General features: G+C 47.4%; 1 protein-coding gene across 3 annotated transcripts; it reads left to right on the forward strand.

The window, feature by feature from the left end:
- Positions 1 to 49,049: 49,049 nt before the first annotated feature.
- On the forward strand, positions 49,050 to 108,094 carry LOC119465210 (uncharacterized). Of its 3 annotated transcripts, XM_037726005.2 has the most exons (4): positions 49,050 to 49,193; positions 69,477 to 69,571; positions 79,017 to 79,148; positions 106,647 to 108,094. In XM_037726005.2, the coding sequence occupies exon 4, from the start codon at positions 106,720 to 106,722 to the stop codon at positions 107,665 to 107,667; it is 948 nt and encodes a 315-aa protein (XP_037581933.1). In that variant the 5' UTR covers positions 49,050 to 49,193; positions 69,477 to 69,571; positions 79,017 to 79,148; positions 106,647 to 106,719; the 3' UTR covers positions 107,668 to 108,094. The 3 variants fall into 3 exon arrangements, with proteins under 3 accessions (XP_037581933.1, XP_049512632.1, XP_037581932.1); XM_049656675.1 differs by lacking the exon at positions 79,017 to 79,148; XM_037726004.2 differs by lacking the exon at positions 79,017 to 79,148 and having other exon boundaries at positions 69,477 to 69,567.
- Positions 108,095 to 116,707: the final 8,613 nt, after the last annotated feature.

The raw sequence follows: 116,707 nt of genomic DNA on the forward strand, positions 1-116,707 counted from the left end.
TAAATGAACCAGATATATTCGCGCATAGTTACAGATAATACCGTTCATCAGGTAATATCGCTTACGACACAGTTTCTGAAGTTAAACTCTGCAACTGATGCATCTGAGGAGTTTAGCTGCGTGATGCTATGCAGATTCCAAGTTCATTTGACACGCATCGATGCAGGTCTATGCATATAGCACAGGTTTATTATTTCCAACAAAGAAAAACAAGAGGCGAAATGAAGGGCTTCAGGAACTTTGACATGTGTGGAGCGTACTATCGGCGTCGAGTGAAGCGCGTGGCCTAAGCATATATATATATGAAGGCAGTGCGCGCTGTCCAGTCATCGTTGACAAGGCGCGCACCTCCGCTTTGACATCAGTGAGCAATAATGCTCCCCGCATACTGCGATATTTTTGTTTCTGTTCAGGTTCTGTTATTTGAAAGCGCCAAAAAAATCGGGAAGCAAAAGCTAAATATGGCAATATAGGGTGAGTATTATCGTACATTGTGACGAAACCGCAATGTCCATCCAAATGGGTCACGAAGCTTCGGGCAAAAAGCGGTGCAAAACCAATTGTCACCATCATCAGCACGGGCGTTGGCGGGAAGCAATACTAGTAGAGGAGGGAACGAACATTCAGAAAGAAAAATGTTTTTTTTAAACGAGACTGTTATATTTCTTTCGACTAAAATAAAATGTCTAATAAATGTTATACACGCATGGCAAGGCAAGACAACTTTTTTTTTTAGTTGATCATTTAGAATAAATACCTTTTTTTTAGCGCTGCCTATAAAAGGGCGTGTTCAAGATGCAGCCAATACCTTGATGCAGTTCTTGATGCGTGCACGAAAGGGCGCTCATAAATAGGTTACTCTACTCGCAGAGTTCACCTGTTACATATGACCCCCTATATGCCCACCTTATTCTATGCCCTCCCCTTTTCCATCACACATTGTGTTCCTTGGGTCAATTGTGAGCCTTTGTTTGAATTCTGGTGGCGCGGTGCTTCCAAGGTGTGTTTCATAGTTGTTGAACGTGCTCATTAAAAAGCAGTGAATTTAGACCACCACATAATTGTTTACTTCAGTAACGCGCTAACTTGGACCGGTTGGTACATGTCTGAAGAAAACGAGTAACAGCGCTGAACAACGGGACGTGACTGAGACGTAGCGTTTCGTCTGTCCAAGTCACGTCCCGTGACTAGGACAGTAAACAAAACTGGTTTTGTGTACTTTAGCTGCCTTCGTGCGTTTGCGCTGGCCGACGAGCTTGGCGTCCGATGACGCCACCGCCACTCAACAGCCAAAGCGTTCTTCGGCCTGCAGTAGGTGCGATGTCAACACCCACACCGCGGACGTTATGCTGCATTGCTTTTCGCGCTAAAAGCTCGAAACGCTCATCGAGTCGAATTGCGACGCGTTTGAAAATACATTTCTAATGGCAGGTCACAAACATAAATTTCGCGGCTTTGACAACAAAAATTACGCCAGGGGTGGTATGCAGGATGCGGAGGTTGTAACCCCCCCCCCCCCCTGAGGCCGACTTAACCCCGCCTTTTGTTTAACCCCTTTTCTTTCCTTACGCATTTGAGTTCTGCAACTACGATGTAAGAGGCGCAATCGTCTGCACACTCGCAAAAAGCGCATTTTTTTGCCAATTTCCTGTGAATAAATCGAAATTAGTGCTGTTTAGATGGTATTGGCAAACTGTCAACTCCCCCCCCCCTCCCCCTGGCAGAGATCCTGCGTGCGCTACTGGTCCGTAGTGACGCAGCACAGTGAAAGTGCACCAGTTTATCTGCGTGCGCGAAGCCTCCGCGATGCATTGCAAAGAAGAGCACGCTGCTTAGCGACACAATTCATCGCTTGTCATCGCTTGCCCAGTGAAGGTGCCTCCGCGCGCATGTACGCAGAACTTGAGTGTGTTGTTCTCTCCAATGTGCTTACCGATTGCCTCTGCTGCTGAGCTAACAGCGATCGCAGATGGATATAGTAACGACAGCGCAGCAATCGCATTTTGGCGGGTGATGGCTCCTGTGTGCTGTTAGGAAATTAAACTGCGAACGCAGGAAGGGGTTGCAACTATTTAGTGTGCCGTGCTTCTGATGAAGAAATGCCATCGCACTGGGTTTAAAAAAGCGAGCGTTTCTCGGCGCTGACCGTGTTTGCGACACTGCGGATCCGATACATCACCGATGGCAGAGCAGCCATCTCAAACAGCTGCGATACCTTGACGTTGGAAAACACTACGCCCTGCTCAACATCGTCATCCACCACGGCGCATCGACGCCTTGCAAGCAGCTACAGTGTCGTGCCGATAGTTATTTGCTGTGTGCTACGTCGCTACAGTGCAGAAAATGAACCATCTTGTGGGACCATCACAGCCTAAGATAGATGCATAAGCCTGCGAAAGTCGCCGCTTTGTTTTTGATAGTGGTTCTCAGTACATCACCGATGACAGTGTGCTATGCGTATTTTGTGTCGGTTTTCAATATTGTTGATGCCTATCAGTTCCGCACCACGTCGCTGTTGCCGGAAAATAAGTTGGGCGTGGCCCAACCGTGGTGGGCGCGCGCACAAGAGTTACATGCCTCGCACGGGGCGTGACGTATGGTTTTGATTTACACGCGAACTCGTGTCAAACTCGTACATCGCGAAACCCGCCTCCAGTTGAACTCGGGAACATGGTGGCGGCAGCAGCAGCCTGTGTCCTCGCATCCAGCGGCAGCAAGCGTCAATATGACCGTCTGGACCCGTTCACCTACATGACCGACGTAGAGTTTCAGCGTCATTTTTGCCTTTCCAAAACGTGAGTGCGCTGGCTGTGTGACGAGTTAGGCGAAGGCCCTCGTCTGCGGAGATAGCGTGGCGGGAGGATTATGCTTTCACAGCACAGACTGGTGTTACTAGGCTGCGGAGGAATAGTTCGTGCGATTGCTTCGGCTCCCTCCGGCTTCAAGCGCTGTTCTTCCATCGCGCCCCAGCACAAGGCCAGTTCCGGTGTCGTCATTGGAGTACTGGGGCACCTGCGAGCACTTGGGGTTCAGCCCGCACTAACCAACCTCTGAAGGACAAGTAGTAACATTATATAGGAAGACTCAGAATGGACGTCGGGTTGCCTTCTGCTGTAACAGGTGCCGAAAGCAGTTTTCGCAGTTACACGGTAGCGCTGCACTGCACGGGCAGAGAGGCGAAGGAAGTTACTTCACCAACACGGACCGCCTCGGCCATCCGAACGACCACCTCTCCAGGCAGCAAACGATTTGGCTCACGTACTGCGTGTGCAAAGACGTAGACAAATGGCTGTTCAAGATGACCGGCGACTTGTTTCCTCTGTAGGAGCACGCCATCGCCGACTGGAGGAACTAGCCCCACGAGGTCGCGAGGAACGAACTGCTGGCGCGATTTCCACGCGGTGGCCCCGTGAAGATAGCGCAAATTGACGAGTGCCTTCTTCGCGGTGAGCAAAAGTACAGTCGAGGCCGCCTAATGAGGGGTGACAACGTTTCACCGAGCCGCCAAAATTACGGCGGTGGCAAAGATGGTGGCACATGGATCTTCCGCATGGTCTGCGCGACCAGAGGGGTGCTGCGACTTTTCAAGGTCGACCGACGAAAGGCGGCAATGCTAGGCGCCATTATTGCAGCCAATGTTCAACCGGGGACCATTATTCATAGTACCAAACTGTCCGCATACAACTGCATCCGAAATTTAGTAGTTGCTAACGGGGCTGTGCCTCAATATGCATTGGCATACAGCAAACCACAGCGTGAACTTTGTGGACCCCATCACGGGCGTTCACACGCAAAAAATAGTTATTGTCAAAACGTGAAGCGTCACCTCGTCAGCGGTGGGTACAGGGTAACTGCACCGATGCTGCAATCCCACCTGGGATGGATGTGATGGCAGTCAACGGCCACGTGCGCTGCAAATACACTTTCTTGCGTTTGTTAGAAGCCACGGATCGCTCGGGCTACCCACTATGAAGACTCCTTCTTGCGGTTGTTAGAAGCCATCGCACGGCGCTAGCCAGTATGAAGGTTCATCACAAAATAAAAGAAAATAGAGCGTAGTTTTCTGACCCATTGATTTCCGTCATTACTGCGTGCTTACACGCTAAGCGCTCGGCAAACCACTTCTGTGCTAGCCGACGCTTACTTCGTCTCGCAGCCTTAAGGCCCAACCACAAGGAACGGATTTCCGACGGATTTTCGGCGTCGGCGCCGGCCGGCGGCACGCGGCGTGGACGCTCAACGAGGTTTATTGACGGCTCTCAACCACAAAAGACTCTCGGTAGAGTGTACTAGAATCTAGTACACTCTACTCTCGGCTTCGACGTATTTCAAGCGTGGCGCAATGTGGCCAGATCCGTGGCCCCGAATTTAGCCGGTCAGTTTTGCAAGATGTTGAGCTAACAGAACAATTGTTTTTACTAAGCAAGGGCTTCTTGTAGTTTTAAAACTTCATAAAATTGTCCGTAGCTCTAGTGCTGGTTGTCTGTGCTGAAAAACGTAGCACCAGTCACATACCATGGATAGCATCACCAGTAGCTTCTGTTCCTAGCAGAATACTTTCCGCTAGATAACGTGGCGCGTAAATTCTACATTGTATGAAAAACGATACCCACTATCGAACGTTAAACACGAACGAGAGCTCCGATACTTGTCGAGCAGTGCACGGCTACCGGCGGCAGACGACCGGCTCGGTTGTGCCCGCATCGCAGCCGACGGCACCGCTAATATCAGCGCATTGTCTTGTTTGTGTATAATTATAGCGAAGAGCGACAACAATGGTGAGAAAATATCGCGGCTTGTGAGTGGTGATTCATTCCGAAGAGCCGTCAGCTTTAGCTTTCGAGTGAGCAGGAGAAGGCCTAGCGACGATATCGGCGCCGCCGAACGATCAGCGGCGATGAGGCTGCCGTCGGTGCCAGGTTGACCACTCCTCGGTCACTGATTGGCCACTTCGCTGTACGGCTGCAGCACAAATGGGTCCCGGTTCCATCCTGTCTACGGCAAGGAAATCTCGCCGCTCGCGGGCGAAACTATAGTGCCTAGAATATATTCTAGGCACTATAGCGAAACTGCCGTCAAATGGCGACCCGCGTACGGCGAGTTGGCGTGCCGGTAACGTGGACGGGCCTTAGGTGTGCACTTCGGCGTTCCTTGCATGTCCCTGTCTGGAAAGAGTACACCAGTATCTATGATACCATACAAATGCTGCAGCATTTGCAATGGCCGGAGCACGCGCGAGCGATCGGCTGTTTGGGACGCGGACGAGGCACTCGCGGAAGACAACGCCGGAAGCTCGCTTTGTAAATGGCCTCCGAGCTCGCTCACATTACGCGTCGTGACGTCTCGGAGGCCATTGTTTGTTTGCCTCTTGCGTCTACCGCCACTTCCGCCGTCGGCGCTAAAGTCTGGACTGCTTTTAATGATAATCAGGGCAGCGAGCATAGGATACAGGATGTTACGCTGGAGGTGGTGGATAAGTACAAATATCTTGGAGTGTGGATAAACAATGGGGCTGAGTACCTAACGGAACATGAAAAATATGTGACGGCTAAAGGTAGCAGAAATGCAGCTGTGATGAAAAATAGGGCACTGTGGAATTACAATAGGTACGAAGTGGTGAGAGGGATTTGGAAAGGGGTGATGGTCCCTAGTTTGACTTTCGGCAATGCGGTCCTGTGCATGAGATCAGAGGTTAGAGCAAGGCTGGAAGTTAAGCAGCGAGGGGTAGGTAGACTGGCTCTGGGAGCACACGGAAATACACCAAATCAGGGGGTACAGGGTGACATGGGATGGACGTCATTCGAGGGCAGGGAAGCCAGCAGCAAGATAGAATTTGAGGAGCGATTAAGAGAAATGGCAGAAAAGCGGTGGGCAAGGAGAGTTTTCAGTTATTTGTATACATGAGGAATGTTGATACAAAATGGAGGAAGCTGACCAGAAAACTGACAATCAAATATTTGGACTGCAGTAGGGGTGCAAACCAGGAAACAGCGGTTAAGAAAAAGGTTAAGGAAACAGAGAGGGGTCTGTGGAAAACAGGGATGCAGACGAAATCAGCACTGGGAACATACCGAACTTTCAAGCAAGAAATTGCCAAAGAAAATATCTACGATAATTCTAGGGGAAGCTCTTTGTTGTTTGAAGCCAGGACGGGAGTATTGCGGACTAAGATGTACCGAGTCAAGTACCAAGGTATAGACACGTTGTGCTGTGCGTGTGGAGAAGAAGAGGAGACGGCTGAACACCTCATACTTTTCTGTAAAGGGCTTAACCCTACAGTGCAAGGCAACGGGGCTGATTTTTTCAAAGCATTGGGGTTTAGGGACAGTGAAGGCAAAATAGACTTTAAGCGGGTAGAAATAACCAAACAGAGGTTATCTGATTGGTGGATAAAATCAAGGCAGGGGTGAAATTTCACCCACCACAAAGTACAAAATATGTTAATAGTCATGGCTAGGTGGCGTATGCCACCGCCCGGTTTAAAGGGTTCAGCATCCATCCATCCATCCATCCATCCATCCATCCATCCATCCATCCATCCATCCATCCATCCATCCATCCATCCGTCCGTCCGTCCGTCCGTCCGTCCGTCCGTCCGTCCGTCCGTCCGTCCGTCCGTCCGTCCGTCCGTCCGTCCGTCCGTCCGTCCGTCCATCCATCCATCCATCCATCCATCCATCCATCCATCCATCCTCGGTCTTGCGGCGCCGAGCGAGCGTGAACCGGTGGCACATTGTTCTCTGTGCCGCCGATTGGCGCCGACGCCGAAAATACGTCGAAGATTTCTCCCTTGTGGTTGCGCCTTTATACTTTAGCGCGAGCAACGAGCGATCTGCTGAAAACTTAGTGGGGAAAACCAAGCGCACACCAATCTGTGCCCGGAAATGCTAGCGCAAGCACGTATTGAGCCGCGCCAATCCAATCAAGAGGAAATGGATGGATCACGGTGTAAGAAATACTTTAGGTACAGTGTACTAGAATAGCTTGGGTAGTGGAAAAAGCGCGCGGCGCGGCCTATGGGAGAGCTGTTGCCACTTCTGTAACCACCGCGCGTGGCGCTGGCGTCAAAAAACCGAGGAGATCGCGGCCGCAGTAGCGGCTGTCAGTGAGGTTGCGGACGCAGTTTCTGCGTCTTTTACCGCGTTTCCGACACGTTATATTTTCTTGCGCTATCGCAAAATCTATGTTAACGCCTTCTTCTGATTTCCACTATCTTTGTTTACCGTAGAACAATAATCGGTGTCAGATTCCTTTACAAAATTGAGATGCCATATACCGCCTCTAAATTTTTACTTACACAGGTCTGGTCTCGCTGTGTCACCTCTATGTTCTTTTTGCAATGCACCTGAATTCATTGTTCACTTATTTTTTTCCTCTTGTGCCACCGAACATGATACTTATTAGCGCAAAACTCGAAATAAAAGACAACAGCGAAATACGAGAGGAAAGGAAAGAGGAGCGCTACTGTAAACACCAACTCGCCCAACAAGAAGTGATTCTGTTGTGCCACCGAATTTTAAGACTGATAAAACACTTAGAAATTTCATTTCGAAAGACTAACCTTGCCAACGATTCTCTCTTTTTGGGGTGACTTCACTGGGACACAGCCACAAGGATGCTTTTCTTGGAGTTTACAATTTCATAAGAGGCACAAAAAGAGTACCTTGGTGGATTTCTAGAACTATAAATTATTCCAAATTTTTACGTTTTTTATGTCAAAATTGTTTTATCTTAAAATTCTTTATGGTATTTTTCTAATTTCTGCTATACAAATTTAGTTTTTGTTTAAATTCTAATAAACATATATAGTTGAAATCACCGGATTCTTGGCATCCCCCGTAGTGGGTATGAGCCAACAATTGGGAGATGAGATGAGGTTGCAAGAGCCGGTACACAGAATTCGTGAGCTAAATGAACGGACGTCGTCGTTGTTTAAAGCCCCGAAAGACGAATCCCAACGAAATCAGTGGAATAGGAATTTGCACCGCAAAAACAAATAGGCCACACTCGGAAACGTCGGCGGTTTGCGACTAGCCGACTACCCGTCTGCACTTCATTGTAAGGTCTTTTTTTTCTTTTTTTCTGGCGCTGGGTGCCAGAAACCGGAAACTGCTAACTACCTAAAGCTAAGCCGCTGCACATGAGCGTGCTTGCTTGGTTTTCAGGGAACCTTACTCCGCTCCTTTAAACTTTCGTGTGAACAGTTTACGCACACCAGCTTTGAACAAATTGTGTTGTGATTATACCTGGTGCACATGTCTTGAACCAACGGATTTAAATAAACAGTTGGTCTGTAAAAAAATGTTTTTTTCCTTCATTTTTGCATTTTATATGCTTCAGTATTAAATGAAACGATAGCTTCGTCTTGTGTTTGAGGAACAATAGAAAACCGTAACAAAAGAGGAGAGGTTTGCCACTCCAGGGACAAAACACTACGCCGCCGTGGTGGCGTAGGGGCTTTGGTGCTGCGCTGCTAAGCCCGCGGTTGCGGGATCGAATACCGGCCGTGGCGGCCGCATTTCGATGGGGGCGAAATGCAAAAGCACCCTTGTACCGTTCATTGAGTACACGTTAAGGAACCCCAGGTGGTCTAAATTAACCCGAAATCCCCACTACGGCGTGCCTCATAATGATATCGCGATTTGATTTAATATTTACTCCAAAATATGAAAAAAGAAACGTGCAGAACACCTGGAATTGCTGTCTGTTAGTGCCGCAAAGGCGCGTGCCTGTGATCAGAGAACTGGCGGGAGTACGAAGTGCCCGGAGCGTGCACTCGTGACGTGATGTATGCATCTCACAGGGGCTGTTCGTGTTAACACGCCAGTAAATTGACGCAGACGTCGCCGTTCCACGCAAGATCTCCTAAGTCGACTTCTTACTGTAAGCGCGAAGCTTCACGCACTTCGTGCCTTGGCGCCGTCTCCTCACGGAGGTAATGTGACGAAAGCTTAGCCCTGCTGAAGTCATATTGTTTTGATTAATTCGCTCATAAGCTATCAATGACGTTTGCAGCGTGAGTACTATGCATAACTGCACTAATAATAAAAGAAAACTTCCGTGCTTGCGGCTGCCTGACCGCTTTCGAGCGCTTGCTGGTGCTCGGTTAGGAGCCGCTGGCGCCACCTGGTAACGTTAACATCAAGTGCCTCACGCGCTGCCCGCCGCTCTTTCCACTACCCAAGTATTCTAGTACACTCTACCAGGCGCGTAGGCAGGGGGGGGGGGGGGGGCTGATGGGGCTTCAGCCCCCCCCCCCCCCGAAATTTTTTCGTGCCGGCATGCACCGCCGACCAAAACTACCACCGACGCCGGGAATAATAATAATAATACAATAATAATAATAATAATAATAATAATAGTAATAATAATAATAATAATAATAATAATAATTTATTTTCCATGAAAAGAATTACATGGTGGGGTTCTGGATAAAAAGTTGCACGCAGGCAACTTGACCAGCCCAAAAACCCATCGAAGGCAACAGAGGGTGTCGGGCGCTCACATGTGAGTAAACAGATGGGAAGGTGTCAATTTACAAAAAAAATGTGTATACGAGACAGGTAGTAATACACTTTAACCATTAGAAAAACAAGTAGTCTGCATTAACAAGGAAATATTGAATTTATACATGAGCAATATAGATTGCATAAAGAAAGTCTTATTATACGAAAACAGGAAGAAAAATAGGGGGGAAAACATAACATAGCACTATATTCAGTGCAGCATAAACTAAAGCAAATAAAGGGGGGGGGGGGGAGTCATACAGTATTGCATATGAACAAACTCATTAAACAACAAGGATTCGTTGGACTGAAAGCAGTTGTGCAGGCTGCATAAGGACAGAAGGTCTATTTCTCGTAAGGCGAGGTTATTGAGTAAAGTCGGAAGTGTATGTCGAAGCATTTGTTGACCATAATTCGTTCTTGAGTGCGGAATGTTCCATTGTTCAGGTGTCCTTGTGTCATAGGCTGCGAAACGTTCGTGTAGGCGAGCTATGTTCAATCATTCTGCATTCTATCTACAATGTCTTTTTCACGCTCGAAAGACATTTCGGCACGAACATTGCGTACTCGGGCTGGATTTCGTGGCACCTGGGGTGGATTTCGTGGCACCTGGGGTCACGTAACGCAAGGAGCCCCATCCGAGCACAAATTTTCAAGGGATTTTCGATAGCGAGCGGGCGCGTTGCGGCATCTCGCAGCGGCCGCGGAATCTACGGAGCGCATGGATTTCAATTCCGAAACTGTATGGGTGTAACGTTCTCATAAACTTTTGACGCGAAAGGTGCACTGACATTTCCAAAGGCGTGCTTTAAAAGATTTTCAATTCTGGAACTTTATGGGGTTAATGCTGTTATAAACTTGGACCAACATACGTGCACTGGAGCCCTCGTGTCCAAGCCGTTCCAGAAATGAAAGCACGCGCTCGCAATCTTCCACACACACGAAAATACTAAATATTACCGTGACTGTGAGCTAGCAGCTGATAATTTTCTCCAAACATATTCAGGACGCGTGACCAATGTGATCGATCAGCTGGACCAGGGCAGGCAAAGTAAAATTTGAGAAAACAGGAGAAAGGAAATGGCCTATTATTGAGGAAATTCTTTTTGCGGGCTACAAGGTCTGGCTCTCGTTGGCCACAGAGACAGTGGCCCTATGGATTTAAGCATAGGCCGCGCTGAAAATACAGGTATTTTCAGAGCACTTCTTCGCTTGCGAGCTGATTGTGGAGAAACATATCTGAAGAACCATTTGGAAAGTTGCCCCAGTAAGGCCTCGTATTTAAGCCCAGATGCACAAAACCAAATTATAGAAATCTGTGCCGAAATTATCAAAGAAATCCTAGTTGCAAAAGCAGGCTGCTTCTCCATACTTCCTGACGAAACGATGGACATCGCTGGAATCGAACAGCCTACTGTTTGTGCAAGGTACCTAAACAAGACTGCCAACGACATCGAGGGATTGTTTTAGGTTTTACCACCGGAATAGATGCCCTCTCCCTTTGCGACTGCAGGTTCTATGTAAATGTGTACAAACTGTTCCAGATTCTAGTCACCCTTCCAGTGACCACTGCCAGCGCAGAGAGAATATTTTTTAACAAGAGTTTACTAAAAAACTACTTGCGCTCTACAATGTCTGTGGAATGCATGGTTAGACTGGTACTTCTATACACCAATAGAGACGTCGGCATCAACGTGTCCGAAGTCATTGACCACTTCGCTCAACTTCCCTGCCGAGAGAAGTTTGTCCTTTAGATAGCAAAGCAGCAAAAATCAATGCAAGTAAAAAGCTCTGTTCCTTCACGTCCATAAGCTCGTAATTATGAAAAGGTATGACTGTTGGTTAGCTTTTAAAGCCGCAGAAATTTTAGCCGTTTATTCTAGCAGTTAGCATCATGATCAAAATTATCATGCGAATACGGAAATTAGGAGGACATCAATAACCAATTTTGACCGACCTTGCTCATTGAAAGCCCGGCCCACGCGGCGTTTGCCAAAAACACACTCGGATATTGGGTAGTAACTTGCCGCATCATCTGTGGCTTTCGTTTGGCCTTTTCTTTCCTTTTTAGCTACCTGATTTTATTTCTTTTTTGAAACGAAGCAAAACCCTCCTTTAATTTTGGGTGCAGAATAATTGTTGCCGCTGTGCAGGCAGTTAAATTACATATTTTCGTACTCATTTCTGCATTATTCCTCTATTATTCTACCTGTATGGTGCTGTCGCGACCGCTGCATGGCCCGAGTACATATCACGATTTCTGCGATCATAGTTTTGTTCTTGCCTAGATCTTCTGTCTTTCTGTGCGCAAAGTTTACTATCCCTGACTCCGCAACCTGTTTATTTGTCTTGTTTGACGCATAATATGCAGTGACGTTTGCTTAAATACGTAGGTTTATTGAAGACTTAGACGTATATTTAAATATCTTGTTGCGAGGTGTTGTGTATACAAGCAGTGAACTTTGTTTCCAGCGACTCTTTTTTGCCCTTTAGCGAGTTGTATCTTCGCATTTGTATATTCCATTCTATCTTCGCATATCTAATGTATATTTTGCAGAACTCCTACTTTTATGTGACTGCCACAGATACGAAGATGAGAGGATTGCCCTTCGGACGGCTTTGGGGCACTTAGACGACAGACCTTTTACGGAGGAAAAGATCTTCAGCGTGTGGCCTCGTGCGTCTGCTATGTGCAGGGCTACAAAGGCGCTGCTGTGCTTTTTGAAGTGCGCAAGCCTGTATGACCGCCTGTGAGGAAACTCAGCGATGAACGCTTAACTGTAAATGTGCAACGTGTGAACTGTGAACTTCTCTCTTCCTTCTCTTTCAATCCCTTCTCCCCCTTCCCCCGTGCAGGGTAGCCTACCGGGCTCAGCATGGTTAACCTCCCTGCCTTTCCCTTATAACTTCTCCCTCTCTCTCTCTCCTACTTTTTATTGGTACTCACGGTTGCGAGTATAATCTCGGTGTAATTACAATACACGACCGGTAACAGCTGCTCCTGCGCAATCTATTGCAGCGAGGGACAGCGTCATTGAGGTTTTTTCCTGGCCGTTGCATATGTTCAAAAATGTAAACAAGGTTCTTGAATGACGAAGATTCATCAAAATATTTGTCCTCAACTTATTCATTTCATGGCCTTTATGTTCTTCATATCAGCTGTATACACTGCTTCGCTGGTTTCGAACTGATATAGTTCTAATGTCCGTGTGATATTTTCTTTCCTTTAAATAGACAAAAAAAAAACGCGGACGCATTGATATCAGTTATTTCTGCCAAAATTTTTGGACATATGAATATATTCTTTTATGAAAAAATACTTATTTTACTTGAGAGTGCGTAGCGTTCAATAATTCGTTTAGAGCATCTAATATACAATGGCATTGCCAATGCAGTTATTATTCATTTATGTGATCCCTCGACAACTTCTATAAGGAGGAGGCCGCGCTGCAACCTGAGCCCCCCCCCCCCCCCCCCCGAACAAAATTTCTGGCTACGCCACTGCACTCTACTTTAGGCGAGAGAACGACGCGGAGGGAGCGCTTTGTGGGGAGAGGCGGAATGAGTTCTCGTTGCGCCGCGCGCCGAGGGGTGGCGCGCCGAACTCAGGACCACGGGTAGCGCCCGCATGCTCGTGCTGCGGAGGCCGCGCATTGCACGCTGGTTTCTTTTGTCGGTTTGTCGCTGCCGTTGTTTTTTGTGTGGTTTTTCGAAACTGTGCTCGTGGCCAGGTGTCTGTGCGCGGAGGAAGAATGGGCAAGTGCTTTGTGCCGTTTTGCAATAGTGGCTACAAATCTTGCAAGGAGAAGTACGCGCTTTTCACGCCGCCAGCCAACGAAGAAAGGCTTCAGGCATGGAGGCGAGCGATACCACGAAAAGACCGCGTGCTGCAAAGAACGGATCGTGTGTGTGAGAGACACTTTGCTCCCCATTTTATCCTAAAGACTTGGTCCGCAGAGATTAACGGTCATGTTCTAATGTCGGGGAAGAGGAGAGCCGGGCTTGCCAAAGACGCTCTGCCGTCTATTTTTGATGGTGCGCCGGGCTACTTGCCAAAAAAGATTAAGAGCCCTCGAAAGAAGATAATACGGCAGACGTGTGGCGAACTGTCCCGCACATCTGCATGTGGAAAACGTTGTGAAGAGTCCCAACCTCATTTGCTTGCAGAAAGTGCAGTACCGGAGCAAAGGGCTGCTGAAGCAAACAACGACGTCGGCGACGCTACTGAAGCCCAAGCTGGGTATTCTAATAAGTCAGCATTTGATGAACTCTTCACCTCGGCTTCAAGCATATGCCTTCCATCTCCATCGTGGGCAGTCCATCGAATTCATACGGACGGGCTTAGGGATGTTTTGTTTGCCGATGCTTCTGTGCTTCACGCTAGCTGTGATGGACCCGATTTGCCGTTTAACCGAAAGTCTGTGCACGTCAAAAGCGACATGACTGTGCAAGTGTTTATTTTTGGTAAGCCTGTTGCATCTGGTGATGTAGGCATCAGTTCGCTTGCTACATCCGTGTCCGAAGTTGAAGATACAGTACGAGCAGTGGCCAATTTAGACGTTTGCTGTGGAGGGCCAAGCTTGAAAGATTTTCCTAATGTCACACCTCAATGCGCTTACATCGACTGTCAAAGGAAATGGAGACACAACAAATGCACACTGGTATCACCCGGTAGTGCCATTTGTCGGTCATGCAGAGCATTGGCTGACACTTTGAGGATACATAATGACCGACGGATTGCAAGAGCTCGACAGAAGCAACCACTTAAGTGCATCAGGCTTTCTGTGATGCCTGCTGAAAAAGAGAAGCTTGACGCCTTGCGGAAAGCGAAAGCCGCATTGCAACGGTCACGCGCACGACTGATGAAGCGCAACCAACTGCTCGCAAAAGAACTTCAGAACAGCAGAAAAGAAATAATGAAGCTACAGCATGAAGAAGTCAGAGATAGCTTCAAAGGCTTGATATTCCTCCAATGCAGCTTGTTCTCCTGGAAGAATGTATCTCTGCTGCTAGAGCAACAAGTGCAAAGAACAGAAGGTACTCCGACGACTGGCTGCTGCTGTGCCTCCTGATGGATATTAGAAGCCCCGCTTCTTACTCCTTTCTGCGAAACAACGAGGTGTTAACTTTGCCATGTGTTTCCACGATAAGGAAATACATTAGCATGGTGGGCCTGAAATGTGGCTTTGACAATTAGTTTTTCGCAGCTCTAAAGGTTAAAATCTCCAGCAAGGCGGCCTTTCAGCGCAGAGGAATGCTCATCCATGATGAAATTCAAGTCAGGAAACAAATGTCTGTAAACTCAAAAACGATGACTTACGCTGGTCTCGTTGATCATGGTGAGGATATTGGTCAGAAAAACGAGTTGGCTGATCACGGACTGGTTTTTGCATTTTCACCATTTGGTGAGAATTACTTGCAGCCAATAGCAGTGTTCGCTTCAAAAGGTCCGACGAAAGGGACACTTTTAGCCCAGTTACTGCTTCAATGCATTGTGCGCTTAGAGCAGGCTGGCGTTATCATTGATGGTGTTGTTTGCGACGGCGCATCCACTAATAGGGCGATGTGGAAGACGTTAGGAATCAGCGGTGCTAAAGGGCGTGTGGTTAATTCCTTTGAACATCCATCAGATCCATCAAGAAGAGTGTATGTGATAGCAGACGTGCCTCACCTTTTCAGGTGTATCCGGAACCGTTTGCATGACAAGAAAATCCTCCAGAGGAAGGGCAAGCTTATAAAATGGTCATGCTATGATGCCCTGTTTGTAGCAGACACTAAAAATGCTGGAGAGCTTCGAGTGTGTCCAAAGCTCTCTTACAATCATGTCAGTAAGCATCGGAACGTGGGAGTGTGACGAGGTATTCGAACATGATTATTCAAATGCCACTGTTGTTGAGTGCATCATCTATTATGTGACAGGATTTGTAGCGAAGAAGTTTAGCAAAGAAGCATCCTGTGCTTCTTGCAAGCAAGCTCTTGTAGGGAAAACGGGCATTGATAAAGCTCCCGAAGCAGACCTGGTGAACTGCAAGACGAGAGGTTATTTGACACAGACAAACATGCATCTCTATCTCCTCTTCAAAGTAGTTGAGGAACATTTCTCAAAGTTTGCAAGCGAGAGGGACGTTTATGACAAAACAACAGATGCTGTTCTGGAAGAATTTGATTTTACATTTCCTTGTGCTCTCCATAGAGAAGATATGCTAGCCAGGCTGCTGCATTACTACATATGCCTCCGCATGCGCCAGTATTGTCCACAGCTCCAGAACAAAGAACCGAAGAAAAGCCAGGATTTGCGAAAAATGTCTAAGCTTGTGTAAAACTTTTTAACCCAACGAGCGCATGTCTTGTATTATTTATAATGTGTAACTATGCTTCTGTGAATCACTCTTTGTGTTCGAAAATGTCAGTGCCGTTTTGAATATTCAGTCATGTGAATAAATTTTCATGCGGTCACGCAGTAGCCGCGCCGCCACTCGTGCTTTATTACCTTGTGACAAGTTATCATGCAACGGCGATTCACGCACCGTCCGCATGAGCCTGGATGCTAGTTTGCATACCCTTCTGCACAGTAATAGAAAAAAATTATCTGAGATTTATTTTCGTTTTTCGGAAACGAGGACCCGTAAGAGCGAGATACTCCTGAAACTAGCACCTGCGCGCGGTTGGTAAATTCAAGTTTCAGCGTTCAATGCGATAAAGTTTCAAATGTGGACATCAGATGCCGCACTGTAGGTTTCTGAATTAATTTCGAGCGCTAGGGGTTTCTTAGATGTGTAAGAAATCGAAAGAAACGCGCTTTTCTTGCATTCCGCTCCTTTCGGAATGTAGTCGCCGCGGCCGCGAACGCGTGACAGTACTCTCGAGCGGTTGGCTTCAGCGGATGAATGAATCGACTGAACGTGATAAGAGAGTGATAAGTCTTGCACTAAATATTTGAGACACCGTTGCATTCGAGATATTAGCTATGTGCACGCTCATGAACGAGAAGAGCTGCAAGAGTAGCAAGCGGGTTCCCGGCCGCGAGGCTGCTGGCGACGTTGATCCCGCCCACGGAGTAAGATAAGACAGGAGCGCCGACTTCGCTCGTCTGGAAGGGACACATTCTGCAACGCCGGCTGCTGCTTCACAGCGTGTTCGCCAGACGGCGCTACGACTTAGGAAAAACTCTGCAGCGGAGAGGAGCAAAGGCGCGGGGACTCTCTCGCGGCGCCTGCTTGCCTATCCGTTTTGTCGTCTGCTCCGCGCACGCCCTGACGACTGTAGTACTTGCGCTTTATTATTTGTGCGCATATATTTTTGTGTTTGACCCGCCGGGGTAGCTCAGTCAGCTAAGGCGTTGCGCTGCTGAGCTCGAGATCGCGGGATCGAATCCCGGCCGCGGCGGCCGCATTTCGATGGAGGCGAAATGCAAAAACGCCCGTGTGCTTGCGTTGTAGTGCACGTTAAAGAACCCCAGGTGGTCGAAATTATTCCGGAGCCCTCCACTACGGCGTGCCTCATAATCAGAACTGGTTTTGGCACGTAAAACCCCAGAAAGAAGATTTTTGTGTTTGATTGCTGTCAAATTGAGACGGCCGACGGTCCACGTTTGTAGCAGACGACACACGCTCAGCGGGTGCCGCGCTGCCCGTTCTGCGCCGCTGTCGCCGCCGGTCTCCGCCGGTCTCCGCCACTCAGCGCATGCGCACATGGAAGCAAGCTGTTGAGTGTTTTCCACGCGCCTCGACAGATGGCGCTACGAGATGTATAATTTGCGTTGCACGTTTTGTCCCGAGCGAATGCGTTGCGCGGCGGCGGAGTCGGCGCTCCCTTCTTATCTTACTCCGTGATCCCGCCTCAGCGGGTCGAAGTTGGTAGCGCCATCTCCCGGGCTTTTTGCGAAGCAGAGCATAGTCGCGGAGCGGGTAGCCGCGGCGTCCGCTCACCTAAAGTATTTCCTACACCGTGGGATGGATGGATGTAGAGTGTTCTAGACGCGTGCGTCTAAATGTCGTACAAAAATCCCTCACGTGACCAGATACTAGGCACCTAGGGACACAATCATTTAGGGACTTTTGAGAAGGCGCGATGGTGGCGCTAAGTGACGACGGCATGGGATGGCGTGTTCGTTCTCGGGGTGATCGTTCTCTGGCCCGCGCCGACCGCGCGTTGTTCAACATTGCGTGTGTGATTGTGCTTGCGTTGCTTGTGTATTGGTTGTAGGTTCTGTGTTACTTGGCGGAAAGCCGTGAGTAGTGCTTGTGTGGCAGTGCGGCTTTGGCCTCGGTGAGCTCTGGCAATACAGAACCTGCGTTGTGTGATCCGTGTTCCTTGACAATGCGAAGGTGGTGACGATTGAAATGTCGAAGTGGCGTAGCGCCTCGGCAGCGCAGTTCAGCGAACCGCGATGTGGCGTCGCCGTGTCCGCCTTTGCATAACGGACGTCGAGGGATGTGCTGCTCTCTACAAGTCACAAAAATGTGACTGCGTCGACCGCCCACGGTTCAGCGCTGAATGTGTGGTTTGAGTATTGTGCTTGAAACGAGTGGTGCAGCTGTGGTGCCCTAATTTCGCACAATATAGACGCGTGCTTTTGTGCAAAAAGGGCAACAAATCGTATCTTAACCCGCTGAGGCGATGCTACAATGTCAACAATGCCGTGCATGTTTATTATGATGGTAGTCTCTACAGCAAGCAAGCGTGCACTGCAGCTATGCTGTGAATATAGCCTCAACTCGAATGTGGCGTTTGCAGAACTCTTATGTTTGGTTCTGCTTTCAAACAAGCTGTATGTTAGGATTATCACTCACTGCTCACATGAGACATGGAAGTCCATCGTGTGGGTTGGGGCTCAGCACGAATGTGTAGTGAGGGGGTGTGGAGTTGGTGGCTGTGTCAGGTGCCTCACGGAATTTTGTCATTGGAATAAGCTCAATGTAGAAGGACACACCCTATACCTGATGGCTCACTTTCACGGATATTGCCTTTTTTTCCTTGAAATGTCCAGCCTCAGGACGCGCCTCGCATTATATTCGGGTTCGTGACACATATAATCACATTAAATTTTTCTTTAGGAGAGACCAAAAGCCGATCGTTGCATCATATTTGTGGTCGTGTTACTTACATGCAAATCCAGTACTTTCAGTGGCCATTGACTGACTGAGGGGTGCTGGGACTTTGGCAGTGGTAGCAGCACCAAAGCAGCTGCCCAAATGGTATACCCTATAGTGTTAGATTTCTTGTGCACATGGGTGTACTGTGAAAACACGTTAAAGGAATTCCACAGTTGCTGCAGCATCACGTCTGGATCTGTGGATCACTGAGCGGTTGTTTGATCACATGTCTGAATTTCTGTTGTCACTGAGCAGTTCTTTGATCATTAGCTTAGGCTGTCTGTTTTCTACATATTATATTACAGCAATGGCGTCAGAGTAGCTGCAAAAGTGGGATTTTGCTGTACAATCACAGGTTGGTTGCTTTTTCGACAGTTACATTGCTCTATTTGCTGCAACTCACGCCAAATGTTGCTTTACCATGTCTGGTGAATGCCTTGAACGTGAACCACATTTGGATGATGCTTGTGAAAGTATAACATACTCCTTGCATGCAAAGAAAACTATCACACCGGTAGGTGTGGTGGAGTCACTGATGAAATAGAAGTTGAAAAATGAAAGTTCTCGCAAAATCTGGAAGTGTTCATGGCGCTTGCCATCAATAATGTGTAACAATCCAAGCAAACATAAAGATAACCTACCTATCCTGAAGAATATGAAAGTGATGCTTCAAGTTATATACTTAAAGCTTGATATACTGGTGCAGATCAAGGAAAGAGTTGAGATTATATAGAAGGATTCAGTGCAATTCATGTTTAATCAGCTTGGCAATCTTGTCAAAACGACCAAATAAAATTGTGACTTTTAAGAGATTGCCATGATAACGTGATGAGGTTGCTGGCATTATTTGGTGCTTGGGAAACAAAGCATCACAGGTATGTGGTGATTGAGCTTCTCAAAAAAAAGGAATTTAGGTGTGCCACTAAAGATATCTAATAAATTGAACCCATAAACCACTGAAAGATGTTGAGTGTGCAAAGGCAAATTACAGCTATATTTGCACAGTAATAGAAAAGCTGTAATCGGGCTGATGGTGCACAGGTGATGGATGTATATTGCATGTTCGAGGGCTTAATTTTTCATGAGCTACTCATTTTTGTTTTCCTGTTTTGTTTCCATGTGTCTTAGTGAGCGGAATGCCTGACTGCAGACTTCCGTCATTATGTACAATTAATGAAAAATAAAGTAAAATTTTCTATGGAACTCTTTTTTTGTAACTTCTGTTCAGTTGCAAATGACGCAGTTTTCCCTACTCTGCACTGAATGGTGAAAGGGGGGGGAGGGGGGGGAGCGCATGCAGGCATCATATTTACTGGAGCTTTGGGGCTCCCTCACCATGGCTGCTCACATACCCATTTTTCTGGCTGTAACAACCTAGAGTCAGTGCCCACAGGTGTTTTTAACATTCCAGGATTAAGTAAACTTGACGTCACTATGCACAAAATTTAGATTACGACAGCCCAAGATGGCAACTGCCATGAACTGAATATAAAATTGCCTATAAGCATGCATTGTGCAATTGAATGCCTGTGAATTCTGTAATGCCACTTTCATGAAAATGACTGGCATGGTTTGCTTGAAACTGAAAACATGTTCGATCCTCAGTTGTGGCAGACTCATTTCACTATAACGTATGTGATAATGCAGGTGCAGATTGTGAAGGAATTGAAGCGGCTGTAACTCTTGGTGAGAATCAGTCACGCTCATTAGAAATTATAGCTAAGGCTATATATACATTACTTCAGTTAAAATCAACTAATGTTGAGATAGAAGCTCCGCTGTGGCACATAGGTACAGGCGAATAAATTTAGAAAGAAAAATTCTGGCACAACCCATTTCACGATGATGCCGATGCTAATACGATAGCATTGAAACAATGTAGAGACATTGTATTGCCACCACAGAGATCAGTCATGTATGAGCCGGGCTCCTCACGAGTCCCTCTGGACATGCTACGCCTGTTAGCAGGGTTGCCGCTAAGTCGGTGCTTGACATTCGATTCGAATCTGCCCAGCACCTAAGAAAAACTTTTTGTCATTAGTGAGCGGCCCGGCCCATACCTCGTGACCTATTTTTATTTCAAACTCGGTGTCCTCAGCACAGCAGCCCCAGTGCTCTACCCATTTAACCATGGATTACCCAGTGACCCAAGTTTACGGAAAAATGGATAAAGACCTGGACAGACAGGAAGATAGGATATTCCACACTTTTCAGGGTCTAAAGCCCGACCCTCATAGAACGAATTTCCGGCGTCCAAGCGGCGAACTTCGTCCGACGGCGGCCGCTCTTCGGTCGGCGTCAAAAATCGCGACGCGCGCCACCGATTTGGAGGGGATAGATACTTTCGCCCGCCGCCGGAAGCGTCCAGCGCGCGGCGACAAGCCCGATCCAATCAGGAGGCAGCACTTCCGGCCGTTGCATCATGGGATTGAGCTTATGTAAAACATGGCGGCGGTCCCGGTCGCCCGCTTCGAACTGAATTTGGCGTTGTTTTTGTAGAATTCACTTCGTTCGTAGCAACTGACTGCGCAAACGGCTTTTGCTTAGTCTCATGCCGCTTCGACGAGAGAGTGTTATGGCTAATCTTGAGGAATTTTCGAGATCGCTTCTCGTTTCGAACGCGCCTAAGCCTAGCGAGAGAAATTTTCATTGAGATGCGAGCGTCACCTGTCGGTAACGTTGGGAGATAGGCGCGACGACGGCATATGGCCTCTGAGATGGGAAGCTTTCGGGGGCTATGGTAGATAGCTTGTACTGCTTGTCTGTTTCGCTGCAGATCGGCGGACATGGGAAGTAAAAATACAACGCGCTCCTGGCTTCCATTGCGCTGCCTCTGGCACTTTCCTCACGCACACACACATAGAATTACTTGGTTGCCCTATGTATGCGAAATTCAAAGCGTAATGGAACCGCGTATGTTGTAGAAGAAATAACTCAAGAAAAATTATAAAACACTAAGTTATGACGTTATTAAGTGTCGCAACATGCTAAATCTTACTGTGGGTTACATTTAAAAAACAGTAATATCCTGCTTCACGGCTGGCCACATTGATAGCGGCTCGGCGGCGTTCGCCGCTGGATCGTCGCATGAGGGGCGGTGAGGCGAAAACACGGCGGCGCGTCTCGCTACACTTTTTGACGCGCGAACATCGTCGGGGAAGTTCGCTCCATGAGGGTCGGGCTTAAGAACGATAATTCTAGGCAATATACACAACTGGCCTGTTATGGATACATTGCCGGCATTGCAGGAGAACAATTTACAATTTAGAGCTTGTATTGGTAAAAGCACAACAATATACACAATTTTTATTTCACAAGAAACAGTAGTGCCATCTGGTTTATGTATTCATCTACGTCACAGGCTCCAGAAGGAGTATTGCGTGGAGGGGGAGGGCATCGCATAACAAAGGAGCGAAAAAGTTATACAACGTTAGAAATATAAACAGCGACACAAGATCAACGCAATAAATTGAAAAGAAGAGAAATTATAAAATCGTGAAGTAAAATTCTACCATTAGAAAGCTGGGTTATACAGTGAATAGTATGATTGCATAATTACATAAAAGAAAGTTACATACACCTGAAATAGAAACACTTGAACACTACCCAAACATACTGATTTTTTGTCTGAAGGTTGCAGTATTGTTAATGTCAGCAATGTTATCGAGAAGAGCATTCCAATGCCTAATGGCACGTGGCAAAGCAGACAAGTGAAAGGCATTAGTTCGACCAAAAATGTGCTGGACGCTAAGGCGATTGTGCAAGCACCTAGATGTGTGGGATGGACAAACAAGGGGCAAGGTGGACGACTGCTCACTATGAATGATTTTATGTAGCAGACAAAGCGACACTACATTCTGGCATGATTCCAAGGATGGTAGTGACAATGACAACAATGTTAGATACGCTCAAATATTGGTTGTAATCCCTGGCGATTAAACGTGCAGCACAGTTTTGGCTATACTCAAGAATGCGGATTAGATATGCCTGGTGAGGTGACCAAATTGAACCTGCAAATTCTAGTTGGGGCAAGAATAATGTTTGATATGCAAGCTTTCTTGTGAAGGAAGGAGCAGCATGAAGGTTGCATTTTTGAAGATTGATGATCAAAGCACTTGTGTATATGGAGGTTAATCGATAGTATATACAACACTGCCACAGTGCAGTCGAGACATTGCAGTACTGTAAAAAATTCAGAGCACTTATCAAACAAGGACATGTATGCAAACAGCAACACAACACACATGGAGATGAGATGCAGTGCAACAATGCCCTTGTAGCCTACAATGTGTGATTACTCAATATTTAGAAGCAACGTACTACCACTAGGGCAACTAGAAGTGTTGTGCACGGTTGACGAGTTGACCGTAGTAGCAGCAGAAGGCACAGGCTGTGAACTTGCGGGGCGATCAGCTGTTGCGACAACAATGAACTGTAGACTGCCTAGGTCGAAGGGAACACAGTACGTTGGCCTGTTGGCTCTTCACTGATGTTGTGTAAGGGCCTATAATTTGTGCAGAAAGCATGTGGCCATCCATGGCTCAATCACAGTTGTATGGTTGTGGGTGCTGATATTGCTCTTAAATTTTCCAAAAATGCGGGCATGACCAACTTAGTCGTCTGCAATTTCACTTTTCTGTCACCACCAAAGAACACTGCCAATGGTGCAGTTTTTTGGTAGGCTTAACATCTTTTAAAAGCACCTTAAAAGAACATTGCCAAGAATTTCTCATCAAATTGACAAAACACAAAGGACAAACCAGCTTAGCTAGCCTCCCCATTTTGCAAACAGAATAGCAGCTCAATTTGAAGAAAATGGACCCATACTGTCATCATGCTTACTGAGGTCATGCAAAGCGTGGAATGCCAGATTAGGAGCAGTACTGGGGCACTTCTGAGAATCTTCTCATGGTAGACATTGTCTTATAACACATGCTAGGCATGTATATATGCTACATGTTTTAATGTGAGAAAAACTGCAAAGCTGGCAGGCAGCATATCGCAGCACCTTCGCCATCGGCGTCTGTCAAGCAAGGACTGATTACGTAAATATTATTGCGTCGACGCTACCGAATAGGGCGGGCACAGAGGCGCCGCTCCAGGGCGCCGATTGGCCGGTTCGCGAACTGGCCGTTGCCAAGACGCCGACGTGAATTGGATATTTCGAGCGTCTGCACAGCACGGATTTCACGGCGTTCTGCCACCACAGCTGCACCACTCGTTTCAAGCACAGAGCACAAACTGAGGCCTCATGGCGTTCTGCCACCACAGCTGCGCCATTCGTTTAAAGCACAGTACTTGAACCACACATTCAGCGCTGAACCGTGGGCGGTCGACGCAGTCACATTTTTATGACTTGCAGAGATGAGCACGTCCCTCGACGTCCGTTATGCAAAGGCGGACGCGGTTCGCTGAACTGCGCTGCCGAGGCGCTACGCCACTTCGACATTTCAATCGTCACCACCTCCGCATTGTCAAGGAACACGGATCACACAACGCAGGTTCTGTATTGCCAGAGCTCACCGAGGCCAAAGCCGCACTGCCACACAAGCACTACTCACGGCTTTCCGCTAAGTAACACAGAACCTACAACTAATACACAAGCAACGCAAGCACAATCACACACGCAATGTTGAACAACGCGCGGTCGGCGCGGGCCAGAGAACGATCACGCCGAGAACGAACACGCCGTCGCATGCCGTCGTCGCTTGGGGCAACCATTGCGCCTTCTCAAAAGTCCCTAAATGATCATGTCCCTAGGTGCCTAGGATCGAGTCACGTGAGGGATTTTTGTACGACATTTAGACGCACGCGTACTAGACAGTGGTCGAGTGGGCCGAACGGCGCTCTCCCGCTGAGGCGCCGCGTGTGGAAAAATTATGCGAGGGCGCTGCGAGCGAACTGAATTGGGGCGGAGACTCGCTCCGCGGCATATTCAACGTACTTTCGCTGCGGGCGCCGAGGCCGATTGCGCATAGTACGCTCTTAAAATAGTGCTTTATTTCAACTGCGAAATTATGTTTACACCATTTTGCCAAACATATATATTTTAGGTGTGGATTATACAACGCAACGCCTTCAATTTTGCTGTCGTTATCAAGTGCCTAGTCTGCTAGAGAGTGCGCGTTTGCTACGCGGACACTGGCGGACGCCCAGTTTTTCTTGCAGAACGTCTGTGCAGTAAATTTTTTTGTGTGTTTTAGTTGCTTTGGTGCGCCGATGACTCTTTAAGGACGGTACCAAATGTAGTTTTAGCCAAGTGAACTGCTGTTTTTACCACTGTCTTCTAAACGTAACTGGTATCTCTGCAACATAAAGCTACGTAAGAACATTTTATTAGTGATATCATGTCATTTTACGCGCACTTCTTGTTGGTGGATATTGATCAGGGACAATGATTGAAGAAAACAATATTAGAGTTAATAAACGAGGTTTATTAACTGCGTGGCACGAAGAATGGCGAATGTACTTCCCGGCAATTAAATCAAAGGGTACTATAGACTTACATATTCACAATATATGTGTAAGGACTGGAAAAAATAACAAACATTCTAAATGCACTAATTGAAAAAGTGAAAACTCCCGACCGGAATAAGCGCACGTGTTGGCAGTAACAAACGCACTTATACTGCACATAAAACTCTCATTCGCAGAAATTAAATTCATAGCAGGCAAAACCATCTCATATATATATACGCAAGTGCTATTGATATACTGTACGACGCCGAATAGTCGTTTCCGTTCGAATGTAACGCATAACAGAACCATTGAAGTCTCAAAGGTGAGTGACCGATGCAAGTGAGGACTGTCATTCCGAATGATTGTGCTGCCGGGGAGTCGTGGCTGTTGCGCAGAGACGCAGTTCCTGGGAAAATTAACGCACGGGTGTTAACAAGTCCTGCTTAACAAGTTCCTAGCTGTCATTCAATATAAACGCCTCCGTTTGGGGGCAGCCTGTAAATCTGCTAACTTGATTCAGGCAAGGAAATGTTTTTGACAGTCTCACCATGTTTGCAACCCATTAAAACTGGGTGCCCCATGTGGTACCACACTTATCTTCAACGAACACAACAGATCTGCACATATCTCTACGTGTATGTGAGGTATGCCGTTCCTTTAATTGTTTCATGATGGTCATTATGATAGTGCACCGGATAACTGAAAGCAGCCGTTTATATTATACAAGCTGCTGAGTTCAGCGGTCATACATTTGGGAACGGCATTACATTTATGTATGAAATATAGGATAAGCGTAACATGTTTTTCTCATAAATCAGACTCGAGAATAATTTACAACTATTTTGTTTACACCCCTATAAAAAAGCCGAAGAACGCAGCCACATGCTTTTCTCTCTCTTAATTTAAATAAATTCTTGGGTCTACGTGGTAAAACCACGATATGATTATCAGGTTTAGTTTTCACCACCTGGGCTTCTTTAACGCGCACCTAAATATAGAAGTACACGAGTGTTTTTTCATTTCGCTCCCGTCGAATTCCGCGACCTGGGACGGTATTCTGTAAGAGTCCAATCAGCGACAGCCAAAATGAGCAGTCCACTTATTGGACTCTTACAGAATACCGCCCCTGGATTGAACCCGCGAGTTCCATGGAGTTTAGCAGTCCAACGCCGTATCCACTATATATATCCACTATAGTTAGGCTATATATATACCGCGCCAGCTTTCTTTCTTTCCTTCTTTTTTCGTCTTTTTTTTTGAAGTATTGACAGGGGAAAAAAATTCCACGCACGGCTTATACGGCCAAAGATGAGCACATAGAATGACTAACTAAAACTGTTTTCGGCTCTCGAGGTCCTACCGCAATAAATGACCCCGTACCAATTACTCCGCATTCTGTTACGCGAGGAAGGCGGAAACTTGAATGGAATGTGGCGCTGCAGTTTACTCTTTTTTTATCTATAACAATGCTTCCCGTAAATCTGAGTACAAGGCACCGGATGGGGCAGATATGCTGTATACCTGTTTGAAGCGGCAAGCAGGAAGGTTACAGGTGTTTCTCCGTCTGCGTTTCGCAAGACCTACTGATTGAAAACTATATGCGCAACAATACACACGTGAGATACATGCTGCTTGAAGAACGAGAAAAATTTTTGTTCTCCAAAGGGAACCGTACAATAACATAGTAGAATGAAAGCCGACACTGCGGCCGCAATGCACGCGCATCACCGAGCTGCATTAAAAAATAAAATAAAGAAGAGAAAGCAAGAAATTATTAAGGCGTAAATACATGTCATATGCAATTATGAACATTATTTGATCGGTCTGAACGCAAATATCATCGCGCGAAGTAGTACGAATGACCCTGCCGAGCTGTATCGCCAGCAGTTTCCACCGGCGCGACCTTGATGCGGTCCAATCCACTTCGATCGCAGCGCCGCCACAGCACTTTTCCACATCGGGCGCCTCACTGCAAAGCATGCGCCGCCCCAGCCGCTCGTCCCACTCGACCGTATTCTAGTACACTCTAGATGGATTGATGGATGGATGGATGGATGGATGAGGCTGAACTAGGGTGGCTAGAAGGGGAGGTGTGAATACCGGCGGCGCACGCTTGACCCCTCAGCGCACCGATGCCGCAGAGCGGCGCTGTTGACTGAGGCGCGGTAAAACCCCTTGATGTTAGAAAGTAGCGACACGCTTTGATCTACGCCGCAACGCCCTCGCCGGCGCGGTCAACCTCCTCTTTTTCTCCCCCTCTTTCGCGGAGGCAGCGCATCCGCCACGCACCGCCGAATGCGGTACAGCTGCCCCCACCGCAGAGGCCTCCTGTCCCCATCGCCACGGAGCTGCCCGGGATTTCGAAGAGGCGCTCACCCGCTTGCGCCCTGCAGCAGACGGCCGCCTGCCTCCTGGACGAGACCCTCGGAGACCACCTCCTGGTGTACGTCGACGGTTCGGTGGTACCGGACACCGGCTCTGCCACGGCGGCCTGCACGGCACCAGCCCTGCAGAAGAGCAGGCAGTGTCGACTGCCCAGACACGCCAGCTCGACTGCAGCGGAGGTGGCAGGCCTCCACCTGGCCGTCGACCTACTCTCTGAGGAGCTTCCTGGGGTACCAGCGGCCATCCTCTGCGACTCCAGGGCAGCCCTCCTCGGCCTGCAGAGGCCAGAAAGCGCCAGCCTTGGAGTCGCACTGCTGTCTACCCGGCTGACAGCGCTGCAGGACGCAGGCCACCCGGTGTCCCTGCACTGGATCCCCGCCCACGTAGGGATCCCGGGCAACGAGGCAGCCGACACCCTGGCGAAGGACGCCCACCACTCCACTGTGCCCCTCAGTCGGGCCGTGACGGAGGGCGACTTCACAGGACTGAGGCTGCGGCGACACCTGGCGACCCACCACCCAGACAAACGGGTGGCACTGGGATGCCCCCCACGACCACTCCCCCAGCGAGGCCTGGCTCGCAGGGAGACCTCGCTCCTTCTCCGGCTCCGCATCGGCTGCAGCTGGACGGCAGCACGCAGCTACCGACTGGGACGAGCGACGTCCCCGGCCTGCAGCTCCTGCGGGGAGCCGAAGACGATCGAACATCTCCTGCTGGCCTGCCCGGCGTACCTCCAGCAGCGGGGCCCACTCCTGCAGGAGTTCCGCCGCCTGGGCCTCCCCTGTGGCAAGGAGGAAGATCTCCTCTTCCCCGGCCGACACCACCTTTCTGCACTTCGAGGCGTCGTGGAGTTCCTTGACTCGTCAGGGCTCTCCGCACGCCTCTAAGGACATTTCTACAAGCGGGAAGGCCTCACGGCCTCCCACTCCACCCCGGGCCTGACCGGCCTGGCACAACACCCCTGCAGACTCTGCAGCACACCAAGGCCTTCCATCTCGGCCTGATACGTGCCGCCTATGCCTGCCGGTTTTGCTTCGCCCAGCCATGGCGTCTCCACTCTATCCCTTCTTTCGCTCCCACTTACCCCTCCCCGTTGGCGCTGAGCCGTGCTCCCTCAAGGGCTGCAGAAGATAGCGCCAACCTTTCCCTTTCCCTCAAGAACCACTTACCACGCTGAATGGCTGCGGCGCTCGAGACTACCCCGTCAGGTGACCCTGACGTCACGAAAACGGCGCAAAACTTCCTTTCGCGCGCCTTTAGTTTCTCCCGCTCGCCATGAGCAGTCCAAGTGGTGGTCGCCCTGCCGCTCCGAACGTGTTTCCCAAGTTTTTCCATCCTTTCGTAGGAATCTGAGATTCGTTCTTCGTGAAAATGCCTTGCTGCTGCGCGTTTCAATGCAGCAGCAGGCCAGAGAAAGGGCAAGCCTTATTTTATATCCCCCGAGGGGAACGGAATGTCGTGCGTCGGAAGCAGTGGCTCCATAACATCGGGAGAATGGATTTCGCCCCTTCTAAGCACGCCGTTCTTTGCGAGGTGAATGTTGCAGCTTTCCTCATATTTGTGGATGAAGTTGCATGGATATTTTAATGCTCTTCGCATAGCCGGACTCTTCGTTCAGTTTAATACAGAGCACCGATCACTGTGCATATATATATATTTTTAAAGTGAGTCGGCTGAAATTTTCGTTGACTCTTCGAGCCGTGACAACGCTTTTTGTGTTTTCGCGCGTGCGTCAGTTTTCAAATGTATGTAATTTGTGAGTTAATGCCTGTAACTCATATTTTGTAGTTGTGTGCGTGTGTATGTGCGTGCGTGCGTGCGTGTATGTGTGTGCATGTATGTGTGTGCGCGCGTGTGTGTGTGCGTGTGATCCTTGCGCCTGATACTTGTGAAGCCAAGGAACTATTTTACTCTTATTGCGTGCTTATTGTATCTTTGCAAAGTTTCAATACTGCGAGCATTATTTTTCTTTATGTACTTTATGTTGCGAAGGCATGAACCACAATATATAGGTAGATAAGTGGTATTATGTATTATTCGCGCATGCTCATTAAGTACAAGCCACGCGCTTCTGATAATCTCCCTCAATTCTGATAAACTTGACATCTTGAAGTCTGTAAGTTGATTATCAAGTGCCAGTCTTAGCAGTTTCCGTGTAAGCAATCAGCCTTTTTTTTTTGAGAGAGAGAGAGACTTAGGTTACTCCCAGAGGTGATGGAATGAAATTTCTCGTCGTTTTATAGTGACGGAATACAGGCGCGTGTGTAAAGTTCTATGTTGGCTGTTTCGCAAACACAGCACGTATTTCGCACACTGGCATTGGTACAAATGCTTTTGGCCCACTCATTTTGGCAAATTCACTTTAAGTACACTATCACATTTCTTCTTGGTTACCTTCTCTGAGCCTTTTAAGAGCGAAGATTGTGAACCGAATTCTCGTTTATACTCTACGCTGCTTATATTGTATGCACCCAATACACCTCCGCGTTACGGACAACCCAAGTGGCGACGTAGAGGTAAACAGCTCAGCCACTGCTTGGTACTCATTTTTTTGAAGCGCTTCCGCTTGTATTTATCGAAGCGTCCTAAAAAAACGGCACGACGTTCTATCGGAAACGTACTTTCGTCATGACAGTTTCACAAGAGATAAATTCCCATACAACGCTTCAAAGGGCCGAATAAACAAGCGCGCGCATTGATTCTAATGCGGCTGCAGCGAGCCACTGGAGGGTTCAGCGCCGCGCCGGCCCGGTGAGAGGGAGAAATCCGAGGAGAATTGAGGAGGAAAGCGCGCGCGGGGGTGAGAGTGTCGCTACTTTCTAACATCAAGGGGTTTTAAGGCGCGGGAAGGCACGCAGCCGAAATGAGCGCATCGCCAGCGGCCCAGTGTTGCCAGGTTTGGCTATATATAGCCAAATTGGGTTACGGGAGGAATTTTTTGGCGTCGACTTGGAGGAGTTGGCTATGTGGCTATATATGGGCGAAAATTTGCGACGTGGCTGTGTTTGGGCTATAAGTGGCAACCTAATCCACGCTCCAGAGGTGGCTCTGGTCGGGTAGAAGCAAATCTAGAAGGCTGTGTTTTAGCTGGCAGAGCCGGCCGCGTGGCTGTGCGTGTGTGCGTGCTTCGCGAAATGACCCCCCCCCCCTCCCCATTTCCTTCCCTCTCTGCGCCGTTGTCTGAGCCGGTGGCTTTGATCTTTGATGCACTTAAACTTATACCCTGCTCGACCGTTAGGCACACGATCCCCGGACATCGGGATGAACCTGGGAGTAGTGGGTTTTTCACAGTACACTGTACTAAAATGGCTATGCTCAGGAAATGAGAGCCATAACATAGGGTTGGGGCCGTCGGGCGATCGTGGCGCCGACAAGAAAGAAGGGAAGCACGGGTGCATGGCAGGCTCTAGTGTGTTCATGGCCATGTCTTCCGGATGAAGTATCGCGCCGGGCACAGCTTTCGACCTACTCCACGTTTCTGGCGCGAAGCTTTACTGCCATTTTCCTTTTCCAGCTAGATCAATTTTTCTTCGTGCTTAGATTCGAGATTCATTTCTATACATCGGATCCTCCTCAGAGAGGAGAATCCAAACATGGGGAACTGGGCCAAGTATGCGAGAACGTACAAAAAAGAATGGGAGCAAGACACCGAGCCAAAGGTGGGTTCTGGTGCTTTTACCTCTAGATGGTTTGCCCGTAACGTCACGGATGCAGATATTCATTCTGCTAATATCTAAACATGTTTGCCACCATCACATCAGTGCACCACGTCATATGAACATCACCCACCGTGTTAGCTTAGCTTGTGATGTGTCGCGCTGCTGGCTCGAGGACGCGGGTTGGATTCCCAGCTACGGAAGCCGCATTTCGACCCAGGCGAAATGCTGGAACATCCGTGTATTTAGATTAAGGTGTACGTTAAAGAACCCGAGGTGATCAAAATTAATACTGAATCCCCCACTGCGCCATGCCTCCCAATCATATCGTGGTTTTTGGAACATAAAACCCCAGCAATTATGGGAGGTTTCGAATAGGGCGGGCCTCAAACGTTTTGCAGCCCCAAAGAAATAGCGTCGAAGCCACTGTGCATGCGCAAGACGCAAACTGTCCTTGGATATTGCGTCGGGCACGCTATTTCATCAATTTAGTGGGAGCCCCAAAAGCTGCCCAAAAAGCTTTTGTAAACAAACATGGAGGCGGCCATCGAAGCGACGGTTCTAACCTAGCACAAAACTGGGCTCGATTCGTGGTAATGCGTGAAGTTCGTAAGCTAGAAGAAGTGATTGCGGTTATAGCTTTCTCCTCAACTAACATGTGTAATGAAGATTGATTCATTATACGCCGCTTATTCCGAATTCAGTTGTCGATTTCATGGCTCGTAGGCCTATCAGGGATTGACTTGGCTGGGTGAAGGTGCGTAAAGTTGGTTACTCAAAACTAAGCGCAACAAGTTGCATGCTGCTAATAGAATAAGTTCTAAATTGTAATTCAAGGCGAAAACACAAAAGCCTAAATTACTTTTCTTATCATAAAATGGTATATTTTATTTTAATATTTACAACAGTTTTTCTTTGACGCCGTAGTGACGCTGCAAACGCAACACGCCTACTCCAAAACTCTTCATTCCTGCATGCCCCAACGCTAACACCCGCAAAGCTCTTTGGGGCCCCAAACTTTAGGGGCCCCTATTCTAAAACTTTATTAGTCATCAACATGGTTTGCTTTTCGACAGTAACCGGTTTTGACAGCATTACCACTTTTATCAATTTGTTGTTTACCATTGCTCTTTGGGCGCCGTCGCGGCATTTACCATTTCGAGCGAGTTAGTTTGGGGACGTGCTCGTCGCCGAAAACGACTGCGCGCTTCTTACACTAGTGTGCCGGTTTGCGCAGTAATCTTTTAAAGCTCCACTTACACCGATTCAGAGAGTGAGTGGCATCTGTTGCCTGTCCCTTCTTGGCGTGCTAGAGACCTAAGATGGCGGCCAGGTTGATGTGAATTGACACTATATACATAGTGTGTGTCCCAGCTAATCCGGGCCAAGCTAATTGAAAAACAAAAACAGAAAAATGAGAAAAGAAGAAAGGACAATGAGACAAATAACGCGAGATTTCAAAGCGCGAGAGACTAGTTTTAGCTCAACAAAAATGGCGCAGTTTCGCCCGAAAGGCGAAGCATCAATTGCGATTGCAAATTAGTAGAGAGCTATTCGGAGTAGGGATAGTAGTTTTGATGATGTGTTGTGTTTAGTGGCGCAAGGGCCAGATATGTCCAAAGAGCGCCATGCAAGTGGTGATGTGTGACGATGTTATGTCAATGCAATGGACAGATGGATTGCTATAGGTAGGTGTTACATGGCTGTAAAAGGGCCTAAAATCAGTCGCTGTAAAAGTGCGTAAATGAGATAGGTATTAAAATAATGAACATGACAGTGAGGTGTGCTGTGACAATAAAAGATAAGTTATAGCACCATCCTAATAAAATTTACAAGTACGGAACTAGCACTACCGCCTCACGAGGCCCTTAAACGCAAGGGTACTGAGGCGTGTGCTCTACAAAAACTACTATCGCAGGAACACCTACTGGTGAGAGGGTGCGCTACGACATTCCTGGGCTGATGACATGTAGCACTACATCATTTAGGTAATTGAGAACTGCTTTCACATTAAAGAATGGTTCTGAGCCCAGAAACAATGTTGGATGTAGTGTGATATGGTAACGAAAGGCTTGCGCAAAGTGCTTTTTCCGTTCGGTTTCTGCTTTCTTACACTCGACAAGTACGTGGAGGACGGTGAGCATTTCACCACATCTTCCACATGGGGCTCTTGCGTTGCCCAGGGGGCGCTGCAAAAATGGTGCTAAAAAGCGCCCTCAATCCGAAACTGGGTAGTATCAATCTCGGTCGTCTGCTTCGGGAAGCACGTTTACAATATGGACCCGCTACTTTCGGTTGTGTTGTACCACGGCTTGCAGCGAATATCGGGCGCCGAAGATTTTTCCAATGGGTGGCATGCTGCGTAAAGGCAAAAAAAAATTATGCAACGCCGAATACGTGTACGCCGTTCAAGAAATAAGCGGCGAAGTTTTAGCGCGCTGTCAATCGCAAGTGAAGCGAGTCACGCACGTGCGAAGTTGAACTTCAGGTAAGGTTTGCACGCTGCTAGATTCAGGCGCACAAACGCGAGGAAATGCTTTCTATAAATGAATTCACAGCAGCGATGAGCAGACATGTGTACGGAACTGCTCGAGCGCACGACGGTACGCGCCGCGACGGTACGCGCCGCGACGGTAGCGGTCTTTCAGCATGCCGCGTTGTACGAACTGCTCGAGCGCACGATCGTACGCGCCGCGACGGCAGCGGTCTTTCGACATGCCGCGAAACGGCGGGTCTCCTGCAATCTTGACTGCATGCCGCTAAACAAGTAATTATGCCTGCGCTGTAGTAGCGGCAATCTGTCCCTTTAGCAATTGATAAATAACTGATGCAATGCATATAAGCTCGCAGTAACGTACGTACGTGCGAATCGCGCTGCAGCGCGAGCTCGTGCGCTGCTCGCTTGATGCAGTTTTTAATGACAGCGCTCGAAGATCGATATGCTGTAATCAGTACTACCTTGCTGTGCTGCCTGAACGTGCTGGCTTGAGGTCAAGGATGAGCACATTCAACTCTCTAACCTGTGCTGCTCGTAGTGGGGTAGTGAATTGTCACCGAATCAACCCGACCATTTGTGGTCATTTGCACACACCTGGTCACTTCACCACTTCGCACCGGTCGAATTGTTAATTGTCGCTGTGGCTGGGTCTCGAATCGTGAATCACCAGCCATGCCTGCTGCTTTGTCGGTCTTCCATTTCGCTTACCCAGCGCGACGAACTGCAATTATCCAGCGCGCCCGATGCTCCACTTCGTGAGGCCTTGAAGGAAAACGGTAGAATCTGATGTTGGGATTCAGGCCTTTTTGTTCATGGCAGCCCACGACGCAGCAGTAACGACGGTGACGCTTTTTCGAGGTCTCTCCGGATCGGCGTCGCGGATGTCTTCTGCTTCCAGCATTGCGTCTCACGGCACACGGAGAGTCCGTTTTCGTATAACTATAGGCTGCGGCCAGCTCGCAGCCTGGTCGCCATGGTCTGTGAGAAGTGACAAGCCTTTTCGCACTCGAAACAGGGCAGAAAAAAGTGCGAATCGACGCAAAACGCGGGCTCGAAACGTGCTTCGCCACAGCCAGGGCTCAATACTATCCAAGCTGGTACTACCCAGATGACGTTTTTCGCCGCCACCAGGCGCCGCTACTATACCTCAAACTCCAGCGCAAGACGCCCATAGTGGAGGTTTGTTGCCAGTGAGTAGGTAATTATGGGTACCAAATGTGTGCCTTATTCGCAGTCGGCAGAACAAGACATCAATTCATCGCGTTTTCGTATTGGAGGGCCAGAAACCTATTTGTGGTTTACTCACATGAAGCTTGTTATTTGTTTCTGCGTCCTACAAGCGTTGCCAGTGGCTTCGCAGTTTCTTTCGTAAGAAAGGCTTCAGGTCTGTGGCAGGAACAGCAGCAGTAGGGGTAGCTTGCGATGTAATTGTTGTGGCCATTTGGTCTGCTAGCACATTGCCCTCGATGCCTCTATGGCCAGGCACCCAGCATATAATAACATGCTGGTTAGATATATATGTTGTACACAGAACGGAATACAGCTCACCGAGTATAGGATTTTTGTGTTTGCAGAATGGCATTAGGGCCTTTACAATGCTTAGGGAGTCCGTAAATAATATTGCCTTTTGAAGTTTTGATTTCCTTATGTGCTTCACAGCCGACAATAGTGCATGAGCCTCAGCCGTAAAGATACTCGTTTCCGAGTGCAGTACATCAGATTCCGAGAAGGATGGCCCTACAGCTGCAAAAGATACCCCGTCTGTGTAAAACTCTGTGCATGAGTACTTGACCTGGAGTTCAAGGAAATGCATTTTGATATGTTTCTCTGGTGCGTGCTTAGTGACCTCTACGAACGATGTATCACAATCTATGAGCTACCACTGCCACGGCGGTAACAGTTTTGCTGGAGCCATAGGAAATTGTTCAAGAAGTGGAATACCCATTTCGTGGGGATAGCAGTTTTATCGTCTGCATAAACTTGGACGCATTCCCTTACTAACTGAATTAACAAGCGTGGTGTCAGCGCGCGCAAGCAAACATGAATAGATCACACTCATTGACCGCAGACGACTTTCAAAACGCTGGCAGCAAGGGCAGCTGCCGCAGCGAGTGAAGGTTCGTGCGGTCTGTCGCTTCAACGGAAACTGAGCGGCGAATGCACAGCGCATACAAAGTTCAGAGCCGTCTGGAGATCGCTTTTAAGAGAAGGTGCGGGCGACTGCCACAGCCGGGCAAACTACAAGCAAAGTTGTTGGCAGATTAGAAGCTCCCCCCCCCCTCCCGCGATGCCTACCCGCTTTCTTGCTTTCGCGTGGGAGATTCAGTGGCCAGTTCCCCTTGCGCCCGGTTGCGAAATACGCATTTGGTGCCGCAGCACAGCGTCGCCCCGCCTCCCTCCCATACCCCTGCGGCCTTTCGCGCGACGGAAGTCGCGTTCGCTCTCCGTGATAGCGCGCGTCGCCCGCGCGCTTTCACTCGCGCATACGGCGCGCGGCGACGATATTATCGCCCTTGGACTTTATACGGAACCTCACGGTGACGGCGACGCCAGAAATCCAGTTGAAGTGTCCGTATAATTGCTATCGCAATAAAAGGAAGCCGTAAGCACGTCGCCATCGCAGATCGCTGGACAGCTGAACTTCTACGCCGTAGGCAGAGATAACGTGACAGATCGATGACGCTGAACATTATTTTGTGTTCACGACAGCTAAAAAGCAGAGTTAGTAGTTAATATTACTGTAAATAACTAAAAATAATAACTTAGTACTATCTGTCATAAAATAAAAGCACTAATTTCGCCCTCTGCAGCGATTCGCTGGAACTAAAGAGCTTCCGGGGCCAACCAAAAAGTGTTCTGTGCAAGCATGATGTCGCTGTTGTTGATGTAAAGGGCCGTTCGTCACGGCGGCACGGACATTTGTTACGACGGGTTGTGCAAAAAATATTGCCGTAGTCGAATGTGAAAATGTATACACAAAATAAAATTGCAAACAAATTGCCTATATTTGGCTACGAAATATTTTGCACTTTTTTTTCTTTTTGGCTAGGTTGGGGATACAACTTCTGTAGCTTTTGGCTACGCCGCCTCGTTGGACCTGGCAACACTGCTCCTCAGATGCATCAGTTGCAGAGTTTAACTTCAGAAACTGTGTCGTAAGCGATATTACCTGACGAACGGTATTATCTGTAACTATGCGCGAATATATCTGGTTCATTTAGCGCCAAGCGCGCGACAACAAAGCTTTAATCGTTGCGCTGCCACATCGTGATACAACCCGAACGGCATTCAGACATATCACTAGACTGTGTGCTTGAATAACTTTCAATTTATGCGTAGGTGAAACAAGGTACAAAAAATCACAGCATATCCACGAGGTGAATGATCATGATGGGGCGATGCTCCGGAGGGATCATCGGTAAACCGTGAATGCTCCGAGTAATTCGCCCAGTATATGATCAAGTAAACACGTGAGAAACAGTGTGTGTATATATACAATACGTTTTATTTTCTAAGATGATTGGTTTGCGGAGTCCTCTTCATTACCACGGCTTTGTGGTCCGTCAAATGAAGGGATAACAGTTGGATAACGCCGCTGCTTCGCGTTCGCCTGAGTCTTCGCGCCGCCGCCGCGCTGCCTGTCGTCAAGCCGCGGCCTCGCGGGCTCTCACCGCGGGATTCTGCCTGCGAGCGCGCGCCGCCGCCGCCTTCCGTGCTCTCCGCTCTGCAGCCTTGTCTTCCATCCGGCGACTCCGTGCGAAAGAGAAAGCGCGCCAAGAGCGAGCACCTTTTATTACGACACCCCCTAGCGGTAACCCGTCACACTGCATTGTAGCACGCCGCCGCCGCCTTCCCTGCTCTCCGCCATAGCCTCCTCGATAACTCTGTGCCTGTCAAACGGCGCTCGTTCGGCCGTCGCTCTCCCCTCTCCCTATTGGTCGTTTCCACCGAGAGATGGCGCCACCGACGTTGACTAGCTCATGACTCCTGCCGTGTGCCCGCGTCTCCGTCTCTCCGTTACCTCCGCTGGGATCGCAAGTCGGGTGCATTGTTTTTGTCGGTTTTTCTCGTGCAGTACGGTCAAACCTCGCAACGTTGGTGCGGTCCACGCATTTTAAACCTTCTTGGGTGATCGTGGACCTGAGCTTAACGCTGAGCGACCGGGACTGCTAGATGCTTTTGACGTGCGATAACGTTATTAAAAAAAAAGAAAAAACCTTCGCGAAGAGGCCTCGCTCTTTCACAGACATCATGTGCGGGTAAAGCACCGTGAACTTCTTCACGTGGATACATATGTAACTTCGAGCAACGCATATATAGTGACAGAAGCGCCCTCGGGATTTTGTATGTCTGAACTGTTTGCTTCTCGGGATTTTTTTTTGTATGTCTGAGCTGCATGCATCGTTCAACAAAGCGTTTGCAATGAAATATTTGCTCGCATATTGCTTATTCAAGGCATGCGGCGCTTTTTCTATAGGTCCTCAAATATTTGTTTCTATTTTTCCTGGTCGCCAAGGCACACGGACATGGTAGAAAGTGCAAAGGTTTGTGGGTATAAATATTCACGTCGGCCTCAACGCTCATCTGGTGCAAAAGAACTTGGGGGAAACTTGTCTGAAAGTCGTATAAATAGTATGCTACTAACGTGCGCCGAGGCCCGAAGGACGGCTCACTATAAGAACGAAGGAAGAAGAAGGACGGCTCACTATAGAGCAGCGTCGCAAGCAGTTTTTGACAAGATATAGCTGTAAGAACGCTTGCGACTTGCGTATTCTCTGCACTTTACTACGATAACTAAGAGCGTATTAACCACAATAAACAAACTCGGGCTTTCTTTTTTTCTTTTTTTTGCTACGTGCGACGCGCAATCCACTTCGACGCTGCAGTTGCTGCAAGTGCGCTCGCACTTTCACAGACTGTATTCGAGACACTACCATGGTGCTCTACAGCGTTATAAACAAGGCTCTGGTCACCCAGTGGATCGTTGTTCCACCATCGCAGCAATTAAAACAGTCGGCGTCGCGCCCGCCGCGCAGACGGGAGGCGCGGTGGCACTCTACGGTGGTGGCGCCCTCAGCGAAATGATCGGCGGCAGTTTGCAACTCTGCCGACGGCGCCTCCCTATTGTTCTCTCGGCGTCTTGAAAGGCACAGAGTTTATCGAGGAGGCTATGTCTCCGCTCTGCAGCCTTGTCTTCCATTCGGCGACTCCGTGAAAAGAGACAGCGCGCCAAGAGCGAGCACCTTTTATTACAACACCCCCTAGCGGTAACCCGTCACACTGCATTGTAGCACGCCGCCTCCGCCTTCCGTGCTCTCCGCTCCGCAGCCTTGTCTTCCATCCGACGACTCCGTGCTAAAGAGAAAGCGCGGCAAGAGCGAGCACCTTTTATTACAACACCCCCTAGCGGTAACCCGTCACACTGCACTGTAGCACGCCGCCGCCGCCTTCCGTGCTCTCCGCTCTGCAGCCTTGTCTTCCATCCGGCGACTCCGTGCGAAAGAGAAAGCGCGCCAAGAGCGAGCACCTTTTATTACAACACCCCCTAGCGGTAACCGTCGCACTGCATTGTAGCACGCCGCCGCCGCCGCCTTCCGCGCTCTCCGCTCCGCAGCCTTGTCTTCTATCCGGCGACTCCGTGCGAAAGAGAAAGCGCGGCAAGAGCGAGCACCTTTTATTACAACACCCCCTAGCAGTAACCCGTCACACTGCATTGTAGCACGCCGCCGCCGCCTTCCGTGCTCTCCGCTCTGCAGCCTTGTCTTCCATCCGGCGACTCCGTGCGAAAGAGAAAGCGCGGCAAGAGCGAGCACCTTTTATTACAACACCCCCTAGCGGTAACCGTCGCACTGCATTGTAGCACGCCGCCGCCTTCCGCGCTCTCCGCTCCGCAGCCTTGTCTTCCATCCGGCGACTCCGTGTGAAAGAGAAAGCGCGGCAAGAGCGAGCACCTTTTATTACAACACCCCCTAGCGGTAACCCGTCACACTGCATTGTAGCACGCCGCCGCCTTCCGCGCTCTCCGCTCCGCAGCCTTGTCTTCCATCCGGCGCCTCCGTGTGAAAGAGAAAGCGCGGCAAGAGCGAGCACCTTTTATTACAACACCCCCTAGCGGTAACCCGTCACACTGCATTGTAGCACGCCGCCGCTGCCTTCCGTGCTCTCCGCTCTGCAGCCTTGCCTTCCATCCGGCGACTCCGTGCGAAAGAGAAAGCGCGGCAAGAGCGAGCACCTTTTATTACAACACCCCCTAGCGGTAACCGTCGCACTGCATTGTAGCACGCCGCCGCCTTCCGCGCTCTCCGCTCCGCAGCCTTGTCTTCCATCCGGCGACTCCGTGCGAAAGAGAAAGCGCGGCAAGAGCGAGCACCTTTTATTACAACACCCCCTAGCAGTAACCCGTCACACTGCATTGTAGCACGCCGCCGCTGCCTTCCGTGCTCTCCGCTCTGCAGCCTTGTCTTCCATCCGGCGACTCCGTGTGAAAGAGAAAGCGCGGCAAGAGCGAGCACCTTTTATTACAACACCCCCTAGCGGTAACCCGTCACACTGCATTGTAGCACGCCGCCGCCTTCCGCGCTCTCCGCTCCGCAGCCTTGTCTTCCATCCGGCGACTCCGTGTGAAAGAGAAAGCGCGGCAAGAGCGAGCACCTTTTATTACAACACCCCCTAGCGGTAACCTGTCACACTGTATTGTAGCACGCCGCCGCTGCCTTCCGTGCTCTCCGCTCTGCAGCCTTGTCTTCCATCCGGCGACTCCGTGCGAAAGAGAAAGCGCGGCAAGAGCGAGCACCTTTTATTACAACACCCCCTAGCGGTAACCCGTCCCACTGCATTGTAGCACGCCGCCGCTGCCTTCCGTGCTCTCCGCTCTGCAGCCTTGCCTTCCATCCGGCGACTCCATGCGAAAGAGAAAGCGCGGCAAGAGCGAGCACCTTTTATTACAACACCCCCTAGCGGTAACCCGTCACACTGCATTGTAGCACGCCGCCTCCGCCTTCCGTGCTCTCCGCTCTGCAGCCTTGTCTTCCATCCGGTGACTCCGTGCGAAAGAGAAAGCGCGCCAAGAGCGAGCACCTTTTATTACAACACCCCCTAGCGGTAACCCGTCACACTGCATTGTAGCACGCCGCCGCCTTCCGCGCTCTCCGCTCCGCAGCCTTGTCTTCCATCCGGCGACTCCGAGCGAAAGAGATAGCGCGCCAAGAGCGAGCACCTTTTATTATAACACCCCTAGCGGTAACCTGTCGCACTACATTGTAAGTTTTCTCATCAACTATACGAAAAACTAGCGCCATCTAGTGACATTATATACACTTATATATAGAAAGGTCGACACTTACGTCATCTAGTGAACACTTCATAAAACTACAGGTGGCTACATACTACATCGGAGCAAGGACAGACCCACGCCCTAAGGAGCTTCGCCCCTAAAACGGAATCCCAGGACGCCCCTTCCCACCCATGCCTACCTCAGCCCAAACGGGGGCACAACAAGGCACACACAACAAGTTGAGAGCAAAAAGCTGCCGCCTTCAGCGACTGTAACTCATCCTTGTGAAACCATCAACGAACATGCTCACGGCAAGTCTGGCCCGCACAATTCACGACCACTGGCTCCAATGTACGCACCATGTGTGAGCCCGTTTGAACTGGTACGAACGCGTTGAACGCCTTGGACGGCCTGGCTAGAGTGAGCTAGTATATGGGAGAGTGTCCAAAGCGCCGGCTCCGGCGAGGGCCTTTTTCTGTGAAATGCCGCGCCGCGCCGCTGCGGCTTATCGCGCTCGTGAAGCGCGCGGGAAGCGAGGATCGTCTGCTACGCGCTGTAGCTTTTTGCGTTCATTTTCCACGCAAAGCACTTAAACTCTATTTAACTTCAACAGTGTGATGCTACATACCATCTTTGAGCGTTTCTTTGTGCTTGGGCAGCAAGATAATGCAAAAACGAACGTATCAAACTCATCAGCGCGGCCTAGCTCCGGTACGGGAACGGTATTAAGGTAACTGCGTACGTAGAAACGCGCTAAATGAGCCCGCGCAAGGAAAGAACGTAAAAAAAGAAACGATATTCACATGGGTACGCGGGAAATAGCACATGCTTGCAAGAATAAGAGTAACGAAAAAAGTAAATTACTCGCGCAGTCAAGTGAAATACTTGCGTGCGTGCAGTGACCGCTTCGCTCACCATTACGCGCTTTTCGCTAACGGTCAGTAGTGGTTTACAGCTATATGCATATTTATTTATTCGAATATTTTTTAGCCACGACAATATTTTATTATGAAAAGAGCAGAGTGAGAAGGTGTAAGGGAAGCAAGAGAAAGAGCAAAGACGGCCGTAACGCCGCAATATTGTTGGCTTATTTCGCTTCAGAGATTGCGTGCACGAACAATTCTTGCTGTACGCTATCTCTTCAATACAAACTTCGCTCATGATCTACCTTAAGGTTCACCATGAGCGAAGCTTTTTGCAAGTTCAGACATTCGAAAGAAGAGCCATTCGATCCAGCCAATAGCTAAACGAACATATTTTTTTTCTACATTGAAATGAATAGATAGCTACTACTGGCCTAGCCATTTACTAATTTGTTATGTAAAAGTTATTACTGCAATAACCTTGTTTTAATAATCCGTGAATCCTCTATGAAATTACCAACATGTAACTTCTCATTATATCATAGTTATTGCGTAACGTGTGATTTTTTACGTAAACCAAGAAGCATTCATGGCGCGTGACGATGTTTGTGCTTGCATTATATTGAGTGGAAAATTGTCTTGAAAATTACTGTCTTTGATGCACTACAAATATCGATATTGATTGTACATATCCCTAAAATAATTACCTTCAATAACACCAAAAAATGAAAAGTTTATGTTCTATTGATTTGTTGCCTCTTTCATTACGTAACTATAAGTACTTAGTTATTGATCAGTAAGTATATTTGCTGTGTACGAACCAGCGAGCATATGCAATAAATATTCCTAAAGTTACTTTCATGTTAAAATTCACTTAGTGTTTGTGCTCATGCAACACAAGAACGCGAAAGACGAGTTGGCACATAGGTAATCCATCATGTTCGTTTTCCAACGCTTGCTCGTAATTATGAAATCAGGTGTACGCATACAATGTTGCACTGTTAGCGTTTCATTTATTTTGGTTTGTCTTGTTTTTTGCCGCCGTAAGTTTCTCACGTACCCTTTACCTATCACGCTGTGGTAGCTTAGTGACTTTGGTAGGTTGGACTGCTAAACTCAAGGACGCGGGTGTGATTCCCAGCCACGGCGGCTTACATTTCGATGGAGGCGAAATGCATAAAACAAGAGTGTACATAGATTTAGGTACACGTTAAAGCACCCCAGGTGGTCTAAATTAACGGAGCCCTCCATTGCGGCGTCTCTCATAGCCATATTGGGATTTTTGGGTGTAAAACCCCAGAAATTATCATTACTATTTTGACCCTCTATCTGTGCTATCAGTTCTCTATGATATATGGGTAAGTTCGACACGTTGAAATCGAGATTGGCATTCAACACGTTTTTATCGTCACACCCACATCATCAGAGGGATTTCTTGCCATCGTCATATGAGCACACGTCATATTGTTATCATTAATCGTGACGTGAGTGCAAGTATGTCAAGTTACTAATGCCATTACCCATCAGTCATCTCAGTCACAGATTTGTGCCTTTCCACACTATACTTTGGTATATATACCAAATGAACGAGCCGCGAGAGTTACGCGAATTGTATTTATTTTTAGTACAGCGGCACCGGCCAACAGACACATTCCGCTTCCCAAGAGCCCAGTTAAGGATTTTGCCTTAATAAAGAAACAACAGAGCACGGGATGCAGTCTTGTAAAGCAAATCGAATGCATGGAATAAACGAAAGGAAACGATAGGGTGTAAAAGCGTTAGCATGAGCTAGCCATATCTGCCACGTTCTTCTGGTTATCATCGCGATCTCCTGCTTACTTTCTTCTGCAGCACGTTCATGTTGCTCATTCCACGCATAACTAAATGAAGTAAGCGCGCGGAATGCGTTACTCAAACAGCCGCGTAAGCGCGGACAAAGCGAGCTAGAAGGAAATAGACAAAACACCCGTATGCACAGCCGGAAAACGCGTTCTCTCTGCGGTGAGTCACTGCGGTATTACCTTGCGGTGACGTGGTACTTAATATATCCCAAATTATCGCGATGTTGGCTAATAGCAACCAAAATATCAGGCACGTAGCTGACGCCCACCGCCTTGGCGCGGCTTTCGCAGCGGAGAAAGCCCACGGATGGATGGATGAATGCTATGAGCGTCCCCTTTGAAACGAGGTGGTGGGTTGCGCCACCAAGCTCTTGTTATTATTTTGCCTAATGTCCTACCTTTGTTTTTGAGAAACACACAAAGACAAAGAATTCCAGGCATCAACCTTTTTGATCCATTACTGGGAACTCTGTTTCTGTACGTCTCCGTGGTTTGTGGTCTCCCTACTTTTCTGCCACCACGATGGATGGATGGATGAGGCTGAACCCTTTAAATCGGGCGGTGGCATACGCCACCTAGCCATGACTATGAACATATTTTGTACTTTGTGGTGGGTGAAATTTCACCCCTGCCTTGATTTTATCCACCAATCAGATAACCTCTGTTTGGTTATTTCTACCCGCTTAAAGTCTATTTTGCCTTCACTGTCCCCAAACCCCAATGCTTTGAAAAAATCAGCCCCGTTGCTTTGCACTGTAGGGTTAAGCCCTTTACAGAAAAGTATGAGGTGTTCAGCCGTTTCCTTTTCTTCTCCACACGCACAGCACAACGTGTCTATACCTTGGTACATGACTCGGTACATCTTAGTCCGCAACACTCCCGTCCTGGCTTCAAACAACACGGGTCCGGTAGAGCAGCGCCGCGGCGCGGGAGTTCATAGAAAAAGGTCCTCGCTCCTCCCATGCATTCGCGCGGCGCTTTGGACACTTTATTCTATGTAGCTCGTCTTTATTGTATGACTCTCCCATATTCTAGGTCACTCTAGCCTGGCGTCATTTTTGTGTCTTAAAAAAACGAACAACAATGATCGGGGAGCATTGTTGCCAAACTTCTGCTGGCTTCCTCCAAAGTTATCGATCACAATGTTGTTGCGTGCCCATATCCACGCATCATATGGTAGTGCCTCCTGAATTTATAATGTGAATATTAACGGCTGTGCTTTTGCTGGTTGAATGCGGCGGAAAAGACTTTAATTAGGAGCCGGAAACACGTCTTACATAGAGCTTCTCACTTTAATATAGTGAGAAACTCTATGACGTCTTACAAGTCGGGTTGTTGACGCCATAAAGAAGGACCATGACACTACCTATTACAGGAATTACCTGCTTCTAAAAACTTGCAAAAGGTTATTCTTGCCTGAATTTGGAGTTCCTGAATTTTGCCTGAATTAGAGTGACCTAGAATATGGGAGAGTGTGCAAAGCGCCGCGCGAATGCATGGGAGGAGCAAGGACCTTTTTGTGTGAACTCCCGCGCCGCGGCGCTTTTGTACCGGACCCGTGGGCTTTCTCCGCTGCGGAAGCCGCGCCAATGCGGCGGGCGTCTGCTACGAGCCTGATATTTTGTTTGCTATTAGCCAACATCGCAATAATTTGGGATATATTAGGTACCACGTCACCGCAAGGTAATACCGCAGTGACTCACCGCACAGAGAACGCGTTTTCCGGCTTGTGAATACGGGTGTTTTGTCTATTTCCTTCTAGCTCGCTTGGTCCGCGCTTACGCGGCTGTTTCAGTAACGCATTCCGCGCGTTTACTTCATTTAGTTATGCGTGGAATGAGCGACGTGAACGTGCTGCAGAAGAAAATAAGCTGGAGATCGCGATGACAACCAGAAGAACGTGGGAGATATGGCTAGCTCATGCTAACGCTTTAACACCCTATCGTTCCCTTTCTTTTATTTCATGCATTCGATTTGTTTTATAAGACTGCCTCCCGCGCTAGGCTGTTTCATTATTAAGGTGAAATCCTTAACAGGCTCTTGGGAAGCGTAATCTGTCCGTCGGTGGGGCCGCGGTACCAAAAATAAATACAAACCGCGTAACTCTCGCGTCTCGTTCACTTGGTATATATTCCAAAGTATAGCGTGGTAAGGTACAAATGTGTGACTAAGATGACTGATGGGTCATGGCATTAGTAACTTGACATACTTGCATTCACGTCGCAATTAACGACAACAATATCACGTGTGGTGCAAACCCGCATTTTTCGGCCAGAAATCCCTCTGGTGGTGTGGATGTAATGATATATATGTAATGAAGAAGAGCACAAGTACAAGGCCAGCCAGATCGACAGTTCAATGCCTTCAGTGCAACCAGTGGGCCAGCCGGATCGCCAGTGCTTAGCACGAGTCTGAGGCGTTCGGGCAAAAAGCTGTTCCTACATTTGATTTTAGCCTAAAGGCCGAGAAGCGATTCCTGCTCTGCGTCACCTGCCTGCTCGGTTACGAACAGACACTACCCTCTGAATTGCTCAGTACAGCCCTTTACAATTGGTGGAAGGTGCTGGGTGTTCAAGAACATCTACACCCTGGAACTCCGGTCTCCGACTCTGCCTCCCGTCATGCCTGACTCTCTCCAGCCGACGTCGCCGCCACCCTCCGTTGCCTGCTCTGGCGCTCTCCCGCTCCGCCATCCAGCGGTTTTCAGCGGTACGGATGAGCTGGACTTCAATGACTGGTTGTCTACCTACGAGCGGGTGAGCGTGCACAATCGATGGCACGATACCGCCAAGTTAAATGCCGTCATCTTCTACCTTGCGGGAGTGGCTCACCTGTGGTTGAAAAATCACGAAGCCAACTTTCAGTCCTGGTCAGCGTTCAAGAGCAGTTTCGCTGAAGTTTTCGGTCGCCCCGCCGTCCACAAGTTGCGCGCCGAGCAGCGGTTACGAGAGCGAGCGCAACAACCCGGTGAAACATTCACCTGTTATATCGAAGAGGTTCTCGAGCTATGCAAACGTGTGGCAGCTTCTATGCCCGAAAATGACAAACTGAAACACATTTTGAAGGGCATCGCCGATGACATTTTCCGAATGTTGATCGCCAAGCGCCCGCGCACCGTAGCAGAGCTCATACATATAAGAACGTGTTGAATGTCAATCTTTGTCGAACTTGCTCATATATCATGAACAACTGAGAGCACAGGTAAAGGGTAATAATAGTAATGATAATTTCTGGGGCTTTACATCCAATAATCACAATATGGCTATGAGAAACGCCGAATTGGAGGGCTCCGGTAATTTAGACCGTCTGGGGTTCTTTAACGTGCACCTATATCTATGTACACGGGTGTTTTATGCATTTCGCCTCCAGCGAAATGTAAGCCGCCGTGGCCGGGAATTGCACCCGCGTGCTTGAGTTTAGCAGTCCTACCTACCAAAGTCACTAAGCTACCACGGCATGTAGGTAAAGGGTACGCGAGAAATATACGGCGGCAAAAAACAAGACAAACCAAAATAAATGAAACTTCAACAGTGCAACATTGTGCACGTACGCCTCATTTCATAATTACGAGCGAACGTCAGAAAACGAACGTGATGCATTACGCATGCGCAACTCGTCTTTCGCCTTCTTGTATTGCAAGAGCGCAAACACTAAGCGAATTTTGACATCCAAGTAACTTTAGGAATATTTATTGCGTATGCTGGCTGGTTCGTACACAGCAAATATACTTACTGATAAATAATTACGTACTTGTAGTTACGTAATGAAACAGGAACTAATCACCAGAACATAAACTTATTATGTTTTACTGATTGAAGGTAACTATTTTAGGGATATCTAGAATCAATGAGAAACGCCGAATTGGAGGGCGATATTTGGACGATATTTGTAGTGCATGAAAGATTGTAATTTTCAAGACGATTTTCCACTCAATATAATGCAAGCACAAACATCACCACGCGCCATGAATGCTTGTTAGTCTAAGTAAAAAATCACACGTTAAGCAATAACTATTATATTATGAGAAGTTTATGTCGGTAATTTCAGAGGGGACTCACGGATTAATAAAACGAGGCTATTGCTGCAATAACTTTTGCATAAGAAATGAGTAAATAGCTAGGCCAGTAGTAGCTATCTATTCATTTCAATGTAGAAAAATATATATTTATTCACCTTTTTTACATTTGTTTACCTATTGGTTGCAATTGCTTTTCTTTCGAATATCTGAATTTTAAACCAGCTTTGCTCACGGTGAACCTTAAGGTACATCGTGCGCGAAGTTTGAATTGAAGAGATAGCGTACAGCAAGAATTGCTAGTGTACGCTATCTCTGAAGCGAAATAGGCCAATAATATTACGGCGTTAGGGGCGTCTCTGCTCTTTCTCTTGCTTCCCTTACACCTTCTCACGGCGCTCTGTTCGTAATAATATATTGTCATGGCTAAAAAATATTCGAATAAATACATATGCATATAGCTCTAAACCACTACTGACCATGAGCGAAAAGCGCGTAATGGTGAGCGAAGCGGTCACTGCACACACGTAAGTATTTCACTTGACTGCGCGAGTAATTTACTTTTTTCGTTACTCTTATTCTTGCAAGCACTGTGCTATTGCCTGCGCACCCATGCGAATAACGTTTCCTTTTTTTATGTTCGTTCCTTGCGCGGGCTCATTTAGCGCGTTTCTACGCACGCAGTTACCTTAATACCGTTCCCGAACTCTAGCACCGGAGCTAGGCCGCGCTGATGAGTTTGGTACGTTAGTTTTTGCATTATTTTGCTGCCCAAACACAAAGAAGCGCTCAGAAATGGGTAAGCTCCATGCAGCACCACACTGTTGAAGTTAAATAGAGTTTAAGTGCTTTGCGTGGAAAATGAACGCAAAAAACTACAGCGCGTAGCAGACGACTCTCGCTTCCCGCGCGCTTCGCGAGCGCGAAAAACCCACGGGTCTGGAGCAGCAGCGGCGCAGCGCGGCAGTTCACAGAAAAAGGCCCTCGCCGGAGCCGGCGCTTTGGACACACTCTCATTTTCTAGGTCGCGGTACCTGAATCGCGGGGCTGTTTCGATCAGTGCTATGGGTCACACCTTCTATTTTGCAATAAATGTACCTGGCGGTGCAACTTAACAACAAACAAATATTTAATTTTTTGCATGTTTGCAATGTTTGAAGCTCCACAGAATGGTTTCATTTGATATCTACCACTGCGGGATCAACACAAGTTCCGGTGCCGCTTGTCATTTCTGATTTCGGTTTCATTGTTGATTGGATTAAAAGCGAGAAGTTAGCGAGTGAGCCTTGTTCATGTCATCCTATTTATGTAAGGCCAAATAGTGTTAAATATTTTATACTGCATTTCAGCAAACTCCTAATGGTCCGTAGATTTTAAAATCGCAGTTAACCCTGACCGGCGGCAAATCGCCAAAACACAAGCGCGGCGTCGGGTGAGACCTCTAGCGGATATTCTGTTGTCAACAAGGCTTAGCGCAGTGATTTATCGTGCCCCGGCGTTGTCGATGTGCGTCGTTAATTTTCGACCCTATGTTGCGACCCTTCTTGCTGTCCGCTACTTCGTCTTTGGTCGATATTCTTGTCGGGAACTTCATCGTGAAACCGTGAGTCGATTATAGGCACTTTCAAAATGCTGCTAACATTGATCGTTTAAAATGGCGTTTCGGTGGTTTTGGAGCTGGCTCGATCGCAATGGAACACAAAAAATGTGTTAATTTGTGTGGGGGGTTGCTTGTATTTCGGTTCTGCTGATATTTGAATGTCAGGCGCCGTCTAGTGTGCGAATGGGTGGGATTAGGCAGATGGATTGTGTAGTTCTGTCGATCTTGCTTCGCACAACGGTCAGCTGTTCCGAGCCTACTGTGTAGATCAGGCACTGCTGTTCCTTTCGGTGCACGCGTGCTTTATGAGCTATTTTATCACTGCGAAGAGGAAGAAAAAATTTTTTTTTTCTGCGTGGGGATTAGCCGTACTTCTGCAACTGCAACCTGTGGAGCACGCACTTTGGCATTGACGCAGTAGTAATTTGTACTTGGGATTAGTCATATTTTGATTTGGTAATATTGTTACTATTTGAAATATTTAAGATCTGTGCCCTGTTGTGAAGATCTGTGCCCTCCATTTTGTTGCATACATTGCGATTGATGTAGTTCTGTCGCGGGAGGCATAACATGCAATAAGTGTTTGCTGTGATCGCTAATGTCGGCCATGCGTTTGTGCCGCTACCTTTTCAACCGGAAGTCGGCACGTAGGTTGCCGGCCAATGGCAACTCGTCTGGCGCGCGGTGGCGCCATCTTGCACGCTTAAGCCCGACCCTCATGGAGCGAACTTCCCCGACGATGTTCGCGCATCAAAAAATGTAGCGACACGCGCCGCCGTGTTTTCGCCCCACCGCCCCTCATGCGACGATCCAGCGGCGATCGCCGCCGAGCTGCTATCAATGTGGCGAGCCGTGAAGCAGGGGATTACTGTTTTTTAAATGTAACCCACAGTAAGGTTTAGCACGTCGCGACACTTAATAACGTCATAACTTATGTTTTTATAATTTTTTTTAGTTATTTCTTCTACATTTTACACTTGGCTATTCGCAACCTCCAGAAAGCATAGAAAACACCTTGGCTCTGCCAAAATTGTGCCCAAGCGGATACAGTGGGTAGTGTCATTAGACAGTTTTAGTTTAACGTAAGCGTAATAGTGGGGTTAATTAAGGGAAATAGCATTACCGTTCCGCTAACGAACTTTGCAGAAACAGAGTTTTAGTGTAGCATGATAGCATAATTTACGTGCGGGACGCTATTCCATTACGCTTTGAATTTAGCATACATAGCGCACCTAAGTAATTCTATGTGTGTGTGCGTCCAGAAAGTGTGAGAGGCAGCTCGAAGCCAGGAGGAGCGCGTTGTATTTTTACTTCCCATGTCCGCCGATCTGCAGCGAATCAGACAAGCTGTACAAGCTGTCTACCATAGCCTCAGAAATTTTCCCATCTCAGAGGCCAGATGCCGTCGTCGCGCCTATCTCCCAACTTTACCGACAAGTGGCGCTCGCATCTAAAAAAATTCTGTCGTTAGGCTTAGGCGCGTTTGAAACGAGAAGCGATCTCGAAAATTCCTCAAGATTAGCCATAACAGTCTCTCATCGAAGCGGCATGAGACTAAGCAAAAGCTGTTTGCGCAGTTATTTGCCACGAACAAAGAACTCTACAAAAACAACGCCAACTTTAGTTCGAAGCGGGCAACCAGGAGAGCCGCCATGTTTTACGTGAACTCAGCCCCATGATGCAATGGCCGGAAGTGCTGCCTCCTGATTGGATCGGGCTTGCCGCCGCGCGCTCAACGCTTCCGGCGGCGGGTGAAAATATCTATCCCCTCCAAGTCGGCGCGCGTCCTGATTTTTGACGCCGGCTGCCGTCGGACTTAGTTCGCTGCTTGGACGCCGGAAATTCGTTCTATGAGGGTCGGGCTTTACAGTTGACAGCGTCTCAGGCTCCGTACTGTAGTGATCTTAATATTCATTATGCAGCAACATGCGCATAATTTTCCCATAGCGTACGCTTGTAATTTACGCGTCTTTTAGGAATGGATGTATGCATATGATGAAGCTGTCGGCACATTAGCTGTGTGTAATGGGTATCTTTTCACTGAATGCAAACAAGACAGAAGTTTGGAATGACGGGCAGTGGTAGAACATGTAGCTGACGCCAACATTTCACTTAGGGTACTTGTAATTTTCAAAGCAGGCCTGACAAAGACAGGTCGTCTTGCTGAAATGTTGGCTCCAGTGACATTTGTTCTACTACTGCTTGTAAAATAAAGGATCCGAGTCTGATCAACTCTTTACTGTTTTCATTCGATCCTCTTCTCTCTCTTCACTTTCTTTTCTTTTGACCAGGATGTTACATTCTCCGGGTCTCTTACTGCCATCCTTCCGCAGATGGTAAGGCACTAGGTTACCTACAGTTGTAACTTCTGTCTTGCCTGCTGGTCCTTGAAAGTGCACAGACTTGAGTATACCTTGCTGCTTTACCATTTTGAGGATGACATAAGGGTCTGTTAAAGCAGTTTTCGAACGGTCAAGACCTTTTCGTACTAGCACCATATCTCCATGTTGTACGTTGGGCATATGCGTTGCATGGCGCGAGTCGTAGTATTTCTTCATGGTACGTTTATACATATGGTATTCTTGTGACGTCTTCTTGCGTTCTGGAATATGGATCTTCCCTACTATGCCAAGTTCGTCATCTGCTGGTAAGCATGTTGTCTTCTGAAAGGCAGCAAACAGAGGGCTACAGCCAAGTCCAGCTGTGTGGGATTGATTGTGATGCCTAACCGCTGCCTCAAGAGCACACTTCCATCCTCCACGAAATTCTGCGTATATAAAATGAAGGTCTTCAAGTCACATATGAGATGTTCTGCTAGAGCATTTCCTTCCGGGTGATATGGTGCTGAAAATCTCAGTGATACCCTTTTCTGCTGCCCACCAACGGAGCCTCTCGCTGCGGAATGCTGGTCCATTATCAGACACAATCACCTTGGTGTCTAAATGCCTCTCTTTCCATCAGTGCAATCACACTGTTTGCATCTTCTTTTCCGGGCTTGGCCGCCGCCATACGTGTGCACTGATCAACAGCCACTATAAAAGACTGAGTCCGGCGCACACCCTCCCCTTTCTTTTTGATTTCAGCGAAATTGAGATGGACGACTTCGAAGGGGACATCTGAATACAAAGGAATGACCATCGGGTTTCCTTTTGGGCGGAACTTGGCTTTGATAGTCTGACATTGGTGACAGGTCTTGACGTAATTCTCTACATCGGCTTTCATGTTCTTCCACGTAAAACGTTTCTGAATCTTCCAGTAAGTCCGCCAAAAGCCATCATGCCCCCCTGAGTGTGGACTGTCATGATAGAGCCGCAATATTTTGGATATGCAGCTTTGAGGTACAACAAACTTTCCGTCGATTAATTTTAGTTCTTCAGTATCTTCCCATACACTTGCGACCTGTGCCCCTTGGTCATTGTTTATTGGTGGTATGTGCAACCTTGATAACGCGTCCGCGTCAGGTAGCGTTTCACCAGGTCTGTGGCTAACATCAAACGTGAACTGCGGAATTTCGCTAATCCATCTTGCCACTATTCCCTTCGGTTGTTTAAGGCTCAGAAGGTATGTCAAAGCCTGATTGTCCGTGAAAAGCTTGAACCGATGGCCCTCCAAATAACTCCTGAAGTATCGTAACGCCAGCTCTACTGCTAGGGCCTTCTTTTCCGTGGTGGTGTAATTCCGCTTTTGAAAAGGTGTAGGAGTAATAGCCAATGACCTTTAACTGGTGGCTTCTGTCTTGGCTGGAATCTCGTTGGTGTAACACTGCTCCTGTGCCATAATTGGACGCGTCAGTGCAGATTTCGAAGGGTTTGGCGAAATCGGGTAATATCAGGATTGGATCTGAAGATATTGCACGCACCAGTTCTTCATATGCACGGTCGCACTCGTCGCTCCACACAAAGGGAACTTCCTTTTGAGTGAGCCTTGTAAGACACCTGGATATCGCCGTTAAGTCTTTAATGAACGCCCGAAAATGTCCTGCCAATCCCAAGAACACATGCAGGGAGTGAACATCGTAGGGCTTATGCATTTGCTTGATTCGTTGGACGGACTGTTCCTTTGTCGTCTTTGTGAAGCCGTCCAGGACTCTGCCAAGGAACACCACCTTTCTCTGAAAGAATTCACTTTTCTTCTTGTTGATTTTCAGTTGTGATTTGCTCAACGCTTCTAGTATTTGAGAGATGTGGGAACAGTGCTCTTCCTTGGTACGGGAGTAAATGATGATGTCATCGACATAAACATTGCAGAAATCTTCGATGAAATCTTGAAGTACCCCGTTCATCATGCGCTGAAACCAAGCACCCGAGTTCTTCCAACCGAATGGCAGACGGTTGTATTCATATATATCAAATGGTGTTATAAATGCCGTGTAGTTTGATTTTTCCTGGAGAGGTACCTGCCAGTAACCTTTGCACAAATCGATTCGTGAGAACCATTGGCATCCTCCAGTATCATTAATGATGTCGTCAATCAAAGGCATAGGGAATGGATACAGTTCTGTTTGGGTGTTGATTTGCCGATAATCAGTACAAAGTTGCAGTGAACCATCTTCTTTGGGAACAATAGTTATAGGAGATGCAAAAGGTGACGTTGAGGGCCTTATTATTCCAGCGTTCAGCATTTGTTGCAGCTCTTGTTTCAGCCATACTTTCTTTTCATGAGAAATCCTGTAGGCTCTCTTCCGTACAATAGTCGTGTTGCGGAGTTCAAAAGGTACTTCGGGTACAGAAGCTGCAGGTAGATATGTATCGAGGCATATAAGTTCGGGAAAAATTGTCCATATGTCATTAGTGCATTTGGCAGTCCTCATCTGTGGCGGTGTCTGGACATTTGAAACCAGGGAGTCTAAAGTCACTTCATCTTTCCAAGAAGTGTTCATTCGTAGCTTCTTCATGTCGGGTCTTGACAGTATAAACAAGAATTCGACATCACGCATTACCAGCGCTTCTACTGTGAAGTCCTCCCCAGCCAAATGTATACTGACTCTTGTCCAGGTGTGCAGTGTTCGAGATGACCCATCGTAGCTCTTAACCGTTACCACTTTACCTTGTCGCATGTCATCTGCTTTTATCATGGTTTGATTAATCAGACTTACTGAAGCTCCTGTGTAGGGCACTTACTTCTTTTCCGTTAATAAGCAGTGCCGTTTGTAAAATGTTTGATCGAATCAAGTAGACAGCCTTGTTTTGGTTACACGGGTGGGGCTGTACACCCACATTTATTCGTTTTTTGTCTCCTTGACGTCTCGCTTGCTAGGGAAAAAATCAGAAGCTGCGCTTCTGGTAGATGCTGTCATTGCTGTCGCTGTATTATCCGGATGAACCCTGGCTGGATGGATCCAATTGTGCTGTGCAACGGGCCCAGGGGCTTCATGGTAAACGTCCTTAAGACACCCCAGTAGGTCTTCAACTGTCTTAGGCGACCTTATTTGCACTTGCCTTTGGCATTCCTTTGTCATACCGTGGATGACTAACGGTACAATAGACGACTCAGGCAAAGTAGGATCTGCTAACAGCAACAGCTGTCTCCTCGTAGAAATAGTGAATTAGTGAACTTGAGTATTCTTTGAAAAATATAGCTTTGTCCCATCGGTCGACCGGGTTCTGTTTAAAAGCCGAGATAAAACTTGCTCTCCAGTGATCCCAGGTGTCGTCTGGTTGGTCTGTTATGCGGAGCTCATACCATTTCTTGGCATTGTGTACAAGAAATAGTCTCATATTTTGCACTTTATCCTGTGACATCAACCAGCAGTTCTTTTCACAAGCATATTCAAAGAACTTCAACCAAGTGGTTGAAGTTCTTCGTCGTCCCATCGAACATGTCCGGCTTCACTAATTCAGCTTCGGGACCATTCTTAGCGCGCAGAGTCTCTGTTAGCATAGCAAGCAATTGTCCATGTTGCTCAATTTGAGACGCCTGCACTTTCAACATCCGCTCCATAAGCATAGCAATGTCCTGGCTATTATCATTTTGAAAGGGCTTGCTACTTGATAACTGTCTGAAGTGCTTTTCATAGTTGGACATTTTGATATTGATTGATCTTACACATACCTCGGCTGACGAAATTCGCCTCGGTGACTTTAGCCTTACTTGCGATGAACTGGAGCAGGCTTGGTGACGTCGCTGTCTCTTGGACTTCGACTTGTTCTTCATCTTCGTCTTGGTATGATGTGACGTACGGTTGTCCCGCTGTAGTAGTACCAAGTCGTACTTCTATCCACATCCTGTCGGGCTGCGCCAAATGTAAAAAAGGATCCAAGACTGATCAACTCTTTACTGTTTTCATTCGATCCTCTTCTCTCTCTTCACTTTCTTCTTTTGACCAGGACGTTACACTGCTTTTTATTGAATGTGTCGTAATCATTATCCATACCAGCTATTACTGATAATATCAGCCATAAACCTCCTGATTTAGTACTTCCAAAGTTATCACACCATAGCTGCCCAAATTGAAATTGGGATACAAGCAATATCTCTCTCTAGCTGCAACTCTTGCCTGATAATTTAGTTTTGACATCTACATACAGGGATGTGCAGACACCGCTTAAGATATTAGAAAAAAGGTGATTATTGCATGTATCACTGCACTGTTGTTGCTCAAATTTAGTGCAAAGTTCACATTATTTAGGTCTACGTTGTCCACTGTAACACTTGGCACAATCACTTGCCTGGTTTTTAAGAAAACAAATTGCAAAGTCGCCTTTGTTTATGGGGATGTAAGCTGCCGTAAAACTGTGCTAGCATAAACTTGTGTCACCGCCTGCTGGCAGCTGCAGAAAGCAGCCATTCAGAGAAGGTAGCAGCATGTTTTAGGAGAGCGGGCAGCTTGTGGCGACCCTCCCTGAATCGCTGGCTTCTACAGCTGCCAAAAGTCAGCGGCACAAATTTATGCTATTACCACCTTCGTAGCAGCTTACATCCTTATAAACTAAGGAAACTTCACATTTTGTTCTTAATAACTGGAAAAGTGCCAAGTGTTACATTGAACGGCGTAGAACTCAAAATGTGATTTTTCTGCGAAACTTGAGCAAGAACAGTGTAGTGGCAAGCAGAAAACATTTTCAGGAGATTTTAAGTGAAATATGCACGTCCCTGTACAAAAGACACCATGATGATCTCCACTTAATTACGTTGACTGCAGGACAGAGAGGTAAAAGACTTGCTATATTCAGAAATATTGATATATTCTCACTAAATGAATTCCGTGTTGTCCTTGACCATGTTCCCCATGCCATGGAACGCATTTACTGTAGTGTGCCACTGGCTACCTGTTATCCATATTACCGCACCTGTGTTCAACTGTATCGCATATTTATCTCAATACAGTATGGGATGCTTGATCCATATGGCTGTTTTTCTCTCTGTCTACTGTGATGCCCTAATGCCGACCAAGTCACACTAAAACAGTGCGACTTGGTCGTTGCATGTAGAACTGTTTGGTTTATCATTTATAATTGTAGGTTTTCGAACTGATGTTGGTGGTGCAATATGAGCTCAGCTACATTTATGAGCTGTTACTTACAACATTGTTGTAAAGGATACTAAAGAAAAATAATCGGTAGTTTAATCGATTATTTGTCTCATAATTTATTGTGTGTCAATATATTACTTTGTTGGCATAGAAAATTGCCACTTAACGCCTCGTTGCTGCCCATTTATTTGAATTGCCTGCACCAAAATGGAGAAGTTAACATAATTCCACGTGACCTCCCTCTCTGCAGCACTCTGAATCATGCAGTGGTAACGCGCGTTAGATATTACAGTACAAAATAGGTGGCACTACTCTGATTTATCATTTTTGTAATTCTCTTGCTTACAAAAGTTCTTTTTTCACTACAAATGCCAAATTAATTACAGAAGCCTAAACCACCAATCCAGCTCCAATTAATAATGTTATGGGAAGGAAGAAGCGTACTGGTACTTACAGATGGGTTTTAATGGCAGCGCAGAAAAACGAAAAACCCAGAATCTTCTTTGTCGTCTCCCAGGGCACCAACCATGTCCTCTTCTTTCCACATTACGCACTGTGACATTACCCCACTCGGAAGAAGCACCTTACTGGTGCGACTCACTGGTTTCAGAAAGGAACGGTTTGAGGCGGCTGACGTGGATGACGTCAGAGGTGAAGGCACGGTAGCATCCAGTGGAGACACTTCTTACGTGACAGGCGTCACCTGGCGGAGGATGCGATAAGGGCCGTAGTATCGCGAAAGGAGTTTCTCCGAAAGACCGACACGTCGAGATGGAGACCAAACTAGCACAAGAGCACCTGGTTCGTATTCGACGTCGCGGTGGCGCTGATCGTAACGGCACTTCTGACGTGTCTGTGAAGCAGAGAGACGAAGACGGGCAATCTGGCGTGCCTGGGTCGCTGTGGTTATGACATCACGAGCGTACTCTGTCGGCGAGTCGAGTGTGGTCGAAAGAAGAGTCTTGAAAGGCAAGGTCGGTTCACGGCCATATAGAAGGTAGAAGGGCGAATAACCAGCTGTGTCGTGGCGCGAGGAATTGTACGCAAACGGGACAAATGGTAAAGCAGTGTCCGATGATCAGAAGAAACATACATCGTGAGCATGTCAGTGTCACATGTAAGAGGCCGCCTGTGGCGCGAAAAAGAAGAGGAGCACGCGATGCCCGGTGTTCGGAACGGCGCGTGCGCGCGAGGCGCATGAACCGAGGCATAGTCGAGGGATGAACGGCGCTGTCCGTGGAGTTTCAACGTGGCACCGGGTCAGGAAGGTCGCATCTCCAGCTATGTTCTGGCGACGGGAGACTTGGGGGTCTGGTTGAGTCCGCGACGCTGGCCGTCCAAGGTGTGGCCGTCGACCTCGGCAAGTTCGGGCGAGGCTCCTGGACGGGCTGCAGCTTCTCACGGCAGGACCAGGCACCCCAGAGAGGATCCCCCTTCTGTGGCAGATCGGCACGTTCTAATCTCCTCGGGATGACACGTCGGCACTCCTGAAGAAGTTGCGACGCATCCCGACGCTAGGCCTAGGCAGGTGGGCCTAAGCTACGGCGAACGCCATCGCTGACGAGCTGACGAGCTCATCACCAACGAAGTACCGACGAGCTCACCACCGACAAAAGAGAACGCGAGTCGTCGGCATCTACGGCAGCATCGACACCCAAAGGAATACGACTTGGACCCGACGTAAGGAACTTCAAGTCAGCGGTCCGTAAGAGCCCATGTTTTTGTTTGCGACGCAGTTAGGCCGAATGCAGGGTGGCTAGACTCTGACGAATCCGCGCTAAGACTGACCGAGAGACTAAGGCGGAGCGAGGCTCCGAAACTGAGATAGTTTTGTTTAAGTAGTTTCTAGTTAATCTGAGTTTGTTGTTTGAGTTCCAGTGAAGACTTTTGTTGAATCAATTTTAGTTTCGCGTGCCTTTAGTTTGGAGTTACGGTTTTAGTGTTGTGTGCCGCGTGCTTCTACCGTTCTTGTAAATATTAAATCCTCGTTTGCTGTGCCGCCAGTCGTCTCTCTCCTCCATCGAGAGTAGCGCATGCACACAACTCTCCGCACTCCCAAGTAAAGGTGACAAAATATTGGCGAGCCTGCCAGGATTGATACGGCCCAGTCACCGATACTCGGGAGTTGTAAAGATGGAATGGGAACGTTTGGCGGCGGTAGCGAAGCATTTAAATATGTCGAAGGAGGAGACGATGGCGATTTTTGAATACACGCAGCAAGAAAAAGAAAAAGAACACGAACGAGAGCGCGAGAAGCACGAACGAGCACGCGCGGAGCACGAACAACAGCGCAAAAGTGAAAAAGAAATTTTAGAGTTGAAGATTAGACTGGCGGAGATGAATGCCAGGTCTCGCGAGGGGTCGATTTCCCCTAGGTCGGCGTCATCCGACTCTACTTCGCCCAGACCAAAACAGATTTGCCCCAGGAAGTTGATGGCTCCGTTTGATGAGCGCAGAGGTGATTTAGATGCGTATTCGCATCGCGTTGAGAGAAAAGCGGTCGGACAAGGCTGGGCAAGGAACGAGTGGGCTAGCGCCTTAAGCCGATGTCGAGTAGGCGAGGCGGCTAGATTAGCGGAGCATGCTACAGCTAAGAAAGCGTATGAGGAACAGAGACAGTCTCTTGAGAAAGAGATAGAGATGCGGTGAGAGAGAGCACACACCTTGAAAAGGAAAGAGAGTAAGGCCGAGATAGAGATGGAAAACAGGTGTGATAGCGTAGCAGGGTTCCATGACATGAGAGAGTTGCCAGGAGAAGGTGGCAGATTAGAGAGCACCTGTGAAGTCGTAGAGGAGAATTTCGTGACTGGGGAAGTCGTGAGTCAGAAGAACAAGGATAAGAGGATGATTGGCATCTCGATAGAGGGGTGCAGAACCAAAGAGCAGCATAGTGTAATAGAGAAAGACGTAGCTTCACCTCAGAGTGACAGGGGGTTGATAAGTGATGTTGAGTTCCGGGATAGCCAGGCACCAGACACGAAGCATTTAGGCTGCGAGAAACAGAAGGTAGTAGAGGACAAAGTAGCGCCACCCCGGGACGACGGAGCATTAGTAATTGAAACCTGTGTCAGGGAGAAACAAGCATCAAGAATGATATGTCAGGCAACCCCCGAGAGCAATGAGAATGGTGATAGGTGCCTGAGTTGTCGAAAAGAGGCAACTTGTAAGGGTAGGAAGAACCTGCACAGAACGCATAAGGGCAGGGAGATGCTTCGAAGGAGATGGAGAAGAAAGCAGCGTAACAAAACGCATGAGCTTGAGAAGATGAGCGGGTCGAGGAGAAAGAAAAAGAAGCCAAAGTTAAGGCAGAGAGCTTCCAAAATGCACGAGAGATGTGCTAGAGGAGGAAAGAGAAGGAAGCGGGCTATACGTAGAGAAGCATGGGAGCTTAGGAAAAGGAGGAAAAAGTGAACAAGTACAACCGGTAGGATACGAAAGAAATACCGTTTAGGAATGGCATGCGGAAGATTGTAGTGTTCGGAAATGTGCATAGAGAGAAAACAGTGAAGTAGCACAAATGTATAAGTTATTTGGAGTATTGTACAATATGTTTGGATACGGGATTTATTCATGTAGAAGTGTTTGGGTCAATGAACTTGTGAACATTGCGAACAGTCCAGTGCAGTGCAGTGTGTGGTGTAAGGTGAAATGTGCGCGAAAGTGTGGTGATCAGTAATGAGCCCCGAGTACACAAGAAGTACGCAAGTGAAAGAAGAAGAGTTCAGTTCCCAGCAGAGAAGGCCAAGAGTAAGCAGTTTTTTGGGAAAAAACTCTTGAAGAGTTTTGAAGAGTTTTGAAACTCTTGAAGAGTTACATACGACTATGTCACATGTAAGAGGCCGCCTGTGGCGCGAAAAAGAAGAGGAGCACGCGATGCCCGGTGTTCGGAACGGCGCGAGCGCGCGAGGCGCACGAACCGAGGCATAGTTGAGGGATGAATGGCGCTGTCCGTGGAGTTTCAACGTGGCACTGGGTCAGGAAGGTCGCATCTCCAGCTAAGTTCTGGCGACGGGAGACTTGGGGGTCTGGTTGAGTCCGCGATGGTGGCTGTCCAAGGTGTGGCCGTCGACCTCGGCAAGTTCGGGCGAGGCTCCTGGACGGGCTGCAGCTTCTCACGGCAGGACCAGGCACCCCAGAGAGGATCCCCCTTCTGTGGCAGACCGGCACGTTCTAATCTCCTCGGGATGACACGTCGGCACTCCTGAAGAAGTTGCGACGCATCCCGACGCTAGGCCTAGGCAGGTGGGCCTAAGCTACGGTGAACGCCATCGCTGACGAGCTGACGAGCTCATCACCAACGAAGTACCGACGAGCTCACCACCGACAAAAGAGAACACGAGTCGTCGGCATCTACGGCAGCATCGACACCCGAAGGAATACGACTTGGACCCAACGTAAGGAACTTCAAGTCAGCGGTCCATAAGAGCCCATGTTTTTGTTTGCGATGCAGTTAGGCCGAATGCAGGGTGGCTAGACTCTGACGAATCCGCGCTAAGACTGACCGAGAGACCATGGCGGAGCGAGGCTCCGAAACTGAGATAGTTTTGTTTAAGTAGTTTCTAGTTAATCTGAGTTTGTTGTTTGAGTTCTAGTGAAGACTTTTGTTGAATCAATTTTAGTTTCGCGTGCCTTTAGTTTGGAGTTACGGTTTTAGTGTTGTGTGCTGCGTGCTTCTACCGTTCTTGTAAATATTAAATCCTCGTTTGCTGTGCCGCCAGTCGTCTCTCTCCTCCATCGAGAGTAGCGCATGCACGCATTTCTCCGCACTCCCAAGTAAAGGTGACAGTCAGTTATTGTCCGGTTCAGGCATTCAGTAAGACTGTTAGTTTGAGGATGGTAGGCTGTAGTAAGCTTGTGTTTAGTAGCACAGAATCGAAGTAAGTCGTCGATGACTTTGGCAAGAAAGTATCGCCCGCGATCGGTGAGAAGTTGACGAGGTGCGCCGTGTGTAAGATAACGTCGTGAAGCAAGAAGTCAGCGACGTCTGTAGCGCAACTGGTTGGAAGGGCTCTTGTAATGGCATAGCAGGTGGTATAGACCGTAGCGATGGCAATCCACTTATTTCTATCGTTTGATATAGGGAATGGTCCGAGAAGATCAACGCCAACGCGAAAAAAGGGTCGGTCGGTATATCCAGAGGCTGCAGCAGACCAGCGGGATGTACAGCTGGTCGTTTTCGGCGTTGACACGACTCACACGCGGCGACATAGCGACGGACAGAGCGGTTGAGACGGGGCCAGAAAAATCGTCGCCGAATTCGGTCATAGGTCCGAGAGACGCCAAGGTGTCCAGCAGTGGGAACGTCGTGCAGTTGCTGGAGTACAGTCTGCTGAAGATGAGACGGAATGACGATTAGCAGCTTGGGCCCGTCTGGGTGCATGTTGCGGCGATACAGGGTGTCATTTTGTAGTACGAACATGTGAAGGGATGGGTCAGACGGGTCAGAGAGCAGGCGTTTGATAAGCTGCCGTAACGATTCATTGCGTCGTTGTTCAGCCCCAATGTCTTTCAAGGCGGAAAGCAAGAGAACCCAGATCGGTGCGGCATCCACTAAATCGTTCGGTGCATCGATGGGGTGACGAGACAGGCTGTCGGCGCTCTGATGTAAACGACCCGACTTGTAGACTACAGTGTATGTGTATTCCTGAAGGCATAGGGCCCAGCGACCGAGGCGCCCGGTGGGATCCTTGAGGGAAGAAAGCCTACAAAGGGCGTGGTGATCGGTTGCAACCGTAAATGGTTGACCACATATGTAAAATCGGAACTTGCCCACAGCCCAAACGAGGGCGAGACATTCCCGCTCAGTAATCGAATAATTGCGCTCAGACGGGGAGAGGAGGCGGCTGGCGTAGGCGATAATGTGGTTGTGTCCATGTTGGCGCTGGGCTAAAATTGCGCCGATGCCATATCCACTGGCGTCAGTGCAAATTTCTGTTGGAGCAGAGGCGTCAAAATGGGCGAGAACAGGAGGTGTGGTGAGTAGCGTGATGAGGCGCGAGAAAGAAGTCGCTTGTTCAGAGCCCCAGCAGAAAGGAATGTCTTTCTTGAGGAGGTCAGTCAGGGGACGAGCGACATGCACGAAATTTTGCACAAACCGGCGGAAGTAAGAGCAAAGACCGATAAAGCTGCGAACATCTTTGGCAGAGGTCGGTAAAGGGCAATTCTGCACTGCACGAACTTTAGCGGGATCGGGGCGAATGCCTGACGAATCGACAAGATGTCCGAGCATGGTTATTTGGCGGTAACCGAAGTGGCACTTGGACGAGTTGAGCTGCAGGCCAGCGGCGCAAAAAACAGAAAGTACAAAGGAAAGTCGTTCAAGATGGGCCGCAAAAGTTGGAGAGAATACGATGATGTCATCCAAGTAACACAAGCAGATAGACCATTTCAATCCACGCAAGAGCATGTCCATCATACGTTCAAAGGTGGCCGGGGCATTGCACAAGCCGAAAGGCATTACCCTAAACTGATAGAGGCCGTCAGGTGTAACGAATGCTGTCTTCTCACGGGCCATTTTATCCACGGCAATTTGCCAATATCCGGAGCGAAGGTCTATTGATGAAAAATAAGTGGCACCGTGAAGACAGTCCAGAGCATCGTCGATCCGTGGAAGCGGGTAGACATCTTTCTTGGTGATCTGGTTTAGATGATGATGGTCCACGCAGAATTGCCAGCTGTTGTCCTTCTTTTTAACGAGCACAACAGGGGAAGCCCACGGACTGGAAGAGTGTTGAATAAACCCTCGGGCAAGCATTTTGTCAACTTCGCTCTGGATAACTTGTCACTCATAGGGCGACACCGGGTATGGACGTCGGCGAACAGGTTGCCGGTCACTGGCGTAGGCGATAATGTGGTTGTGTCCATGTTGGCGCTGGGCTAAAATTGCGCCGATGCCATATCCACTGGCGTCAGTGCAAATTTCTGTTGGAGCAGAGGCGTCAAAATGGGCGAGAACAGGAGGTGTGGTGAGTAGCGTGATGAGGCGCGAGAAAGAAGTCGCTTGTTCAGAGCCCCAGCAGAAAGGAATGTCTTTCTTGAGGAGGTCAGTCAGGGGACGAGCGACATGCACGAAATTTTGCACAAACCGGCGGAAGTAAGAGCAAAGACCGATAAAGCTGCGAACATCTTTGGCAGAGGTCGGTAAAGGGCAATTCTGCACTGCACGAACTTTAGCGGGATCGGGGCGAATGCCTGACGAATCGACAAGATGTCCGAGCATGGTTATTTGGCGGTAACCGAAGTGGCACTTGGACGAGTTGAGCTGCGGGCCAGCGGCGCAAAAAACAGAAAGTACAAAGGAAAGTCGTTCAAGATGGGCCGCAAAAGTTGGAGAGAATACGATGATGTCATCCAAGTAACACAAGCAGATAGACCATTTCAATCCACGCAAGAGCATGTCCATCATACGTTCAAAGGTGGCCGGGGCATTGCACAAGCCGAAAGGCATTACCCTAAACTGATAGAGGCCGTCAGGTGTAACGAATGCTGTCTTCTCACGGGCCATTTTATCCACGGCAATTTGCCAATATCCGGAGCGAAGGTCTATTGATGAAAAATAAGTGGCACCGTGAAGACAGTCCAGAGCATCGTCGATCCGTGGAAGCGGGTAGACATCTTTCTTGGTGATCTGGTTTAGATGACTGATAGGTCCACGGCAGAATTGCCAGCTGTTGTCCTTCTTTTTAACGAGCACAACAGGGGAAGCCCACGGACTGGAAGAGTGTTGAATAAACCCTCGGGCAAGCATTTTGTCAACTTCGCTCTGGATAACTTGTCACTCATAGGGCGACACCGGGTATGGACGTCGGCGAACAGGTGCCGCATCGCCGGTATTTATACGATGCTTCACAACCGTAGTTTGACCCAAAGAGCGATCGTTCAGGTCGAAAATGTTGGCGAAGGACTCGAGGAGGTCATGGAGCTCTGCGGCGGATTGGGGGTCGAGGTCCGGTGCAATCATCTTTGCAATGTCGTCGGCCGGGGCAGATGCAGAAGGCGCAGAACGAGCACAGGTCGAAGATGTCGCAACAGATAGAGCTGAAATATAGCACTCGCGGGACGGTGACAACATGGCAAGCGAGATCCCTCGAGGAAGTACCTGAGGGCACTGGCCGAAATTTAGGATGGGAAGACAGGTCTGATTGGCCGCTACAGAAATGACGGTGTGGGATGGAGACATTGTGAGATAGCAGGACTGAAGTCGCGGGAGCGAGGACATAGTCTCCGTCAGGAACAGGTGGAGAGGCGAAAACGGTGATGCAGGTTGCTGCTTGGGGAAGAAGACGAATAAAATCCGCAGAACAAAGCTGAGTTGGGGCTTGAGCAGAAAGGTCAATGGAAAGGGGTAGGTCAAGTTGGACAACACCTGCTGAACAGTCAATCAGAGCAGAATGGGCGGTCAAAAAGTCGAGGCCGAGGATCACATCGTGGGGGCAGCGGTCGAGCACGCTAAACAAAACGGACGTGTGGCGGCCGGTGACACTGACACGTGCAGCACACATTCCGAGCACAGCCGGAGTTCCACCGTCGGCGACCTGTAGCAGTTGAGTCGGAGCAGGAGTAAGGACACGTTCAGGCGCGTTCGAAGGTCAGCACTCATGATGGTTCCGATCAGTAGGCAGGGTCAGCAGAGGAATTTCAGGCCGGGGTGCCAGAGCAGCGTCACCTCCCGGCGCTGCCCCAGTCAGTTTCCCGTCGTAGAGCGGCGACGGTAAGCAGGGGACGGGGAACGACGCAGCTGGGGTGAACGGGAGCGGCTACTGTGCGGTGATGATGAGCGGTTAGTCACAGTGACTCGAGCATTGTCAGGTGCATCTTCGAACTCGGTGGGGGTCGCAGGCGGGCGAGGATTCAGTCGGGAGTGGCGGTAGGTGGGAAAGCTTGGTCGAGAGAGGGCCGGCCAGGAACTTCGGCAGTGGCGAGAGATGTGGCCCACACGTCCACCATAGAAGCAGATGGGTCGATCATCATGTGTGCGCCATTCGGCCGGGTTGCGATAGCTCGGGTAAGGACCGCACTGGTTCCGGTGAACAGGGGCAGAGGCAGCAGACGAAGCGAAATCAGGACGGTTGGCGGAGCAGATAGATTGCAGACCCACATTGGAAAGTTCTTGACGAACGACCGATTGAATGAGGGACACGAGCGGCCGGGAATCGTCAAAGCACTGCGTCACTTGAGTGGCAGGAGACGCTGCTTCAATTTCTTGCCGGACTATACATACGACGTTCTCGGAGGGAGTGGGCTCACGCGGAAGACAAAGGTCTTCACACGTCGATGAAGCAGCGGTGTTGGGTAGACGCGTGAACTACTGAACTATGCGGCCTTTAGTGTCCATTTAAGCATATCATGTTCACTTCATTTTAATTAGAAGGTTGCACACAAACACAAGTGGTTGACACGGCTCCTGTCTGCGCTTTAAATCTATGGGGGTAATGGAGTGCTGTGGGCATTACACTGTTAATTGCAGGTAGGTATAGATTGTGCCCTTATCAGGCTATTTGTGATTTTCTATCCTACAAAAGTGTAGCCAGCTGTATTAATACGATACTTTTGGTTTGACTAACAATAATCATGAATATGTTGATGCCAATTTCCAAAATAGTACTAACCTAGTAGTTGAAATATGTGCGGTATTTCGCTGATGTAAATGGATCTTGTCATTCATTGCCCCAAGGTAGAAGGCTGGCTAGAATGTCAATGTCCATCATTAAGGATTTCGAAGCAGAACAAGTGTTGCAAACAAAGAAATTAGAGAAGACACTGTCTACTTTTTTTATGTAATCTATGTTGTGTGTATGTCAGCTGTTAGCCCCGAGAACGACCTACAGGGGCGCTGCGTGACGTCAGGGCATGGACTCGCGCCTGTCTGCTGCCATTCGGGCGTTGTCCGGGCGCCTTCTGCAGTGTTTCCATTTGTTTGCTGTCGTTCCCTGTGCTCGTGTACTTATGACGGTCATCTCAAATACATTTTACGTCTTCATTCGTGCAAACTTATTCAAAGAGCTTATTTCCTAGACGACAATTTATTTCTCAAGGGCAACACTACAGTGCCAGCCAAAAGAGCTCAGACCAGCCCTTTGCATGTTTTTCATGCGCGGATCTAGACTTTGCATATTGAGGGACTAATAAAAAAAGCATAAATAGCATGTCGCTAATAAAATCATAAAACGCCTAAACATAGCACATAAGAATGCATTTAGGATACCATACCTGCAGTAGTGCAACGAGCATGTCACTATGCCTGCTACTTGTGACTGCTGCATTTACTTTGATTTTAACCCATTAAAACATGTTTCCTTATGACGAGTAGCTCATGGTATATCTAATTTTTCATTTCTTCACAGAAATGCTCGGCAGTAACACGAGGACCTGACAGTGTAGTTTAGCTTAAACCAGCACCACTTGTTCCTTCAAGTGCTTCTCAAAATTAGGCCATTTTTCACTGGTTAATTTCAAGTGGCGGTAATTTGAAGTAAAGCTAATTGAGGCTTACAGCTATTTGCAGAATACACAAAGGAATGTACGAATATTTATTCACTAATCCATGCTACACATTTCTGATTGAAATTAGAGAAAAAAATGGAGCTGGGGGCAGGCCATGTAATGCATAGGATGGATAAGCGGTGGTCCATTAGAGTTACAGAATGGGTACCAAGAGAAGGGAAGCGTGGTTGAGGGCGACAGAATATTGGGTGGGGTGATGACGTTAGGAAATTTGCAGGCGCAAGTTGGAATCAGCCAGCACAAGACCGGGGTAATTGGAGATCACAGGGAGAGGCCTTTGTCCTGCAGTGGACATAAATATAGGCCGATGTTGATGATTTTATACTGTGAGACAAGTATGTGAGATCTTGACCTCTCACAGAAGCTGAATTCAAAGCCAAACATGTTGTTGGTTTGAACTTCTCCACCGACATAGAGTTAGAGGTTTGGTATAGGGCCTCTAATTGTGCTTGTTACTTCATTTGGAGTAATTGAGGCATTTTTAATGGCAAGCTGGTTACATGACCATCTAAGACAACCCATTGGTTGTTGAATACATAAAGAAATCATTTTATATGATGCCCACTGGACTTTAACTTTGGCTCTGTAGCTTGGAATATAGCATTGTCTCGACCACTCAGCCACGATACCAACATGATTGACACTGTGAATAGCATGTCCTTGTACGGGGAAAAACGCATTTCACTGCAATTTTCTCAATAATCCTAACGCTGGTTGCATTTGAGGAACTCTGTGAAGCAATAATAACTGAGTGCTCCCTCACAAACTTAATAGGAATGTTTTGGACACCCACAAAGAAGGATGAAAGAGTGCAGTTGCAAGAGGCCTGAGGAACATGAAACGTTTCATGTGGGCACATGTACATGCTCTGTTTTGAGTGGCATTAAAAGTGATACAACTTGTTGTGTGACATTTCTGATGCATAAGGTCAAAGTAATGTTTATTTTAAAAAATGAAAGCTTGTGGTGAGAACTGTGTGCCAAACAATAATGATGCTGATATCAGCGCCTAGATGTGGGTTAGAATTGGATGAACCAAGTGGAAAGATGCCCCCTATTTCTTGTAACAGTTAATTTGTAAGTTAGGGCGATGAATCCCAGGATTCTTTGAAAGTCTCTGAAAGTCTCTTCACAGCCTCATAAGTGATAAAGTTTATGTGTATTTAATGGTTGTCTGGTACACAATGGAAAGCTTGCCAGGATGCAGAAACACAATTTGCTTTGTCAAATTTATTAGATGTTGATCTGTAATTTTTGTCATATGGTTCTGACCTAAATTGTTTTCTGTGATGTCCATGTTTTCATTGAAAGCTGTTATCATGTTCATTGACCCAGAGGACTGCATCACTCCCTATCCTTCGCTCTTTTTTTGCATGGATGTATCAATTGATCTCGTTTTTAATATTTTGGGTAGTTCTTGTTTATAACCAAGGACTTGTCAGTTAGCTGTTAAAGTCACTAAAACGCATCGATAACAATGTTAAACTTTTCATCAAAAATGGCACATGCAAGCGTTCGTGTAGCTGTGCTAGATTTATGTTGTACAATTTTCCTTGTTAAACTCAAATAAAAACAAGGTCTGCTGTTGTAGCAGAATCCACATTCTGGCATTGCCTCAATGTCCACGTGGGGGTCCCAACTCCAGATTGCCACATGTATTTGGTCTGCAGTGGTGAGTGGAGGCAATGTTTTGCTTTTCTTCACCATGTGGCAAGGGTGCAGCTAACAATGAGGAGTTGGCCTTGGTAACAACTTAATGGTGACAATGGCAAAGGCATAATGGAAAAGATGGAGAGGCAGACACAGCAAACTCAATTGTGAGTTTTTAACTGCTGTCGCAATAAAATAAAGAATGGCTGGCGGCATTGGCCTGAAGTTTCCAAACCAGTTCATGATGTCTGTTTTTGACAATGTATGTTTGGGTCTGGTTATTGTTTATCAGTAAAGAATTATTAATTGCATTTTAAAGGAAACAAAGGCTTAACCACCAAGTTTTGAGAACTTTTACTGTTTTCACATCTGAAGCTGTGCAGCTCTTTGGGCGCATTTTGAAATGGTCTCATTATAAAAGGTGGCAAAATTATTTGTTGCTTTTTCGGAGAATTCAGGTTCCATAGTAATTACTGTGTTACGGCTATCCAATAAAGCAATAAAGACGAGAGACAAATTTTCTGTCAGTATTCCTTCAAAAGGGAAAACTTCCTGTGGTAACTGTGCCTCAATTGGCCAATTGCTTGCAGTGAACTAAATTGTGCTCTGGGTGGCCAGACAGCATCAACGCAGTGCACATTCACTTTGCTGCTTTTTTCACAGTGACTCAAGCAGATCTGCTCACGGTATCCATGGGTGAACCTTCGAGCATCATTGAGAATTTGGTGTTGGCCTGTGACGTTCCACCCGCATCGTAAGTACGTTATATCTTTCGTTAGTTTTGGAAAGCTAGTGCAACAAATATTTGTTACTGATCCTTTGCAGTCAGGTATCAGGAAATGCATTATGAGCACATGCTTGCGTGCACTGTTCTTTTTTCTTTGTGCGTTGCGGCACATTTTGGAAACTTTTCCAGCTACTGATAATTGCACTTTGCAGCATCTGAATATGAGGACATCAGTTTTAAGTGACACACTTTAAGGAGTTAACCTTCAACTTTGTCAGTGCTTTTTTGTGGATTAGAGCATCGAGGATGAGATTAATTTATCACCATGCTTTTAATGGAAAGTACTCTCATGATCTTCGTGAATCTCAAGATAATTTTAGTTCTAACAAAGAATACATCTCACCTTCGGTCGACCGGCAAATTTTCGCAAATGAGAGCATTGAAGAAGTGATGCCGAACTTAAGGAAAATAGTTCATGTGATGATTACTCAGTATGGGATGCTAGCTGGAAACTGTGTACACTCTACAAGGTGTTAGGAAAGAAAATTTTTCTGAAATATTTCTCTACTATGTGTTTTCTTCACTTGAGAGCACCTTGTGCAATGCGTTCAAGGCATGTGAAATAGTTCCTGACCATAATGACCGGAAGGGGGGCAAACCCTTATGACTGCAAAAGGTTAAGAGGTAAATTGTGTATATACACTTTTGGTCAGGTGTGATTTTTAAACATGCAGGGTAATCACAAGTTCCAACAGATGTTTGTATATGACCAGAGTGACACAAATATTTGCTTATGTGTTGTATGCGATGAGTGCACATGAAGTCTTTTATTTAATATCCTCTGCTGGTGAGTGCAAAAGAGCGGGCAATTTTCGTTTGCGTGGGTGCATCTTGTTAGCACTGTACTATCTCATACGAGAGCTTGTTTCTCATATTTGCCAGAGCCAGAAAGTCCTCAGAGAGAGATCTGGAGACTTCTTGGTGGAGACTCTTGCTTCTAATGTGCAATAACGTAGGCACTACGAAGGACGACATTCTTTGCTCCGTTAAACTGCCACGTAAACTTCCATCCAAACAGGCTCATCGCGGGCGATACAAAGTCCTTAATAGCCAAGTGGCAGTTGTTTTTCATCAGTGGTGGCCCGTGTCTCTGGGGCACTCGTAACATAAGGTTTGCCACTTTGCAGAGTGCCTTAAGCGGCCCTGTCATTGCCAGAGTTGCCAGCGCCAGGAGGTGATCTTGACAGTACAGGCCTTATGGGCCCACTCTGCGTATGCTCTGCCCAGCCATATAAATTACAAATGGATATTTTGCAATAACACGAAATCATGCTAACAACATGTCATTATTCATTGGTCTGCAGCCGCTAAAGCGGCATCTACTTAAGATGCCCCTCCCCCACCGCGCCAAGTCGCTTTGCTCTCCTCGGCAGGGACCCTATGTGTCAGTCCCTTTGGTTAAACATATGAAAAAAGAAAATCTGCTGCAGAAGGCAAAGGGGGAAATGATATAATGAAGCAGAAATAAAAAAAAGAAAAGATGAACACGCAATTTGAACCGAAGACCTTGCAGTCATGAACGCAGAGCTTTGGCACGACACCACGAAACATGAATGGAGAGTGAGCTCTTTCCTGAGTATTTATCCGCTGTTGCACAATGCAGCTCGGCTAGGGAAAAACATAGCAAAGCATGTCCTCGGCAGTACCTAGGGAAAGGCAGATTTCGAGAAGTGAAAGTCCTAGATGTCTCTCTCACAACTCATGCATGCGCCCAATGCCCAGGCAAATACAAGAAAAAAGGTCTCATTCATCTCATCATAAGTATTAACTGAGCAGTCTCGCGAAAATGTGTTACCTCACCTTGTTACAGCATGGTACAAACATTTTATGCATTGTAACATCAAATTACCAAGATATACATTATGTTACATGTATGTATACATATATGTGCCATTTCTGATCTTTTGCTGCAAGTACTAGAACTTTGAGTTAGCAATGGTGCATATATATTATTGTTTGTTTGTTTTGTTGTCTGAAGAACAAATCTTTTATGAAATTATAAGGTTTTTAAAAATGTGTCATCTTATACAGTTATCTTGCTCGTCATAAGAATACTCGCATTGCATGTAGATTTTGTGTTAGGCGCATGACCGTCCTGCTACCTCTGTGCTCACGCACTTCTCTCCATGTCTGACTTCTTATTCCACTATCTGTTTTATGCATGCATCATGTAACCTTTACCCTTTTCAAGGGAGTTGTTGCAATTTTGTGACATTCTATTCTTGCGCTTCTACATTGGAATAAAAACGAGAAAGATGTTCAGAAGGAGATGGAGGCTTGAAATAATCAGCAATGGTCGAGGAAGGGAAGCCTCCAGCTTGGGCAAACGTTTTGACAAAGTGACTTGTCGAAACACTGGTTCCAGTCGGAGGCTTCCATTTTTTAACCACTTCTGATAAATTGGAATTAGACACTCAAAAGGCCGCTCACCATGCTTGGGAATTGCAAATAGACAAGCGCGTTGTGTAGGTCACACACTGTCAATTTTGTATGCAACGTATTAAACCCGCTGCATGATGCAAAAACAGCTGAAATTTTAAACAAAAGCCCTGGTGCTCGTCCTCTCGAAGTAGCTCCGCTTTCTGTCGGATAATCAAGCTCACACAAATAAATGCCTCATCAGATGCACTGCCTGCCATTTCGCCAATTGTGGCATGTGACTTTGGTGAATCGTATAATGCAGAATGTGCAGAACTGTCTGGAAGGGTGCCACACAGCAAGAAAAAAATCACAGCATATCCACGAGGTGAATGATGGTGAGGTGGGCGAAGCTCCGGAGGTTATGGGTGATACCGTTAATCCTCCGAGAAGTTCGCCCGATAAAATCATCATGCAAACACGTGAGGTACGGTGAAGAAAACTTTTATTCAGATTTCAAGTTACCTTTATATATTACGCACTTGTGGTCGGAGAAGTGTACAGCTAAGGGTTCGAGTACCGGTTTAAGGGGAATGTTAGCAAACACGATGTCTATGCACGACCCCCGCACGGTAGTAGGTGCAAGGTGGTCTAGGGAGATGCACCTGAGCGAGTATCTGATGGCCATGTGCAGAACGAGCCAATCGTTGGTGGAGGGGTCCGATATGTCCGCGCTCTCTTAGCCGCCGCTTCTCGCTCTCGCCTTTCGGGGTCCGCTGCTCACAGTGCACGTTTCGCTGCGGCGTCATTGGCGTGCACCGTCTTGGGATCTGCCAGGCGCCGCGCTCGCTTGGCGGCAGCTTCTCGAGCTCGCACCGCGGGATCCTGCCGACGAGCACGAGTCGCAGCGGCCATCCGCGCCCGCCGCTGCGCATCGTCCATGCTCCACCAACGATCCGACACGTACGGCGATGATCCAAGAAATGAGAGGCGCTCGCTCCCCGCGCAGCCCGCGCAGCAGCCAATCGGAGAGCAGCGGCACTTCCAGCGCCATCTAGTGTCGATTCACACAAGCGCCATATTGCACACAATTCTATTGGACCAACGCCATCTAGGAAATGAGACGAGAAATGGTGATGACAACACAGATTGTGTACAGCGCCATCTAGAATATCGTCCCTGAACTGCAGTTTGTATGTACTTCTATGAGACAGCGCCATCTATTACTTTATACGGGAGATACTGCCGTTTACTGCCGGGAGATACGCCGGACAACAAAGACGTGACAAGGTTAGACTAAGAGGAGCTACGGCCCTAAAGGAGGTGGCGCTCATGACAAGTCCCTCAGCTCTGGTATGGAATAAGTCACAGAAGGAATTTTGCTTGCAAACACTAGTTGAGGCAAAGGAGAGTTTTAATGCTGACAGTGAAGTTTGCCTCCTGGCAGCATAGCGATGTGGCATTGCAACTATTATATTTTTCATTAAGGGACCAAACTGAATAGTGCTGGTCATAAAATGCTCTAGGCAGAGCTTCACAACTTTCAGTGTACAACTGAAATTTCCAGTGAGGCCTCGCGATCAAGCGTTTAAGCAAAAGAAGGCGAGATTCTGATTGTTGGGTGTAGTTTCCCAACAAAAGCATGTTGGTGTGTCACCACCTCACACTTGGAAAACTACTTTCTGTACATGGGTGTTTTCAGTGAGGCCGAACAGAGAAACTTGGCTGGCTACTTCAATTTGATGTACAAGTTGCAGTCATCGTCTCTAAAATAGGTCTGCTCAATTCGCCTGCACTACTGTGAACCAGTTCACGGGGCGCACAATAAGTCCAGAAATTGTGCAGCTTGACTTCAACGGTGAGGGTGCAATGCGACACTTGAAATGAATAAATAGGTGCAGGCACGCCGCAGGCTTTATGTCATGTGCACCGTCCACATAAGTTTGAGAGGTACCGAACCGCAGGTATGGTCGGCTTCTTAGGTGTAAACACACCCAACATTGCTTAGACACAGCAGCAAGCGGGGTTTTAGCGGTGCTTACATTCATGTGCTGCATCATATGCTGCGCTGCTGCTGCACACCTGTATGTGTGCACCAAGCTGGCGCCATCAATAGGGAGGGTGCAGAAAATTCATGCACCAGCCCTGCATCTTTTGATATGAATGATGCCATTCAGAGGGTGGCATTGCTGCACTGCTGAAACAAATGGGAGGGTGCAGCACCTCATGAACTGGTTTGTGTTGTGCAGGCGAATCGAACAGACCTAATACCAACTGTTTTACGGGTGCCGTCAGATGCAGGGTAGCTTGTCTTTCAAATAAGAGGGCATAGTGTGAGGAAACTTGAGTATAGACCTTTTCATTGGGTGAGGAGGAAACTGCACATGGCGAGCATTCCCTTCTGTCTGGATTGTGCGAGCCAGCGAGGCGTGGCATGAATGTCTTGGCATTGCATGCTTTGTATGATGTCAGTTCATACAAGGTCGTTGAAGAACCACTGTGTACCTTTTGTGCAGCGGTAACTACAGTGTGCGGAAATTTCTTTTGGCTGCTTTAACATGCAACGTGCATCATCAGCCGCGGTGTGTGTGTGTCATGATCTATTTTGGCTGTATCATTGAATAGTTAATTGTTGGGCTAGTTGGTTTTCCATAACTGAACAAGTAACACAGCGCGATAAAAAAGACAGACACAAGAAAGGGAGAAACAAAAACAAGCGCTACTCACAACTGCTTAATACAATGGAAGGATTGTGCAAACATATATATCCTCTTGTCTCGCATGCGCAGTCCAAACAATAAGAAAGGCCCGTGTACATTAACCCTTTGCGGTCCGGTGTCGGGCCCTGCCCGACAACGCAATACGGCCGTAGCGGTCCACTGTCGGGCACTGCCCGACACGGGGGTTTGGGTTTTAAATTTCACGGTTTTTCTCACTGCCATACACGCGCATTCTGTGTATACAAGATGCGCCATCTCTTTAGCGATAAATAAACTTTGTTCGTTGAAGTTTACTTCTCTTTGCACTAGGGTGCAGCACAATACTCAGTACGGCTTCTGGATACCAGAGTGTTCTCACTTGCGCGCTGAACAGCACGTTCCCGCGCAATTAACACGATGCGCCATCTCTTGAGGGATATGTAAACTTTGTTTGTTGAAGTTTACTTCTCTTTGCACTAGGGTGCAGCACAATGTTCAGCACGGCTTCTGGATACCAGAGCATTCTCACTTGCGCGTGGAACAGCACGTTCGCGTAGTTCTCTGAGAAGCATGACCACTTTTTCATCGCGTGCGTTTTACGCTGGCACATTTAGTGAAAGCTTCTAGAGGTTTCCATTGTCAATAGCTTTATTTTGAAGCGCAGACAGATGCAGAATCATGCTGAGAAAGAACAGCGACACCTGCAGTACCGCCGCAACCTCTTCTAACAGCTGGTGGGTGACCTGAGGGCTAGAGCCAAAAATCGGGGCCCCTCTGCGCAGAAAGAGTGCGAGGAAAGGCTAGATGAGAGGAGCCATTTCATCTACAAGCTCCCAGGCCGAAATAGCAAAGAATGTTTTTGATTGTAGTGATCGAAAAACAAACGGAGGCAGGAGGTAAACTGTGTTTTTCTGCAAAACCTGCAGTAACAACCCTGGCCTGCACCGCAAAAAAATGCTTCAAGTGGTATCACACGCTGCTCAAATATCAGTAGAGGAGTTGCCTACAGAATGCAAAAGAAAAAATAAATATGCTATGAGTTTTTCGTCGACAGTTTGTGGTTTTCATCGCGGCGCTATATACTGGCAAAATAGTTTCGGACCGGGACAGCCGGAAAGTGGGTAAAAGTTTTGGACCGCAAAGGGTTAAAGACGGTTGCGCAAGATGTCAAATTCGGCATCAAGTAAAGAGATAAATGGCTCACTTACACACCGATCTCTGTTCTGCTTGATAAAGAAGGCCTCCAGTGCAAGACGAGAAGAGGAATTGCCACTCTTGCCCAAAATGGTAGTCTCATAAAATCGAGCGTTACACCCACATGCGGTAACATGGGCCACCAAATGCGCGCCCTTATCCTCCTTATTGTTTATTTTTTGTGCATGTTCCCATAAGCGGTCGTTCACACAACATTCAGTTTGGCCGATATACAACTGCCCACAAGGGTGCAAGGGGATGGCAGACAACCCCTCTGGAGCACTTCACAAAGGGCTTCTCGTGCCTAGTACGGCAGCCCCGCCTGCTCTCACAGCAAGCTCGAGAGCACAGCTTCGAAGGCTTGTTGGGCGCAGAAAAAACAAGAGGTATACCGAGACGGCTAGCAACCTTTTTAAGGTTGTGTGACACTTTGTGCACATAGGGTATTACCTCCGGCCTCAACTTCGGTCGTTGGACCTCTGCTCTTGCCCTACGTGCTCCAAGCTTTACTTTTTGCAACAAAGACTTTGCTAAAGCGTTGACGACCGCCAAAGGGAAACCAGCTGCCAAAAGGCAGCCTACTTGGTTTGAGAAACTAGACCGCATTTGGTGCTCGCACGATTTTTGCAGGGCTGATTCCAAGCACAGACTGCCTACTGCTCGCTTCACCACTTTAGAATGGGCGGAATCAAAAGGCAGTAATTGCTTCAGTGCATGTGGTTGATACGCCAAGCAGACGTGGCCAACACCAAAGGTCAGCTTTAAATCTAAAAACTGCAGGCCTGTGGCATCAGCTAGTTCATGCGTAAAAACGAGCCCTTGGCCTTCGTTGTTAAAAGCTTCTAAGAGGATATATATGTATGCACAATCCTTCCATTGTATTAAACAGTTGTGAGTAGCGCTTGTCTTTGTTTCTCCCTTTCTTGTGTCTGTCTTTTATATCGCGCTGTGTTGGTTCAGTTATGGCTGTATCAGTTTTCTTGCGACGAAGAGAACCGGCATCTGTGAATTGCCCGCAAGAATTGGAATATATTCTCATTATCTGATTGCTTGGCGTGGCAACTAAAGCATAAAGTGCTCGTGTATGGCCAACCTAATAGAATCTCGAAATAACTATGCACCAGTCATTATAAAGCATTTGCATCAGCCAACCTCATGACGACGAATGCGGGAGCACTGGCATGAGCGCGTGCCGAGCACGAGCACGAGTGCAAACTGAGGGGTGCCAACAAGCCAGCTTCTCCAGAAGACGCTCCGGCCAATGCTGATGATAATAGTTTTTTGCATACACGGCCGCCGCTGAAATCTGTGCCTTACAACACTTGAGTTTACATCAGTATACTTTCATGTCTACCATTCTGCAACATGTTGACTCATCACCAGTGTTTTACTTGTCCGTCTGACTTTCCATGTTTCATATTTTTTGCGCACCAATTTGGGAGGTTTGTCAAGAGCATACAGTTCTTTCCTGCTCAAGTAGGCCTTCCTTTGTTCCCATGTCAGCGTAGAAGAACACACAGTATTCCACTCCCTCCATGTCATATTGAGATCTGTCATGTTGCTGCTGTCTTTCATTTCTTACTACAGCTGAATACTTTATTGCTGCCATAATCTTCTTTTTCTATTTTTAGTTCTATCACCTGTTTCGTTATGATTTTCACGACTTTTCTCTCCGACTACTGAATTTATGCATCAACCATCCTGTGAAGCCTTCTCCACCTCGTCTTCATTGTGAGGCTACCTGTTATCCCTCGACATGACCAGCATGCTCCACAAGCACAGTAGCATGGCATGGCTTTTGTTGGTAGTGCCACAGCCACTGGATAAAAAAAAAAGGTGCGTCCTGGCGCGTCTGGCGGGCTGCAATGGGAGTTTTACCATCTCCAGTTTGCGTCCCTTTAAGCTACCATATAAACGGGATTATAGGTCGAGTGGGAATACAGGTTGACCCCCTAAGTTTAGGTGGAAAAAGAGAAAGAGGGAAAAAAAAAGAAAACTAAAAATCGATGAAACATATTTATTTTCGAAACTGCACCGCTCACCCACCGTCAGAGCTGTAGTCCCATTTGTCGGAGGAGACTACATAAGCACTGTCCTCGGAATACAACCGTTCGTCGCTGGCCACTTCGAGTCCAGAGCTTCTCGCGAGAGCTCCACGGCTTTGCAGCAAATTGTATGCACGGTCTCTGACAACAAGCACTCACGAAGTCCGCGAGTGTGTCCACAAGCTGCGGGTCAACCGCCCTACGCCTATGAAATGACATTTTGCGTGGGTTGCACTTCAGCAGCTTTCCTGTCTGCACGGTCCAATGCCGCACACTTCCGAAACGCAAAACTGGCGTTGAGCGGCCAACTAATCTAGTTTACTGTAACTTGAGCAAGATTGCCATAGGTTACCAGACGACTCACATTCGGGTAAAGGCCGCTGTATAAGACGAGGGGCGACTTTAGCTCATTATTTTCATGAAAAAAATGAACTCATATTCTGGTGCTTACGGTAACATACACAGGCTTTCCTCAGCTTACTTATTCCTCCTGACTGCTGGATGCTTTCCTTCAGAGTTGCCTGATGTCCACTGATGCATGTCCTATGTCAAAGCATGCTCCCTGCACATGACTGCACGCCTTCAGCCATGGCAAATTATTCTGGTGTAAGTTAGGGCTAAGGTTTTCAGTGCCAGGAAAGTGAAAAGACTTGTATTAAACTCATGGGAGGCATGATTAGTTCATCCAAAAGTAGCATGAAGCCACAAAGAAACGCACAGTTTCTTCAGAAAGAAAGCTTCGTAGTTTTAAATTAAAACATTCATTCTGATGCTTGGATCGAATGCTGCACCCTCACCTTTCCTTGGCAGCTGCTCTTATCAACTGCGCTAACCTCTCATGGATTTGCTTTCATCCTCCTGGTTAGTTCAGCTGGTTGAGTGATTACCCTGGAAAAATGGTGATGGCAGGTTCGATCTGTTTCCCAGCATGAACATTATTAATTGCAAAGCCTTTTTTTCTGAGAAAATATTTTTTTTGTAGCGTAATGCTACTATTGAGTGGGTGAAAATTACTTTGTTTCACGAAAATTTCCTCCACCTTGTAGATTCCTGCAGAATTTTTTTAATGCTTTTTTAAAACTTGTGCTTATCTGTTGTTGCTCTCTTAGGAAAAAAAAAGTTGGGCACTGTGAAACTCGCCTGGACAGGATTCTGGTGAGTTGGAAGTTGGCCAATCCCTTACTTGGCCTGAAGCCGTGAAGACGCAGCAGCCACACGTATGTCACCTGTGTGACTGACAGCAGAGTTGATGGTGAGCTCCTGGTTTCCTTTTCTGATGTGGGCACTACACCCAGAACTGAACTGAGCCATTGTCTGCATGGTGTTACTTGGGAGCGGCAACGTTGATATTGTTTTTTTTATTGATGTGAAAGCATCAAATGGCCCACTGAGTGAAAAAGGCGGTATCTGTAGCATCTAAATTTAGTGGCACCTAAATTTTCATTGGCTGCGATGCATGTCATGTGCACCCCTCAATGGAGCAAAACGAGTGAAAGGGAGCACCTGCTAGTGCACCAGGTGTTGCGTGAGGGCATTGCTGCGATGCCCCGTCACCCTCGCTCTCGGTCTTGGAGCCCTGTGTTATGCACACGTTCCTTGTCCGCGCAAGTTCTCGACTGCGTTCTAACTTTGCCTCGGTATTTGCTATAAAGAAATTAATGCATTAAAAAACAGAATAAATTCGAAAGAAAAAACTTTGGCAGTAGTGAGTTTCGAACCTACGACGCCACGTTCAGAAGCCGAGTGTCTTATCTACTGGGCTAAACCAGCACCTCGTAGATAGCAGGCCTGTGCACTCCGCTTCATGAAATTATGCTAGTTGGACCGAAATGTCCATTGCTAAGCCCGGCATGACGAAAGCGGCGACTTCAAAATGCTTCCAGCTTACTCGGAAGCATCCCCGTTAGATTCTATGGCAGATGGGAAAGGTAGCATAACGTCACGGATCAAAGTGCACCGGCCCTGTGCTACATATGAGGCATTGGCCAAGCATCTAAACAGACTTGCTTGCCCGCGAGAGTCCATAACACGAAGGACCGCTTAGCAGCATTAAATTGGACATTAATGCTTTCGCATTCGCAATTGATAAGAAGTGCTTTGGTGACCTCGGATTTATTTGTTTACTCTCAATACTGTAAGCCCTTTTGGACTGTTACAAGGTGGCAGCCATCAGTGCACAATATTTTGCACAATGAAACAAAAAAAGACTGGAATTTAGTTTTGTTTGCTTTCACAACAAATCACACAGGGGTTCTACCATTAGGAAAAACCTCCAGTTCTCAGGGAATTTGTCAGTTCTGGAAACTTTATGAAGAAAACAGGCACTTTTCAACCCAGTTGCTTTGAATCATAGAAATTGGTACCTACAGTGGTCATATCAAAGCTAGTGGTAGGCCCGGAGGAGGCAAAACTTTCAACTGAACCTTTGTTATCCGCAAACAGTGCTGACCCTTGCAAGTTTTGCAAGTGTGAGCGTTGCTGGGTGGCTGGAATTTCTCATCGAACGCCTGATGCAGTCAAATCTGTTAATACGTCCCACCTGATTTACAGCTTGCTGGTAATACTTCCTGAAAGTTGTGGGCTGGCATAGTAACTTGGTGAGCTAGAAACTAAAAAAAATTTAATTATGGGGTTTTACGTGCCAAAACCACGGTCTGATTATGAGGCATGCCGTAGTGGGGGACTCCGGAAATTTGGACCACCTGGGGTGCTTTAACGTGTACCTAAATCTAAGTACACGGGTGTTTTCGCATTTCGCCCCCATCGAAATGCGGCCGCCGTGGCCGGGATTCGATCCCGCAAACTTGAGCTACGAACTACAAAAAGAAAGGTGACTGTTTTGGGTCAGTCGCCCGCGGCTTGATTTCTCAGCTCCGTGACTGGACTCGCAAAGCTGCTGAACCAATTGACAGTGCTGGGGCAGGATGTCAGTATGCGCTGACACTTATCCTGCATTGGTTATGGCAGAGCAAGCAGATGTGAATGGCACTATCACAAGACATATTGGTGTGTCAGTGGGCAAGTTGCAGTTGCTGGTGTGGACATAGGTTGCTGTAAGTCACTCCTTGGTCTCCAGTAACAGTTGATTGCACGATCCCTGTCAATCACTGGTGTGAATGTCGCTGAAGAGAGACTGGCCCAAACAGAGCCATCACTTGCTTCAGAAATGCTTGAGAAGTGTGGCAATGCTTGCCAAAGAAGCCCCTAGGTTCTCACAGATCTTAACATAATAGGAACGACACTGCTAAATGCATTTTTTATGTGAAATACAGTCAACGTCCAATTTTTGACTCCCGCGAAAACGCCAGAAAAACCGTGCAGTCTGAAAAAATGCATGCATGCCTTTTACTGCCCCCAAGGTCTCAAATGGCCACAGGCATGGGCAAAAGAGCTCTAAAGGCCTGCCAGTACACTTATTAGGAGTATTGGTACTCGTACTGTGATTGGACTCTGCGGGTGCACGCGTGTATAATTAAGGAATACATACTGTCTCCCATGACAATTGTCCCTTCCCACTCTTGGTATGCTTCACCACAATACTTCATGCATGCCTCACCGTGTAACACTGCTGTATTGAGGCTGTAGGAGGACGGGACGGCGGCCGTATGAGCCATGCCGTCGTCGATACTTGGAAGGCGAAGGTGGCAAGCCGAGCGGCGGCTGCTATGACCAGCGTCGCTAGCTTTCAGAACGACACTGCGCGTCCCGAGCTTGCACCTCGAGCACACGCTGTGCATCATTTTTTTTTCTATTTGCAGCGCCGACCATAGCGCGCCATGCTGTGGCGTTGGTGGGCGCTACAGGGCCCCCCGCCCAGATGGAATGGCAATGACAGGAGCGACGTTCAAGAGGGTCCGGGGTCAGTCTAAGTAGTGAGTCCGTTGGAGGCGAAGGGGAGCAGCAAACCCTCAGGTGGACGAGGCTGCGAGTGGCACTGTGGACGAGCGGTCCACAGTACACCGTCACTGAGAGGGTGAAAGCAGACGCCTCTGCAGCAGTTCACGGAGGCCAGGTGTGAACTGCTGAAACCGGGACTGGGCGCATTCATTGTTGGGTACAACAAGCCGCAAGCTCGATCACCATGCGCTCGCAGATGCGTGAGCTCTGGTGGATGTAGCTTGTGCACGCGCTTGTCAGGTCTTGCCCGACCCATGGTCCGGAATCCGTGGGCCAGAGTCTCGGTCTTGCCACCAGCGTTGCTAGCTTTCAGAACGACACTGCGCGTCCCGAGCTTGCACCTCGAGCACGTGCTGCGCATCTTTATTTTTTTGTATATGCAGTACCGACCATAGCGCACCGCGCTGCGGCGTTGGTGGGTGCTACAAGGCGATATGCAAAGGCGGATTCGGTGCCATTGCTAACAGCGGCAAATTGCTTCAATGAAAAAAATGGCACCGAATAGCAAGAAACTTCATAGTGAACGTCGAAGTAGCTAAGCGTAGCGTTGCCACGGTGGTGGCTACAGCTGCCAGTATATCTGTGTGCGAGAGCGCCAGTTCGAGGTGGCGAGATAAAATGTTGCCGGTGGTGGTTGCTTGGATTAACCCCTTAATCGTTTTATTGTTTTGACGATTTCTATGCTCAAACTGCTTATGTTTTATAACTTGATATTGAAAATTTTCCTTCTAAAAAGCAAGTTTTCGATGTTGAAAAAAGAATTCAAGCACATACTAAGTCAAATTAGCATAATAAAATTTATTATTGCTCTACCTGCTGGTAATCGGCAATAAAAAACAAAGCAAGAGCGCACTTCGGAAAGTTTTATCAACTCATCAGGCCATGTTAAATTTAATGCCTTACAGGGGACATCCAAAAATGGAAACTGATGAGGATTCGTGGGCATGTCATTCATGTCGATGCGCCGCCACTGACGCGCACTTAGAATAGTGTCTTCTGAGCGGTCTTCTTCATCTGATGAAGGGCTAATTTCGAAGTTATCGCTTTCGCTTCCAGAAAAAAAGCAAACTTCGGTGTTTTAATCATTATCGTCCGAAGAGCTAGATGACAGCGAAAGGCTTCTTTTGCGTGACGACGAACTAGCAACATATGCGTTGCATTCACTGGACTCCATATTTTGAAACACGAGTTGCCCCCCAAAGAAATGTGAAATGGTGCTCGAAAAAAAAATTACTTGCGCAGTGCTGCCTTCTGTGAAGCGACACACCAACTAGCCCGCAGACGAGCGTCTCATTCAAAATGCTCAAAAAGATATATTATCCCGAGCGGACGAGTGTAATGGTTTTGGGACAGTTCAGCAAAGACGAGCTGGGCTCTTCAGAAATGATTAAGGGGTGGTTAATGCTGTTTTGGACTTGCGGTCATCGCAAAAAGTGCAGAAAATTGGACAGCAAAGTTTTTATATATTGATTCTATGGGGTACGTGCTGCGAAGCCGTCTGAATTATCGGGCATGTCTGAAAAATCGGGCGTCCGAGAAATCAGTCGTTGACTGTATTGGGTGGCAGTGTCCCATGAAATGACTGCCAGACGCTCGTGTCACCACACCATTAATTCCTTTCATTCTTTTTTGTGCCGACATTAAGGGAAATGGTTGTCAGTCTATTTTAAGCGCGCTACACGACAAAGAATGATCTCCAATGGCCCCTGTCTTGCATTAGCTGTACTTACCCCATACCTGTCCTGTGTGCTTCTTGCTGTCGTCTAATGTCTGTTTCGTGCTTGTTAATGATGTCTCAAGTATTCCACAAGTTTAATATTGTCACCTTGGGTATTGATGGGGTAGAATTAGCACTGCCGAGAGCATGAGTTCAATATATCAAGCTTTTTTATTGGGTGAGCTTCGGCTCAGAAAAACGAAACGCTCAGCACAATGATAGTGGCGAGCACATTTGTCGGTCGCTGTGCACGCAATCTGTCAGTTGGGCATCTCATTTACAGTCGTCCTGTCCTGTGCTGAGGCAGAACCGTATTTGTGTTTGTACAACCCACACCGAAAATCTGAAAAACAGTAAAGGTGCAAATTTGTAACAGTAAAGTCACGAATTATATGCGAATATTGCATTGAGGTGCGACTTTACGGCAGCTGGAATTTCGCCTTACGGGTTCTTCTGATTATTCCGTATTTCAGGTAGTCCACGCTGAGTCTGAATAATTCGTCAGCTACTCTGTATGGCCGACAGCTACTCTATAGCTTGCATTCATGAATTTTTTTTCTCGTATCCCCCAAGTGCACCTTCACCTTATAATCACGGCCACCTTATAATCGAATAAATATGGTAACTCCATTTCATTATTGTACTAGAATATCACCTACCTACATTTGATCTCTAATACATCCTGTGTTTCTATTGATTACGCTACACCCATAATTTTCTTTTTCATCACTTCATATGAAGTAGTAATTAACTTCCTTTCAAGCTTTTTCTTTTTTGTTAGACCTTATGTTATGGCCCCATAAGTTAGTACTAGTGGAGCACAATGATCGGATATTCTTCTATTCTATTTTGGAGAAGACATATTTATTGACGCTGGTTTTGGCATTAGAAAAGCATGGATGATTTGGTGTTGTCGCACATGTTTCACAAAAAACAGCTGCTTTTCATGGATAGCTTTGCTATGTTTGTATGTGTTCGAAAATTCAAGCACAGCAACACATAGCATGACTTGGTGCCTGGGTGTTTAGGAATCGTTACAGGTGGAATTGCTGTCAAAGGTGCAGCGAAGGCAAACATTAAATAATTCTACAATGACCTGCATTTTCCATTTTTTTTACCTAAGAAAAGATGCAAATGTAACGGACACATTAAAATCTATGTGAAGCGAAGCTTTAGTCAAGCAGTGGTAACCAAGTTCTATATAACTTTGAGTGATGCATAGAATTGTGCTTACTTTTATTCTGTGCAACCTTGAGCTTCATTCAATGTTGTATGTTTATCCACCACAAAGGTCACAGCTTTAATCTCGTACACTTTTTATGTTTTTGAACTGCACTGCTCACAAGCTACTAGACCAAAAGTGGAAGGTGTGTCACACTGACCTAAAGTGCAAAGCGACAGTACGAGCCCCACTCCTACTGGGTTAACACCGACACTGGTGCTGTACGCAGGAACAGCATTTACGCTTATACATTCTTGATGATTGGCCTAGGATGGGCCGACCCCCAGTGGCACATAACTAATGGGTGAATCGAAGAATACACTGAATGTAATGTGCCATTTCATAAATAGGCCGGTTTGCTTTAATGATACCTGTGAACCAACGTTATATGTACAGGTCTTATTTAGAAATAAACAAAGGTTCGCTTACTGGCACTACTTTGTGAGTTACCATTCATGAGCTCTAAGAGCACGTTTGCTGGTTATTGCCATTCGGTGCGCATATAGCCTTCATATCCACAAACTTATATATCGAGATTCTGACGAACCCAGCTGCAACAGCAACCACACTGAGCTCGGGAGGGTAGGCAAGGACAGCTTCACTTTGCAAGATTTTGTGCCTATCGATGCTTTATGTTTGCTTAAGTTACACATCAAGTTTGCACATTCTGGTTTGGATCATTCAAATTAACCCTTGGAGCTGTGTATATAGTGGTTACTTGCTTAGTTTGTTCAGAAAAAAAGTGCGAAGTTGCTTTCTTCAGTGCCCCTTGCGGTGGGTGATGTCCAAAACCTGTCAGCTCTGATGTTACCTGGTCACTTGCAACGTTTGCAGTTTGGAAAGCATGGTGTTCAATACATGGCTTCTGTAGTCATCGAAGAGTGCAGTATAGACATCAAAAATGGCGCAGACAGCGGCAAACTTGCAAATCTTATTTGACAAACCAGGCAATAGAACCAAGTGTTGCATTGAATAATCCTTATCATGAAATGTGATCTCGCTGTGAATTTTGAGCTAGAGCAAAGCAGTACGTAAGCCGGAAATTGTTCAAAAAGTAGGTCATTGTAAAATGTTAGATTGCCCTTCTAGAAACATTGTAACATTTGTTTTATGCCAAGAGGTGATGTAATTGCTTATAAAATCACCTCAAAGGGGCTGCAGAGTTCTGCAGTCAGAAGTGCAAGGGACAAATTGAATCTATTGGGAGGCTCTACTGACAGTCTCAGAGGTCAGGCTGGGTGTATCAGATGCTTGCCGAGAGAGGGTGCCACATGTTTAGAAATACTTTCACCAAGACAGGGGTGAGGCAGGTAGTGGACTTCAGTGCACTGTGCTATAGGAAAGTCTAGTAAAACTGAATACAATATAACTAGTTTTTTGCCAGTGGTTCACTAGAATTTATCAATTGTAAATCATACATATAACTCACAGGATGTCTTACTGCATTGTTACAGTGGCAGCACCAATTGTGGCCTACATTTTCACTATTTCTTCACATACAAAAGCTGTGTCCTTTGATCAGAATGATGCCATGGGTACTTGTAGCACTACTCTGTCACTTTAGCTTGACGTTATGTTTTCCTTTAGTTTCATTATATAGTGCTACACAGGCAAACATACACAGATGTGAATGATGTATATTGCCCTACCGTAACCCATCTCAGTGACTGCATGCAATGCAGTGAAATCTATGGGTCGTGTCAGCCAACCAGATGAAAGAACTAGAAGAGGGTCACCAACATTGTTGTCCATTACCTTCTGTGCGAAGCCAATTCAAGGGAAGCTTCACAGAAAGATCAGTGTCGCACAATGGGTGAGCCCCACTCTCGTCTCTATACGTGCAGCCAGTTCTTGTTATAGCCAGTAGGGAAGAGCGAGGCCAGATGAGGAGTCACATAACTACTACACGTTTAATAGTCTCTCAGGCCTGTTCCACCTGAAGAAGAAGGTCACGTGCTGCCAGACCACCCCCGACGCACCGTTGCAGGGAACTATCTTGCCCCGCTTTCACCAGATGGCAGCATCTATAACAGGACGCCAAATCTCCCCAATAGAGTAAATGAAGTTCGCTGCAGCAGGCGGCTTCACGCACCTCCCACATGTGGTATGCATGTGGGAAGTGTATCTGCGGCACCTTCACTGATACAGGCACTTTCTGCGTTGGTTTTAGCAGGGGGATACCGAACTAACTGGGTCCGGTTCCTGCGTACAGCACGGATGTTGGTGTAAACACAGTAGGACCAAGGCTCATCTGCTGGGGCTCGTACTGTTGCTTTGTGCTTGAGGTCTGTCAACCATACGTCGTCTCCGTAGAAAAGCTCTGGCAAGTCATAGATTCTCACTGACGTCTGTCGATATCTTTCCTTTGACGTTTCTGGTATTGTTCTTTGAAGTTCCGAAGTCTTTCTTGATCCGCCAGTTGGGGTGTCAGCTTGGTGGAACTAGGAGGAAGCTTGGTTCTAAGTCGATGACCCATGAGTACTGCAGGGCTATTCCTCAAAGGAGTCTACCTATAATCTAGAAGCATCCGGCAAGGGTCTTTCGTGTTTGTCATGGAAGTGTTGATTTTTACTGCAGCCTCAGCAAGTCCATTACTCTAAGGATGGTGAGGGCTAGATGTAATGTGGACAAAGCCGTAGTCTTGAGCGAAGAGTGACGAAAACTGCAGGGCATTGTTGGAAACCACTTAAGGAATTCTGTGGCGTGCAAAAAATGACTGAGTGTTTGACTACATACCTGCCAAGTCTCCCAGATTACCCGGGAAACTCCCAGATTCAGACAGTTTCTTCCGGTTGTACGGGTGACAGGAAAATCTCCCGGAAATTGCTGTTTTGTCCTGTTCCCACGTGTAGTGCTTTGTCAGGCTACATTGGCAAAAAGAATGCAACCCAATCTAATCCAGTTAGAGGTTCATCGTGCAAAATTAAGATATTAAGGAAACCCTATACATGTGCTATTTCGTTATTTGCAGAGCCGCTCCTTATGGTGATGCGGTCGTTGGGTGCCCTAGTGGTCCTAGTCTCATTAAGGTAGCCAGCGAATGCCGCCTTTCGCAACTAGTAACACTAGACTCTCCATCGTTCTCCTTGGCTTCAGCCACTCTGGCATTGCATAGGCCTATGGTCAGTCATGGCTTTAAAAGCAAGGAGCGCTGTCGCAAAAAGTATCTTCAAGTATTTTTAATGTAGTGCTCAGCTGAAGTGACGCTGGGTATTTTGTTGATTTGAGAGAGCAATGCAGAGTGCGAACAGCAATTTAACATCGTCAAAAATATGAGGACAGAGTGCCGCTTGTTCAAGTCGCTAAGAAATGTCAACCTCTCAAAATGTGAAAGAAATGAAATTTCTTACAATCAATCATTATCTGAATAATTTTTGAACAGCCGCTGGGATTGCTTAGTGGCTTTGGCATTGCGCTGCGAAGAACGAGCGTGCGGGATGAAATTTCGGCCGCGGCGGCCGCATTTCGTTGGCGGCGAAATACAAAAGCACCCGTGTGTGGTGCAAAAGAACCGCAGGTGGTCCAAATTAATCTAGAGTCCCCCACTACGGCGTGCCTTATAATCAGATGGTGGTTGTGAGACGTAAGACACGAGAATTCAAATTTTAAAGAATTTTTGAAGGCATAATTAGCAACAGCAAAATGCTTGCAAAAGTGATACCTTGATGTTCATGTGTTCATTTGTATATGTGTGAATAAAATTGTAATGAAGTTCATCTGGGAGTACTTGAAAATATTGACATTTGGGGGAGGTTTACCGACTGACCCCTCCCTCGGTCGGAAGATCTCCCAGATTTAGTTTCTCCAAACTTGGCAGGTATGTGACTACAACTGTGGACGTGAGCTTTTCCAGACGAACCAGTTCAGGGTATCTTGAATAAGAATCTGTGGCTATCAACCACCACTGGCTATTAAAATGAAACAAATCCAGTTGCAATGCATTGCCAGGGTCTTCCTCGAAATTTGGAGCTTATTAGTGGCATTTTTTCGTTAACTCTTGTTTTGACGCATTGCTGATGTTGCTTCACCTTGAACATGATGTCAGCTCCTGGCCACCCGACAAAATCTCTGGCTCGAGCAAGTGTCCTTGTCGTCGTGAGTCGCGTGTGTCACCGATCTCAGGGGCGTGTGGGTGTTATAAGAGATGGAGGAGGAATACGCATGTCGACACAGCAAACAAATTTTTAATTGCACTCAAACTCAAAACTTCAACTAACACACACTCAAACTAAAAATAACTCGTAATAAAACAAAAAGTATGCACACTAAGATTTGTACAACCTACTCTATACACACGTACTTCATTCCGCCTGTGTTCGTTTTTGGCGTTCGTAACGCGAAACTCAGGCAACACTAGCCTACCGCTGAGGCGCTACAAGAGTCGCGTTACTGAGCTCGTCGTTGCACGTATGTCCCAGCTGGTCGGCTCTTTTCCTAAGCAGTCGGTGCTCTTGTTGATGGTGTAGTCGTCGCCTTGCCGTCGTCGCGGCCACTCGTTTGTCACTGATGAGCTCGTCAGTACTTCGTCAGTGATGAGGCGCGGCGTTGCTTAGGCCCACCTGGATAGGCCTAGCGTCGGGATGCGTCGCAACTTCTTCGCAAGTGCCGACGTGGCGTCTCGAGGAATATCGAACGTGCTGGTCCGCCGCAGAAGAGGGATCCTTTCTAGGGTGCCCGGTCCCGCCGTGAGAGGCTGCAGCCAGTCCAGGAGCCTCGCTCGAACTTGCTGAGGTTGACGGCCACACCTTGGACGGCCAACGTCACGGACTCGGCCAGACCCCCAAGTCTCCCGTCGCCAGAGCGTAGCTGATGGTGCGACCTTCCTGGCCCGGAGCCATGTCGATAATCAACGGACGGCGCCGTTCAGCCCTCGATTACGCCTCGAGTCACGCGCCTCGAGGGCTCGTGATGTTCCGAACGCCGTGCTTCTCAAGCTCGTCTTCTTTTTCGCGCCGCAGGCGGCCTCTTACATATGACACCAATTCAGGGTATCTTGAATAAGAATCTGTGGCTATCAACCACCACTGGCTCTTAAAATGAAACAAGTCCATTGCAATGCGTTGCCACGGTCTTCCTTGAAATTCGGAACTTATTAGTGGCATTTTCTTGTTAACTCTTGTTTTGACGCATTGCTGATGTTGCTTCACCAGGAACATGTCAGCTCCTGGCCACCAGACACAATCTCTGGTTCGATCAAGTGTCCTTGTTATGCCGAAGTGTCCTTCATGTAAGAGTCATAGGACTTCATTTTAGCAAGAGGCAAGGACGGCAACTCGAGCAGCGTAGAGGAGTAATGTGTTCTCCAGAGCGAGCTGGTGTCGATGCTCGTAGAAAGGCTTTAGGTCCACTGGTAAATCTCGCCTGGAGGGCCATTCTTTCTTGCTCAACCAGCGAAGTTGAGCACATACCTGGTCTGTTTGTTGAGATGCCTTTAACCATTGAAGGCAGTGTTCCTTTTTGGGAATAAAGGTTTTCAAAGAGCATACGAAATCTTCCACGTTTTCTTAGAGCTGTTTGTGTTGGTTTTCGTAGAGGTGCTCTGGGAAGAATGTCTACGGTAGAAGGTCCTTGCCTGGAATGTATGCAATCTCATACAGGTGTTATATCATTCTCCCCTTTAGCCTCTGCAATGTGGGCGTCGGGTCATCAAGGCTCTTTGAAGTGAAGATGGGAACTAACGGCTTATGATTTGTCTCGAGCTCGAACAGCTTGCTGACAAGGTAATTGCTGAACTTGTCACATGTCCAGACTAAAGCAAGAGCCTCTTCCTCAATTTGAGCACGCTCCTCGGTCTCTCGGTCTTGAGTCGTAAGCGATGACACAAAACTTGCCATTCGTTTGCTGCTGCCAGGTATAATACCCCAAGTTCAAAGGACGATTCATCTGCAGTGATGATTGTTTCTCTTGGTGGATCGTTAACTCCGAGGACAGGGTGAGACGAGAGCACAGACTTCCATCTGTTGAGTGCCTGCTGTTGTGGAGCATCCCAAGCAAATTCTTGCTTCTTCAACAACAAAAGAGTATTGGCTACAGGACTTCAGAGAGATTTGGAACAAATACGGCTAGGTATGTTGCCTCTGCAGCTCGGTTCTGTTTCTTGGGCTGTCCACTTTCAAAATGGTTTCAACCTTCCTTTCGTTGGGTCATATTCCGTCTTGGTCTAGCCATTGTCCAATGAATGTGAGGTGTTGGACTATTAAAGGGACACTAAAGAGAAACAGGAAGTTCAGCTGGAATAAAACAGGGACCTTCAGGAATGCATGCAGTTTTTGTTGGGGGCAAAAATATGAGTCATTAGCGGAGAAATTTGTAAGCAAAGACCAAATATCTCTTTCTCAATTTCTCTCACCCCAGATTCGGCGCTGAAGCAGTGTCGTCACGGATTTCATTGCTCTCAGCGAATCGGAGGGCGCCATGATACGTCACCGCTTGCGTAAACGGCCGAGGCGCTGGCTGCATCATAGGCTGCATGTCTGCTGCTTTTGCGTTCGCTCGACTTTTGCTTAGGTGTTCTGTGGCCGCGATGGATACCATTGCTGATGCTGAACCTAGCAACGAAAAGCTTGCTAGGGAAGCGGCGCTATATTTGAGCGACTTCAATGAAACGGAGCACGAAATAACCCTCCGTGCTCGTGCGGTAGGTGTTTCCACGTACGATGGCGGTTAGCAGCCGGCCGCGCCGACGGAAAGCAAGGCGGCCGGTCTGCCAATCGACGATGTTCCCGACAGAGCAAGCGTAGAAAGTTGCGTGTGCACTCGGTATGGCTTTTCGTGTCTTTTTTTAATGACATTCAGCACTCACCGAGCCGCCAGTTTGCTGCTGTAGGGGCATCAGTGGGGGATTTGATGAAGGCAGCACTGATGGCACAGCTGCTCGAGAAAGGACTGGCCTCTGGGGCACGCCAAGATACTTTCCGAGGGCAGGATTATATACATAATCTGAAGGCGAGAAATGCAGGGAGCACACCATCGGTTTCTCTGGCTCTTGCCATTTTATCATCGGCAGAGCACTGAGCCATTGCAAACGCCGAGGCTCATCGCGCAGCACCACATGAAAGGACACAGTCTGGTCAACACTGCCGCTACCCCCTGAGCAAGCACCTTGCGCCGTTTATACAGCCCTCAACACTACACACACGAGGCATTTTCTGGCTGTTTCTCACGAAGTCAATGTTTTTCAAGCCACGCAACACGCAACCAAACACTGCAACACTGTAGAGCGGAACAGGCGTGTGCGATGATATGGAGCAAAAACTAAACTACGAAACTATCATGACTGCATGTAGCGCCACGCCATTTTTTCTTATTACTTATTTAATTTTGCGCTAAACTTGTACGTCCTCGCTTTAAATGGCTTAAAAAGTTGGCCAATGCTGTTTATGCATGTTTAAGGTGTATTTCATTTTGCATTTTATTAAAGGGACCCTGAAACTATTTTGACGATTTTGTACAAACGTACTGAGTCGTTAGAGTAGGTCCTTCTGATCATCAATTTATGCATCTAAGCGCTCCATGTAAAGTGTGTAATTTATTATAAGGTTTCGAAAATGTACATCGCTACCGATTGCAGCACGCCATGTGGCTGAGTTTTGTGCCCAGATGACGCGATTTGCCCAGAATACATCACTGGTCCAGCTATCCGATTGGCTGCGCAGGGCGCGTCATCAATCATTTTTCCAACATTGTGGTGAACAAATGTTGTTCGTAATAGTTTAGACGTTAGTTAATTTGTTTCTATAAAAAGTTGTCGCAGTTTCACCTGAAAGGCGAAGCATCAATTGCGATAGCAAACTTGTAGAGAGCTATACGGAGTAATGATATAAGCTTTATCAGCTGTATAAACTTGGACATGCAGCAGCATCGGCAACACGCAGAACTGTTGTCGACGCCATCGGCGTTTTGCCCGCGTTCGCTCAAAATGCGTGCAGGCGTTGGTGACTGTTGCCGGAGCCTCTGATATAAATAGGCACTTGGTGCCGCAGCTAAACGTCGCCTCCCTTCCCTCCCCCCCCCCCCTCCCCGACGGCCTCTCGCGCGTCGGAAGGAGGCGCGTTTGCTCTATCCTATATGGTGATTGTAAAGGAGAAAAGAGACGCCTACTTCTGCAGCCCTTAAGCGAGCACGGCGCAGAACGCGCGTTAGTTCTCCGCCTTGCGTTCACTCTCCGTGAAAGACGCGCCCCTCGCGCCCTTTCACTCGCACATACAGCGTTCGGCGCGCGGCGACGATTTCATCTCCAAATGACGTCATACGGAACCTCACGGCGACGCCGACGGCAGCAACCTGCTTTTGAGTGTCCATATAATTGCTATCGCAATAAAAGAAAGTAACAGAAAGAGAATGCACAAGGACATGTATCACTAGACAGCAAGCACTTCCGGCCCACAGCAAGTGTCGTCTGCTTGTGTTACAACGTGCTCCGTGTTGACGAGAGCTGCGCAGTTAGTGTTGGTCTTGGTCTTTCTTTTCGCAAGCACCATGGTTCGCCCTTGCGTTGTGGGCTGCAAACGTAGCGATCGGCGACATGTCAAGCTGCGACATCGTGCCCCGCTGCAAGCCACCAGACGAGCGGAGTGGCCGCAGCACATCGGACTGACGGTATCCAAAACGGCGCCAGCATCTACGCATTTGCGGGCGTCACTTCACTTCGAAGGATTGCCACAATAGAATTTAGCTTGTCCGGTATTCAGGTGAATGCAAGCATAAGTGTACTGGCCGTTTTACGTGATGAACGGAGGGGACAAACGTGAACTGCTTGCACGGTTCAGCCACCTGGCGGCAGAAAGCTCAACCAAACACAGAGCAAATTTAGCAGTAACCAAGTTTTTTCTACTTTACTGCTGGCTCAAAATTTTGGCAGGAGCGTAATCTTGAACACGTTGTCTTTTGTATGTTTCAAATGTTTTACACTTGGTTACAGGAATATTAGATCTGTATTTGGCTGGTTAAGCTCTGCACCACCAGATGGCTGGACCGTGCATGCCGATCAGGCCGCTCACGTACGTCTACGAAGCTCATTCATCACAGCGGTATGGAGGGGCTTTAGTTTACACCTCTAGCTATCCGTCAAAACACCCAGCCTGCCTGTGGTTACCGGAATACCGAACATGCTCAGCACTGCGACAGAACACTCGCAACGCACGTTGCTTGATTGCTCTCGCAGGGGGATAGATGGCTGGGCGGCTAGCGGAGAGGTTGGAGAGCCTTCGCGCGCTGGCTCCAAGAGAACCGGAAGTAGAAGACAACGTACGTCACAACATGATGTAGGGTCAGCGAAGGCGGAGCTTAGCCCCGATTACTCGGCGAACGAGTTGAGGAGGAAATGCATGGCTAGGGAGGAGGGCAACTTGTAATCATCCATTGCTCTCTTAATATGAGACGCTTCTCTTAAATTGTGATGCGAATGTTTTACTGTAGCTATATCCTACACGTCTACAAAATTTGTCCGAACCGTTTCAGGGACCCTTCAACAGCGATATATCGCTCTTGACCAATCGCGGCCGGGTAGCGTTTGTGATCTCCGACATCACCAACATGTAGTGCGGGAAGTTCGAAGGGGCATCTGTCACCTTCTACTTGGGAGCAGGAGGGTTGCACACAGGCGTTACGCTCGATGGAGGAAAGACACGACTGGCAACACAGCAAACAAGGATTTAATATGCACAGGATCAGGAAAAGCATAAAACACACAATACTAAAACCATAACTAAACCAAAATGATGTCTCAATAGTAAATACAAAACTTCGACTAAATACTAAAGTACCCAAAAGCACTATCTCGGTCTAGGAGCCTAACTCCGTCTTAATGTCTCTAATTCAGTCCTAGCCCTGACTCATCAAAGTCTGGCCGCCCTAAATTCGGCCTAACTGCGTCGCAAAGCAGAAATGTGGGCTCTTACGGACCGTCGGTTTGAAGTTCTCAGTTGAGACCACGTTGTGTTTGTCCGGCGTGTTGCTGATGCCGTAAATCCTGACGATTCGTGGTTCCGTCGACCTGACCGAATACGTGGCTGGTGCCCCAGTATCCTCTGCGGACGTGTCAATTGCCTGGTTAGGCTTCACGAAGCGTTCTTTGTCCTTCGTCGATCTGCATGGCGGCCTGGTGTACTGGTGATTATCGGTTGATCGGGCTCGGCCGAGGAAGAGGGATTTTTGCGAAGAGGACCGGGACCACTGTGAGCAGCAGCAGCCGGTCCCAGGAGCTTCGCCCTGACGTCTCCGAGGTCTACAGCCACGCCTGGGCCTTGGCAGCGTCACGAACTTAGTGGCCGGGCTCTCCGCTCTCCCGTCGTCAGAGCATAGCTGACGAAGCGACCTTCCAGTCCAAGAGCCACGTCGATAATGCTGCTTCGTCTCGCTTCTGCCTCAACCACACCTCGGATCGCATTGCTCGAGCGCTCACGCGGTTTGGAACGCTCCACGAACTTCTTTGTCTTCTTTTCTCGCCGCAGGCGGCTTCTTACATGTGAGAGTGTCAGCACCTATTCTTCAGTTTTTTGCTATTTCCTTGCTTATTAAACCTCTGTTTACAGTAAGAATGGTATGTCTGTGATCGTGATAGGATAATCTACCGTTAAAGCTGAACTTCCGGTTTCTCTTTAGTGTCCCTTTAAACAAGCATTTGCTTTCATTCAATGTCACTCCAGCCTTGACTACTAGCTGAAGCACATTTTTGAGTGTCTCATCGTGCTCATGCTCGTTCGAACCCCAGATAAGGATGTTGTCCATGTGACAGACAATCCTGTTGATGCTTTGTAAAATGCATGACATCTGTTTCTGGAAGTGTTCAGGAGCAGACACAATTCCAAACGTTAACCGGTTGAAGTAGAAGCGCGCAAAAGGTGAGATGAATTGGTGAGCTTCTTACAATCTTCAGGAAGCGGGATTTGCCAAAATCCAGAGTTAGCGTCCAGTTTGGAGAACACTTTAGCCCTTTGAAGAAGTCCGAGAATGTTCTCCACGGAAGAGATAGGATGCCATTCTCTCAGAGCATGGTGGTTCAGTTCTGTGAAGTCCACGCAGATTCTCACATCTCTGGAGGGTGTTGGGACGAGACGACTACCATTTGTGCACACCACTCATTTGGCTCATCAACAGGTGATAAGCTGCCAATTTTCCGTATTCTTTGTAGTTCGAACTTTGTCTTTTCATATAAAGAAATAGAGATGCGCCTCGCACAGCTGGGCACAAAAGGTTTCGCTCCTGCTTGCAACTTAATCCAGTTTTCCTTGTGCAGCTTGCTTAGCCTCTGGAACAACGCTGAAAGTTCTTTCGGGTTCACTTTCTGAGAAATGGTGTTTGCAAATGACAACATCCGGAGTTCTTTGAGCACTGGCTTGCCTAGCAGTGCAGTGCGGACCTCATCTAAGACGAAGACAGCCTGACTAGTCGTACGGTCGCGGTAGATGAACTCGAGTTGGACCACTCGTGTGGTAGGAAGAAGCTTTCCATCTGAACCATGTTGCTGGCGAGGAGGAGCTGAGAGAAATGGTCATTCCTTGAGCGTCTGGAATATTTTCTTTAAGAGGATGGTTTCGTCTGCACCAGTGTCACTTTGAAAACTACTGCCTGGCCTTAAACCAAGACTGTTGCCTTCCACGTTCTAGCATCCAACGTCTTGGTTGCTCCAAGGAATCCTGTTTCTAGAGTGACTTGTTGGGTTTCAACATAATCAAGGTGCCACAACATGCATACGGAGGCATAGTGACCCTTTTTCTGGCAATTGCTGCAGACATCCGAGTGTGTTAGCAGAGTGCGAGGATGATGCACTTGACTGCACCAATGGCATAGGTTCTGTACACTGTTTTTACCAGAGAATGAAGATGTCTTGTTTGCACACAGGAATATCTGCCGTTTTTGTCTGTTTCGAAGTATTCCAACTGGTTTGGTGACCGGACACAACTTAGTCCACAGATGGTACTTCCTTGTGGAGCCTTGCTTGTTGCTGACGGATGCGCTCGATCTGGCGGACGGACTCAAGAACCTTTTGAAGAGTGAGGTCTGCATCCATTTGTAGCCTGGCAGATAGCTGCTTATCATCCCAACTACCAGATGGTTGCGCACAAACTCGAAATCTTGTGAACTCGAAAGTTAGTGAAGGCACAGCATTGAAGCCTTTCACCGGCTCACTGTCTTGGTGCGCTCTGGTATTGAATCTGGCTCATTCAAAGATTACGTTGCATCGCGGTATAAAGCGTTTATCGAGCTGCTCCACGACTGCGTCGAATTTCTTGGCGTTTTCTTCAGCGAGAGCAATGCTGGCGTAGATTTCGTTGGCTTGCTCGCCCATGATGTAGAATAGCTCGTCTACTTGATGTTTCTCGGGCTTCATGCACAACCCTGAAGAAGTTCGGAAATGTTCAAATCTTTGTTTCCACTTCGGCTAGTCGTTCGGCGACGAAAAGTTGAAGGCGTCTGGCGGTTGAATTACGAACGATGCCATGGCCTCAAATGTTAGGGGTCGTGCTGCTTGAATTACGAGATGTGCGTATAGAGAGCAGCCACCGGCGTTTGCTTGCTGGCGTTGTCCTTAGCACATAGGATGACTAGGAGCCGATGTCTACTGGGAGCACTGGGCCAGATGAAGAGTTACATAACCGCACATTTAATAGTCTTTCAGATGTGTTCAATCTGAACAAGAAGGAAGTCACGCACTGCTAGTTCACCTCCCATGCGCCGTTACGGGGAACTCTATCTCGCCCCGCTTTCACTAGCTGGCAGCATCTACAACCCTTGTTACTGATTGACTGACATGGGCCTGAATCCAATTGAACGAAAGCTTCACAGAAGGGTCAGTGAAGCCCTTCTCAGAACACACAGCTGGCTCTTGTTGCTGATTGGCTAAATTTGCCTTTGCTGCAGTGCACAAAGTTGGTAAAATGGAGTGTAGAAACATCATCGCATTTGTGTAATGCCTAGAAACAACTTAGGTGCACAGAAAACAGTGGTGGTCTAACTGCGTCATTTGTGCCATTTTTCTACAATTCTACTTGTCTGCGCTTTGATGCGCCCACCGAAGTGCAACTTGTGCCAAGTGCATCAAAGCGCCACCTTTGCCTTGGGCACTACGTGGACATTGCAGTAGCGTGGCCGATCCCTCCGTTTGTGGACAGACCCGCAGCTAAGCATTCTGAGCATAGGCAACGTGGACTTCGCGACCAAGCTTCACACACCGAATCCTCGTTCGGACACGCAGTTAAACCTTTCAGCACTCTATGTTTCTGAATTCGCGAGTAAGCGCATCGGAGTGTTGACTCCTCGAACCGCGGTTAGGCATTTCGTGCATCGGCACTTGGAACTGTGTGACTAAGCACATCGAGCGTCGACTCCTCGAGCCCGCGGCTAAGCATTTCGCCCATCGGCACTTGGGACTGCGTCACTAAACACATCGAGCAGCGATGCCTTGAGCTCGCGGTTAGGCATTTCGAGCATCGGCACTTCGGACTGCGCACCTAGCACATCGAGCGTCGACACCTCGGGCCCGCGGCTAGGCATTGTTGTTGCAAAAAATTGTTTTTCTGCATTTCTAGTCGCTTTTGTATTATGTCTGATTGCATGAAACTCTTCTCCGTAGTCTAAAGTGCCATTTACATAGGCAAAGAAAGTATGTTTGCAACGTTTTCTGCTCAGGGCATGCGAGCTAAATGGCTGCATCAGTCTGTCTTGCTTGTGTCCATTTGCTCTAAAGAAGTACTTAACAATTGTGTAGTAATAAGCTGCACCAAATGTCATGCACTTGCTTTTCTCCCGCTCCAACTGATCTTGTGCTACAGGACTGCTACAATATGCTAATGTGGCTGCTCCTGCATTGCTGCAAAACAGCTTTGCTACAAAAAAAATTGTTACAAAACAGAAAAGGGTAGCAGTCGTCGTACTCAAGCTGAATAGGAGGTATAGAATCAAGGTAGTACAAGCCTACACCCCAACCTCTAGTCACAATGATGAAGAAATCGAACAGTTTTATGAAGACGTTGAATTGGCAATTAGAAAGGTGCAAACTCACTATACTGTAGTCATGGGCAACATCAATGTAAAGGTGGGGAAAAAGCAGGCTGGTGAGAGAGCAATTGGCAACCACGGCATCGATACCAGGAACACTAGAGGAGAGATGTTGGTGAAATCGGTGGATGGAATCATCTTCATCATCAGCCTATTCGGAAAGGAATAGGCTTCGAATAATGAATACCTTCTTCAGGAAGCGCAGCAACAGGTAGTGGACCTGAAAAGCCCTAATGGAGAAACAAGGAATGAAATAGATTTTATACTCTCTGCCGATCCCACCATAGTACAGGAGGTAGAAGTGCTAGGTAGGGTAAAGTGCAGTGACCATAGGCTAGTGAGGTCTAGGATTTCTTTCAATTTGAAGAGAGAAAGAATAAAATTACTCAAGAAGAAACAGGCCAACCTAAATGCACTAAGGGTAAAAGCAGACCAATTCAGGCTGCTGCTTGCAAACGAATATGCAGCTTTAGAACAGGAAGATAAAGACAACAAGAGGTAATGAATAAAACCGCAACTAGGTTGATCTCAGAAGCAGCAATTGAAGTGGTAGGTAAGGCACCAAGGCAAGCAGTAGGTAAGCTTTCCCAAGGAACAAAGGACCTAATAAAGAAACGGCAAAACATGAAAGTGTCAAACTCAAGAGGTCAGTTAGGATTCGCTGGACTGTCAAAACTGATCACGAAGAAAGTAAGGGATATCCGAAATTATAACGTGGAAAAGATTGAGGAAGGAGTAAAATATTGACACGGCATGAAATCAGTGAGAAGAAAACTAGGCATAGGACAAGGCAAAATGTATGCACTGAAAGATAAGCAGGGTAATATCAGCAATTTCGATGACATAGTAATAGCAGCGGAAGAAGTCTATACTGACCTGTACAGTTCCCAGTGCAGTGAAGCTACTTTCATTCAAAGTAGTGATGAACAGGATACAGAGGCCCCTTCTGTAACTAGCGATGAAGTTAGAAGGGCCTTGAAACACATGACCAGGGGAAAAGCTGCTGGAGAAGATGGAATAACAGTCGATTTAATCAAGGATGGAGGAGATATTATACTCCAGAAGCTTGCGGCCCTTTATGCGCAATGCCTCACGACTTCAAGTGTACCAGAAAGTGGAAGAACGCCAACATTATACTCATTAATAAGAAGGTAGACGTTATATAATTGAAGAATTATCTCAGTATTGTATAAGATATTCACCAAGGTAATTTCAAATAGATCTAATCAGGGCAACACTTGACTTCAGCCAACCAAGAGAACAGGCTGGCTTCAGGAAGGGATATTCGACGATGAATCATATCTATGACAACGACCAAGTAATAGAGAAGTGTGGGGAGTACAATCAATCTCTCTATGTGGCTTCCATAGATTATGAAAAAGCATTTGATTCAGTAGAGATACCAGCAGTCATAGAGGCATTACGCAACCAAGGAGTACAGGATGCATACGTGAATATATTGGCAAATATCTACAAGGATTGCACAGCAACGTTGGTTCTCCCCAAGAAAAGTGGAAAGTTACCTACCTAGAAAAGGGTCAGGCAAGGAGACACAATCTATCCAATGCTATTCACTGCATGCTTAGAAGTATTCAAGCTCATGGACTGGAAAGGCTTAGGTGTGAGAATCAATGGCGAATATCTCGGAAACCTTCGGTTTGCAGATGACATTGTCTTATTCGGCAACATTGGGGACAAATTGCAGCAAATGATTGAGGAATTTAATGGAGAAACTGTAAGAGTGGGGTCTAATTCAGAAGACAAAGATAATGTTCAATAGCCTGGCAAGGGAACAAGAATTCAAGATCGCCAGTAAGCTTCTAGAGTCTAAAGGAGTACGTTTATCTACGTCAATTACTCACAGGGGACCCTGATCATGAGAAAGAAATTTATAGAATAAAATTGGGCCGGAGTGCATTCGGCAGGCATTACCAAATCCTGACTGGGAGATTACCACTGTCATTGAAAAGAGAGTGAATGAACTTTAATGAAAAGGATGGCTCAATGGCTTAAGCAGGGGTAAGGGTCAATGGCGGGGTTCACAAGAGAAAAAAAATTAGCTACACTTTCATAACCTGCCGGTCAAGCCGGCATCGCGCAAAAACTCCCGTAAGGAGTTGGAGTTGATAATTCGTCGGGCATCAGCCTGAGGGGGCAGCGCGGTCCATGCCTCCAGTGAGGTAATGCGCGTCCCTTGTGCTTGTCTCTTACTGTCGCGAGACCGGGACAAAAGTGTACAATCATTGCATTCTACCGGTGCTAACATATGGGACAGAAACTTGGAGGTTAACAAAGAAGCTCGAGCACGAGTTAAGGACCACAGAAAGAGCGATGGAACGAAAAATGTTAGGCCTAACGTTGAGAGACAGGAAGAGAGCGGTGTGGGTCAGAGAACAAACAGGATAGCCGATATTCTAGTTGACATTAAGTGGAAAAAATGGAGCTGGGCAGGCCATGTAATGCGTAGGATGGATAACTGGTGGGTCATTAGAGTTACAGAATGGATACCAAGAGAAGGGAAGCGCAGTCGAGAATGGCAGAAAACTAGGTGGAGTGATCAAGTTAGGAAATTCGTAGGCGGAAGTAGAAATCAGCTAGTGCAAGACAGGGGTAATTGGAGATCGCAGTGAGAGGCCTTCGTGCCACAGTGGACATGAATACAGGCTGATGATGATGACCGACTGCCATTGACGAATGAAATAAACTCCCAGAAAACAATGTATGAGGGAGGAAACCTGCGTTAATGTGCAATAATTTTTTTTTGCTGTTAATGTAGTTCAATCTTTAGTTGAAATTGTGAATAATAGTTCTGGAGTTACGACTTGTTCTGCGTGTTACGATGCTATAATAATGCATTTACCTATTATGTTGTTCATTATTATTATTATTTCTTGCTCTGTGTCTTCATTGTCTTAGGTCTAACTTTCTGCCTACATTTTCTTGCGCTTCTAATTTTGCCAAAAAATATTTATTTTCTCCCTCGTTATGTAATGCCCCACTGGGTCCTTTGAGGGTAAATGAATGAATGAACACAACAGGTGGATTGTGTGGTCGCTGATACATGCACCGCTGCCCTCGGACAGCCATGATGGCAATGTATTGCATTGGGGTATATTGCAAGGGTGATAGCATTTCTTGAGCAGGAGAACTGTTTTGATTGCTGGCAGGCAGGTCTGTGGTTTACCACAGACCTGATTGTCGCAACTGTCCAATTGTCACGTTTCGCAACGTGAAAGCCACAGAAGGATGCATTTCGCATCGGGTGGCAAGAGATTTGTCATTTTGCTTTGCAGATGCACTGTTGGCTGTGTGTCACTACGCTCTCTAGAATGGTCAAACAAGGGATGTCACTGGAGCCCGTTTCGACAAGGGGACTTCGTCATGACAAGTCCACTTGTTGAAACATTGGTCCTAGCAACATTACTTGTGATAATCGGCCGTAGTGGCACTCTCACAAAGAAGCTGATTCTCTGTTATTCTTACTTTTGACAAAACATCAAGCCATGGATCTGCTATTTTTACTTCTGACACCAAGGCATCGCCCACCCATTTTTCACTTTGGTAAAGGTTTGGAGAATGCAGGTTGGACAATGACCCAGGCAGCTAAAACACTGGAACAGCTGTTTCGAAACTTAAATGTGTCGCCTCCTAATTTATTACTTCATAATTAGTCATCATCATCATCAGCCTATATTTATGTCCACTGCAGGACGAACGCCTTTCCCTGTGATCTCCAATTAGCCCTGTCTTGCGCTAGCCGATTCCAATCAGGGGCGTAGCCCCCCCCCCCCCCCCCCCCCCCGAAATTTTTTCGTGCCGGCATGCACCGCCGACCAAAACTACCACCGACGGCGGGAATCATTCTGGATTCTGTGTATAGTGTCTTTTTCATGCTCGAAAAGACATTTCGGCACGCAAATTGTGAACTCAGGGTGGATTGCAAGGCAACGCCCTTGCACCTGAGGTCATATAATGCAAGGAGCACCATCCGAGCACTACGTTTCAAGGGATTTGGGATAGCGAGCGGGCTCGTTGCAGCATCTCGCAGTGGCCGCGGAATCTATGGAGCGCATGGATTTAAATTACGAAACTTTATGGGCATGAAGTTCTCATAAACTTTTCACGCGAAAGTGCACTGACATTTCCAAAGGCGTGCTTTAAAAGATTTTCAATTCTGGAACTTTATGGGGTTAATGCTCTTATAAACTTGGGGCAACATGCGTGCACTGGAGCACTCGTGTCCAAGCCGTTCCAGAAATGAAAGCACGCACTGGCAATCTTCCACACACATGAAAGTACTAAATATCACCGTGACTGTGAGCTAGCAGCTGATAGTTTTCTCCAAAAATTTTCAGGAAGCATGCCCAATGTGATCAATCAGCTGGACCAGGGCAGGCAAAGTAAAATATGAGACAACAGAAGAAAGTAAATAGCCTATTATTGAGGAAATTCTTTTTGCGGGCGACAAGGTCTGGGACTCTATGGCCACAGGGACAGTTGCCCTATGGATTCAAGCAAAGCCTCCGATGAAAATACAGGTATTTTCAGAGCGCTTCTTCGCCTGCGAGCTGATTGTGGAGATACATATCTGAGGAACCATTTGGAAACTTGCCCCAGTAATGCCTCGTATTTAAGCCCAGATGCACAAAACCAAATTATAGAAATGTGTGGTGAAATTATCAAATAAAGCCTAGTTGCAAAAGCAGGCTGCTTCTCCATACTTCCTGACGAAACGACGGACATCGCTGGAATCGAACAGCCTACTGTTTGTTCAAGGTACCTAAACAAGGATGCCAACGACATCGAGGGAGTGTTTTAGGTTTTAGCACGGGAATAGATGCCCTCTCTCATTGCGACTGCAGGTTCTATGTAAATGTGTACCAACTGCTCCAGATTCTAGTCACCCTTCCAGTGACCACTGCTAGTGCAGAGAGAATATTTTGTAACAGGAGTTTACTAAAAAAAACTTACTCCATCTCCCGCTAAAGGGCACCATGTGTGGATGCGAAGAAGCGGGAAGATGGTTAGCTTGAGCGGGAGATGGTTTTGTGGCAGCGGCCCGAGCGCTCATCGCGGCGCTGCACTGGAGAGAGAATGAGGTGCGCGCGCTCCGTCATTTTCATATCGCGGAACTACCGTGGCGCCCCAGCGGAGTATGCAGCTGTCGCACCACCTGTCGTGCGCACCGCTCTGGATTCCTAGATGAGAAAGGGGGAGGGGACGCGCATGCGCTGTGGAGGTGTGGGACGCGGGCGCCGCTTCGTAGAGGATTTCTAGAGGAGAGAAAGGGGGGAAGCTTAGGAGAGGAGAAAGAGGGGGAGGGGACGCGCATGCGCTGTGGGGGTGTGGGACGCCGCGGGACGGAAGGGACGGACAAAGCCCCTGCCATAAGCTGCTTCGCATCTAAAAACTACTTGCGCTCGATCTACAATATCTGTGGAACGCATGGTTAGGCTGGTGCTTCTATACACCTACAGAGACGTCGGGATCAACGTGTCCGAAGTCATTGACCGCTTCGCTCAACTTCCCCCCAAGAGAAGTTTGTCCTTTAGATAGCGAAGTAGCAAAAATCAATGCAAGTAAAAAGCTCTGTTTCTTCAGGTCCATAAGCCCGTAATTATGAAAAAGTATGACTGTTCGTTAGCTTTTAAAACCGCAGACATTTTAGCCGTTTATTCTAGCAGTTGGCATCATGATAAAAATTACCATGCAAATACAAAAATTACGAGCACATCCATAACCAATTTTGACTGACCTTGTTCATTGAAAGCCCGGCCCACGTGGCGTTTGCCAAAAACACACTCGGATATTGAGTAGTTCAACTTGCCTCATCAGCTGTGGCTTTTGTTTGTCCTTTTCTTTCCTTTTTAGCTACCTGATTTTATTTCTTTTTTGAAACGAAGCAATACCCTTCCTTTTTTGGGTGCAGAATATTTGTTGCCGCTCTGCAGGCAGTTAAATTACACATTTTTGTACTGATTTCTGCATTCCTGTATTATTCTACCCATATGGTGCTGTCGCGACCGTCGCATGGCCCGAGTACATATCACGATTTCTGCGATCATAGTTTTGTTCTAGCTTAGATCATCTGTCTTTCTGTGCGCAAAGTTTACTATTTGTGACTGCGCAACATGTTTATTTGTCTTGTTTGACGCATTATATACAGTGACGTTTACGTAGATTTATTGGAGACTTAGACGTATATTTAAATATCTTGTTGCGAGGTTTTGTGTATACAAGCAGTGATTTTCGTTTCCAGTGACTCTTTTTTGCCCTTTAGCGAGTTGTATCTTCACATTTGTATATTTCATTCTATCTTCGCATTTCTAATGTATATTTTGCAGAACTCCAACTTTTTATTTGTACTCACTGTTGCGAGTATAATCTCGGTGTAATTACAATATACGACCGGTAACAGCTGCTCCTGCGCAATCTATTGCAACAAGGGACAGCGTCATTGAGGTTTTTTCCTGGCCGTTGCATATGTGCAAAAATGTAAACAAGGTTCTTGAATGACAAAGATTCATCAAAATATTTTCCCTCAACTTATTCATTTCATGGCCTTTACGTTTTTCATATCAGCTGCATGCACTGCTTTGCTGGTTTCGAATTGATATAGTTCTAAAGTTCGTGTGATATTTTCTTTACTCATTAAATAGACAAAAAAAAAACGCGGCAGCATTGATATCAGTTATTTCTGCCACAATTTTTAGGACATACAAATATATTCTTTTATAAAAAAAGTCATATTTTACTTGACAGTGCGTAGCGTTCAATAATTCGTTTGCAGCATCTAATATACAATGGCAATTGCAATGCAGTTGTTTTCATGTATTTGATCCCTCGGCAAATTCTATAAGGAGGAGGCCGCGCTGCAACCTGACCCCCCTGCCCCCCCCCCCCCCCCCGAACAAAATTTCTGGCTACGCCACTGATTCCAATATTAAGAGTACTGTATGATATATTGAATTTTATTTACTCAGGGAATGTTACATGTAGTGATCTAAAGGGAAATTTTCTCATTCCTAGAGTCTGGAATGTGTATGAAATGAGAAGAGTGTTTTACTACTGGCATAAACTGTGGCACAGCTACCTATAGATTTATAGAATTCCATTCGTGTCATTTTTTGTCGGTTCTTGTCATTGCCAAAAAAATATTAGCTAATGCATCAAGCTAAGTTGGTACAATGCGAATCTACTGTGCATGCTTCAAATATAGTTTGAATATGGATATAGTCACTGTTTATCATTATTGAAAAGCTCTATGTTTTCATTTTCTCTGCGGCGTTTGTTCAATCATGTCTGTGTGTGATCACGCGATTTTTCATTTTTTCTGTTTCTATTTTGCATGGATTCCAACACGACCTCACTTACATGTAGGTCAATAAAGATTCAGTGCTTTAGCACACATTTCTGTATATGTTGTTCTTAGTAAATAAAAGCTCAATTAAATTATATTTTGCATTTCTTTTTCATATGTTTGGCTTACTCTATTTTGGAGATGAATTGGCTTGCTCTATTTTGGAGATGATTAGAAAGTAACTAGGACTACTAGTGCATAGCTGATGAAAAATGGATAGTGCAAAACAAGTGAGGTCTGCATGAATAAAATTTTATGAGTACATTGATCAGAAGATGGCTAGTGATGATTTCCACTGTGTAAAAGCTTAACCATATTATGCATGCACTGACTTACAAGAGCCACAAAATTTGGTATAACCAGGGCCATTTATTCAGGCAAGAATAATGGTTCACAGATGTTTTTTGTGGAAGTTATGTTGCAGTCTAACCTAAAGTAAGTTGGTGATCTTTTTTTATAGTACATGCTATTCACCTTTTATATGTTGTATTCTGCTCAGTATAAATGCTCGCATCTTTTTGCTTTTGACACTGAAAAATGCAAATTTGTCTTACAGGCACGAGCTGACCGTTGTAACAGAACCGTATGGCCCTGCTGACAGCCCACTGACTCAAGAAATTCAATTGACAATGCAAAAGCCAGAAGAAACATCTAACCTGAAGAAAACGCAACGAGTGTCAAGAGTGATGACTATCATTCCCAGACCTTCACCCACAGAAAAACTCGGGGAAAGGAGTGCTCCACCAATCTCAAAAGTGAACTCAAACTTTCCAAAAGGAAGGATTGTGACCCCTGTTGCAGCTGCGCCAGACAGCGGTGGAGGTAGTGTCCTCGAGGCATTATCAAAGAGCTTTCCGCCAGTGGTTCCTGTAAAACTGTGGCGTAACCCAGCGCCAATGATTCGTGTGAATAAGCCTAGCACATTGCAACACCCACTGGGTCAGTTGGAGGTAAACTTAGGCAGGCCATCCACACTGCTTGTGAATAGCGAAAGTAGCATGCACTCCACTGCTGGCAGGAATGATGACAGCACGAGCAGCTCAGATGCTAGTGGTGAATATGTTCTGCCAGTTGTAAATAAAAAAAAGGAGCAGCCGCCAGCGCCAAAGCGTTCGCCCCCCCCAAAATTGACTGTATTATGGGAATACAGAACGCACAGGCGAAAGAGGCAGTGCAAAAAACAAGACCCCCGTGTGGTATCCCCAAGTGCCAAGTGCAATGCAAGCAACAAAAATGATAATGTAAATGTGGCCATGATGTCGTCAACCTGCATTGACAGACCATGTGTTGTGAGCATGTATCACCTGAATGACCAAGTGCTTGCGAACGGCTTTGTGAACCTGACCACTGTCAAGCACGAGGATCTCTTTCTGTTGGCATCCAGCCCGGTGGTGAGGTTATCGTCAGACAAGCTGGTGGTCTCAAAGGTTGAACTGAAGCCCCGAGCGTCGGACACTTTGCAGCAGAGTGCAGAGGTGTCCAGCATTACAGATACAGACGATTTGGAGCAGTTGCTTAAGGAACAGCGAAACGTACTGGTACAGCTGCGCAAGAAATACAAGAAGCTAAGCCCTTAGCTGCCTTAGGTGTACCTTAAACAGACCAAAGTGTTTCTACAGGACAATTAAGCTGCATCAGATTTTTAAAAATTTCCCCCATACGGCAGTGTCGTAGACGAGCGCCAGCCAAGCTCGGTGTCTTACATGAGTGACTCGGTGAGTTTATATTTATGTTGAAAAGTATTCCTGCATTTTATGTCATTTTAGTGCACTATTAGCACTAGTTTGCATTATACGTAACTGCTGTGTGCAGTGGCACATTCAATTTCACTCCCATCATTGTTTAATAAAGCGTTCTGTCAACTTGTGCGAGTCGTCACTGCTTTCAACATATTCTTAATGTGTGTGCTCTTGTGATACATCCTGTACCAGTGGCATAGCCAGAAATTTATTTCGGGGGAGGGGAGGTTCTATGCGGACAACTACCACTGCTCTTCCTCCTTCACCTCTCTCTCTCTTATATATATATATATAGATATATATAATTTAAAAAGCACAGGTGCACATAAAAAAGCAAAAACATTTAATTTCGACGTTTCGGCCGGGGTCTGGCCTGCATCATGAAGGCGGGATCGCAGCCGAAATGTTGAAAATAAATGTTCTTGCTTTTCTACGTGCGCCTGCACTTATTTTAATTTATTAAACACCGGATCCGAATAAATACTTCCGACATATATATATATCCTGTGCTTGGTGTCTGTTAGCTTCGTATGATATGACTAATAAACATTGGGCCCCTTGGTTTCTTTTCTTCTCGCTCATATATATCGGTTTCCTTCTCATTCATATATATGTATATGGAGGTTGTACACCACACAAACTCCAACTCCTAGAGCTCCCCAGACTAGAATGCTTTAACAATGAGGATGCATGCTTTTACGTTGCCGAAACAACACTTTGTGTAATTTCTGACAAACGTTTTTTATTGCTAAGGCATGCAGCCACATCGCATCAAATTATGCTATCATCCTTATGCTATTTTTAACAATGATATTGAAGAAAAAAATTGTTTACGAATTGATGCATTTATATAATGCATATCGATGACCTTGTTGGTACATGACTTGGAAAAGCGAACAGCACTTTTGCCGTTGTGGGCGTGCTGTATTATTCTATAATTAAAAATACAGAAACGAAGCTTTGCACTAGAAGTTCAATAGTATCATATGATGCAAATTTCACTCACTTTCGGTGACCTGCTTTCGAATGGTTTAAAGAGGTGTTTGGAAGTAACTTGCAATCGTATTGTAGTCATCATGCGACGAATATTATTATTTGAGACGATGAGCAACACAATTATTTGATCGCACTCGGGTATATTTGAGGCAGACAGTCTGAAGCAGGGTTGCTTCCTGTTTAGAAGCCCTTGTGAAAATTATGGCCTGTAGTTCGCAGTGGAATAAGGGCCAGTACCTCAGAGAGATTTGAAAGTGTCGAATCTCCTGACACAGTCTATTCTGATAATTGCCAAGACGTTTAGTTAGGATTGGCTCTCCGCAGCAAATAGCACGTGTTATAATGGGGTAGGTGAGCCTCGTCTAGGCAGCTGGCCGCGGCTGTCTGGTGCTGAGTGATTGGATAGTGACAAGATGCTCTCCCTATGTCCATTATTATCAGCAAACTTCGTTCTTGATGCCTTCCATGCGCGTCCTCCCTTGCCCACCCGCCTCGTCTCCATCGGCCCATTCCCATCTTAAAATTCTTGTCTGTTAGTCACTGTCTGTCATTTCTGTTTCTGCATGGACTTCGAGGCCATGCACCTACCTGCCCTTCCACCTGTTTGCTGTGGTGGTTTCTTAGCTTCCCAGGCCCAGCACCGCCATCCTTGACATATTTTACCGTGCACAAATCAGTGTTCTGTAAGCCTTTTCTTCTTTCGTGTCCCATTTATTGGCTTGTTTTCATTGTTACCAGCATGTACAAACTAGCCCAACAGCAAGCTTTTCTGAAGTTTATTAAGAGAATGAAAGTTGGGCAAGGGAAAGAAAAAGCAAGTGTGTGAGGGGTTGTGCTTGTTATACATTTCCGAGACGAGCAAGTCTCAATATTTTTGGAGTGCTTTTCTTCCAGCGTGGTCAACCATTTGGTCATGGACCAGAAATGAGAAGCTCTTCAACGACACGAAGGCCTCATGGAGAGCAGCAATGCCTCCAAGTTTTATGCACAATCTTGTCCCATCTGTCTCTGCGTGGAATTTTTTAGCGCTTATCCCCTCTCAACAGTTACGGTTAACACAATCCGGAATTGGGTCGAGGCGCTCCATGAGTGGGGCCACAATGTTCTGTGCATGAGAGTGGGGATGACCTCCATGGCAAACCCCTGACTATGCGAATGTCCCGTACAATTTCTTATACAACACCCCGAGGAAAATCTGGTACATAATCTCTGCAAGTTTATTGAAGTGCACTGTGAACCCATGAAGTTGCCAAGTTGTAGAAAATTCGGCTTGGATTCGCCGTTGTGTAAAATATGAGACATGGCTGTGCAAGTAGCATATTCTTGAAGAGGAGTGTGTTTAATAAAAGTGTGTGTAAGTGGTGTACGTATTTTTGGAAACTACATCGGTCACATCTACAGTGGCAGGTTCATATACACTGATTGTGGAAATGTTGCGGGTTGCATTGGTTTTGTTGATGCAGTGTGTGTGCTGGTTTTGTCTACATGAATAATAGAGAGTTTTAGATTAGGGGGACGCAAGCGTTGGGCCCCCCTACGCTTGCGTCCCCCTAATCTAAAACTCTATTGTTCGTGCAATCTTTGTGATGTGCGTGCGCTTTCATACTTGTATTGGAAGGTGTGCTCGATGGCTACGACCAAAGAAATAAGAAACAAGCAGCGGCCCGAATGAAATGCAGGTGGTAGGAAAATTTGTCCCCTGCGACCAATTGCCTCTGGTTAGTGGAAACGGGTCTGGAAGGCTATGCATTTCCAAACTGCATGTGCCTAAAGTAATATCAAGTTGGAAATACGTCTTTGCCACCATGTTTCGGGACGCATATCTGGGTCGGGTGTGACTGTTTTCACAACAAATCCGTCTAGGGGCGGGGCCTCACCTTGATGACGTGGCCTCGCCGCGGTGACGTATCACCATTTACTTTTTTTTCCTCTTTGTTTGGCGGCTCGGTGTGCGGCGCCTCAGTTCGGATCAGCTCATTCCACGTGAGCGAGAAGTTGGCGCGCGTATGATATTCGTGGCGTGCATTGTTTTGTTTCGCTTGTGAAAGTGCAGAATGCAACGATGAGCAACTTCCTGAGCGACAGAAGGTGATCAAAAAGTACCTCGAAGGGTTACATCATCGCGAAGACGGCTACTCCCATGGCTACCTGAAGTCAGACGAGCTGAAGCTTTCTGAGAGGTCCTTGGCTGCCATAAACGAGAGGTATGCTGTGCGGACATCAAGAGATTTGAACAAGCTGTCTTAATGGAAGGATGTATCGACTGCTTCTTAATGTTTCGCTCTGTGCGTAATTTATCATTCAAAAACGCAGTAGAAATTTTAACCTGGAACTCAACCCGGCAGAACGACTTGTTTTCAGTTGCGGTTAGTGCGCAACACTAGACAATTGATTTATCTTGATTCGCCTTTTTGAAGATCGGGTTATGATTGTTCTGGTTACTGGTTCAGAGTTCCCCTGGCACTGATATATTTCGGCTTGAGTGGAGTATTGTTCTGGTTACCGCGACACGACCCGATCCTAAGAAGTGTTATTGATATACTGTACCACGCTGAATAGTCGTTTCCGTTCGAGTGTAGGCATAACAGCACTATTGAAGTCTCAAAGGTGAGTGACCGATGCAAGTGCGGACTGTTATTCCGAATGATTGTGCTGCTGGAGAGTCATGGCTGTTGCGCAGAGGCGCAGTTTCTGAGAGAATGAACGCACGGGTGTTACTAAGTCCTGCTTAACAAGTTCCTAGCTGTCATTCAATATAACTGCTCCATTTTGGGGCAGCCTGTAAATCTGCTAACTTGATTCAGACAAGGAAAACTTTGTTTGACAGTCTCACCATGTTTGCAACCCATTAAAACTTGGTGCCCCATGTGGTGAGTGAGTGAGTGAGTGAAATAACTTTATTGTAGGTCTGGCGAGGACGCGAACTCGTTGCGCACCCGGCTACTCCCACGTCGGGACCGGCAGGTCTAGCCCACCGGCCCGGTTGTGGGCATGCCGAACAGCCAGGACTTGCTTGTCTCGAGTGGGGCTACGCACACTTCTTCAACGAATGCGACAGATCTGCAAATATCTGTATATGTGTATGTGAGACATGCCGTTCCTTTAATTCTTTCATTATGGTCGTTATTAGTGCACCAGATGACTGAGAGCAGCCGTTTCCCGTACTTTAGTAGATGCAAGACTTCGTGCGCTAGGAGGTTGCCCGTCAAATTTCCTTGGTCCCTCCACTCAGCAGCCGTCCTGTCGTCTGCCTACAACGCTCCGCACTGTCCCTGCCGAAGAAGTCGCTCAAGCTGTTCCCGTCACTCTCCACCAGGCGTTGCGTCAACGACCGTACCGCGTCTCTGCCGACGAGCGCCGCGTCATTAACGACCATGTCGACGATATGCTACGCCGTGGCATTATTCAACCATACCACAGTCACTGGACATTGTCTGTCGTTCTCGTTCACAAGAAGGATGGGTCTATTCGCTTTTGCGTAGACTACCGTCGATTCAATAAGGTCACGCAAAAGAACGTCTATCCTCTGCCGTGCATCGACGACGCCCTTGACAGCCTTCAGGGAGCAGAACTCTTTTCGTCCCTAGACTTGCATTCAGGCTACTGGCAGGTTCCCATGGCTGAAGCGGATCGCCAGAAAACGGCATTATTACAACTGATGGCCTATAGGAATTCAACGTGATGCCCTTTAGACTTTGCAACGCGCCTGCAACGTTTGAACGACTCATGGACAATACGCTGCGTGGCCTCAAGTGGCCCATGTGTCTTTGTTACCTCGACAATATCATCGTTTTCTCGCCTGATTTTCTGGTCCACCTAATTTGCCTTCGACATATTTTGACGTGTCTCAGCAATGCTGGCCTGCAACTCAACCTCAAAAAGTGCCGCTTCGCCGCGCGAGAGCTTACAATCTTAGGCCACACTGTGTCCAAGCACGGCGTTCTACCGGACCCAGGAAAACTTCGTGCAGTCGCTCAGTTCCCGAAGCCCACTAACGCCAAAGAACTACGCAGTTTCATTGACCACTGCTCATATTTCGGGCGTTTTGTCTGCAATTTCACGTCGATCATGCCGCCTTGACCCAGCTCCTACGCGGTGGCGCGGACCTCTCCTCCTGGCCCCCTGCATGCGCCGTCATGTTTGCTACACTGCGTCATCTTCATACCTCTCCACCTATTGTTCGCCTATTTCGACCAGACAGCTGCAACTGCGGTACATACAGACGCCAGCGGGGTCGGTCTTGGCGCCGTCCTCGCGCAACGAAAGCCCGGCTACTCCGAATAAGTGGTCGCCTATGCGATTCGTACGCTGATAAAAGTAGAGGCCAATTACAGCGGGACCGAAAAAGAGTGATTAGCTCTGGTATGGGCGCTTGGTAAGTTCCGCCCATACTGATACGACCGCCCATTTGACCTACTAACGGATCACCACGCGCTTTGTTGGCTCACCACATTGAAAGATCCATCTGGCCGCTTAGAATGCTGGGCACTCCGAATCCAGGAGTACGATATTCGCGTTGTTCACCGCTGCGGACGCAAGCACACTGACGCAGACGCCCTGTCCCGTTCACCTCTACCTCCAAACTTGGCCTGCGGAACCACTTGTGCACCCTCCCTGTCCTCTCTTGACCTTGACTCGATTGGCACCAAACAAAGCCATGACCCGTGGATCGCTTCTCTTTGCGATAGCAATTATATGGACACTTCAACCGGATTTCTGCCGTCGTCGTCGCCGTAAGGTTCCCTAACCGCGCTCGTCGCCCGTCCGCACCGTCTCTTATCTCCACACGGCTCTGACCTTTATGCGCCGTGCATTCGCCGCTCAGTTTCCGTTGAAGCGATAGACCGCGCGTACCTTCGCCCGCTGCGGCGTATGCTTGCTGCCAGCGTTTTGACAGTCGTCTGCAGTCATTCAGTGTGATCTATTCGTGTTTGTTTGTGCGCGCTCACACCACGCTTGTTCATTCAGTTAGTAATAGTCGGGCCACATTTTCCAACGCACGCTACACATGCAGTGCTGCCCGGATCGGCAGTGCAGCGCTACAGGTGTGTCCCTTCGCACGCGCTGCCCACGGGAAGCGCTTCTCATCAACACCACCGTTTCACACGCGCCTTCTCGTGGTCATCGAGTCTCTCTTCATGTCGGTCTACTTGCGCCGCAGCACACCTGCTTACTTAATCAGCTCATGTTTACTACAATTCATAATGCTACCAAAGCCGCTCACCTTACTTCGTATGACATTACTGTGTTGCTATCGCATTCATTGCTTCGCCCTTAGGGCGAAACTGTGACATTTTTTTGCTCATCTTTCTGCATCATCAACCACCCCTGTATCCCGATCCCTCCGTTGCCAAGCAGTTCATTTCGCCATTCGTGATCAACTGTTCCACCGACACAACTACGCTCCTGAAGGCCGTAGATGGCTGTGTTTATACCGACGAGAGGAGTAAGAATACGATTCAAGATGTCACATGTCACGACGTCCACGGCTGCAGAGCTCGCGGCTTTGCGCAGTGCACTTCAAGTTATAACGCAGAGAGTCCTGGTACATGGGCCGTGTTTTCCGACTCGAGACCGGCTTTACAAAGTATGCAGGCAGTTCTCCGACATGGAGCTCACCAACTAACATGCGAAATTGTCAAACTTCACTACGACGTCAAACAAAGGCCACGAAATTATTTTCCACTGGGCTCCCTGGCATTGGGGATCAGTGGAAACGATCTCGCAGACAAAGCTGCCCGACAGTCACATGAAGAACAACACAGCGTTCCCATTCCTCTTTCCAGGACAGACGCTGGAAGGCAGCTTCGTCACCTGGCACGCAAGCTCTCTTCAACAGAGTAGAACATCCCAAATATAAGACGCACCAAGCTACACGAACTGAACCCTTCGCTCCAACTCGGACCTCCACCCGGGATTCACTGACGTGAGGCATCGCTTCTATACTTGCTGTGTTTGGGAGTGACTTTCACGAAGGCGTACTGTGGGTACTGGAATGACCAAAAGTGCTACGTGTGACGTCTGCGGCAGCGAAGAGAACAAGAACATTTATAGTGTCACTACGATCGATTTCAGTCGGAAAGACAAACATTATCGAACGCATTGCGACGACTTGACGATCGGCCGTTGTCCGTGCTGGTGCTCCTTGAAGACCGTCCCCATCGCTCGTCGGCCCACAAAGCTGTGAAGGCACAGTTGTCTTTCTTGAAGGCGACTGGCCTATGTTAGCGCCTTTGAATTGCTCAGGTCCTCCGTGTGCATGCGGGAACTCACCGTGTCCTTCCTCCCCCCTCCTCTATCACATCTTTCTATTCCCTCTTTCCCGTCCCCCAGAGTAGGGTAGCCAACCAGACGTATTTCTGGTTAACATTCCTGCCTTCTCTTTCTCACCTCCTCCTGTCATTCCCCGCAGCTTAAGATCCCAAATCTATTCCTCATTTCACGACGATCTGCACTGTGGCCACGCCAGAGTATTTAAGACTTACGAACATATTCGCCATCGCTACTACTAGCGGAGAAAGTATACTTTTGTACGAAAGGTTTTTCAGTTCTGCCCCGACTGTCAACGTCACAAATTAACACCTTTACGCGCGTCTGGCGCCTTGCAGCTGCTTCTGTGCCCTGCCAAACCCTTCGATCGCGTCGGCATTGACCTCTACGGCCCGCCTCCCATGACACTGGATGGCAATCTGTGGATCATAATTGCTGTGGACTATTTGACACGCTACGCCGAAACTGCTGCTTTACCGAATGCTACAGCGCGGATATAGTCTCTTTCGTCCTACATGGCTTCGTCCTTCGACATGGCGCATTTCGAGAACTCCTCAGTGATAGAGGTGGTGCCTTTCACTCCGAAGTCATAGAAGCTCTGCTCTCGGAATGCCAGATTATTTATCGAACGAGCAAGGCATACTATCCGCAAACTAACGGGCTCACAGAACGGTTTAACCGCACTCTCGGTGATCTGCTCGCGATGTACTACGTGGCATCTGATCATGGGAACTGAGACCGCGTGCTTCCTTTTGTAACGTTCGCATACAACACCGCGATACAAGCTACTATGGTATTTTCACCTTTCTTCCTCCTATATGGACGGGAGCATTTGTACACCATCGACACTCTCCTTCCATACCCTCCTGACGCTTCCGGGTGCCCACCTGTGTACGAAGCTGCCCGACAAGCCGAAGAGCGCCGCCAGCTCGCGCGCACCTTTATATCACGAGAACAACAGCGCCAAATGGAAGGCCGCGCCGAGAGTCGGCGCGGCCTTCCAGACGGCGCTCCACGCTGCTTCGCCGTTCTTTGAACTCGGAGCGTCCTTGAAGGACACCGCCAATAAACGTCTTCTCAGACGGTACAATGCGTTTTTTCGTTGACTATCGCAAGCTTAACAACGTTACGAAGAAGGACGTTTATCCCCTTCCCCGCATCGACGATTCTTTGGACCGCCTTCGACATGCCCGATACCTGTCATCGATGGACCTTCGCAGCGGCTACTGGCAAATAGAGGTTGATGGCCGTAACCGCCTTTATAAAAATTATTTATAAAACCGCATTTATTACACCTGATGGACTCTACGAATTCAAGGTCCTTCCTTTCGGATTGTGCTTTGCGCCTGCTACTTTTCAGCGCATGATGGACACAGTTCTATGAGGTCTCAAGTGGCAGTCATGCCTTGTCTATTTAGATGATATAGTGAGCAGCACCTCCAGCGCTTACAAGCAGTTTTTGGGGCAATTCGTACTGTTGGCCTGTCTTTAAAATCTGAAAAATGCAATTTCGGGTATGACGAACTCACATTTTTAGGCCATGTCGTGAGCTACAAAGGCATTCGACGAGACCCCGACAAAACCATTGCTGTTGCTTCGTTCCAAACACCTT

Source organism: Dermacentor silvarum, chromosome 9 (assembly GCF_013339745.2).
Source record: "Dermacentor silvarum isolate Dsil-2018 chromosome 9, BIME_Dsil_1.4, whole genome shotgun sequence".
Lineage (NCBI taxonomy): Eukaryota > Metazoa > Arthropoda > Arachnida > Ixodida > Ixodidae > Dermacentor > Dermacentor silvarum.

Coding starts and splice junctions, on each gene's coding strand:
- LOC119465210 (XM_037726004.2), top strand. CDS start 69,506: ATGGGTGAACCTTCGAGCATCATTGAGAATTTGGTGTTGGCCTGTGAC. Junction 69,568..106,646: donor TGTGACGTTCCACCCGCATC/GTAAGTACGTTA, acceptor TTTGTCTTACAG/GCACGAGCTGACCGTTGTAA.